This window comes from Sturnira hondurensis, unplaced genomic scaffold, assembly GCF_014824575.4.
Source record: "Sturnira hondurensis isolate 20B ecotype Veracruz unplaced genomic scaffold, ASM1482457v3 Scaffold0009733, whole genome shotgun sequence".
Taxonomy (NCBI): domain Eukaryota; kingdom Metazoa; phylum Chordata; class Mammalia; order Chiroptera; family Phyllostomidae; genus Sturnira; species Sturnira hondurensis.
Window position 1 is genome coordinate 6,647,902 of NW_028082364.1, and position 110,751 is coordinate 6,758,652.

The 110,751-nt window shown below is 59.3% G+C and overlaps 1 protein-coding gene across 4 annotated transcripts; it reads left to right on the forward strand.

Annotated features, from left to right (window-relative positions):
- Positions 1 to 12,542: 12,542 nt before the first annotated feature.
- CARD11 (caspase recruitment domain family member 11) lies at positions 12,543 to 88,345 on the forward strand. 4 transcript variants are annotated; one of them, XM_037057910.1, is made up of 26 exons: positions 12,543 to 12,741; positions 57,347 to 57,477; positions 60,914 to 61,126; positions 62,695 to 62,832; positions 63,800 to 64,125; positions 66,891 to 67,070; positions 67,856 to 68,008; positions 68,381 to 68,506; positions 69,017 to 69,214; positions 70,936 to 71,112; positions 71,896 to 71,947; positions 73,330 to 73,412; positions 74,422 to 74,522; positions 75,342 to 75,394; positions 76,945 to 77,077; positions 77,471 to 77,672; positions 78,052 to 78,178; positions 80,313 to 80,553; positions 81,029 to 81,125; positions 81,279 to 81,374; positions 82,749 to 82,884; positions 83,500 to 83,679; positions 84,487 to 84,611; positions 85,882 to 85,997; positions 87,221 to 87,293; positions 87,735 to 88,345. In XM_037057910.1, exons 2-26 carry the CDS (start codon positions 57,471 to 57,473, stop codon positions 87,864 to 87,866), a joined length of 3,465 nt encoding a protein of 1,154 aa, XP_036913805.1. In that variant the 5' UTR covers positions 12,543 to 12,741; positions 57,347 to 57,470; the 3' UTR covers positions 87,867 to 88,345. The 4 variants fall into 4 exon arrangements, with proteins under 4 accessions (XP_036913805.1, XP_036913804.1, XP_036913806.1 ...); XM_037057909.1 differs by lacking the exon at positions 12,543 to 12,741 and adding an exon at positions 44,062 to 44,219; XM_037057911.1 differs by lacking the exon at positions 12,543 to 12,741 and adding an exon at positions 44,062 to 44,219 and having other exon boundaries at positions 73,330 to 73,409.
- The last annotated feature ends 22,406 nt before the right edge of the window (positions 88,346 to 110,751 follow it).

Below are 110,751 nucleotides of genomic sequence, written 5' to 3' on the forward strand. Positions count from 1 at the left end.
GTCTGGCTCCACCCCCTGTCTGGCTCCACCCCCTGTCTAAAGCAAGCATGGGGGTGGGGAGGAAGCTGATGGCTCCACCCTCACAGGCTTCTCACAACAAACCCAGAGGCAGGAACGACATCCCGTTTCCCAGACACAGAAAAGAGCCCTCAGCAGCCAATGTCCTGGTTTCTCATCGGGCCCCACATTTCCAGACGGCTTCCCCCTGGGCCCGTGGGGCTGTGTCCATACACAGTGCGCTGACGGGGAGGAGGAGACAGGTTCCTCCAGCCGTCAGCACCCCCCATCCGCACCCCCAATCGGCGTCTCTCCAAACAGCTCGAGAGAAGCACAGCAGTGTTGCACTGTGTTGAAAGGGTTCATTTCCTTCAGGAGAAAAGGTGGAACGTGCCATTTTGTAACTATTTCTGCACGTTGTCATGGGTCAAGAATCGTGGGACCTGTAAAAAAATGGAGGCGCAAAAATGCTGTGTTGTGTATGTGAAAGTCGCCGAGAAAGGAGATCAGATCCTCTGGGTTCTCTTCTCAAGGAAAGAGACCCGTCCCTCGCTGAGGCGACGGTGTGCGCTACACGCGCCTGTCGCTGTGGGCCTGTATCAGTGGCGATGTGGCCCAGCTTACACGGACACTCCGCCCCGCAGCAGCTGCATCTACATGAAACTGGGGGCGGCGGCGGGGCGCGCGTGGGGAGATCCTCACAGGACAGAACGAAGCAAAAACGGTGCAAGCCGCTCTTCACTGCCAGACCGCAGGTCTGACTTGGTCCACGGGCTGCAGGCCGCTGACCGCCTGCTGTCACAGAGGACCGATTACCAGGGGGAAAAAGTGGAGGTGGCCCTGGCCTCTCTCAGACCACTTCCTCTTGACTATCCTTCTGTCTGAGTCGGGGGCCCCCACAGCAGACCCTGAAACAAAGATTCGTGGGCAGGTCATTGATGTGGGGTAAGGACCCCCAGGCAGGGAGGGAGGGGTAAGATGGGGCAGGGAAGGCGTGGGAAGGGTGTGCTGTTGAAGAGGTCCCAGGCCGCCTGCCTGGGAGGCCACTCCCCGGCCCTTCAGAGCGATTCCCCGTTTCTGCCCTGAAAGCGCTGATCTCAGTAGGTCGGCTCACGTAAGGAAGCCACACGCTCCCCACTTCTCCCTCATCCACGGGGAAAATTGAAACACATTTTAAAGCACATTTCTGACAAGCCCAAGGAAGTGAACCCCTAGAGGGGAAGACTGATAAAAGCAGGGTTTTTCTGCCTCTTCTGCTCACCAGACTCTCCAACAGCTCGGGAGCTGAACCAGGGTAACAGAACTTTCCACCCCGAGTTGGGCAGCCAGGGGGCGGAAGCCCAGCCGAGGCAGCANTGGGGGCGGCGGCGGGGCGCGCGTGGGGAGATCCTCACAGGACAGAACGAAGCAAAAACGGTGCAAGCCGCTCTTCACTGCCAGACCGCAGGTCTGACTTGGTCCACGGGCTGCAGGCCGCTGACCGCCTGCTGTCACAGAGGACCGATTACCAGGGGGAAAAAGTGGAGGTGGCCCTGGCCTCTCTCAGACCACTTCCTCTTGACTATCCTTCTGTCTGAGTCGGGGGCCCCCACAGCAGACCCTGAAACAAAGATTCGTGGGCAGGTCATTGATGTGGGGTAAGGACCCCCAGGCAGGGAGGGAGGGGTAAGATGGGGCAGGGAAGGCGTGGGAAGGGTTTGCTGTTGAAGAGGTCCCAGGCCCCCTGCCTGGCAGGCCACTCCCCGGAGCCAGAGAAAGCCTCCGGCCCTTCGGAGCGATTCCCCGTTTCTGCCCTGAAAGCGCTGATCTCAGTAGGTCGGCTCACGTAAGGAAGCCACACGCTCCCCACTTCCCCCTCATCCACGGGGAAAATTGAAACACATTTTAAAGCACATTTCTGACAAACCCAAGGAAGTGAACCCCTAGAGGGGAAGACTGATAAAAGGGTTTTTCTGCCTCTTCTGCTCACCAGACTCTCCAACAGCTCGGGAGCTGAACCAGGGTAACAGAACTTTCCACCCTGAGTTGGGCAGCCAGGGGGCGGAAGCCCAGCCGAGGCAGCAGGTCCGACGGGCAGAACAGAAACCGAAAGGGCCGGGGCCGTGGGCTCCGTCCGTGTCGCGTGGGGAGGGGCAGCAGAGCCCCTGGGCTCCCACGCGCCTTCACGGGCCCCAGCGTCGTACTCATGAGGGCACCCCGAGGTCCCGCTCTCCTGTGCCCTCTGACCACGGCCTGAGGTCAGTGCTGAGAGAGGGCGGAGTGCCCCTCCCTGTGTCCCCAAACCTCCCTCGCTGGGGAAGGGTTGTCGGCACACAGGAGGAGGGGAGGGGACAGAGATGGGAGGACGTGTCCCTGGGTGACCAGGTGCGTGCGTCAGAGAAAGGTCTGTCCGGAAAGCGGGGTGGGCCATGGCACACCAGGGGCAGGGCAGCCGGGAGCCAGTCTGTCTCAATGATCAGAGTGGACCAGCAACTCTACACGGGGCCAGCAATGAGCTCCGCCCTGAAAATATCTGCGCTTGGGCTACCTTCTAAACTATTGGGGGGGTCCCGGCAGAGTTTTAATACCAGAAATGTGAGCCTCATGTTAACCCTTTTCTATGACGTGGACATCGGTCAATTTGGTTGCCCATCTGGGCGCGGACGCGGCTCCGCAGCCTGCCCCCAGCACAGACCAGCTCGGCTGCTCACCACACTCCTTTGAGGGGTGAGTTTCCATGGCAACGAGACTAGGGTGCTTGTCTCGGCATTTCCACTCTAGGGTCTGGCCAAGGCCACTAGACAAGAAAAAATAAATAAAAGATGTCCAAACTGGAGGGAAAAAAAAAAAAACAAGAAAAGCTACTTCTATTTGCAGGTGAAATAATTTTGTACAGAGCAAGCACCAAGGAATCTGCTAAAAAATTATTAAAAATAATAAATTCAGCAAGATTGAGAGATACAAGAGCAATACATACAAACCAACTGTATTTCTATGTACTGGTAATAAACAACATGAACACAAAATCAAGACAACAGTTCATTTACAATAACATCAAAGGGAATAAAATACTTGGAAATACATTTAACGAAAGACGTGAGGACTTATACAGTGAAAACTATCAAACATCACTGAAAGAAATTTTAAAGGATCTAAATTTGGAAGGCATCCCATGTTCATACGCCTTAAACTGAGCTGTAGATTCGACACAACTTCTACCCCGTCTCCCCTGGCTATTTGGCGGAAATGGACAAGCTGGCCCTTAAATTTCACGCAGCAACTCAACGGGCCCAGAGTCGCCAAGTCAGTCTTGAAAATGCCGGACACCGTGGAATAACCAGCTCTTCCTGATTAAAAACTTCCCACAAAAGGTGCTGTTATCAAGGTGGAGTGGCAATAGCGTAAGGATCAAAAAAGAGGTGATGAAATAAGGCGATAAAGCAGAGAGCCCTGATTTACAGTCGACTGGTCTGTGACAAAGCCACCAAGACGACGCACCGAGGAAAGACGCGTCTCTTCAGTCGTAGTTTCGGGACAAACAGACGGCCACCAAAAACCGGATTTGGGCCTGGACTTCACCCCGTAAACAAACATGCCACCAAAATGGGTCATGGACCTAAATATAAGGGTTAAAATGATAACACTCTTAGAGGAAAACATGGAAGGACAATTCGTGACCTTGGGTTAGCCAACAATTTCTTAGATAATTCAACAAATGAGCAAGTATCAAAAGGAAAAATATATCGAAATAAAAATAAAAAGTCTAAATCAAAGTTTTAAAAAATCGAACTTATCAAAATAAAAAGCTTTGTGCTGCAAACCATACCATCAGGAAAGTGAAAAGACAACCCACAGAACGGGAGAAAATATTGACAAACCATAAATCTGATAAGGAACTTGTATCCAGAATAGATGAAGAACTCTTACAGCTCAATGAAAAAGACACCCCTCCTTTTCAAAATGGGGAAAAGATTTTTACAGACATTTCTCTAAAGAAGATATACAAATGGTCGATGAGCCCATAAAAAGATGCTTTACATCGTTAACACATCAAAACCACAATGAGATACCATTTGACACCCACCAGAACGCCTCTAATAAGAAAGACAGGTGCAAGTGTCCGCAAAGAAACGGAAAAGTCGGAACCTTCACACACTGAAAGGTTTAGGAGGTGGAAACCTAAAAGGGTGCAGCTACAAGTGCAAACAACTGATAAAAAGACCGACAAAATGTCGTACATTTAAAGAAAGGAGTAATATTTGGAAATAAAAAGAATACCCGCCCAGGCCAGCGTGGCTCAGTGGATGGAGGTCGCCGGTTCGATTTCCCGTCAGAGCCCATGTCTGGGTTGTGGGCCAGGTCTTCGGTTGGGGGTCCGAGAAAGGCCACTGATCAGTGTTATCTCCCACGCATTGCTGTTTCTCTCCCTCTCTCCCCCTCTCTCTAAAAGTAAATAAATACAAATTACTTTAGAAAGAAGGCTGATACATGCTACGACATAGATGAGCCTTGAAAACATTTTGCTAAGCGGGATACAAAGTCACTGTGTGTGGTTCCACTGACAGGAAATGTTCAGGATAAAAAGATCCATAGAGACAAAGAGTAGACTAGTGGCTGCCGGGGTGAGGCGAGGGGGGCGCGGGGACTGGCGGGCGGGGATCGGCGAGTGACTGCCCACGCGCACGAGGTTCGTTTTGGGGGGGGTGAGAATGTTTTGGAATGAGACTGCGGTGTGATCACACAACTCAGCAGATACACTATAAAACCCACTGAAGCGCGCACGAGCAGTAGCTGAACCTCGTGGTACGTAACTTAGCTCAATAAAACCACTCAAAAATAAAAAGGTTCCTAAAAGTCCAGAATCGCGGGAGCTCCTTTCAGGCTGGTCCGCGTCGGGACTGACCCCTGACAAACCCTGTCTGCCAACAGCGGCTCCCACACAAACCGCACAGCAGAGTGGCAATGACCCGCCACGCTGAACTTGAAGTAGCTCCTGACTGCCATCTTTGCATCCACTTGGGAGTTTTATTTATGCCTGAATTCTAAGACAGGGCAACAGAAGGCAAGCCATAAGCTGAAATGGTTTTGTTTGGTGAGGACATCCGCGAGACCTCTGGCTGACTTGAAACGTCTTCAACACTGAGATTCATTCTTCTTATAACTGATCCCTGCTCTTACGTTACTGACGCTGACGGAATTCTTACTGAAAAGAGCTTGGAACGGAGAGGCGATGGTTTTGACGTGGGCTCCAGCTGCCGGAGAGGCTGCCTGTGACCTAGGCTGCCTGTGACCTAGGCTGCCTGTGACCTAGGCTGCCTGTGACCTAGGCTGCCGGCGCCGTCACGGAGAGCTGGCGGCGCACTTTTGGGGCGCTGACGGGCCCAGAGCAGCAGCCGCCAGCCTGGGGGATCTCAGTAGTAAATAAAAAACGGATAGGGTTTTTGTGTCTCGAGTCCAGTGGTTTCACACAACAGGGACCGGCCCACGTCATAATTTAATCTCGGCAGCCGAAGCGCTGGAAGCAAAAGTGATTCACTGGCACAGGTTGTACGTGTGTGTGTGCGTGCGTGTGTGTGTGTGTGTGTGTGTGTGTCCGGCCGTGTGGCTTTGTTCCTTGTGTGCCCACTGTCGGAGGCGTTCCCGGGGTGCCAGAGACAGCCGGCCAGACGCAGCCCTCCCACCCCGACATGAACGGCCGAACCCACTCAGGGTACTTCGAACCTTACCAGTCGGTCTCAGCATTTTCCTCCTTCGGGTGCAATCTAATGTGATCGGTTCTCACTCTGACTTCCAAGAATCCTGTTCTCCTTTCCACACTCACCCCGTGACTTCCTTCATCCCTCCTCTTCCCTCTCTTGGCTCATCGGTCTTGCTCCTTCAGCATGTGAACTTTCTCCACATTCTTCCACACTGAACGCAGCCTCGTTATTGTGAGCACTTCACACAGACGCAGTTCTTTGATTAAGAAACTCAAAGGTCAGAATCACAAATTCTGCCAAAACCTCTATGCATGGTCAAGTTCTAAGCGGATACGAGGGCCCTTATTTTATGCCACGTGAAATGTTCAAAGGCTTAAGCCAACAGGATTAGCTAAATGTGTGCTTGAAAAGGCACGTACTTCCAAATAGTCAGACACAACGGTCATGCCTTGGTGTCCACACTGGCAGTGACAGGAGCGTCCTACACTGGCAGCGGGGGTAGGGGGTGGGGAGGTGGCTGACTTCCCCACCGGCTGGTGTGGTCTCCGGAGTGCCGTGCCCAGCTGGACCACGGGAAGCAGACGGAAGTGCACGGTGCGTGCACACACTCACAGGGCCTCCTAAAGCCCTGACTGCCCGACAGCAGTTTGGGAAGCACTGGTGTGTCGATGACCGCGTTTAAAGTGGCTAATTCGATAAGCTGCAACATTTGTACTTTTAATGAGCCCTGACTGCTGCTCAGACTTTGTGTACTGAGAGCAGACATAACTCAGAGTCGTTTGTGCGGCTCGGGCGTCTCCAGTCGCTTTCTTGAGAAGCAAAGGGAGGGGGACAAGCAATCGGCGGGCGCCGGGGTTGACGAACAGGGACGAACCTGTTCCATTTTTGAGCAGGGGGCCAAAAGCAGACATCGGGCCACCCTGAAGTTCTGTGCCGAGAGGAAGGAGCTCGGAGGTGATGGAGCACCTTTCAGGCCTCAGGTAACCCAGAGCTCTTTACAGCCTCATCAGTTCCGTGCTGGCAACACGGTGTCTGGAGACAAACAGAGCATTCATTATGGGCTCGCTGCAACCGCTGTGCAGACTGCCGGCCCTGCCTGGGACCGCTCATCACTTGTGGAGAGCCCCAGTTGCGTGCACCGCCCTGTAGAAGGAATGCAACCTGCCTGTGACCCAGGTGCCGAGGAACTGAGACAATCTGGTGGTCAGGCCGCCACCTCCCCCTGACCCCCACCCCCACCCGGGCTTGGAGAGGAAAGGGGCCGAGCACAGCAGTCTGTGGCCAGTGGGCCAACGCCACATTTCTCGACATCTGCCTGCCTCACACGGTGACGCCTGATGGCCTCTCATGGGCCCCCTCCTGTCCTCGGTCCAAGGCAGCGGTGGTCCCAGCAGCAGCCCACCGTCACTCCACCTGGTCTGTGCAGGAACGCCTCCTGCTCAGTGCCATGATGGAGTGAATTCCAGGATCTCCCCCCCCCTCACTGAGATATATAAACGGCCATCACCATATTTCACAGCTCGAGTCACTGAGAACTGTTGAATGTGTATAACCAGCCTGCAGATGGGAACATTTTCCTCCTGGAGGGAAGCCACGCTTTCTGCAAGAATTAAAAGAATAATAATAAAGTCAAGGGTCATTTAAGGTGTTCAGCATGCAGGAAAGGAACTGGGCCTCTCGGCAGGTGGCTTTTTACTGGTGTGGGGAGACGCAGATCCGTCGACGCTGTTCTGGAACCATCTCCACGCAGAGACACGGCGCGCAAACAACCTGGAATCAAGAGGAATGAGCTTGAAGGGGCAGAGACAGCAATAACGGCACGAAAGTATAAAGTTCGTAAAACTTAATTAAGGGCCTGGAAGGTTCTGGTTTGCTCTTGATGCTATTTTGGGGGTACTGATATACACAATGGCAGCGAGGTGTGGCGTCTGGGGAAACAGCAATATATTAATTCTCAGATCAATAGTTTGTGGAATGCCTTTCTGCTGTCCCCAGTGTGTGCCTGTTCCGCTGACGGGGAATGATTTTCCCGGAGTCGGAGGCAGCAGGCAGGATGAGATTGCTCTCCGGGGGAGCAGGGCGGAGGGAGGGGGGCAGAGGAGGGGCAGCCCCCATCCCGAGTCCCCTCTCTCATCCCACCCTGCTCTCAGCGCCCCACCAGCACTGTCTGGAAGCACGGCGCTCTGACCGGGTCTGGGTGAAACCAGCATCTGGACTCCCCGCCGTCTCTGCCCTTTCACGGGGGGCTCGGGCGGCTCCGTCTGCTGTCTGTAGCTGAAATTTTTTCGGGGGGAGGAGAACAATTGAAGTCGGGGAGTGTTGGTAAACATATCAGGGCCTCTTTGGAACGCAACAGGAGGAAGGGGGCGCGGCAAGCAGCTGACAGTTTCGGGAATGGAGCCAATTTTGTGAGCCCCGCCCGGCTCCGCAGCCGGGACACGGAGCCCTGGTGTCCGTCCGCATTCCTTCCGTTTCTGAGGTGCCAGTTCCGGGTGGACCTGTCCTGAGAGGAGGCTTGTTCCGTGGGCCTCCCCCCAGGCAGCCTGCGGCCCAAGGGCAGCTCCCTCTGTGAGGCAGTTGTCCCTGCAGACTCCAGCTAGATCCCCGCCTTCCCTCCCTATCTGCTTGCCTGGCTCTCCCCTGCCGGGAGCCCCCCAGCTCCTCCTTGTCTCTGCTCAGACGGGAAGAAGGCGGGCAGACACGTGTGCACGGATGTGCGAGCCCCAGGGAGACACCGAGGGCACAGGGGCTCCTCCCGACAGTTGGGCAAAGGGGACAGAGAAAGGATGCTGAAGGCCCCAGATGCGACATCTGGGCCATCCCGGCAGAAGCCACGCCCTGCCGCGTGCCAGACAGAGAGGCCTGAGCCCTGGGCTTTCCCAGGCTGGTCCCAAGTCCCCGAGTCCCCCAGGGATGGGGACTGAGAGCGAGAGCCTGTGATGGCACAGGGGATGGCCCCTCAGTGGAGGCTTCAGGTGCCCCCCCTGGGTGAGGCGGGGGCAGACACTCACCCGCACCAAGAGAGAGCTCAGTATCTCCCATGAACTTTAGCAGGGTGGGGGGGCAACCAGGCCAGAAAGACGTTGTCCTGGACCCCCAGGGGCCAGAGGTCAGAGGCTTAGGGCTCCGTGAGTCCCTCTGGACCCTCTAGGTCCCACTCCTCCCTGCCCTCTCGGACCCGTCGTTGTGAGGATCTTCACGGGACACACCCCAACTTTCCTCACCCAGTCGCCGGTCCTTTTCTTTGTCCCTTGCTTGCATTTTCCACTTGCTCTTCGACCCCATGTCCTCCTCTTCCTTCAATTTCTCTCCTGTGTCGTCCACGTCGTTGTATATTCTCCAGAAATTTCTTTCCTGGCAAGCGCTTGGGAAGTCGGTTTCCCAAAGTCCCAGTACGCCTAGAAATGTGTTCATTCTGCTCTCACACTGGTGGTAATTTGGTTGAACACAGAATTCGACGTTTGAAGTCAAGTTCCCCGAGAACGTGGAGGTGTCGCTTCACCCCATCCTTGCCAGGGGCCAGACCAGCGCTGCCAGCGAGACCCCGGACCCCACTCTCTCCCCACTCTCACAGATGTCAGGGTCTTCTCGTCACCCGTTGCTGTGTCTTCCTCCCCCAGCTGTCACGGGGACACCTCTGGGAGTGGATCCCTTGCTCTCCACCACTTGGGTTGTCTTGGGTCCCCCCCCCCACCCTGTTACGGAGAATCACGTCACTCTCTGGCTCCGACAAACACTATTACGCGTTCATGATGAATTCCTGCCCTAGGCTCTCTTCTCCCGCCCGGGATGAGTTTTCAATGCACGTTGGTCTTTCTGAATCGATCATTTACATCTCAACTTCTCTCTCCCATGTTCTGTCTCTTTGGGGGGTTTATCCCACTCTGGCTCTTCAGTCTGGGACACGGAGGGGACAGGCTTCTTCCTCTGGCCCTTCTTTGGGTTTTATTTATTTGTTGTATCATCTCGGGGTCCCTTTGGAATCTCCACCTCCTGCTCCATTTCTGGGGCTGCCCGTTTCGGAGAAATCTGCTCTTCTGTGGGTGTGGCCTCCAGGACACTTGTCAGGGGAGTTGGGGGGTGTGCCCCACTCCCTCCCCAGCACTGCCACCCCCACTCCCCCCGTGGGAGATGGTGGTTCTGTGGCCACACTCTTTCACGGCACCGGACGCTGCCCATGTGTGCAAAGGTGCGAGTTCGCTGGCTGGGCTCTCAGAGCAGACGTGGCATCCCAGCAGGCCCCCCGGACTCCAGGACAGCGCCACACAAACCCCGGCCTGCGGCCCGTGTCCTTCCCACGCCTGTCCTCGACGAGAGGAGAACGGAAGTCGAGACCGAGCGCCGAGAACCCTGTGTACAGCCTTGTGACGGACGTTGCCACCATAACCAGGCAGGATCAGCAGGCTAGAATCTTGAGTGTCTTTTTTAAAAATTCTGTTTTCTAGTAATTCACTTTTATCGTATGTCATAAAAGTACGCGTACCACCAGTCCGTAACAGATTGGGAATTAGGTGAAAGCAGGGTGTAGGGGGGTGTCCTTCTGTACAGCTGCTCCGGGGGGCACGGCTCCAGGGGGCCAGGGCGACGAGGGCCCCTCCCAGGCTGACCCCCTGCTGCAGGTCCCGCCAGGCGGGGTCTCCCTGGGTCTCTGTGGAGTGTGTCCGCCCGAGTGACGGTGGGTGCGGGCTGTGGCTCGCACAGCTAGCCCGGGAGAGGATCTGCATTCCAACGCTGCCCCTCGGCTTTTTCGTAACGCGAATCGCTTTCACACCATCAGAAAGCGGAAAGTTGTACGAATCTCCCCACCCTACGTCCGAGACCGTCTGTGCTCAAATTGTTCCCAAAGACATACCTAAGTCTTCCGGTAACGCAGTCGAGAATCCGTGTTTAGGTCTAAATTAATTACAACTAGATGAAATTTAAATTTTGGTTCCCTATCAGCCCAGGCGCACGTCACTTGCAAGCGCCCGGCAGCCGGGTGTGGCCCACGCCTGGGCCACTGGACCACACCGTTCCGTGTCCTCACACCGTTCCGTGTCTTCACGGGGCTTCATGTGCTCACCGCTGTCAAAATTCACGCCAGGATGCGGTTTAAATCTCTGCACATTTTACCCCTGAAACCTCTCCCGTTAACGACGCGCACAAGGCGGGGCTGGCAGGGGCCGCGCGCCGACATCCTTAATCACGGAGAAACACGTGCAGACTCGAGGACACGTGACAGGTCTAGCGGAACGTCCACTGTAATGTCATTGGTGGGATGTGCGGGCGTTCGCTCTCCATCCCTCTCCCAAACGTTTGAAAATCCTAATTTTAAGCCGCTCGGGGAGGAAGAGGCATGTCTCCAGTGAACTATGCCTGCGTGTAACCCCATCGCCAAATCTCAGGAGTGGACTCGCACGGAGGAAGCCAGACCCCAAGGAGAACCCACGTGTGGCCCCGTGGAATCAGTGTTCAGATTCTGAGGCGATAGGTCAGGCCGAACCGCTCTGCGTGACCACAGAGGTCAGTGGTGGCCATCCTGGGAGGGCAGAGGGCAGAGGGCAGAGGAGGGAATCGTGGGGAGCAAAGATGCTTTTTAATGCAAGTGTGGTTTCACGAGGGTGTGTTTGCTTTGTGAGAGTTCCTCACGCTTTTAGCAGAGTTTGTGTGTTTCACGGTAGGGCACGCCTACCCTCCCCACTCCATGAAGGAGGCCAGCGTTTCCTTCTAAAGCCACACCACCTGGTGGACAGGCCTGGAGAGGCCGGGGCCCCGGGCCACCACCTGGGGTGAGGACCCGCAGGCCGAGGCCCTTAGTGTTTACCTCGGACCTTTCTCTGCCTGTGGTTCTTGGTTCCGGTGTCGAACATCCTGGGCAGAAAGCAGACACGGGGTCCCCCTGCCCACTGACCCGACTGTGCCCGCACAGCTGCGCCCCCCCCCCAGACCGGCAGAGGTCTCAGAGCCGCCCGAGCTGGGCCCCCACTGCTGCTGGTCATCGATCTTCCTGCTGAGCTGTTCTGGTGGTAGAACGGCCTTTCTCAAGGACTTAAACTGGGAGTCAGGAGGGTGTGTTCTCTGGCCGATGGAGAGGGGAGAGGGGTGAGAAGAGAGAGGTAAATTGAGGCAGAGTAGACCTGGAGGTAGTTGACAGTGGAGCCCAAGATTCTCTGGAGCCGGTTCGTCCAGATTTTTACGTTGATCCATGTGAAACCCTGGCCATGGCCACCCAGTGTCTGTGACAGAGTGACCCGCCCAGGGTCCCCACCGGGGTTATTGGGGGGCAGAGCACATGAAAATCACAGCATCTCCCGCAGGCCCAGGATCCTGGAAGCACTGGCCAGACTGGGTGTGCTGGAGCCCCAGGCTGTAGGTGAGGAGGGACCTCAGCCTCTGTCACCAGGAATTTTCCAGGAAAGACCCTCGGGGGCCTGCTGACCCCAGGCCAGCCCCAGGAAGCTTCCAGAACAAAGGCTGAGGCAGGGAAGAGGCCTGGGCTGTCCAAGGCTGCAGGATTCATTGCTCCCCACAATTCTGTGGGGCCCCCCATAAGGGGCATCCCCTCCCAAGGCCACATCTGAGCTCTGGCAGGTTTTCAGAGCTGGGTGGGGGCTGATGGCCCCAGGCAGGAGTCCCCCACGGGAGGCAGTGTCCTACCTGAGTCTCCCCCACCTCCCACTGGGTCCACCAATCCCGGCCCCACATCCGAAATTCCACCCCAGGGCCCACCCCCACCACACCCACCTCATTACCACCCTCCTCCCAGGCCTGGGACCCAAACTGCTCCCTCCCCCTCTCCCTTATCTCTCTTTCTAACCTTTTGCATTTTTTTAGTCTCATTTCCTGTCGGGTTTTGCATTTCCCTCCCCCACCCCTCCCAGTCTGTGACACACTTTCTCTCCTTTTCTCTCTCTTTTGCCCCTACCGGTGTCCTGTCTGACTCCTGCCGGGGCAGTGAGTGCCCTGCCCGCTCCCGGCCCTGCAGCCCCCCAGCGGGCAGGCGGGACTGAGGGCCGGGCTCCTGGGAGGAAGCCGGTGGCCTGCCCGGAGGAGGCACCCCGCGGCTGGCAGAGCATGAGCGCCCCAGGTAGGCGCGGTGGCTGTGTGGGGTGGGGGGGCGGGGTGGGGGTTGGGGGAGGTGCTGGGGGAAAGCGTGGTGGTGGCTGGGGAGGTGACTGGGGTGGGGGAGAGGAGACTCGAGGTTACAGGGCTCCTGGCCACGGCGTTGGCCGGGGATGCCTGGTGTTGATGGGGCTGTGAGAGGCAGTGGAGGGCGTCTGGGAGTGGCCGGCTAGGCTTGCCCCGTGCTGGGCCCCCAACCTCTCTCCATCTCTTTCCCCCTCTGTCCACTGTCTGTCCCCTTGGACACATTCTCTCTCTCACACGTCCACCCCGTGTCTCTCCTCCGGGTTCCTCTCAGACCGCCTCCAAGCATCTCCATCTGGCGGAGTCCCCAGCCCCTGGGAGAGGAAAGGGGTGACTAAGGGCCCAGCCTCGGAGTCTGGGCAGGGCTCCCACCCAGGCACCTGCCCCAGAGGGAGGGAAACAGTCTTTTCTAACACCTGAGAGGACAGGAAGTTTCCAGACCACAGCCAGGCCTGACTCAGAGGCTCCTAAGGGCTGGGGCCCTGGTGGGGAGGGGGGAAAGGACCGCCCCCTCCCTGGGAGTGGATGGAGGCCTAGGCAGGGCCCAGGCACACGGCCCCACCGTAGCAGACTGAGGGTGAGGTCACCTCCCTGGGACACTGCCCAGGCTGGAGGGCCTGAGGTCACCTCCCCGGGACACTGCCCAGGCTGTGGGCTGTGTGCAGGGAGGGGGATGGGACCCTCCCAGGGCCACAGGGCCGCAGCTGTGCCGAGGGGCAGCCCTGCCCGGTGGGACGGGCTTGTCGGGGCTGCGGCGTCTGTCCAGGGGCGTGCTCGGTCTCGGACCAGACTGACCAGCATGCCCGGCCTTCTCTCAAAGCCTCAGGTCTGTTGTTGATAAAACCTCTCCCGACCTGCATAGGCCACCAACCTGGCAGGGAGGAGGGGGTCCCTGGTGCCCGCCGGGTGCACAGCACCCACCGGGGTTTGAGCAGGCACGGGACCTGCACTCCAAGTCAGCTCCACCCTCTCCGAATCTCCACTTCTGTCCACCCAGCGGCAGCTGCAGGGTGATGATGGCTGCACGTGAGCCCGGGGTGACCCCAGGGCAGGGGGCGCCTGGCACCCCACCTGCCACCCCAGCAAAGCAGCTTGGACCTATGTAGGTTTTATTAGCGCCGGTATCGAACCGAAGGCTGGGGGCCCACCAGGCCAAACAGCCCTTAGGCTGCACGGGAGGGTCCTTTAGGTGATTTTTTAGATTGTGGTAAAACACCCACAACCTAGAAGGCAGCATCTCCACCTCTGACCAGTGTCCGGTTCAGGGACATTAAGCACAATTGCACTGTTGTGTGAGCACCAGCACGGTCCACGACTTCCACCTTCCCACACTGAGACTCCCTCCCTGCCAAGCACTCCCTCCCCAAGCCCCGCCCCCGGCCCCGGCCCCACCCTCTCAACTTCCTGTCTGTGCACCTGACCACTCCAGGTCCCTCTTTCTAGTGGGATTATACGCCACATGTCTTTCTGCGCCTGGGCAATGTCACTGAGCATGATGGCGTCACGGTCTGTCACCATCATAGCAGGTGGCCGAGTGTCCTTCCTGTTCAAGGCTGGGTGATCGTCCACTGTCCAGGTGGACCCTCCGTTTCTGTCCATTCACCCTGTACGTGATCTTCTTAAATGACCTGCCAACCTAACTCTTCTTCTAAAGCTGGCGGCCCTTGTACGGGGCAGTCCGGGGGCTGACCCTCTAGGGGGCGCTGTGGGGGACTCGGAAGGAGTGCAAGACCCAGACGCCCCTCAGCAGGTCCTGACAGGCAGGCGGTGTGCGTGCCCTGGCCAGCGCGTGGCTCAGACCCGCAGTGGGTGGAAGAGAACTTCGGGCAGAGAGGATGGTGGCGGGAGGCCAGCTGAGAGACGCTGGGACCCCGAGGCCCCAGAGAGTTACAGGTGCTTCCAGGCTGGGATGGTGCCGTCGGGGCCGCCTTGTGACTTCCTTCACTGCTCTCCCACGTGGAGCTTTTCCATCCCTGGAAACGAGACGTGCTTCCGGTTTGGTGGTGGGGTGGACGGTGGAGGCTGAGGGCGCTGCTGTGTCCCCTCGTGCACGGCAGGCCAGATGGCGTCCCGATGCTCGCATGACCGGGGTGGAAGGGAGCGTCGAACGCTGAATCCGGGAGCTTCCTCACATCCGTTTAAAAACGGCTTCGGTTCGGTTCGGCCTGGCTCTGTGCTCGGCCTTGGCGCTGGCCCCCCCGGGAGCGGGGACGGGGTTCAGTCCCCGAGGGCCAGCATTCCCTACGGCCACCCTGACACAGCCTGGCTGCTGCTGTCTCACACAACCAGATGGTGGAGATTTCTGTTTAAAACGAGTCAGGTTGGCGGGGAGGGGGGGGACAGGAGCAGGTCCCTGCGCCCCCTCTTGGGTCTGAGGCCCTGGGGGAGAGTTGAAGGTGCATCCCACTGGGGCCGCGGGTGTGGGTTCGAGTTGCCACTGCTCACCTGTGCTCATCCGGTGACCTTGGACAGGCCTGCGGCCACTCCATCTCTCAGAGAGTCGTTGCCCCCCAGTGCATTCAGGATGCGAATGTTGATCATTTTCAGGCTCGTCAGTTACACGAAGCACAAAATGAGAAAACATGAGATGTGACATGTCATGGCCTTTGCTGTCATTCCCGAGGTCCCGCCGGGGGCTGGCAGGCGGCCTCCCCACACTGGCGCGGTGGGCTCGGTTACCTAGCTCCCTGGTCTGGGAGCCCAGCCCCCCAGCACAGAGGCAAAGGGAAGCCTGCCCGGCAGGCCCGCCGCATGGTCCCATGGGTCTAGAACCCGCGGGAAGTGGTGTCCATACTGGAAAAGAAAGAAAAGGAGAAAGCAACGTCCGTGGAAGTCCCTTAAAAACCACTTTTCTGCTGAAGAAAGCTTAAATAGGCACATTCCCAGATGCCACTCGGGCGGGGCAAGCTCGTGGGGCGTCCCCGGCCGCCCCGAGCTGCTCCTGCTTCGGGTCAGTGGTTCTGATGGGGCGGTGAGTTTCAGGGGGGAGTCGCTTGGGTTGTGATCTCCTCAGGACTCTGACGTTACAATGGTCACTGTCCGGTTTGTGGAACAAGTGTCAGTGGCCTGATGGCTTGGGCTCTCTCTTCCCTGCTCTGGTCCTGGGGTCCAGCCCCGCCCCCCGGGCACGTCCGTTGTGTCCCAGTGCTCTGCCCACGCCCCCCCCACCCCGGCTTGCAGTGTGGACGCAGCTGCCGACAGGTGGGGCGGCCGGACTGGGCCAGGGGCGGACACTGAGCAGAACAGGAGAGGGCCCTGGACGAAAGACAGCTGACTCCAGAGTCAGGAATTCTACCCGAAAACAAAGGCTTTTTAAAGGGTCTGAGCAAAGAGAACGCAAATCCACCAACACACACGCCTCATTTACGGTCGAGTAGGTGGAAAGTCGTAAGGCGGGGACTCATCCTTTTCACCTGTCAGACTGGCAAAGACCAGAAACGTTGATAAAACCGACCAATGGCAGGGACAGGGGCGGCAGGCGTTCTCATACATCAGGTGGACGGTGCACCCGTGCCAGCTCAGCAGAGGAACGAGCCCCGGGGCCTAGGGACCCTGCTCAGAGAAACCCGGCGCAGCTGGGCCTGCTCACCTCCTGGCGCACCCCGACGGTAATTGTCCCATCACTGTTCACTGTCTGGAGAAGCCCGAAGCCACACAGAGACCCCCGAAGGGCGCGGCCCTCACAGTGGAATCTGTGAGGCCATTAACAAGTTGCAGATGGGTCTGTCTAGGGTAGGTACGGGAGTTTCTAGAAGGAAACGCCGGCATTTAGAAGAGGAAACTGCTTCTGGTCAGACGTCTGGGGAACGGGGGCTCAGGGACCCCATCCAAGGGGAAGAATTTCAGTATTTATGTTGTATCCTTCCCTCTGGGTTGTGTTTACTGTGAGCGCCTACCATCTTTACGAGTAAGAAGCGAGCGGGAGAAGCCGGGCTGAGACAAGAGGAGCCAGGGTGGGTGCCCCGCAGTCTTCTGCGGCCAGCCCAGTTCTGGCTTCCCCGTTTCCTGCCGGAAGGACGCATGGTCCTGCGTAGAGACTTCTGGCTCCAGCCAGTCCCAGCAAGAGAAACCCTGGGGTTCTCAGCGTGGAGGCGCGGCAAGCAGCACGCTTCCCGACCGACCCCCGATGGGTTCCGTGGGTGAGGCCCACCCCCTCCCCGCCCCCACCTGCCCTTGAACCTCTCAGACGTGGAATCACACGTGGCTTCTCTCGTCTCCGGCTCGGGCTTCCTTCGTGTTCACGACTTGGGGGGGTTCCCATCCCGGCAGGATCACGTCGTGTGAATCGGCCACGATTTATCATCCTTCCCTCAGCTGAAGAGCCCGTACTGTTCGCGATTCGGGGCAGTTCTGACCAAGCTGCTGTGACCATGCCCACGGGGGCCTTGGTGGCCAGGACCCACGCCTTTTTTGACTAGAGGGCCAACAGGAGCCCCGTCCCGGCGTCGAGAGAGGGCCAGGACACGGCTGTTTCAGTGGGCGCATGTTGGTACACAGTAAAACCGCCTTTTACCAACGTCAGCGCCGCGTCCCCTGCCTCTGAGTAAGGCTTACGTGATTCACTGACATTTTCTAAGAAGAAACGTCCTTCTTTTAAAAAGGGATTCAAGCATCGTTGGTTGGAGGAGACACATGCCGGTGAATAATAATGACACCTCACACTGGTCTCCGAGCCTCCCGTCTTCCGTGCTCAGGTGGTTTTTGAAAACCAACTCGCCAACCTCCGTGGGGCCTGGGGAGCTGAGCCCCAGGTGACCCTCCTTCCTCCCGGTGAGAGCTGGAGGGCGCGGAGGTCCTCCCTTCTTGGGGGCGTTCTTCATCTTCAAAACGCCAGGCCCCCCCTGAGCTCAGGGAGGCTCCTCCCCAGGACCCTGGAGACCCGTGGGCGTTGAGTGCGGCGAGGCTGAAGGGCGCAGAGGAGACGGGCCTCCGCAGGAGCGGCGGTTGTCTGTAACTGCCCTGAGTCGGAGGGCTGCCGCCGCCCGCAGAGACAGAGGGGCTCCCAGAGAATAGAAGTATCGCTTTTCCTTCTCACGTCTGTGTCGTAATGAAGCTAAAGCTTTATCTCCAATCACAGTCGCCATCTGAGGTCCCGGGCTCCACATTAAACTTGGGAGACACGGTCCAGCCAGTGACCGCGCTCCGGCTGATCTCTTTGAAGGCGTCGTCTGCCCTCTCTGTCCCCCACATGACGGCCTCCATGGCCAAGTCCAGTGGCCCACTCCCAGTCCTAACAGGGCCTGACCTTGTAGCCCCACTGGACACAGTCAGCCCCCCCACCCCGCTGCTGGAACCGGGGGTCCCGTGGCTGGGGACGGGCCTCACGCCTTTGTTTTTCCCCACGTCTGTGGACCCTCCCTCCTCTTCTCTCTTTTCCGATTCCCACAGGTCCTTGACCTCTCGGGTCAAAGTTCCTCGGGCCTCTTCTTTCTTCACTCTCCTTCCCAGGGGACACCGTCCGGTCTCACTGCTTTGAAAGTCACCCCATGCTCATGACCCCCAAGGGTGTGCATGTCCCCTGCCCGAGGCCCCTCCTGAGCTCTAGGCTTTAATAACCGACTGCCTCGGTGTGTCTACCTGGACTCATAGGAGGCCCAGGACCCAAGTCCTGATTTTCCACCCTGCGTCCTCTCTTCCATCCTGTCTGGTGCGCTGCCTAACACCTCGGACCGTCCCTTGATTCCATGCCCAGGGACAAAGCTGTGTCCTCGTGCTCAGCACAGAAAGCCCAGGGCCCTGGCTGGGGGGGCGGGGAGAAGTGTGGTCCCCAGGCCCGCCAGTGCATCTTTCTGTGGGGACCTGCTGCCCGTGGGGCACAGAGCGGGCTATGGGCCGACGGGGTGAGTCCCTTCTCCCCTCCGGTCTGGGCTTCCTTGCACTCAAGTTGCGACGCCGATTGGAAGCCAAGGGCAGGTGGCGCGCGGGTTTTGTCCTGAGAGCCAGACCCAGGCCAGCAGGGACGGCTGGCTGGAGCAGGGCCGGAGCTGCATGAAGAGCGTCCGAGATTGATTGCTCACGTCTGCTGGGGGCGTGAAACTGAAAATTGAAGCCTGGTGCCTCCGATTAGTCGTCTCCGCCCTGGCTCGGCCGGACCAAGAACCCTGCAGATTTAAAAAGCCACAGTAGATAGCGCCGTGACCTTGAACAAATCACTGTCCCAAGGTTTTGTCTCTTCCCGAGGGAGATGGAGATAAATAATCTCCGCCTCCCTACCACACCAATTGCTCCAGGGAGCATGGGAGATGGTGGGTGAAAAACTGCTTTGGAAACAACGAAATGTTCTATAAATGGGAGGTTTGGTCGGGATTAACTGACCTGGCTAGTCGTGAATTCCTGTTAGTCACGCCTTCCTCTGAACCATCTTACGAAGCTGGGCAAAAGCTTTGCTTTCACTTTGCCCTCCCTCCAGCGAGATGGTGGCAGTCAGATGCTCTGGGACATCGAGGAAGGGTCACCACGGACACTGGGTGTGTGGGGTGCGTTGCTTTTAATGCCCCCCACCAGGGCAGGGGAAAGCCGGTGCTGCCTCCAGCACCCCCCGCCCGCCAGCCAAGTGCACCCCGCAGCCTCAGCCAGGGTCCCCTCCACGACCCAGCGCTTCTCTGCACAGAGGGTGGGGGACTCTTCCCAAAGTGAGTTTTCCCGTCCCTTTCAGGGTCGTTTTTACTGCCCCGATCCCTGTGGGAGTCCAGCGGATGCTCGGGGTGGGCAGTGGCAACAGCAGGCCCCCCCGGGTGTTGCCCAGGGCACCTCGGCTCATTTCTGCCGCAGGCGCCTGGGCATCCAGTGGAGACAGCCAGGCACGCCTGCTTTTGTTACCTAATGGGAAAAGGAAAACAAAAAACCCGTGCCTAAATCGACAAGTCTCCCTTCTCCCACCGTGAATGCCGCGGGGTGCCCCCAGTTTTCCGCCCAAAATCCCGAACACGGTCTCAGTTTGCAGCCCCCTCCGGGCGTGAACTTTTCCCAGGAGAGCTATCCATCCTCGGATTACTTGGTGTGAGCAAAGCTTTGGGGCATTTCTTCTTGCCCGTGGTATGTTCTGAGTAGGATCCATTGCTCGGGCTCTTATTTATTAGCGAGTGTGTTTTATCGTAATGTGTTTCATTTCCTCCTGCCTGTTCCTCCGACTTTATTCCGCGGCCTTCGTCATGAACGATGTCTGGGGCGGTATGAAATGAGAAGCATTCAGAACCCTTCTAAGACGTGAAGGGTTTTTTTTTTCTGGTTTGATTTTTTTTTTTCTAGTGGCAGAAGAATAAAGGACCTGAGTTTCCTGTAGGACTGGAAACAGTGAATCAGATTTTTGTTTTGCTTCAAACCTGAAAATCTCAGGCGGGAGCTGAGGGGCGCCGGACAGAGCTGCCGGCTGTGTTTCGGGGTCGGGGGCGAGGCTCCTTCCAGGCAGGCCACCCACAGCGCAGGCTCTGAGAGGGGACAGAAGGGGTGCCTGAGTCGCGGGGCCACACAGGGCCGAGGGGGCCCTGACACCTCCCTGTCACTTCTCCTGTTCTTTCCGTGGGTGGGCCTTTCAGCCACTCAACACCTGGTGTTATTCACAGAACAACGCGCACAATGGGTGTGGGCTCGGCCTCCCGCCAACCACGCGGTTGAAGTTCTCTGCTCCCCTCTCCTCACCTGCAAAGTGGGGACGGCAGCGCCCTTCATGCAGGAAATTAAACCAGCTACCGTGCAGCGAGCGCCCAGCCAGCGCAGTGTGCATCTCATTCGGGGACACATGCAACAGTGCATGCTTGTCACCGGAGGTGGGGTGCCCTAGAGCAAGCTCTGAAGGGTCCCCTCCAAATCTGAAATCCAGCGTGAGCCATCTGCCAAACGTCTGCTTGCAGCCCTTTGTCTGGTTCTTATACATTAACATCCATTACCACCGCTACCCACTCACTCGTGGTCCCAGTGTCTGCCCGTCACGGGCCCTCTGCTCAGTGCTCAGAGAGGAGGGTGAGAAACCGGGCTCCGCACCCCAACAAGGCTGTAGTCCGGTGAGGAGGTAGTCAGCAGCAAAGGAAAGCACTGGTGACGAGAGAGGCCCCCCGGCCAAGGCTGTCCGCCTGGGGGGCGGGGCTCCTGGAGTCTGGTGGCTGGATCGGGGCTGGGGAAGGAACCCGGCTCCTCGCAGGCAGAGAGAAGCTGAGGCCTTACCAGCAGAGAAGCAACGCGGTACCCGGCCGTGGAGGTGGGCTGCGTGCGTCCCTGTTGGGAAAAAGTCCTGTGAGGAGAGGGCCAGGGGGAGGAGAGGCCACCAAGAGCCCCAAGAGGCTGCCTCCAAGAGGCAGAGGCTGTCCCGAGGGTGAGTCAGGCCAGTGGCCGGAGGCTGGGGCAGGAGCCGTCAGCCAGGGCAGGAGTGCGGGGTCAGAGGGCAGCGAGGAGAGGAGGGGGGAGGCCCAAGGCAGGGCCCTCCCCTCAGGGCACACGGGCCGGGGTCAGTTTTATTGTTTTAACTAAACATCACATTGAGGTGTCCCGTATACAAGAGACACCCACATATCCTAAGTGGGAGGCTCAGGGAATTTTCAGGTGTCACCTGCACCCAGACAGAGAAACATAACGGGGCCACTTAAGAAAGGACAGTGTTCAGTCATCACAGTGACTTCGCCGTCGTATGGAGCTGTGGTGTGAGGGTGTCCCTGCTACTGCTCCGGACATTCGAGTGTGTAAACAACATTGGTTGTGTGTGCAGAATGCCAGTCGGAGTGGATGCCCTGGGCTGCCCCGCCCTGGTGGTCGCCTGTGGCGGTGGTTCTCTCTCTGTCTCTCAGGCTTTTACGGCCCCAAAGTCTGCACTGTAAATGTTTCACATTTCGCCGGCGTGACGGCCGATGGCTAGTGAGCTGGCAAACTGGTCCGGGCCACTGTGGACAGGGCTGCTGTGAGCGTTCTTGTTCTCACCTTTCGGAGATGCTTGTGTGAGTCCCTGCCGGTGGGGGGAGGGGTCTCAGAGGGCGTTTGTCCTCAGCTCTGCAGAGCAGGGTCCCGAGAGCCCTGCAGCAGCGACGGCCCCATCCGAGTCCAGGGCAAGTGCCGGGTGCCCCTCCTCTGTGCTCACATTTGGTATTGTCTGTCTCTTCATTTTAGCCACTCCGGTGGGTATGCTGCCAAAACAAATGATGCTGAGGTTTGTTTTATATATATATTTGTTTTATTTATTTATCTTTAGAGAGGAAGGGGAGAGGGAGAGAAATATCAATGTATGGTCACCTCTCGTGCGTCCCCTGCTGGGAACTGGCCTGCAACCCAGGTGTGTGCCGTGACTGGGAATCGAACCATGGTTGTTTGGTTCGCAGGCTCGCGCTCAACCCACTGAGCTACACCAGCCAGGGCTGATGCTGAGGTTTAAATTTGCATTTCATTGATGGCTAAGTCAGCACCCTCTCCCGTGTTTATCGGCTGTTTTGGATTTCCTATGGGAAGTGCCTGGTTTGCTCTCCGGTCGCTGTGTTGTCACGGAATTGTCAGAGACCACAGATGACAGGTGGGGGTCCTTTGTCAGGTAAATGGGTTAGAGGTACTTTTCTTCAGTCTATGGCTTGCCCTTGAACTTCCTTAATGGAGTCTGCTGATGAACAGAAGGTCTCATTGTTCTACGGGTTTTTTTAACTCCGATGGGGTGAACTCTTGTTGGAGTGCTGTTTAAGAAAGCTGTGCTGCCCCCAAGGTGTGTGTTTCCTTCTAAAAGCCTTATTGTTTCATTCCCCCCATTCAGGTATATCATTCATCTAGAATGAATGTTTCCTTTTAAGTCTGCTTTGTTAAAGTGTAATTTACAAACGATAAACTGTACCCACTTTCAGTATGCAGTGCGGTGAGTTTGGACGAAGGTAGGCACCCGCGTAACCACAACCCCCATCACAGCGTGGGCCGTTCCCATCACCGGGCCACGTGGTCTCCGCCCCTCTGCTGTGCAGGGCGTGCGAGGTCCAAGGGCCAGCAGCGTCGCCTCGACTGGGAGTTGGTTAAACACGCAGGGTCTCCGGGCCCCCGCCTGGACCCACCGAATCAGAACCGGCCTTTGAACGGAGCGGGGGAGGTGGGGGGGCTCCCAGGTACTTTCCGAAAGGTGTGGCTACAATCCGAGTTCCTCTGGAGAAAGGTGAGAAGCCACAAGGGCCGTGTCTGTTGTTAAAAGTCGCACAGCCTGAAGCAAGGCCGAGGGAGCGGTGGGTTCTCCAGTTTGGGAAGAGACAGAAGAGAGAAGGACAAAGCCGGCAACCAGCCCTGTAGTCACCCCCAGGGGGGCGTTTTGCAGAGGAGCAGCCCCTCCACAGCTGTCCCTGCCCGCCCGTCACTTCATTTTCCCCTGAGTCAGCCGTCTCAGCGGGGGACAGAGTGCCGTGTCCCAGCACAAGCCCACGAGGATTCCTGCATCCCCAGCAGGCAGGACGCAGTTGAAGCTCCTTCCAGCTCGAAGAGCCCGTGACAGCTTCCTTCCCGCGGAGGTGAAACCCGCACGGCAGAAGACTGACCCTCTCCAGCACGCAGCGGGGAGGCATTTAATGCCGTCTCGAGGTGCCCCCATCGCCCTCACCTGACGGCAAACCGTGGTCCGCGGTCACGGCCTCCCGCAGCCTCAGCAACCGCTGACCTGCTCCCCGTCTCGGGATGCCGAGGTCTGGGGTTTCACGGGAGCGGCCCGTGTTCTGGGCACAGGCCCCCGCACCCCGAGCCCCCTGGTTCCCCCCGCTGCTGCCCGTCAGCCCCGCTGCCTTCTCACCGCGAAGAGCAGCCCGCCGTGTGGATTCAGCACAGTCCATTCTCCCACTCAATTCACCTGTGGACGCACACTTGGTCGTTTCCGCCTGCCGGCTGCCGGGGGCGGCGTTCTTGTTCCCATCCGGGTCCAGGAGCTGTCTGACCACCGGTGTCAGATCCCCCGGGGACTGACTTAGGAGGGGAACGGCGGGGTCACTCTGTGTGTGACCTCCGGAGGACGGCCAGGCCGCGGCGGGTTGCGTTCCCACCACGACTTCACCCTTCATCACGACCTGCAGCGGAAGTTCAGAAGGGAGGCAGCACCCCGAGGGGAGCGGCCAGAGGGAGGGGTGCACGGGGCTTTGGTGGGATCCTGGGACCCAAGGGCGCTGCAGCGAAGGTGGGGAGGGCAGCCAGCACCTCGGGCGGGAGCAGGGCACCTGGGTCCAGAGACCACCCAGCTGAGCGCCCACTCTCGCAGGAGGTTGACGCGGTTGGCAGTGTGAGGGTCCTTTAGCCGAGGGCGGCCTCGGGCCGGGGCCCCAAGCCCTGACCCCATGCGGCCCCTCCGCCTCCAAGTGGAAGTCTGCCTTGAGAGGCAGACAGGGCAGGCGGAGAGCAGGGGACCTCGTAACGAGGTCATCCTTTCATCTGACCCCGCCACGGCGGAGGCAGGGCACCGAGCTGTCATCTGTCTGCTTCCCACGGTCATCAAAGCCGTGTGCCAGGCGGGGGGACAGGAATCTGGAGTTGGAGTGCAGTCGGAGCCAGCCAGCTCCTGCTTGCTCTCTCTCTGGCCTTAAAGTGAACCCCGGCGGTTCCCAGGGCGGGTGAGCACGGCCAGTCCAAGTGAGCTCAGCACCACGCCCGCGCGGCATTCCACCATGGCGGGAAGGGTGGCGAGGAAGAGGAGGACGACAGGAGGCTTCTGCGGGCAGCCCTCCAGCTGTGGACCCAGGGGCCAGTGCAGGACTTAGTGGTGCCTCACCACAGCTGGGGGGGGGGGGCAGGCAGTGTCCAGCACAGGCGGGGGCTGGGTGCCATCAGAGGAGGGAGGGTCTGCAGGGCCCTATGTTAGTCCCTCCAGCAGCCACACCCAGCAGGACAGGCTGGGCAGTGTCAGCCACTGAAATTTATTTTTTCTCAGTNCCTTCATCACGACCTGCAGCGGAAGTTCAGAAGGGAGGCAGCGCCCCGAGGGGAGCGGCCAGAGGGAGGGGTGCACAGGGCTTTGGTGGGATCCTGGGACCCAAGGGCGCTGTAGCGAAGGTGGGGAGGGCAGCCAGCACCTTGGGCGGGAGCAGGGCGCCTGGGTCCAGAGACCACCCAGCTGAGCACCCACTCTCTCAGGAGGCTGACACGGTTGGCAGTGTGAGGGTCCTTTAGCGGAGGGTGGCCTCGGGTCCGGGGCCCCAAGCCCTGACCCCATGCGGCCCCTCCGCCTCCAAGTGGAAGTCTGCCTTGAGAGGCAGACAGGGCAGGCGGAGAGCAGGGGACCTCGTAACGAGGTCATCCTTTCCTCTGACCCCGCCACGGCGGAGGCAGGGCACCCGAGCTGTCATCTGTCTGCTTCCCACGGTCATCAAAGCCGTGTGCCAGGCGGGGGGACAGGAATCTGGAGTTGGAGTGCAGTCGGAGCCGGCCAGCTCCTGCTTGCTCTCTCTCTGGCCTTAAAGTGAACCCTGGCGGTTCCCAGGGCGGGTGAGCACGGCCAGTCCAAGTGAGCTCAGTACCACGCCCGCGCGGCATTCCACCATGGTGGGAAGGGCGTCGAGGAAGAGGAGGACGACAGGAGGCTTCTGCGGGCAGCCCTCCAGCTGTGAACCCAGGGGCCAGTGCAGGACTTAGTGGTGCCTCACCACAGCTTGGGGGGGGGGGCAGGCAGTGTCCAGCACAGGCGGGGGCTGGGTGCCATCAGAGGAGGGAGGGTCTGCAGGGCCCTATGTTAGTCCCTCCAGCGGCCACACCCAGCACGACAGGCTGGGCAGCGTCAACCACTGAAATTTATTTTTTCTCAGTCCCGGGGCTGGGGTTCCAAGACCAAGGCGTCAGCCGGGCTGGTTGCTCCAGAGGCCTCTCCCCTTGACGTCTAGGCGACCTTGACTTCCAGAGGACCCGCCCCCTTGTCCTCACACGGCCATCCCTCCGTGCCTGTCTGTGTTCTAACCTCTTCTCCTTACCGACACCAACCCCGTGGGATCAGACCCCAATCCAGTGCCCTCATTCCAGGTCCACGCCGCCTCCAAGACTCCATCTCTGAGCATTGTTGCCCCTTGGGTTCCGGGAGCTGGGACACCCACATGGGAATTCTCAGGGAGACAACTCAGACTGTGACCCCCCTCCTGAGGGACTTCGACTCTGGAGAGGCTCCCACGCCAGCCCCCACCCTCACCAGTGAGATGGCTCCCCAGGGCTGGCCCGGCTTCCAGACTCGGATTCCAGAGCGGACCCGAGGAAGTCGGCCAGTGCGCCGAGACTCTGAGACTTAAGACAGCAAGCACCCTTAGGTGAGGATGCCGGGCCGCATCCGGGAACCTCACACTACCTGGGCGGCCCCTTTCATTAGAACTCACAGTTCCTCTGGAACGTGGGTGATTCATCCAGTCCGCAGAGGAGAAAGGGGTGGTCCCAGTGCACCGAGCTCTGAGAGCACCCACCTTCCCGGTCTCGGGTGTCCTGGCCTGATGACCCTGGCGGGAGAGGAGGAGGGGCCTGGGCAGGTAAGGTCTGTTCCCACATGGCAAGCGTCAGGTCTGGAGGGGGCTCTCGCCCTCCCCTCCCTGTCTCCTCTTTCCTTCCTGCCCTTGTTCACTGTGCTCAGTGCTTTCACGGTCGGCCTTTCGCTGTCCAGCTTGGCGCCGCGGGGAGGCAGTGCAGCTCTCGGGAAAGCCATGGGCCGGGCTCCTCCCACCTGGCCTCTGCCGGTAGGCACCCCGGGAATGTAGCAAACTCCCCGCTTCCCTGAGCTCCGCCCCCTCTGCAGCGTGTGGTTGGCGTCGTCTACTGGAACTGTGAAATGCAGGCGGCCCGCGGCTTCGGGGGCTCCCTGAGCACCCAGCACACTGACAGCTCCGTCGGTCGCTGTCCCGCTCCCTCCTCAGCCCTCCTCTGGGTTTCACCTCGGTCCCCAGCCCAGTCTGCTCCCTGGGTAGCTGGGGAGGCCGCCTGACTCACGGTCCCGCCACGCCGCTGGGTCTGATGAACACGCGGAGGGGCGGCTCCCTCAGGTGCGCAGTCCTTTGGGTTTGGGCCCAAAAGTGGATCCAAGCGACCACCTCATTCTGGATGCAGAACCAGCCCCGTCCTGTCCCCCACACCCAGCAACTCCCTCCTAGCGCCCTCCCCTGACCCCCACCCTCCCCCCCACCCAACACCACCTGCCGGGTTCCGACACCGGCATCTTCTGTTTTCAAGAACCTCGTGGCAGCGGAACCCCGTCCTGTGGAGCCCTGCTCTCAAAGGTTCATCCACGTTCTTGCGTGTCCCAGTTGCCGGCTCCGCAGCATCCCCGGTGCGGTGGCCGTGCCTGGTCACTCATGGTGGATGTGGGGGCTGCTTGCAGCTCTGGGTGGTCAGGCAGGGAGCTGTTATAAACGTCCACGTGCCCGCTTTGGGGGGAACATCCGTTTTCATTTTTCCGGGGCAAGTGCCTGAGCCTGGCATCGCTGCAGAAGTTTGCGTTTAACTCCGTAAGACACTGCCAAGGCTGCTTTTCGGCACGGCGCACGCCGTTTGGTGGTCCCGCCAGCAGCCGTGCGAGCAGCCCAGCCGCGCCACCTCCTCCCCAGTGTTGGAGCCGGCAGAGTGTTTGGTGTTGGGGGTGCCACTGGGAATGTCAGGGTGTCGTGGAATCTCATCACGGCTTCACTCTGCCTGTCCCCCCCCCCCCGTGGCCAACGAGGGTGACGCCTTTGTGCATCCTTCTGGTAAAGCGTCTGTCCAAGTCTTTTGTTCATTTTAAAATTTTTCCCCTTAGTGCTCCGGTCCCATTTATGTTCTGGATACAAGCTCTTTGTCAGACAGGCGATGTGCAGGGCACCGCCCCCCCTGTCTGCAGCAGGGCTTCTTTCTTTATCCGGGTCTTTTGCAGTGTTTTTCATTTCCAGGAGGAAGTCCAATCTGTCCACTTTCCCTTTCATGAGCCGTGTCCTCCTTGTCTTGTCCAAGAACTCTTTGTCTGAGCCATAGCTGCAGATGTTCCCTGTCGTCTCCTAACAGCTGTATCGTTGTACGTTTTATACCTGAACACGTGATCGGCTTTGCGTCCGTTTTCACCCGATGGGAGGGTGTGGGTTGACGCTCAACTTTTTGCAGACGGGTTTCCAGGTAGGCCGCCATCAGTCACTGAAAACACCTTCTTCTACAAGCGGCGTCTGAACCTTTGCCGAAAAAACCGATCAACTGGCCGCACTTCCGTGGGGTCATCTCTGGAGTCCGTCCGTCGGTCCCTCCACCAGCGCCGTCCCCTGTTGGCTGCTGCAGCTCCGTAGCAGTTTCAAAACCAGGTTTTCCAAACTGCTGTGACTGTGCTGACGTCCGTGTGCTTCTGGGTCAGTTTTAGTGCTGGTCTGTCCCTGTTGAAAATCCTGCCGTGACTTTTATCGGATGTGGGTCCAGTGCAGGTGTAGGGGCAGCAGGGTCCACGTCTTCGCCCTGCGGAGTTGTCAGGTCCTCCGGCACAGGGCGCCTCCCGCTCACTCCGCCTCTGCCTCGACCGCCGGCGTTTGTTCGGGGCACAAACCCTGCGCCTGTTTGGGGACATGGTACCGGGTGTTTTGCTTTCTCAGAGCTCCTTCAAAACAAACCAGGGCGCTGCACTGACTGCCTGGGGGGTCCCAGGCGAGGTGGGAGAGGGGGCAAGGAGGGCCCTTGGCCCTGGATGTCTTTCTTGAAGTGCGAGGCTCAGGCTGGACATGGGACACCCAAGGGCATCTGACCCTCATCCCGTACGGTGGGGCCCTCACCAGTTGGCACCTGGACACGGTATTCTCAGTATTCTGAAGTAGCTGAAGGTCGTATTGGTCTTTGGGTCTATTTCGTACCTTTTTTATTCTTTTTTATCCTCACCCAAAGACATTCTGTCATTGGTTGGGGGCAGGGGGAGAGAAACATCCATCTATTGCCTTTCTTTTTTTTCTTTTTTTAAAATATATTTTATTGATTGTGCCATTACAGTTGTCCCATTTCCCCTCCACCCTGCACTCCTCCTCCCACCCACATTCCCCCCTTTAGTTTATGTCCATGTGTCACAAGTTCTTTAGATTCTGTATTTCCCATATTATTCTTAGCCTCCCCCTGTCTATTTTCTACCTACCGTCTATGCTACTCATTCTCTGTACCTTCTCCTCCTCCCACTCCCCTGTTGCTAACCCTCCATGTGATCTCTATTTCTGTGTTTCTGTTCCTGTTCTAGTTGTTTGCTTAGTTTGCTTTCATTTTAAGTGTGGTTGTTAATAACTGTGAGTTTGCTGTCATTTTACTGTACATGTTTTTTATCTTCTTTTTCTTAGATAAGCCCCTTTAACATTTCATATAATAAGGGCTTGGTGATGATGAACTCCTTGAACTTGACCTTATCTGAGAAGCACTTTATCTGCCCTTCCATTCTAAATGAAAGTTTTGCTGCATAGAGCAATCTTGGCTGTAGGTCTTTGGATTTCATGACTTGGAATACTTCTTTCCAGCCCCTTCTTGCCTGTAAGGTCTCTTTTGAAAAATCTGCTGACAGTCTGATGGGAACTCCTTGGTAGGTGACTGTCCCCTTATCTCTTGCTGCTTCTAGGATTCTCTCCTTCATTTTGGTCTTGGCTAATGTAATTATGATGTGCCTTGGTGTGTTCCTCCTTGGGTCCAACTTCTTTGGGACTCTCTGAGCTTCCTGAACTTCCTGGAAGTCTATTTCCTTTGCCAGACTGGGGAAGTTCTCCTTTATGATTTGTTCAAATAAGTTTTCCACTCGTGGCTGTTTCTTTCCCCCTTCTGGTACCCCTATCATTCAGATGTTGGAATGTTTAAAGATGTCCTAGAGGTTCCTAAGCCTCTCCTCATTTTTTTGAATTCTTGTTTCTTCATTCTTTTCTGGTTGGATGTTTCATTCTTCCTTCTGGTCCACTCTGTTGATTTGATTCCCAGTTTCGTTTCCATCACTATTGGTTTCCTGTGCATTTCCCGTCATTTCAATTAGTTTAGCCTTCATTTGTTCCTCTAATTTGTGGCTAAAATCAACCAGTTCTGTGAGCATCCTGATCACCAGTGTTTTGAACTGTGCATCTGATAGGTTGGCTATCTCTTGGTTGCTTAGATGTATTGGCTCTGGGGCTTTGATCTGTTCTTTTGTTTGAGCCTTTTTTGGGGGGGGGTCTGGTCGCAACTGTTGGCTATGAGGGGCGGAGCCTCAGGTGTTCACCAGGGCGGGTCAACCCAAGTGGCTGGGTTGTGACGCTGTATGTGGGGACAGGGTCAGAGAGGGGCGATGACATTTGCTCCACTCTCTGTTGCACCCCAGTCCCTTCCACTGCGTCCCCCAAGCATATTGGGCCTTTCTGGCACTGATTCCCAGGAGGGTGGGCTTGTGTGCAGTCTAGGACCCTGTAGGTCTCTCCAACGAACTCTCCTATGAGGGTAGGAGTCTCTCCCTGCGCCTCGACCCCCACAGGTGTTTTCAATCAGTGTTTTGAGGCTTTCTTTTCCGGCACTGGGACCCTGGGTTGCACAATCCATCTCGCTCCCCGGTTATCTGCGTGCGAACGTGGGGCCGCCCCGCCTCTCAATCACTGCCTCGCTGGGTCTGCCCGTTGCCATCCCACACCCGGGTCTGCCAGCCACCGCCTGGGTGCCCAGGGTCTGCCCAGTGCTGCCTTGCGCACCGGGGGTGCCTTGTGCGCCCAGTGTCACCGTTTCCTGTGCCACGACCCCTCTCCACTCATCCGCCGGACTCTGCCCCGCCTACCAGTCTAGATGAATGTGTCCATTTTACTTCATTGGTGGTTGGACTTCCACACAGTTCAATATTCTGTAAGTGCTGGTTGTTTTCTTGTTTCTAAATTGTTGTTGTCCTTATTTTGGTTATTTCAGGAGGCACAGTGTGTCTACCTACGCCTCCATCTTAGTTGGAAGTCCATTTGTTGCCTTTCATACCAGCCCTGAGCTGAGATCGAACCCACAACCCAGGCATGCGCCCTGGCTGGGATCGAACCTATGACCTTTTGGTCTGCAGGACCACATCCAACCCACTGGGCCACCCAGCCAGGCCAATATTTGGTTTATTCTTCTTTCTAAACATCCATGCCTGAAGACATTCTTTTCAAATCCACGTGGACTATAGCCAGAGCCACAGTCTCCCTGACGGACGTGTTAGTGCCCCCGGTGCCTCCTGCAGAGAGCCGCGCTGAGAGTTGCTCAGCAGACCTCTTTCGGGGCACAAGAAAATGTGCTGCAGTTTGGGGGTATCCCACACCTTCTTCCTTCACTTGAAAGTGTGTCTCGGAGCTCTCTCTGCATCAGTACGAACCCCACCCCATTCACGACACCCTCAAGGTCTTCGCCAAGGTGGGGAAGCGCCGAGTTTCAGGTGGTCAGTCCCGCGTCCATGGGCATTTAGGATTCCTTCCTGGCCCGCTCTTCCTCGGCGACACACACCTCGGAGCAGAGAGGTGGCTGCGTCTCCCGGCCAGGCGCCCACGCGGAATTGCCCGTCTAGGGTACATGCACTGGGTCACAGGGGTATTGTGAGATTTCCCCCCCAAATGGCCTGGACAGCTTATATTCTCACCAAGACAGTGTGAGAGTATTTTTTTCCCCCTGCACCTGGGCCAAAACTTTGTACTACCAAGACCAAAAAAGTGTCACCACTCAGATTGCCAGAACACATGGACGGACTGCTGACCGTGCCCGGGGCACAGCTGCACAAAGTCTGGTGATGTCCGTGGACTCGCACAGCCCCACAGCGACCCCTTGGGGCGGGGTCCAGGGTTGTTCCAGCTCCACCTTGGACGAAACTCAAGCGTAGAGCGGACTCTCGTCATTGTCATCATTGGGACTATGCCCTTAATTCCTCCCAGCCTGATCCTGGCTTCACGGTCACGGTCACAGAGGCCCTCATGCCCTGCAGATCATCTTTCTTCTTTTCTTTCCTGCCACATCCTCGTCTTCTTGTTGGTGCTCTGCACAGTTTTTATCTCCTATATCACGGGTGCGTTCCTGGCCCACGGCTCACACTTTTGACTCAGTCGCGCTGTGTCCTGTCATATGCCGTGTCCCGTCGTACGCTGTGTCCCGTCGTACGCTGTAATTACGTTGGACTTCAGGGCACCCAGGGTCTCCCTAAGGACACACTGGCTGACTGCGCCCTGCTTAGGAATTCTTTCCTGTCCCAAGACTCTGGGCATGTTTTAAATGCATTTCTTCTAGTGCTTTTGGAGTTCTTTGTTTATTTTCTAATTTGTTCTTCTAAGTCGAACTTATTTTTGCAAAGGGGTATATCAGTCTCTCCAAAGTGTTAGCGAACCGTCCCAGCGGTCACCGAATCCTGCTTTTAGTCCTCGCACTGACGTGCCACGTGCACCCTGGCCAGGCACCAAACTACGAACGCCGTCAAGCTGTTCCCTAGATTGTGTTCATCGATCTGATTGTTCAGGTGCCTCGGTGGCCTATGGTTCCACAATGTTTTAATAGCCAGAGAGATAGACATCATCTTGGGTTTAGCCAGCTGGCCGAACTCTGGTTAGTTGTATCAGTTTATGACATCACTGTTGCTCCTTTTTAAAATAATTTTTAATGTACGTTCTTACAGTGCTTCCGGTGTATAGGTTGGAGACAGCATTCTTTTGTAGTTTTTTTTTACTGTTGTCCACGTGTCCTTAAAACTAGTCTGTCCTCTCCGTTATTGGGTGCAGAGTTCTGTTGGTCCACTGGGGCAAACGTCAATTATTTTTACTCCTCTGACTACGTGTATGTGTCCCCTTCCTGGGGGCTTTTTGAAGTCTCTTACTGTGACAGCGACTTTGCCGGTTCCTTCCTGCCTGTCTCCAGGTTCTGCTCCGCCTGCGCGTCAGAGCCGGGCTGTGAGGCCCAGGGACATTCGTGGAGGAGCGGGCTCCTCTTCTCAGCGTAAAACTCTCCTTTGTCCCTTCTGGCGTTTTCCGCTTCAGTCCATTTCCCTGTTGGCCCGTCTCTAGTTGCGGCAACTTTTGGTACAATGGACTTGCGTTTAATATTCTTAATCACGGTGACTTGGATTTCCCATCACTTTTTTAGCTTCCTGCCTTTTGTAGAGTTGACCGAATCTTCTTTGTTCCGTTTTTCCTGTGGTGGTTTGCTCGTCAGTGTTTCTTATCGATCTCCCCCCCCCCGCCGTGACTGTTTCCCTTATTGAGAGTGGGCCGCTAGAGTCTCTGACTGTCACAGCGGAGCGATTTCTCCCTCTAATTCAGCCCATTGTTGCGTCGGATGCCTCGGGGGCTCTGTGGTTCGATGCACGTGTGTTTGTAATTGTTATATTCCATCGATTTATCGACCCTTTTAGCCACGTAAAACGTCCTTCTTTGTGCCATAACAGTTTCGACTTAAAATCTATTTTGGCTGACGTCCCGGTAGCCATGCCGCTCTCTCTGGCCGCCATGTACCCGGAATGTGTCTCTCTCCCATCTTTACTAAGACCCCCCACTAAGGACCACAGTGCAACCTAACCACCCCACGGAAGACCTTACCTTCAACGACACTTCCGTCCTGAGGGACAGGCGGTGGGGGTGGCAGCGTGGGTTTGGGGGACACAGTTCCGATCCCAGGAGGCAGTCTTCCCCTCGGGATGCTGTCCCGTCTGCTGCTGGGAATTGTTTGGTGGTGGTTCCATTGTGAGTCTGTGGATGATAAACATTTTGAGTCCTTGCATGTGTAACTATATGTGTGTGTGTGTGTGTTTCCTTCTTCCCTGGGGTCCCTGTTTAGCCAAACGTAGAATTTTAGTTTGCAAATTATGTTTGCCTGGGGCTCTGGAGATACCACCCCACGGCCTTCTTGGTCCAGGGCTGCCCGGGCCGGCTGGACCCTGTTTCTCGTGGGTAGCACGCATGGGGTCGGCCGGCCCTTGGATTGCCCCTGGAGCCTGCTGTTCCCACATCCTCCACCACAGGCTCCCTCCTCCGGCCGCTTCCCGGGGCTCCCTGGGCCCTTCTCAGCTGAAAACTCCCCTTTTCCCCAGTCCCAGGGCTTCTCCCAGGGTTGCTCCGTATTCATCTCCCTCTCCATCCTCTGTGTCTTCTCCGCCTGGGTCGTCTGCTAGACAAATGCTGGGACGTCTGGCCCCCTCTTCCGTGTCTCCGGACCCTCCTTTTGCCCTGCCCAGCCCTCTCCTCTGGGTCCTGGGAGAACCACTCAGTTCGGCCTCCCAGCCCCGTGACCCAGCCGCCGGCTCTGTCCTTCCCGCGCACCCAGTCCGCCTGCTGGCTTTTGCTCCGGGGACACTTCAGATGTCGGGGGGCTGGTTGGGCCTGGGGTCTCTCCCACCTTCCTGAGGACGTTCCAGGTGCCTGTTCAGGGGACGTGTTCTGCTGCTCCCTCCGTGCACAGACCCCTGGTGGGGATCTGTTTGTCACACTTGGTTGTTTCAAAGGTCATGTCTCTTGGCGAGAGGTCGGTACCCACACTGGGGGCTCTCCACGGCCTGTCTGCCACGGCTGCCTCCGTTCCTGGCGGCCTTTTGTGAGAAAGGGGCCCTCAGGCAGGATGGGGAGGAGGGTGCTTTTCTTGGCTCAGAGGTTCCCTGTCCCTCCCCCCAGACACTGCCCCGGCTCTCGGACCACCGGGCCCATCCGTGTGAAAACAGCGCCGTGCTTTGCATAGGTCAGCCGGCCCAGCTACGCCCACCCCTGGCAGGATTCTAACTCACCTCGGGGTCACTCCTGTGTCTGACACTTTCAAGCTTGGAATTGGGCCCTCCTGTTCGGACTTAGGATTTTCCTTCCAGTTCTTAACAAAAGACTCCACTGGGCAGGGGGTGGGAGGGAAGGAGACCTGCATCGAACACGGTGGGCCCCCTTCATCCAATCCTACATTATTTTTTTTACCTGTTCCATTATCGAGTCACTCTGAAAATACACTTGATCAGAAACCCAAGGCTTCTTTTCCCGTCTCCTTTTCGTTTTCCCACAAGTCCCAGCCACGCCAATTCTTCCCTCCCCCGTCCCTGTATACTTTTTTTAAGGCGCGCTTTGAGCACTTGACTCCGGTTTTTTACCGAATTCCATCTGTGGTTTGGGCCCTACGTTCTTGTCTGTCGGATCCCTTTGAACAATGACAAGTGCATTTATCACATTCACTGGCTCCTCCAACACCGTGGGACGTGACGCTCTGCCAAGATTCCTCTTTCTGTCTCCGCTGACCTCGCCGTGGAACCGGGGGCACCGCAGGGCCAAGCAGCGGCTCTTGGACTCTCCTGGGAGGCCCGGCCCCAGCTTTGTCTCTTTGTTCTACCAGCGTGTGTACAGACCGAGCTGCCGCCGCTGCCCTTTACACAATGCTATTCGACAGCTGAGAGCTCTCCCTTTGGGAGAGACCCTCTGTCGACATGCTGTTATCTTAACCGCTAGGTTATCATAGAAAGTTGGTCGGAACCTCACCCAAGGTGTGCTGTTGAGCCCGGCAGGTCAGGGCAGGTTGCCTGCCTGCTGGAGTTTCTCAGGGGAGGGACTCGAGGCGACGTCCTGGGGGAGGGTGTGGAGTTCTGTTCACATACTCCCTCCGACGAGGAAGCGTTTGAGTCCACGAGGACGTGCGGATCGGACTCAGCCCAACGCGGTTCGGCAGAGGCTGGGAGTTTGAGCTCACAGACTGAGGAGGGCCTTGCTCCAGCTGCTGGTGGGGCTTCGTCAGACTGTCCAGGCCCCTGCATTGCCCACGCTCCCTGCCCAAGCTCAGCACCGCCCCACCACCACCATCTGGAAAGGGCCCAGAAAATGCCACCCTCTAAAATTCCACCTGACAGTAACTGGGGGGAAATGAAGGAAGTGGCCCCCAGCGTGGGCCACCCGCCCTGAAAGGTGAACAGAGCTGGGTTGCTCGGGGGACAAGTGCCTCCGTACACCCCCTCAACAGACACCGAGCTGATGTGGAGCAGGGTGCACCGCTCCATCCGTAACAGCGACTGCTTCGTGGCGGAAGGGGTACTGCTTCCCGACCAGCAAGGCTGCTCCTCACCTTCGCCATCCTGGGAGAGCGCGGCCTGAAGCTGCAGACAAGTCCCCGCCTTCAAAACAAGCACAGGAAGTCCTGGCACGAACACGAGTCCACCGGCCTCCGATGGCTCGATGGGCACGGGCCCTGAGATGGGGCTTCTCGCAGCGCTGGGCTGGCCAAACGGTCCGCGTGGTTTTTCCGTAAAACAGGAGACACATTCTTCATATCCACCGATAACTTTACCGATGTGGACATTTTGAAGGTGTCGGCTATCTCTCCCGCGTGGTAGAATGTTGACTGTTCTCATTGAATGTCTCAATTTGATCGCTATCAACTCCTCCTGCTCTACCCGACCGGGGAGCGTCGCCCAGCAGGATATCGCCAGCACGAAACCTTGCAAACCAGTTCCGACCCGCTCGCTCAGTCACAGCACCTTCTCCATACACCGTGCCAAACCTTGCTTGGTTTCAGTGGCATTTTTACCTTTCTTGAAATAATAAACCGTAACATGCCGAAAATGCTTCTTTCCTCCCATCTTCATTATTGAAGCGGCTACACAAACGTTCCCCCATTTTGAATACGGGGTTTTTTTTTAATGCACGCTGATAGGATAGCCGTCACCATACAATCTAACCAACGTGTTTCAAATGAAGTGAGAGAAAACTAAGCGCTACCAGAGCCACGGGAGGGGAAAAACAAGCAAGGTTTTCACCAGCCCCGTCTACACCCACGAGTTGCTTCATGAAACAGGGGTTCGGGGCTCAGACCCGCTGGGAGAGGCTGCCGGCGCCCCCTTCCCTGGGACACCCCGCGGGAGGCTCTCAGAGCCCCTGCAGGTTTCTGACACTGTGTCACACGGCCCACTCCGCGCTTCTTTTTTTTTTTTTTGGCTGGCCGCACTTAGAGGGAAATTCTGACCCTAGGAACCTAACTTCCCTTCCTCTCTTCCCTACTCGTCTGTGGGTGGGTAGCCTGCTCCTTCGCTCTGTCAGAACACTCCAGTCACTGCCATCGAACCTCCTGTCACAATGTCTTAATACAGGTTTATTCGTATATTATTTATTTCACACCGACGTCCCGCCTCCCCCCACCGCACTGCAAGCTCCTTGCAGGCAGGTTCACACCTACTTTATTCTCCTCTCTGAAATCAGTGCTGAACCATGAGCAGCACACAGTAGGTGCTCTGAAGTCAGCGCTGAACCACGCCCAGCACACAGTAGGAGCTCTGAAGTCAGCGCTGAACCACGCCCAGCACACAGTAGGAGCTCTAAAGTCAGCACTGAACCATGCCCAGCACACGGTAAGAGCTCTAAAGTCAGTGCTGAACCACACCCAGCACACAGTAGGTGCTCTACAGGCTTTATTTCGGTCTCCAGGGGGAAGAATCCTGTGCAACACGCAGGATCTCTACTGAGTGCCCTGCACCAGGCGGGAGCTGAGCTGTCCCTGCGTGGTGCTCCACTTCCCAGCACGGGCCTCCCACCGGACAGCGCTCTGCGGAGATGCAGGCCTGTCCCTTCCACGCCTCTGCGCCGGCTGCTCTCCTTGCCAGGACCCCTGACCCCTGGCCCTGGTTTAGGCGGTTTCTTCTCATCATTTGGGCCTCGAATGGAGACTGACCACCTTGTCCATGGGCCTGCTCCTCTGTGCAACCCACATGACCTGTCAGAGCCAGGCTGTGTCCCTCCTGGTGCCAACCCCACCAGTCATCGGAGTGATTTACTCTCTTCTCCAGCCACACGTACCATGTGATGAGCACTACGCTGTCTTTTGCGTCTGTTCGCTTTCCAAAGCCCCCCACAGCCTTGGAGGCAGGTGTTCCTTCCCCCCATTTCACAGATGGGGAGACGGAGGGGTCCCGACCCCAGAGTCGGCCTCAGTGCCTGCTGGCCTGGCAGAGTCGGGGCAGGGGCCGAGCCCCCTGGAGTCCCCACTTGGCCCATGTTGGTGCCAAATTGATATTTGTCAATAGCCCAAATGTCCATCAACAGAGGAATGCACAGCTTAACATGGGCCATCTGTGCTGTGCACACTCTGCCACCGTGAGGGGCAGTGACACGCTGCTGCTCATGGACGAGCCGGGGGTCACGACGCTGAGTGAGAGAAGCCAGACACACAGGGTCGCGTATCCTGTGACTCCGCCAACACAGACTATCCAACAGGGGTCCACAGAGACAGAAAGCCGGTCTGGGGGGCTGTCAGGGTGGGCGATGCCCGCATTCCAGAACCTCACGGTCACGCAGGCTGGGAACACACTGAAACGCACGGGGTGGCACACCTGGAGTGGTGAGTCTTCTGACGTGTGTACGATGTGTGATGTCTGTGAAAACAGGTGCCTGTGCACACGCGGTGGGGAGGGGGCAGATCCGCGCGGAGGCAGACGTGGGCGCCCGGCGCTCCCCGCCTCTCTCAGGAGCCACCGGAAGGGCCGCCCACAGGTGGCAGGAGACGTCACCCTGAGCCATGTCCATTGCACATTTTCACACACCTGCAAACATGCCAGGCCGTTTGCCAGACTGCACCAAGCAGGACAGAGTGGGGGTCCCTGACCCCTGGGGGCTTGCAGGGCGGGCAGAGGTCTGCGAGAGGAAATGGCAGGGCTATGACCCTGGGTCAGGGCCCCCTCACTGTGAACTTGGATAGAAGCAAATGCATCTTTATTCTCATGGACTCTGATGAATATTTAGCACGTCCTCCCGATTATGCATTCAGGGGACACGCACCGCAGGGTGGGCGGAACTTGGGCTCCGTCGCTAGCAGAAAGCACACCCACTGTCATCGCAGCGGACGTCTCCACGCGCTGTTTGCTCAGCCCCGTTGGGAACCCTGGGGAGGTGTCCCCTCCGTGCCTGGCACGGGCTGGAGGGTCGGGTGTGTTAGAGTGTCGCCGTTTTAAATGACCAGATGACTCCGTTCTAGCCTCAGAGGTCCCTTGTCACCTTCTGTGTGTCCCTTTGTGTATTTAAAAACATGATTCCGGAAATGGCCCCAGATACCAAGTGGATTCGGAAAAGTTAGGAAGCCCCGCCCTGGGGGAAGGGTGCCCTGCCCCGGAAACCTCCCAGGTGGTTCCTGCAGGGCCAATAAGGGCGGGCGCAGCCGGAGGGTGGCAGGCCCAGGTGGCAGTGGGAGCCGTGCTTGCGAGGAGCGGCCACTGGGCAGGCCGCCGCTCACCGTGGCCAGCCCTCAGCCGGCGCAGACCAGCGTGAGTTGCCGTGTGTTGGGTGGAGGGCAGGTGGGCAGAGTTTCGCGGTCCTGGGAACAAGGACAACACACTCCCAAGGGAGAGACCCTTCTAACCAGCCCTGGACGGCCGCACCAGCCTTGGGGGACAAGCAGAGGCAGGGAGCGCCGAGGGACTTTCTGAGATGTGGGGCGAGGGCTGGCGAGCCCCTCCCAGCCCATCTGGAGTAGGGGGTGCGCTCGGCCCTGTAGGGGCGCACTCGGCATCAGGGGGGTGGTGACAAGTGTCACCCCGCTCCTGCGGAGGAAACAGGCAAAGTTACGAATGGAGCGTCAGCCGGAACTACAAGGTTCTTGGTTCTATTGGCCCGTGTCACAACCTTAATGTTGCTTAAATGCGGTCGGTGGTGTTTTTCTTACGGTTTCCCTTCTCTCCCCCACGGCTGCTAATATTTCGTGTCTCGGCTCCCCACTCTCTGTTGCCACCCATTATCCATTACTGTCACCGCCCTGCCAGGATGTCCTTGGAGGGGACTCTTAATGGAGCTGTCCCGGTTAAAGAAATTCAATGTGATTGAACTGCAGCACGGGATCAAAATCCAGATCCCGGAAGGGCTGGATGATAACAAGGTATTGGAGCATATTGCTTATTTATTACTGGCAGAAGGCAGGAAAACATTAGCATGGAAAACGCTAGAAATTAATCACGGCTGGTGATAGGAAACCTGGAAAAGTCACCTCCGTCTTATTATTCCCGACGTGTCCCCCGGGTTCCTCTCCCCAGTAGGCTTGCCTCCCGGCTGGCCCGCCGCCGGCGCAGAGGGGACAGATTACACCAGAAAAGGGGCAACTCTCATGTCGCCTGGTGTTTGAAAGAGGGTGGTCTGCGAGCTGACCTAGGTTCCAGCCCTGGCCCCACCACACGCTCGCTGCAACCTCAGACAAGTCTCCTGGCGTCTCCAGCCCCGGGGTCTCCAGCCTGTCCATCACACTGATTCTGAGCCCTTCCTCCCAGGGTCATCCTGGGGGTTAAATGAGCTGCTACCTATTCCTGTCTAGTCCCGTGACTCATGGTGGCTGTTGGGGACTGACAAAGACGCACAAGGCTGTCACTCAGCGTGCTCTCGATGGGCCAGCATTGCATGAAAAATGCAGAGTCCCAGGCCCCTCCTCTAACTCACACACACCCGTGTTCGAGCCCGCCATCAGCAGGATCCCTGGGGAGACAATGGACAGGAACATTTGAGAAGCCCAGAGGCGTGTCCTTGTGTGCACAGGGTGGTTTGTAGTGAACCAGAGAGAGGGTGCTCTGTGTTACGCCAAAGCCAGGAAGCAGGTTCATTCACACTGAACAAATTCACAGACTATTTGCCTGGGAAGGTGCCCGGGAAGTCCTTGAATCCTCCTCTTTGCAGATGAGGAAACCGAGGTCCCAATGGGTGACAGGTGAAGCATTTGCCTGAGGCCATGGGGCTGGTGAGGGGCTGCCAAATAAAACCACCCTCGATGCCTGGCCTGGAACTACAGCAGTAAACGGTTCAGCTCAGGAATCCGAGATCTGAGCAGAGCTCACCTGCAAAAAGGGGTATCTCTGCTCCAGTGCCGCCAGCTAGGGCAGCCCCCCCCAAAGGGGCTCCAGGGCCCCCTCCTGAGAGGACACACGGGCGTGGCAGGCGTGTCCTGGGGGACAGGCAGTGCCTCCACCTGTGTCTGTGGGTTGAGATGTTGCACAGACTCAAGGGGAAGAGGCGTGAGCCCCGCCTCCCAAGGGGAGGAGCGGTGCAGAACGCAGGGGCCGAATTCTTAAGCCTCCGCGGGTAGCCTCTAGGAGAACCGGGATTTAAACATAGGTTTTCCTAGCACAGAGCTCTCTCTACAATTCCAAGATCGAACTTCCCTCTTGATCGGTCCTTGGGGAAACGTTAGACCCTGTCAGCTTGATTCTGCATAGAAATAAAAATAACCCCCTCTTTTTGTTTGATAATTTGCACTGAGCGCCCAGGCCTAGACCAGCCCCCTGTCCCAGAGAGAGTCCCCAGGGGCTGTCATGGGGAAGCGGGGGTGGGGGGGGCTGGTGGGGGCAGCTGCCCTACCTGCCAGCATGGGGTGGTCTCAGGACTGTCTCTCAGCGAACACAATTCCGCAACAAGACCTGGCTGGTACCCAACTTTCTCCAGGTCCTGCTCCCTGCTCACCTGCCCCCCGCCCCACCTCCGGGCCTTGCCCCACCTCAGCACAGGCAGCTAGGGGAGTTCCTAGGCTTCCTGGCTTCCTTCTACTGGAGCCCTTCTCTTAACCCTCCCAGAAATCCCACCAGCATGAGCACTATGAGTCCTATTTTACAGACAAACCATTGCAGATCCCTAGCACAGAGAAGCCCAGGCGGGGGTCACGGCAGAAGCAGGGTGGGTGCTGAGTGTCGTGCTGAGTGTCGAGGAGCGTTCGCCCACTGCTGTCCAGCTCCTTCTAGCGGTTTTTCCACCAACTCCTTTGCAGAGGTTCTGGGGCCTCCCTCCCTCCATTCTGCGGTGGATAAAGGTAGCTGTTGAAAAAAGACAGAGCTGGCCAGGCCAGAGTGCCCAGGACCTCCCCACAGGCCGGAGGAGGGCACTTGTGACCCACATGCGATTCTTTGCCTGGGTTGGGGGGGGGTCTCAGCACCCTTCCAGGCCACCCAGGAACCTGGGGAGGGCGGGGGCAGGGGCAGGGGGAGCTAACAGGACAGCGGGTTCTGCTTTATACGGTGGGCCTTCTCCCCTCTGCGTCTCCAGGCTGGCTTCCATGGCGACTTCATTAGCAGCAAGCTGCTAATTGAATTTCGTATTTATGATCAGAAAATAAAATCATCGGACCTTTTTGAAATAGGGCTTTATGAGTTTTGGCTCCAGTAGCTGCGTCAGCAGTCAAGGGCCTGTGCTGCTCAGACCCGGGTTTCGACGGGAAGATAAATAATACAAACAGCCAGGGAGGAGGTGAACTCCAGGGGCCTGGGGCGGGGCAGACCTGGTCCCCCCCAACCCCCACAGCAATGCCTGACAAAGAGCTCCCCCCCCCCGCCCCCCGGCTCCCCTGGGCTTGCAGGGGCTGGGGCTTGGGCCTCACACAGCACAGCCCCAGTCCCAGGCAGGTGCGCTTCGTCTCCGGGGTGTCCAGGCTCCCGTGGGGCTGTTCTGGAAAAGCCACCCCTCCCCCACAGCCTCCCACTCCAGCCTGGCTCACTGGGTGCGTGTGCAGGAGGCGCTGGGAGGCTACAGCCTTTGACGTGTGACTGGGCCACTGCCACCTTCTCCGAGGGGTCTCAGAGCAGCCTTTCCTCCAGGGCCCAAAGGGACCCCCTCTTCTTGGTGGCTGCCCGTGAGAACTGGCTTCTTCTGCCCTTCCGTGGTGGCATCACCCCTGATGTGTCTCCACGGACGAGCCCAGAATCTCCTCGCCCCGTCACGGAAAGCTGGGGCACTTGTCCTCTCCCAGGGGGAGCCGTTGGAAGCCCAGAGTTGGAAGGGACGTCAAACCTTCCGGGCACCCCTTGTCCCGCTCCTGACCCGGGTACATGGTTGGACATCTTGCCCCCGAAATCCTCCCGTGAGTGGGCAGCTCCACTCAGCTTGCTTGTGGCGAGTTTAAGCTTCCCAATGTCTTCACTGCTGCCTCTCCCGTCTGGGCTGGACTTGCCCCCTGGGAAGGAGGGGGAAGAGGGCGGGGAGGAGGCCAGGTGCAGGCGTGTAAAAAGATGGTCCCCGCTCCGCCCCTAACTCTGTCTGGACCTCTGCGTTTAATGCCTCTTCCTCCAGACCCTCTTCTCCACTGTGGGGACGATGTGACCTATCCCACAGGGTGGCCACAGTGGGCACAACAGGACAGGAGGCAGAAAAAGGGCCCCCGAGGACACAGAGCGGGCACGGGGCCACGTGGGAGGGCTGCGGTCCTGCCAGGAGTGCCGTTACCGCCTGGCACTTGTGTCCCCTCAGCGGGCGGCCGTGGTGCGGGTGGTGAAGTGCCACCCAGGCCTGGGACACCATCACCTTGGGCTCTGACCGCGCAAGCCTGCGTCTTCCCACCACGCTTCCTCCCATTCAGCACTTTGGAGAACGGCGGGCAGCTTCCCACCAGGCTAAGCGCAGACCGGCCCCGGCACCCAGCGGTCCCACTCCCAGGTGTTTACTTGGAAGAAGGACTTGTGTTCAGTTGTCCCAGTAAAGGAATCTGGGACACCACCCAAGTGTCTATCAACAGGGGACAGGCAAACAGACTGAGGCAGGAGCCGAGGAACAGGCTGCGACACCCCGCAGGGGTGCGCCCCACCGGGCACCGCGCAGACTGGCCTCGCCCGGGCTGTGGTGCCAGCCGCACTGATAGAAACCGCAGTCTTGGCGCCTCGGGTGGGGGCGGGTGGAAAGGTCCTGGAGGGAACTTTCTGGGGTGTCGGCCGTGCTGACCCCTTGACGGGGGTCTCGTTTCAGGGGTGTCTTCTTTTTCAAAACTCACTGAACCCTACGCTTCCGATGCACACAGCGTATTGATCATACCGACATTTTTTTTAGAAGAGACCAGGGCCCGCACGCTCCCTCGGGGCCACTGCAGGCTGGGGAACAGAGCGGGTGAGGCTGACGTGGCCGGTCTGGGCTGTGTGAGTAGCAGGGCCATGGCACACGGTGGGGGAAACTTGACTCTGGCCGAGCTGGGGTGGAGGGGCCTGGCGGGCTTCTAGGAAAGGGGCGGGGCTGACGTCTGTGGACCACCTGGCTGTGCAGGGCGCTCCGTCCACCCAAGGCCCCCTCCCTGTCTGTCCCTGACAGTGTGCAGACTGCTAGCGGCCAGGGGGTGGGGTGCCCTGCTCTCCTTGACGACGGAGAGATGTCCAGAGAAGCACACAGTGCCGTGCTCGGCTCTGAGCATCTCTGAGGGAGGCTTGTAGGGGCATCTTCCAGGGATGTGCTAGCTCCCCACTTCCTGCCAACCGGCTCCCTCAGGGGGCAGTTCTGTCAGGGGACCCTGCTCTGCTGGGCGAGGGCCAGCAGGACAGACAAATCTGGGGTGACACTGGACCCCTGCCGCCCCCAGTGACAGACAGGGCCCCCAGTTCTCCGCCGCTTGATCTCTTGTGGTCTCCTTCTCTTCTCCCAGCCTCTGCTCAGAACCAAAATAAAAAGGGAAGTAGAGCAGCCCACCCCAGCCCCCACCTCTGCCCCTGCTAAAAATAGAGGCGGCCTCTGCATGGGGCGTGTGGGCTTCTGGGGAGGCCGCTGCTCTGCAGCCTGGGCGTCTTCTGGGGCCCGGCAGGCACCGCGCTGGAGGAGAGGGGGTCTGAGAGGAGCTCAGAGGGCCCCGCCGGCCGGGGCACAGCTAGTTTGCAGTCCCGTGAGTACATTTCCCAGGGAGCCTGTCCTCTCGCTCCGGGGCAGGCGGGTGCGGAGCTGGAGGAGCCGCGTCCTCGCAGAGGGACCCCCATCGGCTCTGCCCTCATCCACACCACACGCTCTCCTGGCTTCACGCGCCCTCCTTTTGATTCCGTAACCTCTTCAACCACATGGCGCCCCTCCCCCCGGGGCTGGGCATCCAGGGCCCGCTCAGGGCCCGCAGCTGAGCCAGCGGGGCCTTGGCAAATGCCCGATCACCGGTTTGGACAGAACGCTCCTGTTCTGCGGGCTGGTTTTGCTAAGGTTCTTCCATGAGGGGCGGTGCCAAGGCCGAGCCGCAGCTGAGGGCACAGGGGTGTTCCTGGAGGAAGGAGTGAGATTCCCATGACCTCGGCCGCGTAGAGAGGAAGTGGGTAAAGAATCTGGTTCCAGAAGCCGGGTCCCCGGCCTTTACGTGAGTCCTGCAGCCCTGCCCTGCCCGAGATCCCTGCCTTCCCCGAGGAGCCCCTTTCGGTCACGTCCCCAGAGGTTCAGTGAGATTCCGCCGTCTGCGGAGGGATACGCCAGTGGTGAACCATCCAATAGTCCGACCCAGGCCAGCCCTTCCCACCAGCAAAGCTGCTGGATAGACAACCCGGGAGGGAGACCGAGACCCCCAGTCTGGGAAGAGAGGCCCAGCATGGGGCCCGCAGCCCACCCAAAGGCAGGAGGACCAGGCCCCAGAGGGAACCTCACCCCACCCAGGACCCCTGGGAGGCACCTCAGGAGCAGCCCAGTTTCCTAATGAAACGCTCCCGCCCGTCCTGTGGACTTGAAGAAGGCTTCGCCGCCCCGGGGGGGGGGGGGGGGGGGGNGGGGGGTGCGGGGCGGGGAGTGTTGCTCCCTAGGGACCGAGTCCTCATAGCCAGGCTGACGTCACTGGTTTGAGGAAGTGCACCGGGGCGGAGCCCTGTCCTTTAAAGCGAGGAGAGCACGTGGCTCATTCCTGGTGTCCCCAGGTCGCCCAGCGGGTTAGCCTCCCTGGAGGCAGAGGTCCCACCACGCGGGGCGGAGGACGTCCCGGCCTGTCCGTAACGTTTGTGTGTGATGCCAGTGGCCAGCCTCCAACCAAGCCAGGCCTCCTACCAGAGTCCTCAATCCCTGGCAAGAGCAGATCGGTGACTGTCAGGGCAGCCAGGTTGTTCCAAACGACACCCCCACCCTCCGCCCACTGCTCTCAGGTGCCTGGGGGCAGTTTGGACGGTGCCTTATTTAATTACCGGTGGTTTGATCACTTGGCAACCCCCGCACCACCCCGCCCCCCAGGGCTTTCTGGTGTGCGTCTGAGGCGGGGGCTTGCACGGCAAAGGACCTACAGACTGACTGCGAGCAGGCAGCTTCCCGGGTTCCTCTCGGTGCGACTTTTGGGGACTCGGTAAAGTGTTTCCATCGTGACTGTGGAGGGAGTGTGAAAACAGCGGAAAAACACAGTCTCGACTTTCTGGTGCTCGGTCATAGAGAAAGTGAAAGGCAACACCCACCAGCCTCCAACCCCGGCAAGTTCATTCAAGGCCCTTCCACGCACAGAGGGTGGGTGAAGAGGGGGGCAGAGCCCTCCTTGGAAGGCACGCTGGTGTGTTTTGAGATGTTTTGCGACTCTCCCGGTACGTGGAAAATGTGAGTCCTCGTATTTTTATTTCTTTCTTTCTTTCTTTTTTGCCTCTCAAGCTCACGGCGTTTGAGCAGGGGAGCTGGCCTTTGGGAAATCAGTCAAGTTCATGGGCAAGTTGCTAAGCTCTCGGGAGCCGTCAGGAGGCGGGGTGACTGACACCCAGCTGCTAAGACGGGCAGGAGCCTGTCTCCTCTTTCACACCCTTGCTGCCTCCCGCCCGTTGCTGTGACTTGCTTCACTTCTCCTCTCCGCTCTGGGCCGTGCACCTGTGGGAGCTAAATCAAACCCTCAGTTCCTGTTCCCTTTTCTCTGCCCTCTCACCTACCCCCTCCCCAGCTGCCCTTGCTGCCTCCGCGGAGCTGTGTCCTTGACCCAGCAGCCCGCAGAAGTCCCCCTCCTGACTCCCACGGCTTCCAGAACCTCAGATTTAAAAGCCGCCGGAAGGCCACCAAGATGTGTGTGCGGCTGCCCCGGGGCTCCGGGTCCCCCTCACCCCACACTGTCCTCTCCCAGGCCTGTACCTGCTAGTCCCCCTCGGGGTGGATGATGCCCCCCACAGGGCTGCTTGCTGGCCGGGGTTAGCGCTGGTTCCGAATGTGACACCCCACGTGCGCTCAAGCAGTCACAGCTGTTGTCCCGTATTTTGTTTCACTGATTGAAGTGACACCCTTGTCACAAAGTTCACCACCGCAAAGTGGACCGTCGGTGGTTTTCAGCACCAGCGCGGAGTTGCGCAAACACCCTCTACCTCGTTCCCCAGCATGTGCGCACCCCAAAGGGAAGCCCCAGACCCAAGTGGTCGCCCCCAGCCCCTCTTTGGGAGCCCCTCGCCATCATCGCCAGCCCGCGTCCTGTCTCCGCCGAGTCCCCTTCTCTGGACGTTTCACATACACGCAGTCCGCCCTGTGGGCCTCTGGGGTCTGTCTGTCTTCTCCCTCTCGAGTCTGCAATGGACGCGGCGTGTGCCGTGGCTTCGCTCCTTTTTACGGCTGCACGGCGTTCCGTTGTGTGGACGAGACATCTCTATTTTAAGGTCACTGGTGTGGCAGGGTCGGGGCTCCCAGGACTGGGACGGGGAGCTGGGCAGTGGTGGGGGCTGGGGGGACCTAGCTTATCGCCAGGAAGCAGCAAAGACAATAGAAGCAACTTCGGGGTCTCTGCCCATTGCCCATGCCCACCCCCCAGGGCAGCTCCATCTTGCCCTGGACACTGGGCTTCAAGCGGCCCCTTGGAGTGGCCAGTCGGGGACATGAGCAGCCCCGGGCAGCCTTCCCGAGCTGCCCTCTGGTGCTGCTCCGAGCCCTTGATCACCTGAGTGATGAGAAATAACCCAGAGCCCATTGAAATGTGGGGCTGCAGGGGTGATGGGAAAGGAGGGGCCCCGTTCCCCCAGAGAGCTGTTTGTTTTGCCGTTAAGTGCGAGTCAAGAGTCCCACCCGGCGCCTCCCACTCCCCCTTCTCTCTGCCTCCCCCTCAGACGCCTAACACCTCACGTCTAATTGGACAGACAAACCTGTTTTCCCAGAGTAGCCAGGCTCCACAGACACCAGTTAACTGGCTCCCTTGCCAGCCTTTGGGCAGAAGCTCCAGGACACAGAATCTGACCCTCCCCACCCCGTGCCACCTAATCTCGCAGGAACCTCCTTGCCGCCAAACCTCAGCGATAAGAGCTCCAGTGGGGGCAGCCGGCTCTTTGCTCCTATGAGGGTCCCAGGGAATGGTGACGTTGCCACAAGACATGCAGAGGAAGGAGAGGGGAGGCAGATCGGACGTCTAGACCCTCCGCAAACTGGTGCCAGAAGGCCTGGGAGGTGGTTGTCCCTATTCGTCACTTTCCTGAAGAATAGTGAGACACTCGGCTAATTTTCCTGCCCAGCTGAAAACCCAACTCACTGCTGGACCCTGCGGTCTCCCATCGCCGGCGTCTTGATGGCCTGTTTTCTCCTGGGGAGCAGGGCTGCGTGCGCACAGTCCAGCATGGTTCTGGGTCAGGGGACAGGACCCCGGCGTGACCACGCAGAACCTGTGGAGCGTGGTTTCCCAGGTCCTCGGAGCCACGGGGGTCTTTCCTGAGGCTCCGAGCGCCTGCCTCTGCCCGCACTGTCTGTTGTGGGCTTCGTTCCTGGGTCATTCCGTCCCCCTCTGAGACTGAATGAGGGCCCACTGCGCTTCAGACACCCACAGATAGTACTGTTCCTGCTTGTCCAGGCAGGTGTCCCTGAAGGGGAGCTGGTAACAAAGTGTCTGTCCCCTTCCTATTACCTTTCACCTCCAGGGAGCGACGTGCAAGGCTCCCACCCAAGGATGCTGGCTCAGGCCAGGTGGACAGCATCCAGAGAGCCACCTCCCCATGAGCCAGATGGAGCCCCAGTGCCGAGAACGGGCTCCCCTTGTTGCCACCAAGGCCTCTGGGTCCTGGCAGTGACCCCGGGAAGGAGCACACAGATCAAGTCCATTATTGCCCCAGCGGGGAGGCAATGTTGGGGGGCAGCACCTGACGGAGCATCCTCCCGGCGGCGCCCAGAGCAGCCGGCCTTTCTGCACCGCGCCCAGTCCAGGTGGCTCTGTCCCTGCAGGTCAGAAATCGCAGGGATGCGAATTCCAGCCTCTGGTCCATGACTGATTGAGAGAGCAAGACAGACCGGCACTCAGACCCGAAATGCAGGCACAGCACAACGAGCCGGGGGCGGGTGAAGGGCAGGTCATACCTGGAGGCGATGGTCTCACCCACAAAGGGAGCTGCAACACGGGGAGGGGACCTGGCACTTGTCCATCAGACGTCACTTTGTAAATACTAAACACCAGTTTGCGCAAAAGTCTTGCAAGGCCATAGGGCATACCGGAAATAGGAGCTGGGTCCCGCCCCAAGAATGGTAAGCAACATGATAGACAGACAGGTGCTTCCGGAGGTGATTCCAGAAGACTCTGGGGCAGACGCTCCGAGTGTCATGGAGTTTGCCGCTGTCCTCTGCAGGGTCGACTCGGTGACATCAGGTGCCCCCGTGTGCACCCCAGCAATCGGAAGTGGGGGTGCTGCTCGTCCAGTCTGCACACCCATAGAAGCTCAGGCGGTGGCGCCACCCAGCAGCTCCAGAACCGCAGTCCGAGCCAGACTCTCTGCCCCCAGGCCAGGTCCTGTCCCCGAGAGCACAGAGGAGCCCGGCAGTGGGACGGTATCACTTCACCCCCAACCAGCACAACACGCTGTAGCCTCTCTGAACTGACAGACAGCCCACCTTAACAAAGTCGCTGCCCCCCAGCCCTCGGACCTCCGTCCTGCCCTCACACTGCCCCCCAGTCCTCTGCTACCTGGAAATGTGCCCGGTGACCTGACCTACAAGAAAACACGGCTCTGACCTCGAGTCCTGGGCACCTTGGGGTGACATGAGGAAGCCCAGGCTACTGCCTCCCGCACCAGGGTCTTGACCAGACCCGAAGGCCTCTGGAGAAAGAGGCGCTGTCCCCTGTGCCGCTGGGGAAGCCTGAGCTGCACACAGAACAAACGCCCTCCTCCAGCTGTCCCGCTGCGCGGGCACCTCCCCAACGTCACCCGTCGCCTCAGAGAATTCGAAAGCTGGAGGTGGAACGACTTCACCCCCGTACCACCGCCCTGTTCCCGTGTAAGAAAACCTGAATCTGCATTTTCTGGATACTGACCTTCAGGTCGATTGAAACCTAACGTCGGCAGAGTTATTTTCAGATACGCAAAAACGTGTGTCGGAGTGTTACCACGTTCACCTGTCCCCACGACATCTGATGAAGTGGGCAGCCCCACGACTGGAAACACAGTTTCAATTGATCGCCGCGTCGATCCTAAGTGTATTTTCCGTGCGTCTTATAAATCCCAAAGGGAGAGACCAGGGCGTGTTCTGTACGCAGCTCACCCACCAGGACCGACTCTGAGCTGCAGGGGTGGCCCGAGCAACCGGCTCTGCGTCCCCCGCTCACTCTGATTCTCTGAGCAAAGACCTTTAAACTGTGGGTCAGACCGGCACCCCAGCTTGCCTCTCCTTGCCTCCTCTCCTCTGCTCCACATGCCCTGAAGTTGCCACTGTGCCTGGTCCTCGCTCATCCTTCTCTTTTTCCTCCTGATCTTGTTTCCGGGCGTGGAAATAAGGAACGGCAAAGGGTGGTGGCTGGACATGACTTTGCAGCCAGCGTATCCATCTGTCCGGCCCATGCTGAGTTCTTCCCGATGGCCTGAGCACATTCTGTGACGATGGGATGTTTTTATCCTAAAACCCCAGATCATTAGAGCATTCCGTTCAGAAAATGTTTATCAAAAACACCACGGGCTGCAGCGTGCGGTTTCGAACCGTCTCGAGACCGGCATGACGAATTCACAGGCAAACGGTGGACTCTCCGACCCAAATGACCGCACGGTCACCAAGGGTGCAAAGAACAAGCTAATGGAAAGGGATCCCATCAGGCCCACGGACGAGGTGAAGGGCTGTTTTTGAAAGTCCACAGGGCAGGTGAATCAGACCCAGCTGGCACTCACGGTGACGTCACAGTCCCCGTGGCAAAGACGCAGGTGCTGACCAGGCTTCCGAGGCAGCCGCAGGAGAGAACGTTTCCTGCGGTTCAAGGCTGGGGTTCTCCTGGGGCCAGCTGCAGCCCCGCACTGTGCCCCAGGAGGGAGACAGGACAGCCTCACACAGGGGCCTGAGGGTGGCAGGGTGGCACAGCCAGCCGCCCGGAGACCTTAGGGACTGTCAGCGTGCTGGGTGCGCAGCTCTGGGAGGCAGATGGAGCAAAGGCTCCTACAAAGCCAGTGTGATAAATTGATACACATCTCAGAACAATTTAAATCCGTCATTCCTAACTGCACTTTTTTAAAAAATCTCTCTGCAGGAGCAGGGGGAAGAATGAGACCTGCAGGGGGAAAACTGTCTCCTTGGGTGACACAGGAGGTGTGCCCCCTCCCAGAAATCCTCCGTCTGGGTACAAGTCAGAAGCCACTAGGGAATAAGCGTGGCCGTGTGGCAGGGTTGGGGGGCCTGGGGGTGGGTTGATGTGGCCCAGCCCTTGGTCCCTGGGTTCTGTAAATGGGCCGTGCCCCACTCCCTACCCCTGAATCATCCCGACTTCCTGCGGGTGCTGCCTCTTTTCCTAAAACATAGTGAGTTGAGACTTTGTTATCCCACAGAAAGTACTGGTCCTCTGCCCAAGGCCCTGAAAGGAGTGGGTGGGGCCCCTTGAGGAGTTCTGGGTATAAACACTGTGGGAGCCTGGAGCCTGGGGAGACAGCAGGGTGCTGGGCAGAGCCCTGGGCTGCCAGGAGGTTGTGCCCAGGCTGTGGGCAGAGCGTCTTGGCTGTGACGGGAGATGGGGGCGTTGGGGAGCACTGGGGGCTAAGAGAGAAGTGGCAGATGCCGGTGGACATAGGGGCAGCTGGGGACCTGGGCTGAGACGAAATCCGAAAGTGCGTGCTCAGTAGAGGCCGGCCGTGGCGGGAGGGGAGATACATCGTCCAGCCTGTGCGCCGCACGCCGGGAGTGGCGGAGCGCACCGGCGCCGTGTCATCTGTCGGTCACCATTTCCTGGGCTCTGCCTCACTGCCTCGTGGCCTCGTAAGCCCCCAGAGTCCCGCCATTTGTTTCCCTCCCAACAGCACTCCATTCACTGGCCACGCTTAGTCTTTATTGATCGCCTTCTCACCCCAGTTTTGCGTCTAGTAAAAGGAACCAGGATGAATGGACGGACAAGGCAGCGGCAGCTGCTCGGGTTGCAGGGCTCAGATTTCTGCAGCTGGACCCAGGTGACACTCTTAGACATCTTGGATCTCATTTGTCACAACATATCTGTTAGATGGTTTTCCTAACTGCAAAAAAAATAGAAAGAAAGTCAGAATTTCATACATATGAGGGATTCTATTCTGCGGACCAAGGACTTGAAGGTTAACTCAGACCCAAAGTCCTGGCAGCATTCTAGGTAGCTGTGCTTAGAGGGTAGCCTTTGTCTTCATGGTCACAAGATAGCTGCTGTGCTTCAGAGCATTGCATCCACATCCCAGGTAGGAAGATGGGGACAAATAAGAGGCTCCTGTCACCTGAGTCTGCCCCCACCCCAGATGTCTTACCAGAAACTTCCACCTGCATCGCATTGGCCCGGATCATGTCACACAGCCACCGTAGCTGCAAGGGAGGCTGGAAAACACAGTTTTTCAGATTGGCTCTGTTATGAAGGAAGAGAGTGGGCACGGGGTTGGCAGCTGGCAGTGCCTGCCACTCCGCTGTGGATTTAAAATGGTAATTGCTGTTTTCAAACTATGTATCAGTGAAGCTCTACTGATTGCCGTACACATGGTAATTGATGAGAAACGTTATCCTCTCAATATTTCGGTTGAATGAGCTGAGCCAGACAGAGGTGAAGAAGTGAACGGCTGTGAGGGAGGACTCCTGCCAGGGAGTTTTCCAGCTGCTTCTCCAAGTGTCCTCTAGTAGCAACGAAGAGGAGAGGGGGAGAGGACACGAGACAGGGACGCCTCTGATTCTTTTCCATAAAATTTTAGTTCCCCGGGCTGTAACCGTGGGGATGGCTGGGGTGCTAGGGTGTCCCCCCACTTCCTCAGTCCTTCCTCACAGGCGCCAGATGGTTCTTTTAAATCATTGTTTTCCCTCCCTTTTTTTTTGCCAGAATTTCTTTCAGTTAACTGGCGGTTTCATTGGAATAATTAAATCCTCCACCTCCAGCCGCTCCCCCAGTCACTCACGCAAATCAGTGAACCTCGATGTGTTCCTCCAACCGAATGCTGGGCCCGTTCTGGCCCCGCCGCTTGCACACCAGGGACACCTGTTGAGAGAAGCAGACGTCCCTCCAGGGCGGTTTGTTTGCAAAGGGCTTGGTACTCTCTGGATTCGAAGGATGAGCAGCCTCCTTCGTTTTATGTTCGTTTTATGTTCGTTTTATGTTCGTTTTATGCAGGATTTTACTTTTACTTATTCACCCAACAAACGAGTACCGAATAGCTACTATGAGTAAGGCCTCGTGCTAGGTTCCATGGGGAGGCCGAGATGAGGCGGACATGGGGCAATTAGCAGGGCCACTTGGTACCTGTTTGCTGTAAGATGAGGCGGCTGTGTTACTGGAGAGGATCCTTAGGGCGTCTGCCTACAGCACCCACCACGCACCTTCTCCTGGAGAGCTGTGAGAGGGTTCGCCCCCGCACAACAAGGGGATCAGGCAGTAAGAAGGCAGCTGTCAGGAAGCAAGGAATCTAATTGGATGGATTAGGCGCTATGTTCCCTGAGTGTTATCTGTGACGCTGGCTGGTTACGTCAGGGTCAGGTGAGGTGGCTGCTGAGTGGGCACCTCTGCTCGGCTTCCTCGCGGCTGTGGGGTCTCCCCCTCACTCTCTGATCCGACCTCCTCCCCGTAAAATGGGAACAAAATGGAACCACGCTGCTGGGGAGGTGGAGGGAGGGGACACCACTGCCCTGCCCCACGGACAGCGAGCGCTTCTGGCTTATGCAGGGCGCGCTGTCACCTGGCACAGGTCACAGAGGGTCGGAGCGAGGTGAGTGTGCAGCGAAGGGAGGGAACGGACCCTTCAGACTTCCATGCATCATTTCTATTCCCAGGTATTGACATGTTGTGTTCTGTCCATTTTTGTTTTACCAAGAGACTACATGTATCATGCTTAGTTAAAAAGCAAAGCAGGCTTGTCGTGGGTTGCCAACCTGCCCATCAGCAGCCCCCATCCTCATCCCCAGAGGCAACCTCCCCTAACTCTTCTCATTGCTGTTTTCCTCTGTGATTTACCGCCTTCCTCCTAAGCGACACGCTTGCGTTGACACGTATCGATACACCTGTTCTAACACACTGTCGGCACGCCGCCAGGTAGACGAGAACGTTGCTGTCTCCTACACCCAACAGCGTGTGCTCCCCTCCTCCATTCTCCCAGCGCATCGAGGTCCGTTTTCGAGTTACATTTTTTTAATCCTCGCTGAGGGACACCCCTGTTGATCTACAGAGCGGGGAAGAGAGGGAGAGAAGCACCATCGTGAGAAACACTGATGGGTTGCCTCCCACACGTGCCCCAACTGGGGACCGAACCTGCAGTCTAAGCCTGTGCCCTGACCAGGAATCGAACCCATGACCTTGCAGCGTACGGGATGACGCTCCAACCAGCTGAGCCACACCGGCCAGGGTTGTGTGACATTTTTGCGACTAGGTAATTATGGTTTAAATTGAGGCAAGTTGCGTGCGGTAGTTACATTTCTCTTCTTTTTATCCTTTCCTGGAGTTAATATCACCTTTCTTTTTCTTTTCATTTGCTAAGGTTTTTTTACATACCCGTCCTTCATTTTTTTCCCTCTGACTCTCAGACCCGCCCTTTGCTTACCAATATTATTTCCTACATTATCAACCGCACGGGATAACCATTCCGTGTTTTCCCCCCGCAGCCTCCCTCTGGGGGGCCCTCGGTGGTCCTGCCACAGGCTTCCGCTGCATTCCTCTCATCCTGGAACTTTCCTTGACACGTCGTCCCCTCAGAGTCTCTGTTTCCTGGGCTCCCCACCTTCCTCTTGATTGCTTGATTCCCTCCTGTCGCTGGAGCACGTCCTCAAGTAGCTTCCTAAGGAAGGCTTCCAGGAAGCCAACGTTTAGAGTGCTTGCCTTCCTGCAAATGGCATTGTATTTTCGCGCACAATAGTTCCGGTGGGTTCACAGGTCTAGGTTTAAAGGCATTTTTCATCGAAAATGTGAAGGTATCGCCTCGAGGCCTCCGAGGATCTGGTGTTGCTGCTGAAAAGCCAGAGGCCACACTCACTTCCGTCCTTTGCAGGTGGCCTGGTGCTTTCTCCCGGAAGCTTCCGGGGTCTCTGGTCCACGGGTGGCCTGAAATTCCATACTGATGTTCCGAGAAGGGTCTTTCCCGCCGATTGCATCGAGTGCTCAAAGACTCGTTGTATCCGAAGATTCACATTCTTATGTTTGGAGAATCCTCTAATATTATTTCTCTGGTAATTTTATCTCTTAATTTACATTATATCCTCAAAAGATATACAGGAAAGGAAATATAACCTCTGTGATCTCTTTCGAGAATTTCTACGTATTGGATATTAGACTTTGTAAGCTAACCTCGTCCCCCCTTCTTATCTTCCTTCTCTTAACTTTTTATTAACTTTTGGGGCGATTGCTTCAACTTCATCTTCCACACCTTCTTATTTTTTTTAATCTTTTTTAAAAAATATTTTATTATTTATTTATCTTTAGAGGGGAAAGGAAGGAGAGAGGAAGGAAACATCAATGTATGGTTGCCTCCTGTGAGTCCCCTGCTGGGAACTGGCCTGCAACCCAGGCATGTGCCCTGACTGGGAATCGAACCGAGATCGTGTGGTTCGCAGGCCCGCGCTCAATCCACTGAGCTACACCAGCTAGGACCCCAAACCTTCTTATTAATGATACATTTCTGCTCCCTTGTTTTAACTGCCAAGAATTCCTTCTCTGTTCCCTTTTTACAGTGCTATCTCGCAGATGCAGCATCTTACCTCACCCCTTCATGGATTTTAATTCTCAGACCGTGGTTTCTGAAGTCTTACCTCACTCTGTGCCCTCTGCTCGCTGCACCCCCTGGGTCTCTCCCTTTCTCGTGGCCACCGCCCTCAAACATCTCGTGAGGATGTATGTCCTCCCGTGGGGGCGGCCGAGACAGCGTGGACCAGTTCTACGTGTCAGCTCACACGCCTCTCCCAGGATGGATGGGCTTCCCCGATGGTGCCCGGGCCCCGCACGAATCACTCACTGAGCGATCAATCCCTGGTTTGAGACGCTATAGTTCTTTCCAACCCCGAGCCAATATCTGCCGTGTTAGAACTTGGTTTTACGTCTGCCTTAAGCTTGTGCGTGAAAGTGATGTCTCGGGGAGTTTTGTGCCTATGCGTCCTGGTTAGAGACAGTTAAAAGGCAGGCTGTTTTTTTAAAAAGGCCATTTGAGGATCTGTATGGGAGTGATTAAGAGGAAGTCGGAGAAGCGTGCGTCCCAGTCCCGCCTTCTTCCTTGCTAGTGCTGGGACTTGGCTGCCTGCCGGGCTTGGTTTCCTAGGTGGTGGGGATGCCATAAGCCATCGGAAGAGTGCCGGGTACCTCAGACAACCCTGGGGCTTCATTAGTGGTGTCTAGCAAGGTGCCTGGAACGCGCACAGGCTCTGTGAGCCACAGGGATGCTGTTTCGGCCGGCCCACCGTTAAATGCCTGTCAGTGAGCTTCTCGGGAGATGGAGCCTGTACATTTCTCCCGACCTCAAGTTCTTGGGGGTGGAATCAGAATTCCGAGGGCAGAGATTCTGGGGCCTCGTGCCCGGCCGTCCTGGGCCCCGGGTTTCCCAGCCCGTGTTGGCATGTCAGGGGGTGGTGCCAACCCCCACAAACCCATCTTTTCTCCACTGCGATCCAAACCTCTCTCACAGACCCAGTTTCAAAAGCCTTTTCTTCTGATTGTGAAAGAAACACATGTTCCCCCTTTTTAAAAAAATGCAAACGTAGGAAACTGTTATTTCCCTTTGCCTGTGCTCAGGGGCCTGGGGACGGCCCTGCCGGTATCTGCTGGGCACTTGGCCCTGGAGACCAGCCCCCAGCCCTCCCCGCGGTGCCCACAGCGGGCCGCTGCCGCATCCCGGCGGAGGGCAGGGAGGCTGTGGGGACGCCAAGGAGACAGTGTCCTCCAGAGAAGCGTGTCATTGCCACTTCCTGGGGCGAGGGCCTGTGACGGCTCACGCTGATCCAAGCTGACACCCAACGAGAACAGCTGCCGTCAGCTCTGGGGGCGCTGGTGTCACCTGCCATTAATCCTCAAAGCCCAAATCAAGGTCCTGATTAAACAGTGGCACCCCAGGGTCCCCATCTAGGAGCACCTGCCTAAGGCCCCCAGCACAGGGACCGGCAGCTGTCAGGACAGCTGTCAGGCCCAGCCTCACCTTCCCAGGTTTGAGCCTCACCTGCCCCTCCCCGGCCACCCCTTCTCTGGAGGAGAGCAGTCCTCCGGGCCCTCCAAGCACCTGGAGCCACCAAGCTGGGCGTGGAGACGGGCACCGTAGGCAGGCCACCTCAGGGAAATCGCCAAGTGCACTGTGGTGCCTTCCTGACCAAACCCGAGGCGAACCAGGGACTGAAGACACAGTTCTCAGCGAGGGGAGCTCTTCCTTCCGGCCTCAGGGACATGGCTGCTGCCTTTGACCTTGAGCATTAGGCGCTGATTAGAATGTCTCCCCTCGGCGCATGGTCCTCCCGGTGCTGCAGGGAGAGGTCCCTCTGCCGCGAAGACCCCCAAGGGGACCTCTGCCCTTCTCTCAGTTCCAAAGGTCTTGGACCCGGACCCAAGGCCCTTGCCCCCAGCAGCTGCCGGACTCGGTCCACCCTACACATCACTGCTTTGTGGAGAGACGCGACCCTCGGGGTCCCTGTGACCCTTGCAGGGCCCCTGGCTCTCCGCCCTCTGCCTCCGCACCAGTCAGATCATCTTTCCTTCTCCAGATCCCAGCCACCACCACCCCCGGTCTAGGAGAAGACCGGCCCAGGGAGGGACGGGCCCCAGCCAGGAGGCGTGATGCCCAGACCTCGGTAACGGGAGAGAGCTGCCATCTTGAGTGCCGACTACATGCCAGGTACGTCACGACACCCCTCCTTCACGCCGAGCACGGGCCGAGTGAGGTTGCCTGAGACGTGGCGGCACGGAGAGGTCCCAGCAGCAGGCACTCGGTGGACAGTCAGAGAAGGACAGCACGCTGGGGCACCCAGTCAGGGTGAGACCATGGGGGCTGGCAGGAGGCAAGCCACACGGGGTCTTGGGGTCAAGGTGAGGATTTGGAACTTTATGGGAACAGCAATAGGGTGTTTCGAATGAACGAATGACAAGCGATACCAGCAGCTGCCACGAAGTGTGTCCCTGGGCAGCTCATCTCCTTGTCCTGCGAAGAGGTGAGCAAATGGCCCTGCCTGCAAGGCCTGGCCCAGAACCTTGAACTTGCTTTTGGTGCTGTTTATAAAAGATGGCCCAGTATGGCCCAAGGTTTGACCCAAGACCTCGCCAGACCATGCCGAGGGTGGGGTAGGATTGCCACCAGCTCCGGTTAAGCCCGGAGGGGAGGCGCAGGGGAGGAAGGACCATCCAACATGAATGTCGCTTTTTGGGAATAGCAAAGGTGGATACATTTTCCCCGTGAGCGCAAGTGAGTGGCCTGCTCACTGCCGGAGTGAGCGCCGGAGGCGGGCGCATCCACAAGGCGGGAACCGCAGACTCCCGAGCAGCCCAGGGGAAGGCACAGTGGTTGAGAAAGGGCTCTTGGGGGTTGGAGCCTGTTTGTGAGGCCAGGTTGTCGTCTGTGCAAAGTCTGTTGGACTGAATGGGACGAAAGCCTCGCTTTTAACCACTTTAGATCAGTTGTTGCCCGAAACAGCAAATCCTCACGGCCCATCGGTCGCCTGTAGCAAAGGATCAGGCCAAACAGCTCAGATTAAAGGGGAGGTAACTGAAGGTCGACAGCGAGAACCAGGCACCACGTGCTAAGACCAGCGCCCACGCGTGGCCAAGGCTTACGGGTCTGGGAACTGGAGGAAGAGACCCAGGAGGACGACCCTGCCCCTTCCCGCAGACCCTTGGGGGTCTCTCACACAACATCACCTAGCCGACCGGCGTGCCTGCCTCCCCCCACTTCTCCGGACTCGACCTCGGCATGGACCAGCTCTGGCCACCCCTCGCCGTCCAGGCGCCAGTCTCCGGCTCAGCAACCCACGACACACCTTCAGCCCACGTGAATCCCCGGGCCGGCGGGTGGGCCAGTCCTCCTTGGGACGGTCAGCCGGGTTTATCTGGGGCAAAGGAGATGTCAGGGCTGTGGCCTGCTGAGAGGGGGAGCGGAGGAGGCAGGTGCTGGGGTCAGCGGACCCACTGCCCGAGGCCAGGCTTCCATCGAACCTCCACAGGCCTGCGCCCCCTGCCGTGGCCATGTCCCGGGACCACCCGTGCTCCTCCTGGGGGCCTACGAATCAGGTGTTCTCACAGCCCCTCGGCAGGTTCCATAATTTGCTGGCACAGTTCACACAACTCGGCAGAACACCCCACTTTTCATTGCACCTTCGTTCAAAGGACACAAAGGAAAAGCCACGTGGGCAGTTAAGTGGAACAAGGTCTGAAGGGTCCCGAGTGCAGGAGCCTCTGTCCCCAGGGAGTGGAGGTGCCCCCTCCAGGCAGGTGTGTGCACTCACCAACGTGGAAGCCCCCCGAACCCCGCTGTTTAGGGGGTCTGGCTGAGGTTTCGTGACATGGGCGTGACGGATGAAATCACTCGCCATCGATGGCCAAACTCGATCTCCAGCCTCTCCCCCCCCCACCCAGAGGTCGGGCGTGGGACTGAAAGTCAACTTTGATCCTGTGCTTGGCTTCCCCCGCCACCAGCCCCCATCTAGAAGCTCTCCAGAGGCCCTCAGCGAAGAGTCGTCTTGTCATCGCACAGAAGACACGCTCGTACCACGCGGAGCTTCCACGAGCACTAAGAGTGCCGTGCCAGGAACCAGGGCAGAGACCAGGCGTGTGTTTATTAAACTAATGTCCACAGGCTGAAACTTCCTTCAAAAAAAACGTGTCTTGGGAGTGTTTTCACCCACCACATCCCTTTAAAATATTCCTCTGGGGCCCAGAAGAACCGTGGCCTATCTGCTGGTTGGCGACCAGGGGTTCCCGTTTTTTCCTACTAGAAACAGTGCTGAACGCTCCGGTGAAAAATCGAGGGAAGCGGGTAGACAACATCGGTGGGTTTTTACAGTGGCGTCTGGGCAACAGTCAGACGTTGATCAAGCCCTTGAGGTCCAGAGCCTGTCTCCCGGACACCTGAGCGGAACGACGTCACTCAAGGACAGTGTTGACGGAGGCCTTGCTGTGTGTGAAGGGTGGGGGGAGTGGCGGTTCTGTAGGAAGGGGACCCGTGGCTGTCTGCGGCCGGAGGGCTGATTCCTGGAGGGGACGAGAGACCACGAAAGGACATGGGGGTCCTTGGGGGGTGATGCAAATGTTCTGCAGTTAGTTGGGGAGTTATTGCTGGGCAGCTCGGTGAACACACCACAGACCTTGCACCGTGCACGTTAGAACAGGGAATGATCCGGTACGTAAATCACATCTCGTAAGAGCTGTTTTCAAATGGACAAATTAAATTCGTCTCAAAAAAAAACCCATAGAAAAAAAGCAAGCTGAAGAAGGAAACAAGGAAGCCTACCCTGAGCCATCGTGGGCGTGAAATTGTCAAAAATAAATAAATAACGGCATGACTTTTAAACTTGGGATGGTCAATTCTTAGCGAGGTGTGAAAACGTGGATTGGAGGGATGTACCCCCACCGCCACATTTTCTCTCCCTGCGTATTTTTTTTAAACGCTATGGCTTATCCATCCATTGTTCGTGGTTAGCAAGTATCCGAAAGAGTGTGTCGTGTACGGGGCTGGGCAAGAGTAGCTTTACAGCCGTGGTGTGTGAGACACAGGGTCAGGGGAGCTACGATAACACTCATAGTCCACACGCGTGTCCTTCTCCGTACCGACGACGGTCGCCTGCTTTTGCCCGCCCCGGCACACCTGCGGCCAGATGCCTGCCCCTCCTCAGTGGGTACAACTCCATCATACTGTCCTTAGCTGTGTACAGGACACTCCCGTGTATAATGCTCACCTACATTTTTTGTCCAAACTTCCAGGGTGGAAACAATCTTTCATTGTAATTTTTTAATTCAATTACTTATTTATGTATCTTGAGGAACAAAACCAATGGTCGTATTCCAGGGTATGATCTTGTATACGGATATCACTACTGCTTTCTAGAGTTACACTTTTAATACATAAGCATACATTAAAGAATTAAGAACATTTAGACAGATACGGAATTAGTACTACCCACGTACAACGCGCATCTTATTTTTTCCCTCAAAAATCTGGGCAAAAAAAGTGCGTGCTGTCCACGGCAAAACACGGGACTTTCTCTGCTGCGCTTTTTGAACCTGACGTGCGCTCGAGGCCGCCCCAGGAGACTCCCGGTGACCCCGCGGGTTTCTGTGCGCAGGAGCGGGGCCCGAGATGGACGACTACATGGAGACGCTGAAGGACGAGGAGGACGCGCTGTGGGAGAACGTGGAGTGCAACCGGCACATGCTCAGCCGCTACATCAACCCCGCCAAGCTCACCCCCTACCTGCGCCAATGCAAGGTCATCGACGAGCAGGACGAGGACGAGGTGCTCAACGCGCCCATGCTGCCCTCCAAGATCAACCGGGCAGGTAACCCCAGGGACTACGCTGGGGGGCGGGGGGAGAGCGCGCTGCCTCTCGTGGCGGCGGCAGGAGACCCCTCCGGGTAGCTGTGCCGGTGTGAAGTGTCTCAGCATTGCGCAGTGTCCAGCCGGGGTCCACAGACCTCGGTCCAGCCCTGTCCCCCCGCCATGCTGTGTGCACAGAACTGAGAGGGTCCACGAACTTGGGTAGGGGGGAAAAGATGTTCATTTTACTAACCCACCCTGACCCCTTCAGTCACGGATCTGGGTGGGCAGCAGACCATGAGCCCTGCCTGTGGCTTTGCCAACAGTAAAAATCCCAGGTATCTTTGTATCACATTACCGCTGCCTCAGGTCTCCCCGAAATTAGAGGAGTTACTAGATTTGCCAAGAGATCGTGTTATTTAATGCATAAGTAAAGAAGCACTTTGATTACTGAATCGTAAATTTAATATTGGGTCACTGTGTTTGAATACAACTGATCCCCTTGTCATCCAGTGCATTTTATCTGTTTAAAAATGTTATTCTGCAAAGGGGTCAGACGGCCCTAGGGATCTGTGACCCTCTGTCCCATCCGTGGAAGGTAAGTAATGCGAATGGCGTGTGAGGCTCATTCTGGTTTTCTGTACATAAGTGTGTGTCTACACATTTGTGTATTTGTCTCTGTGTGTGGGCACCAGGTCACAGCGTAAAACAGCTTTCTGTGGCTCAGCTTAAAAGGCCTGAGAATCCCTTTCTCACCGTGTGACCGGCGGTGAGCAGCCCGTCCGCTGTGACCCCCCTTGGTGTGCACGACGGACGTCCCTAATCACAGCACACTCTCCCACCGAGCTCGGCTGGAACACACTCGCCTCTCCACACGGCACTCTGAGCCGCACTGCTACCGAGCGATCAGCTGACACAAGATGAAACTCGCTCATTACGTCTATCCCGGGGAAAAGGCAGAGCGCGAGGGCCTCCAGGGAAGAAGTGTCTGAAAATAAAATGTTTAAGGAAGAGTCAGGAAATGTAAACATTAAGTGGAACCAGTCGGGTAGAAAAGAAAACTGCTGGGCAAATTACATTTAGGTTAAAGATGTTTCCAGACCATCTGATAATCCCAGAGAAGAACAGGGAGCTAGGCCTACCTCCTACAACTTCTCGGAGCTCGGCACGCAAATATTTGTCTTTCCGCTCTGAATCCCGGAGAACCACATTTCACCCCGTAATGGCTCTTGCACTTCGAGCCTCCTTCAATCACGGGAGCGCTGATGTCAGTGTGGTTCATTTTAAAACCCTGGTCAACTGGGGAGTTCTTTGGAACTGTGGGTTTCCTGAGGCGTAGTTCTATTTGTCCTGGTTCTACCGATTTCTGAGAGCAAGGAAGCTGACACCCGCTGAATCTCTCCTCCGAGGACCTGGCGCTTCGATGTGCGTCGTCTGGGCTCCGAGCTACAACTCAGGGACGACAGCATATGGGTGACACTGTCCTCGTGGAGTTTGTTGAGGGATAGGAGTCCAGGATGAGACTAGACACTGAGCTTTGCGTCCGGCGACAGTCAGTCTTCTCACTGAGGGCCTTGGCCTCTTCCCTAGGCCGACTGCTGGACATCCTGCACACCAAGGGCCAAAGGGGCTACGTGGTCTTCCTGGAGAGCCTGGAGTTCTATTACCCGGAACTGTACAAGCTGGTGACCGGGAAGGAGCCCACCCGGAGGTTCTCCACCATCGTGGGTGAGTGGCTGTGTGGTCCAGGGCATCGGGCTCTGGTAGGAGGAGGTGGGGGGTGTCCACCAGTGGGACAGTTCTAAGGCCATGAATCTGTGCCATTGGGACAGTGCCCCGTGCCACACGTGGGCATTCAGCCGCGTGCCTCTGCCTGGTGATGAAAAGGACAAAGTGAGGCAAGAGCCAGGAGAAGGGGGTGTTCCTGCAACACCCTGGGGAGCACTCTTGCAGCCCTCTGGCTCTTGTTCTCTCCTACTCTCTCGCCAGCATCCCGAGCCAGAGCCCTCGGTCACCTTGTCTTCACTTTCCCTCCTAAATATCCTCCAATCAGTCTTCTCTGGCTCACCCACCGACCCCACCCCCTGCGACCCATCAGCCCTCCGCACCAGCTCCCACTGGGCTCTCGCGCGTTCTCCCCACCTCCTGCAAACCCCCTGGGCTTGAAACCTCTCAGTGCTTCCCATCTGAAGACCCCAGTCTTTAACGCAGCCCACAGGACTCCCGCGGACCAGCCCCTGCGCCTCCGCCCAGGCTCCCGACTCTTTGGTCTGCCTTCAGTTCCCGAAATGGGCCAAGCCCCTCCCTCCTCCCAGGGCGGCTTGGCAATGTTCAGCCTCCCTGGAAGTGTTCCCTCTGACACAGCCTTTCAGCTCAACTATCAGGAGCCCCTCTGAGAGTCTGCCCACCAGGCCGCCTCCGGTGCCTCTCTTACACGCTCTCACCGTCCCCATACATGTAACTCTGAGGCATCTGCTCATCTGCAGGTTTTTGTGTGAGATAGTTTGCTTTCGTCATGTCTGTCTCCCTCACCAGACCATAAGCTCTACCAGGACGGAGGATGCTTTGTTCACCCTGAGTTCCGGTGCCTCGAGGGTGGGGAGGGCTCAGGAGGAAGCTGCTGGGTGAAGGAGCGCAGGGGCGCGCACCTGCGAGCCCCGCCCCAGACCTGACCCCCGCACCCCCTCCCCTGCAGTCGAGGAGGGCCATGAGGGCCTCACCCACTTCCTCATGAACGAGGTCATCAAGCTGCAGCAGCAGATGAAAGCCAAGGACCTGCAGCGCTGCGAGCTGCTGGCCAAGTCGCGACAGCTGGAGGACGATAAGAAGCAGCTGACGCTGACGCAGGTGGAGCTGCTGACCTTCCAGGACCGGTACTACAAGATGAAGGAGGAGCGCGACAGCTACAACGACGAGCTGGTCAAGGTGAAGGACGACAACTACAACCTGGCCATGCGCTACGCCCAGCTCAGCGAAGAGAAGAACATGGCGGTCATTCGGAGCCGAGACCTGCAACTCGAGGTGAGGGCCGCCGGGGCGCGGGGCCGACAGGCGGGCGAGTGCAGGCAGGCGTCGCCGGAGCCTGGCACCTGGCTGGTGGAGTGTGGAGGACGTGTACGCTGGAAGGGTCCACCGAGCCTGTGCGCACACCCGCCCCCTGGAGCTTAGAGCGAATCCAGGGCCCAGCCGCACCTTGCATGTGTGTGCGCATGCGCACACCAGACGGGCTGGAGGGGGCCCTTCCGTCCACAGGGTAAGGACCCTGGTCTCCAAGCCATGTGCAGACGGGCGCCTATGAACCCAGTGGAGCTTCCCTTCTGCTCAGGAGCCCAGATCCACCACATGCAAGTGCAGACAGGGGCACATGCACCCACTGGGGCTTCCCTCCTGCTCAGGGCCCCCCCCCCCGCCCCCCGCACTGCGCTACGCGCATGTGCAGACAGGCGCACCCCGCAGGTGGACCAGGCGGGTGAGAGAGAAGGCGGAGGAGCCAGGGGGCCCAGATGAGGACAGGCTCCCAGGAAAGTCAGCCGGGAGCTACACGCAGCACCTCCTCTGTGGAAGCGTGAGCGCCTTGGGCAGGACACGGCCCTTCACGTCTGTATGCGCAAAGCTCGGCGTCACACTGTCGAGGAGCCGATCACTTATTCTCCAACAATCCATCGGCCAAGTAATCGATGTCATTAATGAGTCCATTGCCCGGTGGAGACAGGGAAGGGCATTTGCTTAACTCATTCATGCTGAGCGCCCCGGGCGCAGGCTGTCTCCCAGGGGTACCCTCTCAGGACCCCAGCCCTGCCATCTGCAGCTCGAGTTCCAACCAGAGGACGAGTAGAGAGAGGCCTGGTGGGACTGAGTGCTGTTACCAAGAGGAAAAGAAAGAATGTGAGGACAGGGAGCAGGGGACGCCTGAGAGGGTCTAGAGAAAGTGAGGGGCTGCCCCCACCCACAGCAGGGGCAGAGCTAAGAGCAGGTGCCAAGGTCCCGGGGTGAGGGCAGGCTCGGTCTTCTTCCGGAACCAAATGAGCGAGTGGCACAAACAGAGGCGGGAGGGGCAGCCAGAGCCCAGACCCCGAGGACGTAGTAAGAACTTTGCGATGTATTCCAGGTGTGATGGGAAGCCCCGGTGGACTGGGAGCTGGGCAGTGACCGCTGACTTATCTCTGGGTGCTGGGTGGGGAATAGACGCTCAGAACAGTTTATTAAGCGCCTGCCGTGTGTAAGGCACTGTGCTAAGCACTGTGGGGACACGGGGATAAACATCCTGATTTCTGGTCAGATCACATGCAATTCAGTTAAGGCAGACAGAGCAGGAAACAATGCAGCAGAATCCAAGGGAACTGAGTCGAGCAGGCGGCCTAGGGGCCGTAGCATGTTCCCATTAAGAGCAGGAGTGTTTAACTCCTGTGGATTCGAGTCCCGACCTGGCTCCGGGCTTCCCCACGCAGTTGACTCTCGGCCTCAGTTTCCTCTATTGTCAATGGCAGTGACGAAAAGAAGATCAATGTCCTCAGAGAGCTGAGGCCCCGTGAGGCTCTGGCGCAGTGGCTGACCCAGTGAGCGCCGGCCACACCCACTCGGGGGCGACTGGGGCCGGGACCCAGCCCGGGGCACTGGGGCTGAGCTTCCAAGGCCTTTTCCCCCACGATCCCTAAGGAGGAGCCATCTCTCTGCCATTCTCCCCAGGGTTTGGGGGCGTTGACCTGTGGTGGGGACTGAGAAGTTTCAGTCCCAGAACTCTCTCTTGTGGGACATTTCCTCGTAGGAGCACTAACAGTGAGAAAGCACGTCGGGAACGGAAAGGTCCACCTGGCCAGCAAGCCCCCAGGCTGCTCCCCTGCCTGCCTTGTCCCATGCCCTGCGCCCCAGGCCATGGGGCCACTGGGGCCCTTCCCTTATTAAAGCCACCACCCTCGACCTGCCAGTTATCTTGAGACCAGTCTCTCCGTAAGCCTGGACTGGAAAAAGGACACCCGCCCCTTTGGTGCCCCCTGTCCTTGCAGCCCTTGTTTTGGGGGTCTCCCCAAGGCCACTCAGTCTTGTGCTCGGGCACAAAGGTCAACGGCGCCTCCTGGCCCCAGCTCCTGTCACTCACCCCTTGCCAGGTAGGGACAGAACATCTCCAGCTGTCCTGGGTTCAGATGTCCTACCTGCCACCTGCAGGTCCTTTAGACCAGACAGCCTATCAGCTTAGATGCCAGAGGGTCTCAACACCTTGAGCGTTCCTTTTAGCAGGAATGCCGTGGGCTTGAATAAAGCCTGGTGTGAATGAAACCCAAGAGGAAAAGCCTACACCAGCATGGCCGCTCTTGGGGGGGCAGAGTTAGAGTGGGCCCGGAGCCCTTGGCCACGTCCTCACTCCCATTCCTAACACTATGGCTCTTCCGGGGACCCCTGAGTTCCCAGGACCGGAGTTTGAAACCCATCATAAAGGGGCATCACAATGGATGACACACCTCGGGGACACCAGCTGGGGATCTTTTACCCACCCCCACCCCGGCAAAGCAACCTGTTTCACCCACAAAGCTAGCTGGGAAGGTAGCTTTGGTTCTAGGGGGCATAGCCTTTGTGACTGTTCTCGGTGAACGAATCAGGAGCTTGTCACCCACCCGGCGGTGGTGGCTTGTCTTACTGAAACAGGCTTCTTTGAGCCCTTCTCTGCCGCCACCTGGAAGGGGTGGGGGGCAGGTTGTGCCTGAAGCTCCGGGGCACGGGGAGGGGCATTGCCTCCTCTGGGTGTTCCCTGCCAACCACCTTCCCCTCCTCGACACCCTCGGGTGCCCCAGATCGACCAGCTGAAGCACCGGCTGAACAAGATGGAGGAGGAATGCAAGCTGGAGAGGAACCAGTCTCTGAAGCTGAAGAACGACATCGAGAACCGGCCCAAGAAGGAGCAGGTGCTGGAGCTGGAGCGAGAGAATGAGATGCTGAAGACCAAGATCCAGGAGCTGCAGTCGATCATACAGGTGGGGGCGGCGGGACCGCCGCGCTTCCAGGCACTCGGGCCCGCCTCTGCAGGCGGCGGGTGACCACGCCACCCGCTTTCCGACACTCGACATCCTGTGACATAATACTTGTGCGGGGCTCTCTTAACCAACACACTCCACGGAAATCACTCACAGGGACACCGGCGCCCGGGCGCCGCGAGGGGGAGAGCTCCGGGAAGGCCGCTTGTCCTGAAAGATCCTGACAAACCCGGGGACCAGCTCCGCGTGGTTCAGTGAAACTTCTGTGCCTTTGTCACCACAGAGAGGTGGTGGTAGGGACAGAGGAAGTCACTGTGGAGTGGCATCCCAGAGCACAGACATTAAGGGAAAGAAAAAAGACAGCCGTGCCCTCCTCCGGAATCGCCCCGGGCCTGGCAGCCGGGTCCCAGGGGCTCTGACGCAGGGGGAGGCTGCACCCTGGGCCCACAGGCGCAGACCATCGCCATTTCAGGGGAAGCCTCCAGGAGGCCAATGGCCCCCGCCTTCACCGCCACCTGGGAAGCGTGTGGAGGAGCCGCTTTGCAGAGCTCTGGGGAGCGGCCCAGCGAGGGGCCTCGGGGTGTTCCCAAGCACAAGCTGTCCAGGTGGCGGATCCTTAAATATGAAGCTGCTTACAGACCCTAGAGACAGATGCATGTCTCTGCTCTCCTTGCACAAAACCTTCTGGTCTCTCAATGCTGCTGCTGGCTTTTTGCCCGCTGCCTTCCCAGCCCCCCACAGTGCCCCCTGCCGCGTGCCCACGGCTTCCCCTCTGCCCTCCCCAGGCCGGGAAGCGCAGCCTGCCAGACTCGAACAAGGCCATCCTGGACATCCTGGAGCACGACCGCAAGGAGGCCCTGGAGGACCGGCAGGAGCTGGTCAACAAGATCTACGACCTTCAGGAGGAGGTCCGCCGGGCGGAGGAGCTGCGGGACAAGGTGGGAGTCTGCGGGCCCTGGGGCTGCCCCGACCCCATGCTCCCCTCCGGACCCCTGGGGTTAGCCCCCTCCATGTCCACCGTCCAACATCAGCGCCCTCATAGTTGTTTGGCAGTCACTGTGTCAGCTTAGCGCCTGTCCCCCCTTCCTAGCTGAGGCCACAGGAGGGCACCCGGGGTCAGCACCAGCCCCCACTACAGTCCCTCCCACATAGTAGGTCTGCAGCAAGTCTCAGCTCACGGGCTGGCCTACTGCCGAGGGGGCTGCCGGCCAGATAGCTGACCCTGGGGCAGGGCAGCCTGCCCCGCCGGGGGCTCCATCTCTCGGGGGCGGGCGTGGCGACCTCTCCCTGTCTCCCTGCTGCGCCTGCAGTACCTGGAGGAGAGGGAAGACCTGGAGCTGAAGTGCTCGACCCTGGGGAAGGACTGCGAGATGTACAAGCACCGCATGAACACGGTCATGCTGCAGCTGGAGGAGGTGGAGCGTGAGCGCGACCAGGTGCGTCCGCTGGGCCCACGGTCAGGGGGCCGAGGGCCATGGGGACTCGGGCCCAGCCTCCGGGCTCTGCCGGAATCACTCCCGAACCGGCGCTCTCATTTCCATTCCAAAGACGGGCTCCAACCAAAATGAGCATTGAGTGCTGCTGGCCAAGGGGACAGAGCAGGGCCTTAAATGCCCGGTCTCTAGAGTAGGACAGCTGCGCTCAGGCCCTGTCACCCAGGCCCGTGACTGCAGACACATGGTCATGCTGGTGGCCTCATCCATAAACGGGGATTCTGCCTGCACTGCCTCGTGAAGAGGGGCGCTGGGCTCCGGGAGACAGTGCCTGGCTGGGAGCAGGGGCAGGCCAGGTGGCGCTGGGACGCACACAGACTGAGGGGGAAGGTAGCGCCTGACGCCCAGGCTCTGGGGCGGAGGAGAGAGCTGGAGGCCACTCCCGGGACACCGGGGCTGGGAAGCAGGTGCCGGGGGTAGGGGAACCGAGCGGCCTCATCCTCCTGCCTGCAGGCCTTCCACTCCCGGGACCAAGCGCAGAGCCAGTACTCCCAGTGCCTGATCGAGAAGGACAAGTACAGGAAGCAGATCCGAGAGCTGGAGGAGAAGATCGACGAGATGAGGATCGAGAACGTCCGCCGGGAAGCCTGCATCGTCAACCTGGAGAGCAAGCTCCGGCGCCTGTCCAGAGGCAGCAGCAGCCTGGACCAGGTGGGGCCAGCCGAGAGGCACCCTTCCCCAGCCACACCCGGCACAGCCCCGCCCTTGAACTTCTGCGTGTCTGTGTAGCGATGAGTAGAGAGCCCTTAATACTGAGGTTAGAAACCGCAGGCGGAACCCTGGCTTGGCTCTTCGCCCAGTAGCTTCACCTCCTCAGTCAACTGCATTGGCGCTGCCCCTGCCTCCTGGACGGCCACCGGGTCCAAGACACCTGCCCTTGCTAGTGCCTGTCCTCTTGGGCGGAGTGGAGGTCAGAGTGCACAGCAAAGCAGGGCTCCAGGCGCCCAGAAATGCAGGGGCACGGCCCTGCAAGCAGGTGGCAGTGCCCCACCCGTGGGTCCCTGCGCTGTCGGCTGCAGGTACAGTGGGAAGCACCTTCCACGCATGAGCTTGTTTAATGCAAGGGACCGTCACCCTGCAAGGCCCAATGACGTTCTCATCTGCCAAGGAAGGGACCAGGATAGCTTGCCTGAGGGCACCAGCAGCCAGAGGCCTGGGGAGACTGGGATGAGACATCTCCCCGCCCCCCTCTTGGAGCACTCGCCTGGCCCCGGAGGCAAACTGGGAAAGGGGCACATGGCCCCGGGGCGGAGGCTTCCGCTCGGGCTCCGCAGGGTCTCAGGAAAGTCTTCCTCTGGGAGACGCCCTTGATTCCCAGCCACCAGACTCCCGCTTAGAGCGCTGCCCCCTGACCTCCCCCAGCCAGGCCCTGCCCTCCTGGCCTGCACTGTGGGGTCGCGTCCTGGGCTGGGCCTGCCGTGTTGCACACTCAACCTACTGAGTGCTTTGTACTGAAGCGGAAGCTCCAGGAAGGCGCCCACCCCCTGGCGCCACGACGGATGGGGCCACGGGGACAGCAGGAGCAGAGGCCCGGGGGCGTGGCACCCATGGCTGTCAGCCGCCATGACTGGTGGTTGTGTCATCATAGAGGGGGGGAGTGGGGTCAGGCAGGGGACACACCTGGAAATGAACCAAAAGGTGCACGTCCTTGGCCCCCCACACCTGGTGCTGGGCACCCCCCCCCCAGGCCCTTCTGGTGGAAAAGGTCCCAAGACAGCTGATCGGCCAGAGGGGCTGGAGCAGGTGCCCGTCTGCCCGCCCTCCACACCGACCCTCCGAGGGGTGGGTCCCCGCCCTCAGGCCTGTCTGTCTGTCCTGCAGCCACCATTCAGAGCGAGGGGGAGCAGCGCAGGTCGTAGTCAAGGACCCGCGTGTTCATTGCTCTGGGACCCCGAGGGGCTCTGTGTGGGGAGGCAGGGCAGGGAGCTCTGGCTTTGGAGGCAGCGTGGCCTGAGGGCGTTGGGGGCTTTGGGGGTCAGCAGACGTCCGGTCACGCCATCACCCCTCAGGTGACTTACACAGACCTCGGAGGGCAGTACTTGGCACAGTTTGATCCACTGGTCTGTCCCTCTGTGGTGTTTTTATACTTATAGTGTGGGCTGGGGACTAGAAGTCGGGGACAGGCTGGTGGCCCAGACCAGTGGGTGGCCATGCCTTCCCTGCTCTGCCCTGGCCAGAGGCAGACGGGACAGGTGCGCCTGAGGAGGAGGGGGGCTGAGCTAGAAGACAGCCCTGGCGTCCAGGGAGACCTGGGCCATCCCGAGCTTGGAGCTTGGAGGCCGGGGCAGCGACCGCGCCATCGCAGAGCAGTTTCACCAGCCCGTGGCTGCTGCTCGCTCTCCCTCATGGCGCCGGATTCTCTCCTTCTGCAGAGTCTGCCCAGGAACCTGCCGGTGACCATCATCGCCCAGAACTTCGGGGACGCCGGCCCCCGGACCAACGGCCAGGAAGCCGACGACTCTTCCACTTCAGAGGACTCGCCGGAGGACAGCAGATACTTCCTGCCCTACCACCCCCCCAAGCGCAGGATGAATCTGAAGGGCATCCAGGTACTCGCAGGGGCCTGGGGACCCAGGGCGGGGGCAGTGCTTCTGGCGAGGGTCCCAGCCCCAGATGAGCCGCCCCGCGGATGCACGCGGGGCCCCGCTCACTTCCCCCTGTGCTGTGACCAGTGGCCTCGTTTTTTTCTAAATGTGGCTGGGGAGAGAGCAGCGGTATTTCCAGTCCCGTTTGTGCGTTCAGTGGCTGGGTGCTGCGGGCCAGCCTCGCACTTCCCTAGTGATGGCCGCGAGGGGGCCAGCGCTCCCGCCGTCACCTGTCGGCCTCACTCGGTGTCTGGCATGGTGCAGGGCTGGCACTGGACAAAGAGGGGACGCGTTGAGTGAGTGAGTGAGTGAGTGAGAGAGACATTGAGGCGATCTAAGGTGAGGGGACCGAGACCCCCCGTTGTCCCCCTGAAATCATGGAACCAGTGGTCAGAGACCAGCGGGGGACCCTACAGGGTGTCCCGTGCCCCCTCGTCCCTATCCTTTCCTGAAAATGCCCTGCCCGGGGCGCTGCTCTGCGCAGCCTGGCCCTCCCGCATGCGCTCCTCCCTCCCCACCACTGTGGTCCCCGTCCCGTCCGAGCCTCATCTCACAGCCTCCCAAGGGACAGCTTGTCTGTGCCAGCAGCTGTCACGCCAGCTGTGGAGCCGAGCCGCAGCGACGGGCACCGTGCACCTCCTGTGAACCAGCAGCGCGGGCTCGTCTGCATTTGTGTGCCTCCGCCGCTCCGGTGACATGTGTCTTGGGCCTGGTTTGATTTGTGTCCTCTGTCCCCCGCCCCTTCAGCTGCAGAGAGCCAAGTCCCCCATCAGCCTGAAGCGAGCGTCAGATTTTCAAGGTCAGTGAGAGCCCGGGCCGTCTCTCATGGGTCGCTCTGGCCCTCTGACTGTCTGCTGCTCCTGTTTTGGCGCTCTCTCCGGTGGGGGGGGACCTGGGAGGGGCCTCAGAGCCCCAGGCAGTGGGGTATCCACAGAGGAGTTGATGTCACTGTCACCCTGAGGGTTCAAGCTGCCACTGCAGCCAGGTCATGTCTGTGGTTCCCCCACCCCCACCCCCATGGGTGTGTCTGGAGCCCTCAGTACTTCAGCGGAACTCAGGGTTTCTGGCCCCTGCTCATCAGCCGGAGGGCAGCTCTGCCTGCCTCCCAGAGCCCAGGCCCAGCCCTCCCGGGCACAGGGGGTATGGCCCCGCCACCAGCCCCTGGTCCTCCGAGACACACGGTCCTCAGAATTCCTCTCCCAGGTCCTCACCATGGCCCAGGAGTGGCGACTGGCTAGTGAGGGTTTCCCTGGTGAAATAAGCACCTACTGTGTGCCGGGTACCAGCAGGTCCAGGTAGACACTTGCAGAGCCCATGTGCTCAGGGCCATCAGTGAGAGGCAGGAGGTACTTCAGATGCCCAGAGGAGACTTGGAAGGAGGGAGGCTGGAGAGGGACCTGTGGGGGATGTCTAGGCATGGCCTGTAAAAGGGAGAATTTCAGGGTCTCCAGAGGAGCCCCCTGACAGAGCTGGGAGCAGAGACGGGGTGCAGAGCCCATACTCCACCATGCTGGAGCTCGGAGCATATTGCACTCAGAATGGTGGCTGCAGGACAGACAGACAGGCCTGAGGGCGGGGACCCACCCCTCGGAGGGTCGGTGTGGAGGGCAGACAGACGGGCACCTGCTCCAGCCCCTCCGGCCGATCAGCTGTCTCGGGACCTTCTCCACCAGAAGGGCCTGGGGCGGGGGGGTGCCCAGCACCAGGTGTGGGGGGCCAAGGATGTGTGCCTTTTGGCTCATTTCCTTGAGCAGCCCGTAGGGGAGGGTGCACGCGTGCAGCTGTCTCTCTCTCTGCCCACACCCAGCATGGGGTGGGGACGCAGATGGGACATTCAGCCACTCCTCTGTAGTGGGACAGGGCCCCAGACAGCCCGGGAAGGAGAGGGAGGCGCCCCCATTGGCCCCAGCCCTTGGGGTGGTGGGAGGGACATTCCCATTGCAGGAGCCAAGTGTCCCGGAGAGTGCTGGCCAGGGCCAGCCCGGCAGGGGGACCGGGACATGTTGGTGAAGGAGACTCCGGTGGGAAGGGGCAATAAGAAAGAGCGAGCCCCCCCATGGGAAAAAAGGGCAGGACCACCCAGGCAGGGCAGACACCCCCCCCCAAACTCAGTGCTGAAGGGCCTGTCCATTCCCTGTCCCTCCCCTTTCCCACTCTGCCTCTCCCCCATCACGAGGACAGGGAGGGCGCAGGAGGAAGAAGGCCCCGACGGCAGCCCCAGCTCCGCCCGATCCCTGCCCATCACCAGCTCCTTCCCCAAGATGGTAAGCGAGGTCCCACCTCCCCTCCCCCGCCGACCCAGCCCCCCAGGCCCGCTCCCTGCTTGCCCCCACCCGCTAGCCTGGGGCCACACCACCCCCATCTGGGGCTGCGGCCCAAGATCTCCTTATGTTTATTTAAAGATGTTTCCAGGCTCCTGATGTATTTACACCTTCTAGCCTCCTCCTCTCTCAATTTAACACTCGGTGGGAGGAGGAGATGGGCCTCCCAGGAGCTGCTGCTGCGGCTGCGGGAGGTTCTGCTGCAACTTCTCCGCCCCTGGCAGCTCCGGCAGCCCTGGGGGTGGGGGGTGGGAGTGGGGGGGACAACAGCTGGATCCCCAGACACCCCTGAGCTTGGCGCCCCCTCCTCCTCCAGCCCTACGCTCCCCACCTCAGCTCTAGCCCCCTGGGCTGGGCCAGCCAGGGTCTCGGACCCCATCCAGTGCCAGTCTCCCAGCCAGACAGCAGAAGGCTCGGGATTAGCAATTCCAACCCCAGGGGAAGCCCTGAGAAGCCTGTCAGCTCCGCTTCCAAAAGCGGGCCCTGGAGACTTGATAACCGATGACGCCTGTCTCCTGGCAGCTCTGGGGGGCGATATCCAGGCTCTCCTTGAAGGCAGCCCTTGCCAGAAGCCGGCAAGCCCGCTTTGAAAGAGTCACCCCTTGCCCCCCCACACATACACAGCAGGCCCGAGGGTGTCCATCTGCTTTAGAGCCAGGGCCCACGGCCGGCGCAGCAGGAGAACCGGCAGTCAGCCCGCGCGGGGTACAGGGCGCCGCCCAGGTTCCCCCCCAACCCCGCATCCTCCCCACCCCTCCTGATCTGAGCGGCGCGCACCAAGCTAGGTGCACCCCCACAAGGTCCCTGCTGAGGCCCTGCCAGTCCCCCTCCCGAGTCAGGCGGGCTGCAGCCGAGTCACATTTAGCCCCCGTGTGTGTATGACGTTGACGCCCACGGGGGCAGGGACGCGTGATGCGGGCTCCCTGTGACACGTCTGCGTGTGTGTCTGAAGCAGCCCCACCGGAGCCGCTCCAGCATCATGTCCATCACGGCCGAGCCCCCGGGGAACGACTCCATCGTCCGGCGCTACAAGGAAGACGCGCCTCACCGGAGGTGGGTGCTCACTCCCCAGAGAAGGAGGCTGAGGCTCGGGGCCGGGACACGGCTCCCCGGGGCCGCCCAACTGGCTCATAAAGGTCGGACCTGCGTCATGCCCCGTGCCACCCAGACGTCAGATTCTTTTGTCCCGTGGCTCCAGGGCTCAGCTTTTTATGCCAGAGAGTGAGAGACCCTGTGAATGGCCCTGACCCCAGCCCCCTGTCCCCTGTCCTCGCCTCTTGGAAGCCACCAGTGTCCCCAAAAAGCAAAGCCACAGGAGAGGCACACCTGGGCATCAGGTGTTTCCAGTCATCGGATGTCTGGCTCTTCAGTGTCCAAGTCTGACATCTCGGGGTGGTTCTGGACGGAGTAGCAGGTGGGGCAGGATCCACGTCTCCGGTCCTGCCCGGCGCCTGGCTCAGGCCTGGTGACTCTGTCATGAGAACCATACCCGAGCAACTCAGAACATGCTAGCACCTCACGCCCTGCCTGGCCTGGCCCAGCCTGGCCCAGCTGAGTCCCCACGGACCTTAGGTCCGCTGTGTCTCAGGAAGAGAGAGTGGCAGGACAGGGAGCACGTCGGGGACTCTGCCCGCCTGTTTGTCAGGGACAAGCCCATCTGGCTTCATGAGCGCGGCCTCTGCCAGGGACGCCCACCCTCCCTGGGCCCATCGCCCCTTCTCCTCCTGCCGACCGTCCTCTCCATCCACGTGGCCCTCTCAGAACCAAAGCCGGAGCATTCCAGAAGCTTCCCCTCCCTTGAGCTCCTGTGTGCACACTGCATGGGAGCGCTCACGCTCACGAGCTCTCCCCTCCCTCCCTCGTGTCTTGCAGCGCCGTGGAGGAAGACAACGACAGTCTCGGATTCGATGCCTTAGACCTGGATGGTAGGTGCCGGGCAGCCCTGAGACTGCACGTGTGCAGGGGCCACGGCCGCCTGGCTGGAGCCCTGCACACAGTAGGTCCTCAGGAATGCATGGGATGGTTCTGAGGGCAGTGTTTGGGTGCTGTGTGCACTCACAGAGCACAGCCTCATCCCGGGGCCAGAGGCACCCAGAGGACCTGCCCTTGGTGTTCTGGGCACCAGGGACCACTGCTGCTCAGGGTCCGTCTGGGTTTGTAAGAGAGAAAAAGCCCTGTGGTCACAGCCAGCGCCGTGGGCGTGCCTGCTCTGTGCACCTGGCCGGGTTTGATGGACTCCCAGCGACTTTGCAGACAGACATGCTCATGTCCTCATTTCGCAGGAGAAACAGTCTCAGAGGAAGGCCCCTTAGGCAGAAGGTGGCAGGGAACAGGGAGACCCCTTAAGTATCTGTTTACTAAGCTGGTAACCAACCAGAGCTTGCTTGGTTACCCAGGAATGGAGAGGGGAGTCAGGGACTGAGGTGGGCGGCAATTAAGGGGTTTTCTCGTGCCCTGGAAGGAGTCCCGGGGCAGGCGAGCGCCAGGCAGATGGAGGGCAGGTGGTGGTCCTGGATCAGCCGCCGGACAGAGCTGGTGGGAGCCGGGGTGTCGTCTGGGCCAGGTGGCTGTGCAGAGAACCAGGCGTGGGGCTCGGTCTTCAGGCCAAGAGTGTGGCTGCAGCAGCGCCGCCCCTCACAGCCTCAGGGCCAGGGCCAGCCCCACACACGTGGAGCCCCCACGCCCGGCCCTCCGGGCCCTGGCACAGGTGCACAGGACACACACTCACGTCCCCGAGTCCTCGCTGCGGCAGACTGCTGCAGACTGCTGCGGCCGGGGGCCGGTGGGGGAGCCAGTGGGGAAGCCAGTGCGGAGTCCAGACCTGACGCCCCTACTGGTGGGCGGGGGAGGTGCAGGAAGGGTTCGGGCCTCTCAAGGTGGCTCAGCGCCTTGGGGTGGTGGCAGCGTCCCCCGGCTGCCAGAAGATAAAGTGACAGACGAGTGGCCCTCCTTCATCGGGGACCAGGGGAAGCTATCAGGTTGGCTCCTAATGGAGGCTGGGTAAGGAGAGAACGGAAGGCGTTTCGGAAGAGGCAGCTGGAGGGAGCTCTGGGCAGCAGTCCGGGCATTTCTGCAGCGTCGGGACAGACTCCCTTCGTGGAGGAGGCTTCAAGGTCGGCCCAGGGCAGGGCTCTCCCTGCCGCACCCCAGGCCCGTAGGCCCAGGAGTGGGTAGATGGTGGTGAGACCTCAGATGGCCCCACAATGAGCACACGGAGCCCAATTCAGAAACAGAGCCAGCAGCTGCCGACGGAGGCTGCCTTTTGCGGATATAAAAACTAGCCCTTAGAACCTGGAGGACTGCTGAGCTTCCTACAAGGGGGCTCCTGGGAGCAGGGGCTGGACCCTCTGCCTCCGGGGGCTCCTTCTTCAGGCTTCCTCACCCAGGGGAAGAATTCCACAGGAGGGGCCCAGGGCCCACCCTGGGTGCCCCGCCTGTCGCTCCTGGGTCCTGAGGGGTCCCTGTTACCTTGCAGATGACAGTCACGAGCGGTACTCCTTTGGCCCCCCGTCCATCCACTCCTCCTCCTCCTCCCACCAGTCCGAGAGCCTGGACGCCTACGAGCTGGAGCAGGTCAACCTCATGTTCAGGAAGTTCTCTCTAGAAAGGTGCTGTGGTCACGGGACCCGGGGGCGGGGTGGAGACAGGGTGAAGGCCATGCACCCCCTCAGTCCTCCCCCAAGTAGGGGACCATCCCTGTCACTCCTGAAATCTAGAACCACTGCCCGGGAATCCTAGCATCCCCACATCAGAAATCACTTCCCCTGTCCCCCGCCCCACCCCCCATCAGGTCCTGGGAGGAAGGGGCTGGCCCGGGGCCACCAGCCCGGCTGGAGGCAGCCTGGCTCCCCACCTGAGCCTGCACAGCTGGGGCCCGTGCCGGATCCCTCATGGCGGCAGCACCCTGAGCACCCAACAGCCCAGGAGGCTACGCCCTCTGGTTGGCCTGGTGCAAGCATCCCAGGTCCAGCTGCCAACTCCTGTTTTGTTTCCTGACGCAGACCCTTCCGGCCGTCTGTCACCTCCGTGGGGCACGTGCGGGGCCCCGGGCCCTCAGTACAGCACACCACACTGAGCGGCGACAGCCTCACCTCTCAGCTCACCCTGCTCGGGGGCAACGCCCGTGGCAGCTTCGTGCACTCGGTCAAGCCGGGCTCGCAGGCGGAGAAGGCAGGCCTGCATGAGGGCCTGCAGCTGCTGCTGGTGAGGGGCTGGGGCCGGGGTGGTGGCTCACCCGTGGCCTCTGCGGGCACACCCCACCCCCACCCCACCAGCCTGGCCTTCAGTGGTGGTCCCCTGGCCAGGAGGGAGCAGGAAGGTGGTGGGGCTGTCACCTCCTGCCCAGGGGTCCCTCTTCAGGCCCCTGTAAGCCTGTGTGTGCACCTACACACACACCTGCACACGGGTGCTCCGGGGGGTGGTCAGGAAGCAGTGGAGCCAGTGAAGCAGGCTACGGCTGGCCCTCCGTGGCGCTGAGCGGACCGATGTGGGGAGATGGCCTCTATTTCTGCGAGGAACCACCCCACCCCGGCAGCCCCCCGAGCTGCGGAACCCAAGGGAACGGCGTGTCTTTGATCTCTAGCTGGAAGGCTGCATCAAAGGCGAGAGGCAGAGTGTCCCCCTGGACACGTGCACGAAGGAAGAGGTGCACTGGACCACCCAGAGGTGCAGCGGCCCCATCACACTGCACTACAAAGTCAACCAGGAAGGTAAGGCCACCGGGCTCTCCGGCACGTGGCCACAGCCCACAGGGACACCCGGGGCAGAGATGGGCCCCGTCCTCCCAGGGGTTCGGTGGGAGGAAGGGGCCAGGCCCAGCCCTGGTGGGAGGATCTGACGGGGCCGATGGGCAGGGAAGGGCAGGCGACTGTGAGCACATACACATACACACACCTGCCCAGTTCACGGTGGAGTCCATGGGCCCAGCCACCGGGCGGCTGCTGGACCCAGCCAGAGGAGGCCGGGGCTCCCAGCCAATGGCCCTGTCCCCACCAGGCCTGGCTCCTTCTTCTCCCGGCCAGGCTGACACTGGGGTTCTCTGCAGGGCTTCCCGCCCTGAGGCCAGCGTGGGCTCTGGGGTGGCCGATGTGGAATAAGCAGGACTCTTGGGCCACACTGAGAGCCTGCCCTGCACCGTGGCCCCCGGGGGCCCGCAACAGCCAGCCTCCCCCCACACAGCAACTCTCTCCAGTCCCCTTGCTCGGCCAGGACTCCCGGGCAGCGGGTGCTGGGCTCTGTCTGCCGTTCCACACAGCCCGAGTCCTCATTCTCACCTCCGGTCGTTTCCTGCGTGATTGTCTTTGCAGCTGGTCTTATTCTTAACCACCGGGGCTCATGAATGTTTCAACAGAGCATAAATAGCAGCTGCTTTCCTCCAGCCCTTCCCCGCTGCCGCCCGCCTGCCCGCACTCCTTCCCGGCAGGGCCTGGTTGGTGCGGGGGATGGTAGTGATGCTCTGAACCCAAAGAAGAGCCCCCTTCTCCTCTGTCTCTTGGGCCTGGCTTCTCAGCCTGGGCCGTGCCCCCCAGACTTGTGCAGCAGAACAGCCCCGCAGTCTGGAATTCAGTGAAGGAACGGCTCTCTCCCACAGACCTGTCCTCAGGTCTCTCCTCCCGGGCGGCGGAGAGCTCAGATAGCAGTTGGCATTCACACGCCCCAGCGGGTGGGAGGGACTGACCAGGAGTCCCCCATTGCTCCTGGAATCTGATCGGACCACCCTGCTGGCTCACACATCGCAGCGTGTGCGAGGCAGACGTTCAGCGAGCCATTTCCGGGCCTGGCTGTCGGGACCGTGTGCCCGTCACTGTGTTCTCGGGGCTCCCTGCACACAGGGCTGACTGGGGGGCTGACATTATGGATTACGTCACAGGCAGCACGCATTCTGCGGCATGAATTGTATTGGCAGTTCACGCCCCGCCTGCTTCCTTCCAAAGGGATTTGTAAAGCTTCTCACTGAAGAGCAACCATGTCACACAAGGTTAAAACAACACATGCTTTGGTCCTACCACTTCAGAAAACCCCCTGGCAGTGTAGGCTCGAGCCAAACATAAGCATACTCAGTGACCTGATCATCCCACTTCTGATCCAAGAGAAACGCGTACATGTGTCCACCGGAGACACACAAAACGAGGTTGATAGCCCAGTAACAGCCAAAGACAGCACCCATGTGCCCACAAGAGAGGAGAAATCAACGTCGTGCGGAATAGTATGCAGCGATGAAAAAGCACGGTGCTGCCTTGCAGCGCTGTACGTGGCTGTCACAGGCACGACGTTGAAGCCGAGAGGAGCCAGCCAAGGACAAGCACCTGCTGTTTGCTCCCACGCGTGTGGAGTGGGGCACGGCTGGTCTGCCAGTCGCAGGCAGGACAGCGGTTCCCCACGGAGGGCGTCGGCAGACGAGGCACAGGAGCAAGGGCTCTGGGTGGTGCTTGCCCACTTGTATCCATTCGTGCACCTTCATCAGGCTGGAACCCTAGGAATGATGCTGTTCACTGCGTGCACGTGGGGCATGGCTCGAAGGGAACAAAATCAGTAAAAACACAAGTACTGTGTGATGGGGGGCACACATAGAGAGGGTGGTGGGGATCCTAGATTTGTTGCAACTTGGTGCAAAATTTAGCTCTGAGCTTCCTGGCAGCCAGGACAGTGAGGGAAACCTGTACAGGACCCAGCTACTCATCCTCAGGAAAGACATGTTTCCCTGGTCACCCGCTCCCGGAGGGACCCCATGGGTGGGTTGGGGTGTGTTACTGGGGGTGGCGGCGGTGCCAAGTGCGTGTGTGTGTGTGTGTGCCCCGGGAGCGTCTCCAGGTTCAGTGCCACACGCCTCGCCCGCCCCCGCAGGGTACCGGAAGCTGCTGAAGGACATGGAGGATGGCCTCATCACCTCCGGCGACTCCTTCTACATCCGGCTGAACCTGAACATCTCCAGCCAGCTGGACGCCTGCTCTATGTCCCTGAAGTGCGACGACATCGTGCATGTGCGGGACACCATGTACCAGGACAGGCATGAGTGGCTGTGCGCGCGGGTCGACCCCTTCACGGACCACGACCTAGACGTGGGCACCATCCCCAGCTACAGCCGGTGAGGCTGAGCCCCGGGGCGGGCGGGGGCTGGGCCGCTCAGCACAGGGGCTCATGCCAGGTCCTTTGCCTGTTGAACAGCCAGGCCCCAATTCCACACCCCCTCCTGGAAGCCTTCCCTGCCTCCCTGGGGTTGCTGCTATCTCCCTAAATCCCAGCGCATCCTCTCTCAGTCGTTCTTGGACAGCCGGGCTCTTAATTCTCGCCCTCCTGTTCGCTGGTCCTTTCCTCCTCGACATCGGTCCATAACTCCATCCACCCAGGGGCTGATCATCAACCCTGGGTAGACACCCAGGTGTCAGTAAAGCACCTGTGAACTCCGGCACCGCTGCACACGCGGCCTCAGGAGGCCCAGCCCCGAAGTTACCCAAGTGACTTTGCCGCAGCCCCGCTCCCAGAGACAGCGGCTCGGCCTCCTGGGCTGGGCACCCCTCCCCCTCCCAGCCCTGAGGCTCCGCCCCCTCTCGCCCCCCCAGAGCGCAGCAGCTCCTCCTGGTCAAGCTGCAGCGGCTGATGCACCGGGGCAGCAGGGAGGAGGCGGACACCGCCCACCACACGCTGCGGGCGCTCCGGGTAGGTCGCCAGCACCCTGCCCTCCTGGTCTCCGGAGGGACCACAGAGGGGAGCCATTGACCCTGGGGTTGGGGGGACACGGCTCTGGTTCTCGGGGGAGCTCACGGGTCCTGCCGAGCCCGTGGATCTGACGGGTGGACAAACTGATTCCAGAACACCCTGCAGCCCGAAGAAGCGCTCTCCACCAGCGACCCCCGGGTCAGCCCCCGCCTCTCCAGAGCAAGCTTCTTCTTTGGCCAGCTCCTTCAGGTGAGGCCCTCCCCGAGGCCCCCCGCCTCTCCCACCCCATCCACGGGGGCCCTGTCCCCTCCTGCCGAGAACAGAGGCGGTATCCAAACAACAGCGGCGTCACCTCCCCCGTCCCAGTTCATCCTCCCAGGGACAGGTCAGGAGACAGTCTTTGCACCTGTTCAAAGCAGACCCCACTTTCATAAAAGATCAGAGGATCGTGTGGCTGAAAGCAACGTCACCCAGCTGAGAAAATACTGATGGAAAACCAAGAAACCATGGGTCCGGAAACAAAAACAAATATTTCAAGCATCTGCGTCACTCTAGTCCCTCAGACTGAGAATGAAATTTGCCTCTGAGCATCCTGGCAGCCCAGGAGAAAAGGGAAACCCAGCAGAGTCTTCATATTTTCTCTAACCGCCAAGACGTTTTAGCTCTTTGGGACCAAACTACTTTTTCCTTGTACTTAATTCTAAAAGGACTGGGTGTTTTTTTTTCCATAGATAATTTTCCAAAGAAAATTGAGTAGCATAGTGAGTGATATCAAGAAGTGATTTGACATAAACACTGGGCGGGTGTCCCACCTGGCTGTCTCCTCTGGCCCTGGGGGACAAAAGCTGAGGGTGTCATGTTAAGATGTGGCCCCGTGAGCATGTTCCTGTACTACTGAGGTCCCGGGGAGCTGGTGTGTCACCCCACTGCTCCATCCTGTTGTGGGGACATGGGAAACCCAGAGCCGGGGTGTGGCCCCAAAGCCCAGGCAGATGCGAACAGGCAGCAGAAGGGAACCCCGATGAGGTCTGAGTGTCCTGTGGGCTGCACTGCGTGAGAACACATATTACCACCCATGCGTAATTTGGCAAGGAATTCGCCGAGAGTTCCTCGAGAACCTGGGCAGCCCTTTCTGCCCCCAGGACTCACCTCTGAATCATGGAAGTGGTCGGGCGGTGGATGTAGAGAGCAGGGTCCCAGGAGGTGAAGTCCTGCCCACACCCACCAGGCGGGCCGTCTGGGCTGTGCCATTAGCAAGGCTCCTGGCCAGAGCCTGCAGGGGCTGGACTCTCCCGGTCCCCATGTGCCTGCGGGGCCGCACGCCTGGGTCCCCCCAGAATGCGGGGCCGGGGCGCTCAGCACCAGTACCCCGGGCTCCAGGCCTCGGAGAGGCAGAGAGTAGGTGCCTGTCCACTGGGTGAGATAATGACCCCCGGGCATAAAGGCCCCGCAGGCCTGCCAGGTGCCTCGTGTTTTCCCAGAGGCGGGGTCGGGGGGGTAAACCAGGGCCCCGGGCAGAGCTGGGCCTGGGACAGAGGTCTGCTTGAGTCTGGGCTGAGGCGGCTGGGTCAGGTCAGACACGAGCACGGGGACGACAGCCACCTGCACCCCTTTGTCCCCCAGTTTGTCAGCAGGTCGGAGAACAAGTACAAGAGGATGAACAGCAACGAGCGGGTGCGCATCGTGCCGGGGAGCCCGCGGGGGGGCCTGGCCCGGCCCTCGCTGGACGCCACCAAGCTCTTGACCGACAGGCAGGAAGGTATGGCACTGACCATCTGCCTCCCTTCCCCTCAGAGGCCCCGCAGTCTCAGGGGTTCCCACAGAGGGGGGCTGGGACATCTGGTCTCTGCACATGGGGGTGCCGCCCGGGAAGGATCTGCCTGGCCTGAGCTGCGGGGGTGGGGGGGCCGCCAGGCTCCCCCTAACGCCCGCTACACTTGGTGTGAGTCCAGGCACCTGTGCTAATTGAAGCTGTTTGCCATGCAGTGTTTGCTTATTGGTTTCCCTCCCCGGTGCAAGGTCTGGCCATTTATCAAGCCAGCCCGGGGCCACCAGGACACAGTCCCCTGTGCAGGGCCCTGCTGCTGGCCAGAGGAGGGCCTGGGGCTTTGGGAGTTTGGACGGTCAGGCTGGGGGCAGAGGACACGGCAAGGCTCTGGTTTCCGGGGAGGGGGCTCCTCCCGCTGCCCAGGGCTCCCACACCACAGCCGTGGAGGGTTGGAAGGTGGGAAGGAGGCCCTGTCACTCCCTGCCTCCCATTTCCATTTTCCCCAAAAAGCCTCCGTGGGGCCAAAGGGCACCCAGGGCTTTGTGCCCGCCACTGGGGCCGGGTGGGCCGAGGCCTCACAGCCCGCGCTCTCCCGTCCCCTCCCAGAGCTGGACCCCGAGAGCGAGCTCAGCAAGAACCTCAGCCTGATCCCCTACAGCCTGGTGCGCGCCGTCCACTGCGAGCGCCGCCGGCCTGTGCTCTTCACGCCCACCATGCTGGCCAAGGCACTGGTCCAGAAGCTGCTCAACTCGGGGGGCGCGATGGAGTTCACCATGTGCAAGCCCGGTGAGCACGCCCCCCCCACCCCACGGGCCCTCCATGCCCTTGCCTGCGCCGGCCACACCACTTCCCGGGGCTCGGGGAGCCGGAGGGCGATGGAGAGGCAGCGCTCCCTCCGGCCTGGCATGGACGGGAGGTCCGTGTGCCTGCGCCCACCTCTCCCAGTTCACGGTGGCTCAGAGCCAGGGCAGCAGCCTTCCCTCCCCAGTTCACACTGAAGGTGATGGGGTGGGGGGGTCACAGAGTCGGCCAGGAAACTCAGCGTGGGGTCCCCACTCTGGGCCCTTCCGGGGGGAGGCAAGCCACCGCATCACTGAGGGCTTCTGCAGCCTCGTGTGGCAGGAGGACAGGGATGGGTGGACAGATGGGTGGGTGGATTACAGGTGGGTGGATGAATCAATGCATAGATGGGTGGGTGAACTGATGGATAGATGGATGAGTGGACGGATGGGTGGGTGGGTGGGTAGATGAGTAGATGGGTGAGTGGGCAGATGAATGGTGGGTGGGTGGGCGGGCATTTGGAGCAGCAAACCCTTCGTGATAGGCAGCTGCTGGTCAGCACCCCAGCACAGTGCCTGAGCTACTTTGTCCCGTGAGCCCTGTGGCTGAGTAGTAGCCAAACCATGCGTGTTCGCTGACCAGCGCCCCCGTGAGCTGCTGGGAGGAGTGTCCTCACCCACCAGGACTGCGGCAGGAGACGGGGTTCACTTAGACACAGCCGGAAGGGGACCGGGACAGGGAGTTCGGTCCAGCCCGGAGGGGGGGTCTGGACCGGACAGCGGACCCCGAGTCACCTTGCTCCTCCCTCCACAGACGTCGTCACGAGGGACGAGTTCCTGCGGAAACAGAAGTCGCAGACCATCATCTGCTCGCGGGAGAAGAACCCCAACACCTTCGAGTGCATCGTGCCCGCGCACATCGAGGCCGTGGCGGCCAAGGTGCGGCGGGGCTGGGGCTGAACGGGTGGCACTGCCCGGCCGGCGGTCTCTGTGTGGCCGCAGGGGCGCGTGCGGGATGCCCCCGGGCTCTCCCCCTCGGCGGGCGTGCCTCCCCCTTTCCCTGCCCCTCTCCACCCCCTCGCCCCTGCTCTGGCCTCATGTTTTGAAACCTCCCCTTTCTGCTGGCTTCCTAGTGCCCACGCCCCCGCGAGTGTTGTGCAGGGCCAGCGTGTCAGGCCGAGAGCCAGGGAGAGCACGGGGGGTGGCAGATGTCGTGTTTGCCACACGAGGGGGCACGGAGCACCAGAAGGCTTGGGGCAGCGTGCGATTTAGACTCTGCTAGAGCCGGGTGATGTGCAAACACAGCTCCCGACCTGGGGCAGTGACCTGGGGGCAGCAGGCACGGTGCCCGGCCAGGGACTCCACATCTGCCATCCGGCTGACGGTCACCCCGGCACCCTCCCGATGCAGCCACTCACACAGACCAAAGCCCGGGCAGAGCCATCGGCCTTTAGCTGTGTGGTTCCGAGGTTTGGTTGGGGAATTCCGACCGTGGACTGGCTGGAAGATGGTGTGCGGGTGGGAGCTGAGGTCACGTTCGCCAGGAACGCGATGCCGTCCAGCAGACGTGCCTGTTAGAGGGCCAGGCGGTGCTGCGTGGCAGGAGGCAGGGAGCAGCGATGGACGGAACAAGGGGACGCCTGGACCCGGCGAGCTCCACCAGCTCGTTTGCTTTTGTGATTGGCTGTGCCGCCAGCCTGGGAGCATGTCTCTTTTCCATATTCAAGCTCCCTTACGATGCAAAGGTTGCTTGTTTCTGAAGTGACACCTTCAGCCAGACAGGGAGTGTCCCCTTTCAGAGACGGTGAGCTCCTGGGCGCCAGGGAGCCTTGCAGACACCCCCAGCAACCTGCAGCTGCCTGGCCTCTCACGGGTCCTCTGCCCGTTGCCCAGTAGCACTGAGAATGTCTTCACGGGCTGCGGAGAGTAGCAGGCACCCTTGACACCAATTTCACGTTTATTAAGACTCTTTCACGCTGCCGGTCCACCTCGGCCCAGCGCCCACCTCTGTGCAGCAGGGAGAGGCCAAGTGTGGAACAAGCAGGGCCTTACTCTGGAGTGGTTGGGTTTTGCCTCAGGTCGTGCCCGGGTTCAGCGGGAGTGCTCCGGGCTCTCAGCCTGCCCGTGGCCGGGTCCCCCGCCCAGGCCCCGCACCACCGGCTCGGGGAGCTGGGTGGGCCCGCCGCTGACCGCCGTCCTGCGCCTGCAGAACAAGCACTGTCTGCTGGAGGCCGGGATCGGCTGCACCCGGGAGCTGATCAAGTCCAGGATCTACCCCATCGTGCTGTTCATCCGGGTGTCGGAGAAGAACATCAAGAAGTTCAGGTAGGGCTCCGAGCCCCCCACTGCGGCTCCTAGAGCACCCCATCTTCTCCCACGCCCGCCACCAGGGACAGCCAGCGCAGTGGCCTGGTGGGCGACGAGGAGAGGCCTGGTTCGGACCCTGTGCAAGGCCGCGTGACGTGTGGAAGGCTTGGCTATGGGGGCTGACCGCGGAGGACACCGAGGTTCGGGCCTCACCAGTGCGTGGCACTGCCGGACCCCGAGTCTGCTCACACAGGACAGTAATTGAGACCCAGGGCTGAGGCCACTCCCTTCTGTCACCTATCGTTGACAGAGTGCCTGCTGCATGTAGGGACCTAGGAGACCTGTGAGTGAGCAGATGAGACCCAAACCCCCAGAGACCCCGGCACACCCAGCAGGATGGCCAGGCCCAGCCCAGAAGCTGGCACGGGCGGGGACAGGATGCAGTGTGGTGGCTGCCGGATCGGGGGGCCGGGCTCCTCAAAGACAACCGCAGGGCGGCATGGGGCCCAGCCAGCCCCCTCTTGGCCTGACCCCAAGGACTGAAAGCAGGGACTCGGGCAGGCGCCTGCACGCCTGTGCCGCTCACCGCAGCCACCAGGTGTCCCTCGATGGACAGATGGACAGAGGGATGAGTGAAATGGGCCCATTGGCACACTGGACGATCCATCAGCCTTTAAGGGGAGGAAATGCTGACACGTGACACATGCATGGGCCTGAAGTGACAGGGTGACCGTGTGCCAGTGAAATCACCCAGACACAGAGGGACAAAACCAAATGACCCACTTCTGCGAGGCCCCTAGAGGAGTCAGGTTCATGGAGACGGGAAGCCGGAGGGTGGGTGCCAAGGGTGCCGGGCGGCGAGAGTTTACCGGGGACAGAGTCTCATTTTGGGACGATCAGAAAGTTCTGGAGACGGTGGTGGGGACAGCTGCACCACTGTGTAAATAAACCTACCCCTGAACTGCACGCTTAAACACGGGTAAGATGGCAACTTTTATTTTATGTGTATTTTGCCACAATTAAAAGGTAAAAAGAAAGTTTTTTTTTTAATCCCCCCCTCCTGGGGTTTCCCTAATGAACAGAAGACAGGGCTCAGGGTACCGAGTGCTGGAAGGCGGGAGCCATGATGAGAAACGGCACAGGGGTGGTCAGCAGGGCGCCCTGGGCGGGGGAGTGGCGGGGCGGGACTATGGCCCCCCTGCCCCCCAGAACCCGCCTGCAGCCTCGCCCTGCGCCCACAGGAAGATGCTGCCCCGGCCCGAGACGGAGGAGGAGTTTCTGCGCCTGTGCCGGCTCAAGGAGAAGGAGCTGGAGGCCCTGNTCTCATTTTGGGACGATCAGAAAGTTCTGGAGACGGTGGTGGGGACAGCTGCACCACTGTGTAAATAAACCTACCCCTGAACTGCACGCTTAAACACGGGTAAGATGGCAACTTTTATTTTATGTGTATTTTGCCACAATTAAAAGGTAAAAAGAAAGTTTTTTTTTTAATCCCCCCCTCCTGGGGTTTCCCTAATGAACAGAAGACAGGGCTCAGGGTACCCAGTGCTGGAAGGCGGGAGCCACGATGAGAAACGGCACAGGGGTGGTCAGCAGGGCGCCCCGGGCGGGGGAGTGGCGGGGCGGGACTATGGCCCCCCTGCCCCCCAGAACCCGCCTGCAGCCTCGCCCTGCACCCGCAGGAAGATGCTGCCCCGGCCCGAGACAGAGGAGGAGTTTCTGCGCCTGTGCCGGCTCAAGGAGAAGGAGCTGGAGGCCCTGCCCTGCCTGTACGCCACCGTGGAGCCCGACGTGTGGGGCAGCGTGGAGGAGCTGCTCCGTGTCATCAAGGACAGGATCGGCGAGGAGCAGCGCAAGACCGTCTGGGTAGACGAGGACCAGCTGTGAGGCGGGGCGCCCCGAGTCTGAGCGGGACTCAGGAGGGGTGTCTGGGCCCCCCCACCCCCCAGGCAGTGCTGTGGGGGTGAGGGCCACCGTGTGGCCTGCGGAGCGCCCCCAGCCTGGGGGCTCTGTCCGATCCCATCAGAGCCCCTCCGGGGAGCCTGGGGCGGGGGGGACAGGCGTCTCAGGAGACGCCTGGCAGCTTATTCTGCCAGGGCTGACTCCACTCGGTGGTCCGGCGCTGCTGGCCTCAGCGGGGAAGCAGGGTCCCACTCAGGACACAGAGCCAGGCCGAGGCCGGCGGCCCCTTGGAGCAGAGCAGCAGTTGAATGTGACGCGTGGAGCAGGTGCGTGCCAGCGACGCAGGAACCCTGCAGGCCCTTGCCACCTGCGCTGGGGACGCACACATGAGGGGCACCTTCCCGGTGGAAGGGGACATGCCCATTCCATTGTTTTTCTTGCATTAAAATTTCTCCACTTTCTTATTTCCAACCACCTTTTTGACTTCGTAGTTTTCGGCTGTCGTCATTTCCTAGACCGCAGACCGCTGCCAGGCAGCTCAGTTGAGGGTCCACGTTGTGTCCGGCGAAGGTGGGGTGGCCATCCATCACCACTGTCCCAGGGAAGGCCCGATTTATACTTGGGGTTGGGGCTTGTGGCGAGGACACGTCCTGATCCATTGTAGCCACCCTGGGACAGGCCTGTGTTGGGAGGTCTCGTTGTCCACGCCCCTGCAGCACCCCCACCCCTCCCCACGCTGACGCCAGCCCCCAGGCCGGGCGCCCCTTACTCAGCTCTCCCACACGTGTTCTCTGCCCCTGGGCAGTGGTCCCGTGCGCGGCCCCCTTTCGTTCTTCAGCCAGGAGGGAGCCTTCGGGGTCAGGCCCTCTCCGTGTTTGCTCCCACGACCCGTGAGTGGGGCACAGGTGGGTTTCGGGGAAGCTGTGCTTCCCTCCACAGCAGGTAGCAGAGGCTGTATGGGTCCTAGAACCGCTGTTCTTCTTCACTGCCTTGATGCAGAGCTTGAGTATGGACCCAACTGGGCACAGGCGAAGCAGGCCAGCTGCAGCCTGGCACCATGCTGGGTGTTCAGCCGTTGGTAGGTGGTGGGCTGGGGTTCACACCCAGGTCAGTGTGTTTGTGGGAACTGGTAGCTGGCAATCTGGTATCTGCATTCCTTTTCTTACTAACAACCCCGATTTTCATTCTGGGAAACTAAGCTAACTAACATTCATAGTTCCCCGGCTCCCTTGCAGCTAGGGCAATCAAGCAAATGTAAGGTAAAGTTTGGGGGAGAGACAACACAGACCAGCAGCCTTCGTCCAGTTCCTGGTCTGGAATACAGACCTGATGGCTGGAGCTCCAGCAGTCATCCTGGATCTTTGGGTGACCTTGAGGATGGGAACCCTGTGCGGAGAGAGGATGGTGGGACAGAAAGACCGAAGGAACCAGAGTCCCTGGTGGCACTGTAAGCCCGGAACTGCTGCTTGGGTTTCTTTTACACGAGACCGAAATGTTCATCTTGTGTTAAGTGGCTGTTATTTCGGTTCTCAGTTATTTGCAGCCTGGAGGAATGTCTAACTGATACAGGAGCCGTCCGTTCTTTTATAGTTTCAGACACCAGGGGCACGAGTTGATCCTCTGCTGGTTTCGCCGCACAGTCCACATATGAATTATGAATAAAAGAACTCGATACGTGTCTCCTTAAAAAAAAAGTGCTGTGCGTCCTGGAGTATTTTCTAGCATTTCAGTCCTCAGAAGGCACGTTAACACAAAGTCCTGGGAGGTGTGAGTGGCCCTGGGGGCCCTGGGGGCCCTGGGTGGGGGGCTGGTCCTCTCCTCTTCCCACAACTCATCTCTACACCCCGTCAGAGTGTGCCACCGTCGGAGTGTGCCAGGGAGGGCAACGCCTTTGAAAGCCAAAGGCGTCCCTCAGAGAGCCAGCTGGCGGTGCTTCTGTCCCCACAGCAGCCGGGAACTGTGGCCACACCGGACCCAGGGGCCAGCGGCAGTAATTCAGGGCCCTGTCAGCTGCCACCCGAGAGGCCTGGGCGGGAAGGGTTCCCGCTTTAGTCAGTCACCCAGTGCACCCTCCCCACGCTGAGGCCATCACATTTCCACGTGGAGACTGCGCTCCCTCGTAAAGTATTCCTGTACTTGGAACGGAGGGGACCAACGTGACCGGAAATAAGTTGGGAGACCAAGACCTGCTGATTTATTCATATTTACTTATTTAACTTCAGAATTGTCGGGTTTGCCTGCAGAATAACCAAACTCGAGGCTTGAGTATAATTTGAGGGCTGGGGGTGAAGGAGGGATGGAGATGGGGGGCCCCCAATTTCTTTTAACCAGGCCCCAGGTGCAGGGCAGTGGGCTTTATGTGTGTTAATAGGATGGGGCGGGAGGAGAGGTCAGCAATGAGGGGCTGGGCTCCGGGCCTCCCCCTGGGTGAGCTGATGAAGTCTGCGGGGGGGACCGGGGGTTTGGGCCCTGGGGAATCAGCCCATGGGAGGATTTCAAAGAGGACCCCCTGACATTATGTGCTGGAGCCCCAGGAGCCCGGCAGTCACAGCCCTGGAGGTGTTGGGAGAGGAGCGAGGGCTGGGCGGTGGGGGCGCTGACCGTCCTTCGGCACAGCGCCAGTGACCACAGCAGAGCCTGCAGCCGAGTGTGTCCCCAGGAGCCAGCCCGGAACTCAGGGAGCTGCTGGGGGACACACCATGGGCCCTCCACTGACATCGCCACAGATGGATGACGCCCGGTCACCTTCAAAGCCCCCAGCGGGCAGCTTGAAGCCCCGAAACCCCACTGCATGGGTGGGCCTGCGGTCTTCCAAGGAAAAGTCCTGACTTCCTCAGATCCCCTGCGGGTCTCAGGAGCCCCCAAAGATGAAGGGCCGCTGCTCTCGGGTTGGGCAAATACTGGCGACTGTTTTTTGAGTTCCTGTTCTGTGCCGAGCACTCGGTAAGTGTTCTTTGACTGATTCCCGTCTTCTCCGTTTCCTACAGCAGAAAACTGAGGCCCAGAGGGGTTAGGTCACTTAACCAAGGTCACACAGCTGCTAAGCTGGACACTCCCCGGGCCTGGCTGATTGGCACGGGGCAAGCCCTCCCTTTGCTGGGTCTCCCAAGTCAGAGGCACTATCTGGGGTCCTCATGGTGCCTGTCCCACTCCTCCCCGACTCCTCCTTTGGCGGGCGAAGTGTCCAGCGGACCAGCTGCAGGGCGATCTCGCATGGGGAGGACGTGTCTTTCCTCTCCTGGACAGAGGCAGCCCACTCACACCCCAGCAGCTCCACTCGAGCAGGCCCGGTTTCTCCCAAACCAGGCCACCACTGGGGGGTTGCGGGGGGATGCGGGAGGGGACGGTCTTCGAGCCCTGGCATCAGGCCAGCATGCTGCCCACAAAAGCCGTCACATCTGCCGTCCTCATTTTCCCGTGCGTCTATCTGGGTTAGCGTCCCCCTCCCAACCCCGCTTGCTGCCTCTCCCAGATGTGTCCTCACCACGGTCGACCAGGACACGAGGACTGCTTGACGGGGAGACAGGCTCCCAGCCCCCTCTCCAGCCCCTGTTACTACCCAGAATGTTCTGCAGGGCACCCAGCAACTTATAAAAGCCGCACTGTGGGCTCCGAGGGCTGGGACTAGAGAAATCACCAGAAGGGGTGGGGCCGCACCAGCTGGGGCCGAACCCTGGCTTTGTAGTTTGAACCCCAAGAACCCAAACTGACAGCAGCTGAAAGTTCCCCCCAGACCCTCTGGCTGTCCTCCCTCCCACCGGCACACACCCAGGCCAGCCAGGTCAGTCCCCGCCTGTCACCTCTCGGGCTAGCTGCAGGGAACCGGGAACCTTCCAGAGAGAGGAGAGGCTTCGTGAAGATTGGTTTTTAACCTGGAGTTTTGTATCCGTTTTTAATCGATAGAGCATTCACAGAGTTCAGAAGCCACGCATTATAAAAGCCCATCCATTTCAGACTCTCACCTCTGCCTGTCCCCACCCCCGGAGGCACAGAAGCTGTGTTTACGAGTTGTCACACGCGCCCTTCCAGAGCCTCCGGGCACAGACGAGCGACGGAGACGCTTGTTCCCTTGGCCAGGCGGCAGCAAATGCATTAGTCACTCCTCAGCCTTTTGCTTTTTAAAAAACCTGATGCGGGTGCCTCGGGCCTCATTCCCTGGCAGGCTGCCCTACTGTGGGAAGCTCTGGGTTCCTCCCGGCCGCTGGGGACGCTCCTGTCCCTTCCCCTGAACCTCTCACAGCCCAGCCACTGAGGGGCAGGTGAGGGCAGAGCTGAAAACTGCCAGGACCTGCCCCCTGGGGTCAGGGTTCCAGATATCTGTCACCCCAGCGCCACCTGACGACTGGCCCAAGAGTCTCTGGGGTGGCCTGGCTGTACTGGAGCCAGGTTTGGGGGTGGTCCCAGCGTGTCCCCTGTTCTGGTTCTGTTATTGTGCAACAAACGACCCCAGCGCTTAGTGGCTTCCCACGGCACGCGTCTTCTAGAAGTCTCTCCAGTGCCTCAGGAGTGCAGACAGGGCTCAGCTGGGCAAAAAGTCTCGTCTGGTGGGGTCCTCTCCCATGCCGGGGACGCGCTTGGCGGCGGGCGGGGTCGGTCGCACCTGTGCTCTGGCCGGAGCCTGGCCCGTGGCCTCCAGCGAGGGGCTTTCTTACTTGGGGACTCAGGCTCCCAGAGAGGGTGTCCCCAGGGGACTCGTCACCCAGCCCGAGGGGTCCCAGATGACCAGCCCAGCTCCGAAGGGAAGGGACCGAATCCTGCCTGAGGTTGGTGAGTCACAAAGAATTTGCCGCCTTGTTGAATCTGCCTGGGCCCACCTCCCGACGACGGGTCTCCCCCCTGGTGGCGTGTGGTTGCTCAGGGCAAACAGGTGACAAGTAACCCCACAGTGAGGGAGAGGCCTGGCCTGCTGGGCCTCTAGCAGGACCGCCAGCCGCCCTTGGGGGAGGGGGCTAAGCTGTGTGACTGCTGCTCCCACAGTGCGGGGCAGCCAGGTGGGAAAAGCAGGAGCCCCCGGGTGGGGGCGGGGCAGGGCAGGGCGGGGCACGGCTCCATCTGCTCCCCACAACCAGACAACCCCGAGAACACGACACGCCCCGGAAGCTCTGGAACAGGGACCGCCACCTCGGGCATCTCATGCACACACAAACTACTCACTGAAATTCGGCTCCACAGCAAAAAGATGGTTTTTGCCGATCTGACAAAAACATAGATATAATCTTGATTCATTCACCCGTGATGTCGGTCGGTCGTGTTGGCTGCTGTCTTTTTTGTATGTGCCGTCCGAGGAAAAAGCGGTCAGCGCCCCTGGCTACATGGTCAGGCGTTGCGAGTTTGGACCTCTCGCGGCTCGCCGGTCAGAACTCCCCGCCTTGGAGAGATGGGCACGGGTCTCCACTACACTGTTCAATTTGGTAGCCCCTGGCCACAATGGCGAATTACGTTTAACCAATTTGGTTAGATGGAAAATTCAATTCCTCAGTCACAAAGAGGTTTTTCTCAAACGTTCGAGAACCTCATGGAGCTGGTCGGTGGCCACTGTACTAGACAGCCCAGACTGCAGCTCTTTTGGCTGGGGCCGCTGTGATTCCTGCCACGACTCTGGCACAGGGCTGGGTCCCACCACCCAGAGGTGTGTCAGCTCCAGGGCCTTTCTCTGGGTGCTGGCAGCCTGGCGGGATGGATGTGTAAGTAAGCAAGTCATTGCATTGCCGTTGGAGGTGCCCCGTGGCCAGCAATGGTGTGAATAAATGAAGTGGGCCAGGGCAATGCACTGGGGACAGGTGGGGACCACAGCAAATTGGCAAGCACGTAATCCATGTAACAGGGGCGGCTGACGCTCCGCCCCAGTTGCTTGGTGCCATGGAAGAAGCAAGCCCTGGCTCGCCAGGTCTTCTGACTGTTCAGGTGAACTGCAGGCTTCCCTCTTCAGTCTGGTTGCCTCCTCGGTACCAAATGGCTGCCGTAGCACCAGGCATCACATCCTCTACAGGCTGGTGCCCAAAGCAAGGAAGGAGGAGGGTTACTTCTTTATGGTGGTGGAGCATCTCAGCCAGAAGGGTCCTTCCCTTACATCTCATTGGCCAGTACCAAGCACATGGCACCTTGCGGCTGTGCCCATTGTCACTCAAACATAGGAAACAGGCCTGGACTTTAGGGAGGCCAACACTTGTCACAGGGGAGCTTGTTCAGATGGTAAGGTCTCCTGGAGGGAATGTCAGCACACAGGCCAAGATGGGGACCAGTAGCATTCAGGCGGGGCAAACAGCGAGTGCAAAGGTCCTGAGGCAGGCAGAGCATCCCCTGGGAGAGAGCCCACGTGACTAGAGGGAGGGGCTGCAGCGTGATGGACAGGCTCCACCCCGGACCTTCTGCCTCTGCCTGCCCCCTGTGGAGTCCTCTACCCTTCCCAGACCTGGAGACATTTGGGCAGGAACCGTGTAGGAGCTGGGGGGTGGGGGGGGGGGGGGAATTTTCCAAAAGAGGAGACGGCAGCTGCCAGGTGAGCAGCTGCTGAGAGGGGGGGAACGAGTGCATTTTACAGAGTTTGCTCTGTAACATTTAAGAAACACACATCCCGGAATTCCATTTTTAGTTTCTGGACTGTGTTTCTTGGCTCGGGATGCTTTTGAGAGACTGTTCTTGGGTCATGTCTTCCAGGGGGTCTGGGACCTTCTGGGGCCGGAAAGCTCCTGAGCAGCCAGGAGCCCCGGGAATGGCAGGGTGTCCAGAAAGCAAGGCGCCCAGGTGTGCTGAGCCAGTGGGCGTCTCTTCCCACTGGGTGACCTTTGTGGCAGCTTGACAGCCGCTGGGGAGGGGGTGTTACACTTGGGGAATTGGCAAAAGCTGCGAATGGGGGCTGTCTTCCCTGGAGAGTGATTGTGGAGCCTTCGAGCCCAGCTGCGTGCATTCCCGTCCGCCAGCCCCCCAAAGCAGGCATGTGGTCTGGTCACCTCAGTCCTTCTGCCCGTTAGGTTTCTCTCTCCCCCCGCCCCCCGCTGGCCACCCAAGTTGCTCATTTATGTTCGGTTTCTACACCCACATGACCTGCAGCTCAGAGCCAAGCAGCCCAGCTCCCAGGTGGCCCACTACGGTCCTGGAGAGGGGCCCTGTCTGGAGCAGCCTGAGTCAGGCGTCCGCCCGCCCTGGTGTGACCAGCTGTGCACGGGGGCTGGCCAGGCCCGGAGGAAGAGTTCGTGGGGGAGGGCCGCCACGTATGCCCACGGCTGCGAGCCCCCCGAGGCCCTGCGTGCGGCTCTGTGAGTCTGGTCTGCTCCGGGCTGAGCCTCCAGGAAAGGGGAAAACCCGAGAGAGAGAGAGAGCAGAGGGCAGAACGTCCGTCTTGGCGGGTGGAGATGCAGCTGCAGCTCCGAGAGAGAAAGGGCAACGCTCGCCGGCCCTCCCTCCCTGACCTTTCCCGGGCTCACGCCTAACTTTTCTCCTGACCCAACTGTTTCACTGCATTTTTATGCACTAAAAAAAAATCATGCACTGAAGCTGGACATCACTTTTATTCATGGCTGGTGCATGCGGGTCTCCACCTGGCGGGTCAAAGTCCTCTCCTTGCAGGCCTGGGCCAAGGGCACCTTTGGCCTCCCAGGCAGCCCCTGCCCTCCCTCCCAACAGCGCTGGCCTCCCGCCATCTGGCCCTGTGGCCCCACTCGCCGCAGACGGGTCTTGCTCTCTGGCAGGGCCCTGCTACTTGCTCCCACGCGCCTCAGAGCGCCACCCCCGGTGAGCGGGGCAGGGGTTACCTATGACCTCAACCTCATGCCCTCAACCTCGAAAGACACAGAGTAGCCACCTGTCATTTCCTAACCGGGCACTGACCCGGGCCACTGGCAAATAATGCCCCCATTTAATAGAGGGTGGACCTCAGGACACTTTTCAGAGCTGCCTGGGGCTTCTCTGGTGCAGGTCACCTGGAGCTCACTTCCAGCTCCGATGTAGGGGTGGTGGGTCAAGGTCAGACCAAGTCCAGGAAGACCAAGGAGACGGGTGGGCCCGCGTCAAGGGGTCTGCGGGAGAGGCCTCAGGGCTGTGTGCGTGCAGGTGGGACCCGGCTTGGCTCTCCTCATCCCTCACCGGCCACTCATCTGGCTCCCTCACGCCCACCACCGCCCCTGGTGCCAGCCATGCCCTCGCCTGGCACAGCTGCCTGGGGTGGGCTGGGGCCGGTGGCAGGAAGTCTGGGGCTCAATTGTGGCGGCGAGTGGGGGAGGGCCAAGGGGGAGAGCAAGGAGATTTTTGGCTTTCTATTTTGTTTGGATGCTAAAATTAGCTCTTGGAGAGCGAGGGGGCCGAGGGCTCAAGGCTTCTCAGCACAGGCTGCGCGAAACCCAGGTGCCCTGGTTAAAACGGTACCGAAAGTTTCCGAGCTGCCGCGCTGACTGGAAATGAACCCAACACAGGGATGTCTTCTCTTCTGTCACATGTCAGGTTGGGCTCTGATGGGCTGAACGACACCGCGTGTCTCCCCAGCACCCACGCGGCCGACTGGGCAAGACTCTGCATGTGCACGTGTGTGTGTGAGGGGGTTGGGGAAGGACAGACAGCAAGAGGACAGAGACACACGTGCAGAGAGAGGAACCCAGATGGGAGGCCACAGTCGCCTCCAGGACAAGACAGTTTGTGCCTTCAGGGTCCTCGGCCCGAGGCCTGGCCCCTGGTGGCCGTCAGGCCCCCTGGTGGCCGCTGTGCTCGCTGTGCATGGCTGGGTAGCGAGGGGACCCTGGGCTGGGGCCTCTTCGGGCTAGGAGATGCGGGAGGCCAGCAGGGAGTGGCAACATCCGAGTGCCCTCCCTGAAGGTCATATGTAGGTCGGACAATAAGACCAGAGCCACTGCCACCTGGGGTCACTGTGAGGAGCCCATGAGCTCCTGCAAGGAACGTCCAAATCTGTATCTCCAACTCAGCTGCTGCCAGCCGCCTGGGAGGCCAGGGTCCCTTGGCTTCTCCAGTTGAATTCACCCAAATTCAATGTTCCAAACCAAACAAGGGCAACATTTCCCCCCCCGAAGCCCACGACTCATCCCACTCCAGACATGCCGTCGGCCCCACCGGCCCCAATGCCCACCTTGACCCCGGTGCACTCCAGCCCCCTCACCCCACCCCCAGTGAGCCTGCCTGGAGGACTCACCCCCTGACAGGCATCAGGACCCCCACTACAGTGCTTCTCACCACCTTCCCCCGTGAACCCCTTAGGCACCTCAAAGTAATGTCTTTAAATATTGGGTGGGAAAATAAGTTCATTTGTTTTATTCCGTTCGGCAGCTCTAGTAACTCTTCGTTGTCTCTAACTTCATTCAACACAGTTTTGTAGGATTGTATTGTGATAATGTCACATCAGTGTGCATTGAAAAAACATTAAAATTGGTGAATGTTTGTGTAGTCATTTTCATATTGAAGATGGAAGAAAATACGCCACATTTTTGGCACATTATGCTTTATTATTTCAAGAAAGATAAAAACATAATTGAAACGCAAAAGAAAAAGAAGAAGATGTGTGCTGTGTGTGGAGAAGGCGCTGTGACTGAGTGAACGCGTCAGAAGTGGTTTGCGAGGTTTCGAGCTGGCGATTTCTTGCTGGACGATGCTCCCCGGCTGGGTAGACCAGTTGGAGTTGACAGCGATCGAATCGAGACATTAACTGAGAACGGTCGACGTTCTACCTGGTGGGAGAGAGAGCCGACATACTCGAAATCAATGAAGTTATCGGGGAACAGGAAAAAATGGGTCTTTTCTTTTCCAGAAAAAAACACGCGGACTTTGGGGCCAGCCCAACACACCCAGTCAAACAGACAGGATGGCCTCGGAACCCATTTCTGCTGGAATACAGTCACCAGACCAGATAAAGAGCAAACTCCTCCTCCGGTCACTCACGTGCTTTCTTCGTGCGGCTTTGAACGAGACTCCGCAGCAAGACCTAGAGATGGCGCCAACGGTGTGCCCTCCGAGTCGTGAGGAGCCTAAACTGCTTTCCACCACCTGCGGTGGCCGCCAGGGCGAGACACGAAGACGCCGGTGCCTCCATGCAGAGCAGGTCAGACTCCTGGCCAGGGCCCCTGAACAGTAAGGAGCTCGGACCTTCAAAGTTTAACTCCAGGGGTCCTCGCCCGGAACTCGCCTAGAGAAAGGCCATCTTGCCTTGACCTTGGAGGCCCTGGCAGCTTCAAGTGAGCCGCTCCCCGGACACTCAGAGCTGCCCTTGGCACCAGACGAGAGCCAGGAACGGTAAGCTGCAAAAGGGAGTCAGGCAAGACCAGCTGCGGCCGGTCCTGGTGCCCTGGGAGCCAGGGGAAGGGCGCTGTAGGGCCGGTCAGGACCCCCGGTGGTGGGGGGCATCCGCGGGGCGCAGTGCTGCTGCGGCATTTGCTGGGCCAGCTGCCTGCAGCACTTCGGGCCACCGCTGGGCCACGGGACGGCCGGTTCAGGCCCCGGGCGCGGCCATTGGAAATGGGGTTTCTGTCCCCACCCCTGCAGCTGTCAGTGGTGTGGAAAGAAGTTAGGAGGGGTGAAGGAAGGGAGGTGTTTCGACGCCCGAAATCTGGAGAGGGACCGACCGTGCACGCACACGTGTCTGGAAACCCTCCGTGCAGCCCCAGCCGAGGGGCCGGGAGGCAGGCGGGTGGGGGGAGGGGCACGCAATGTCTCTGTTAAATGGCAGCGGCCGTTCCTACTTCGTTATTATCAGCCTCCGGGATTTACAGCCGTCGTCGGCTTCGATTACCATCAACCGCTATGTTTGTCAAGGGTTTTGCTTTACTTTGCCTTCCTTTTTTATCTCTGGACTCTTGAGTGCGCGCCCGCACCCAGGCGCGCGCTCGCTCGTGCATTGGGTTCCGAGGCCGAGTCTGGAGTCTGGGAAGGCTCCTAGCGCCCTCTAGTGGCGAGAAGGACCCCACTACGCTGTGCCCGAGTGTGAGTGGGTGTGGGGTGTGTGCGTGGGTGTTTTGTGGGTGTGCCCGGCGTTTGGGCATGGGCACACATGTGTGTGTGTGTGTGTGTTGATGAGATGCACATGCAAGTGTTCGGGTGTGCCTGTGTATGAGTGTGTGAGTGTGTGTGGATGTGTGCACGTGTGATGTAACTCTCCCAGGATTAGCTTTCCCTGGACTGTGGGGACACGGCCTCACCCTGTCACCAGGAGGCACAGGCGCCCTGCACCTGCTTGCTGGACCATCCTGCTGTGCATGTCCCTTCTGCGAAACACCACGGAGCCAACCGGCAGGCTCTCCTTGGCATCTTCCATCCCGGGAGACCTGGGCCCTCCAACGCCTGACACACCCAGGGAGTCCCAGACCCTAAACGCCATGTACATAAATCCCACCTCCTTCCCGCTGGTCCAAGGCAGCCTGTGTGGAGGAGACACCCGCGCAGGGACCCGCGATCACCAGGCCTTATTAACAGGGTGGGAGCCTGGCCACGCCCTCACACGGCTGTGACCCTGAGCAGGTACCTGAAGTGGGCGGGGACTCATACAATCGGGAACAGTGGCGCCTGGACCATCCACGCTTCCACCCCCGATTGCAGTGTGAGTTCCCGGAGTGGGAAACGCATGTGCAGACTTGCACAGTGGACGTCGGGATGTAAGAGTGTCAGGGACACTGGAGGCGTGTATTTTTGTGTCATCAGCTATTTTGGGCAAACAGGGCTGCTTCCCCATAAATCACAGCAATGCAATATTTCCTTTTATAATCAGCTTGTTTCTTTTGAAAAGAGGGCAACGACTTAAAGCAAGATGACATTGGGGTCGAGGTGGCTTGTTGGGGCCCATGGAGGTCCTCTGGGCCTTGGGGTGGGGTCAGAGTGGAGCTGGGGCCCCAGTGTGCCCACCCAGCAGGCCACAGTGGGCCGAAGCTGCCCAGAGGGTAAGCATCCCTTTCTATGTTCAAGGGGACCATTGATACACTGAAAACTGTGAGGGTGGAATTTGAAGTCTGGATGACAAGGGAACAATGTCATCCTCCTTTCTATCTGATGGCAGGGACAGCCTACATCTTTCCCACCACCCCCTCACTCCATGGGGCCCATGGGCCTGATGGCGCCTCACCCAGGACCACGTCCTGGTGACCCAGGCTGGCCCCAACGTTCCTGCTCACTTGCTGTGTGACCCCAGACAAGCACCTGTCCCTCTCTGGGCCTGAGTGTCTTCATCTGCACAACTGAAGGTGGGGGCCGATTTGGAATGGTTGCCGAAGGCGCCTCAGCACGAAGTCTGGGGTTCCCTCTGACCCCCACTCTTGCTGCCACACAGGCTATTCCTGCCGGGTCCAGACAGGGAAGGACAGTTTCTACCTGAAGCCGATGGATTTGCACCTCGCTCAGCAGCCACAGCCTCATCGGCCCACCCAGCTTGCTGAGCACCCACCCTTCCCCCTGCCCCCGCCCCACGGGCCCCCACCCCACTGCCTGGGGACCTCTGAGTGGTATGGGGGGTGCTCCACTGAGAACCTCACCCCCAGGTGGGCCAGACACTTAGAAACCCGTCCTGCTGAACCCTCCAAACACCCTGGGGGAAGGTGCCTCATCATTTCCAGCGCCAGAGGAGGAAACTGAGGCTCGGGGAGGGCAGGGGACCCGCTGCTAGGCTTTGCCATCAGGCCCCGCCCACCCGGCAGCGTGGACTCTGTGGCGCCCACCCGCGAAGCACCTGTATGAGTGCGCCAGGCCCAGAGGGAGACCACGCAGAGCAGGCCCTCGAAGGCCTATGTGAAAACGGCAGCAGCAGGTGGACGTGTCTCCTTCGTGGACACCTGAGAGAGTGGAGGGTTCCCAAAGAACCCCAAATGCATGAACCCTACCTCCCGCAACATGTCCACACGCCTGGTCCCAGCACCTGGTGGAGCTGCCAGCCCCCACTAGGGGGCGGAATGGGCACCCTCGGTTCCCTGAGCCTGCTGCATACAGGTTTACACCTGAGCCGGGCAGGTATGACCAGGTGAGGGAACCAGGCACAGAGAAGTATGACCTTGCCCCATACTGCCCCCAGGCTGGCAGGACCTTGAGACTCTGAGGAGCAGATGCCGCCCCAGGGCACCCACCACTGTGTCCTGGAGGATTTGGCTGCAGCCCCACCCCCACCCCCACCCCGCAGAAGGGACCCCATCCTGGGGCTGAGCCCGCCCCTGCCCGGGCACCGGCACCCTCACTGCGGACGAGGACATAAATTAAAATTCAATTTCATTAAGCCAGCTCACAATCAATCCCTGGCTCCGACTAACAATGCCAGGCGGGGCGCTTCCTCCGCGGCTGTAACTCACCCGGCCTCCCCCCGCTCTCGTTCGCAAACTGCTAGAGCTGCACTTTCCGCCCAAATTTATGGCGCTGGCCGCGTCTGGGGCCTGAGTTACAGCTGCAGGTCTGATGGGGACTGCATTATTCTGCATGGAATCCTCCCGCCCCGCAGCCGGGGGAGGGCAGCGTTGTTCTCCAAAGCCGGGCCTCAGACCCCACCCCCACCCCCACCCCCGGCCGAGGCCGGCACTCCGTCCAGAGGGCTCTGCCCACCTTGGTGCCAACGCCCAGCTGCCCACTCCCCTCGTAACCCTATAAGCTGCAAAGCAGGGCATGCTGGAACCCCATTTCACAGATGAGCAGAGTGAGGCTCAGGCCTGCTTACGGCAGAGCTCACGGCTTAGCCTCTGCGCCAGTGACACCCCCACTGCCACAGCCCCAGCGGGCCACAGAGCCAAGAGGTGCTGGCACCCAAGGAATCCTGGGAGTTTGAAGAGCAAGCTGGCCCCATGGGTCCTGACAGGCAAAGGTGTCCAAGATGTGCTGACAAGTGGAAGCAGGGACAGGAACATACGGGCAGCGCGTGGTGAAGCAAGTGTGCACAGGATGCAGGCCCCTGTGTGCAGAAAGGTGGGGGCCGCGGACCTGGACGGAGAAGGGGTGCTCGGGTCTCCCCTTGTGTGGCGGGATTCTCAGTGAGCACACAGTGTGTCTGTAATGAAAAAAACCACAACTTTTTTTCAGACCCGTGTTCCCCCCTCGGAGCATCTGGCTGCATCTAGAAGTTTCCACACCCCCTCTGGCTATCAGATGTCCATTCACACTGGCCTAGGTGAGGAGGGCTCAGCAGTCGGTGCCCCCCATGCCCACCCTGCTGGGACCCTGGGCACCTCCCACAGGGACTGGGGTGCCCAGCCAGGCTCCCTGACCTCTGACCTCTTTGTCCACCTTTGGGGGAGGGGAATGCTGACTCTGGGGCCATGGAGGAGGCGGGGGCTGGCCCCAGCCGAGGGTGAGCCTGGGGGAAACAGGGACCTGTCCAAAGTGCAGCCCCAGGGCAGCGTCTGCGCACTTCTTCAGAAACACCGTGGGTCCCAAGTCTTCACCCCGCCTCCGCATCTGCCCACAGCCTCCCGGAAACGGGCTGAGGATGATTCCCAGCCTGCACGGGAGGTCCCGGGGTCCCGGGGCAACGCACACCCCCGGCTCCTTCCCTGCTTTCCCGTCCTTCTAGCCAGCACTGATCAAAGCCGCTCTCACATCCCTGGGAGCTGCTGCTGGGTCCAGACCCGATTCCTGCCCTCCAGGGACTCTCGGGCTCAGAAGGGGACAGAGACCAGTGTTTGGGGGTGGAGACAGGCACTCAGGACGAGCAGGGCCAGCCCAGGGCAGAGGTCCAGCCCACCACAGAGCTGGGATACTCAGGAGCCAGCCCTGGAGCCCAGGGTGGGAGGAAGGTGGTGACAAGCACTGTCCCTCCTTCTCCATGGTCACCTACAGCCCTCGCCCAGGCCCCCATCGCCTCACACTAACCGGGGCCTCTGCAAGAAGGGCCTCCAGCCCTGTGCTCCTCTCTACTGCCCAAGGGAACTTTCTAGCAGATGGGGGCTGGTCCCTGTCCACACACACACCACCAGGCCATCCCAGTGCCCTGGGGACAGAATCGGCGCGCCCCTCTGTCTGCTCTCTACTTCCTGGGCCAGCCAGGTCAGCTCAGCCCCTGCACATACACGCGTGTGCACACACTCAGTCACACTCCCTCCCTGTGCTCCCCGCTGTCTGGCTGGTTCCCACGCCTTGACACCCACCGGGGGCAGAGGCCCCTCCTGCCTGCCCACAGCCACTCACACCCCACTGGGGGACGGGCGGCACCCAGTGGCCAGGGGGCTGTGCCCCTGTGGACACACCCGGGAGACCCTCACACTCCTTTCTCCTTCGCAAGCCAGCCCAGACAGGGCGCAGGGGGACACGGAAGCTGTCGGGTCAGTACTTAGGGACAGCTGCCTGAGAGACACTCGGACCTGCAGCCAACTGCCAGTGACTGGAAATGAAGCCTCGACTCCCTGGGGTGAGGGGTGAGCGTCCTTGTTACTTCGGTACAGATTCCTCTACCAGAAGTCCCCTGGTCACGGTCCTCTCCTCTCCACAGCCCCCGACCTCCCCCCAGCTCACCCTCAGCTCCAGAGTTAGCACCACCTGGTGGACGGTCAGGGCCCTGCAGCCCACGCAGGCAGGGTGGGCTCAGCCCCCCTCCCACACCAGCACCGGCCCCTCCGAGGTGACATCACCAGTCCTTGTGTCCTTCAGTGGGCTGTGGACAACCCTGATGGGGCCGGGCTGCCCTTTGCTCGCTCATTTGGCTTCTTTGTGAGCTGAAATGCACTTTCCTTGCTCCTAATTGACTCTCCACCACCCTGCTTGCAGTAAAAGCTGATTTATCTCTGCCTTTCCGCATGCAGGGGACAGGGGACAGGCTGGTGAGTCTGGGCCCCGTGGACTCGGGCATAGCGTCTCAGTGAGACGCAGGTCCCTCGTCCAGTCAGCGTCCCGCCGGCAGCACCCTGCCCGCGGCTGCCATAAACCACGGCTCTCCCGTGATAACACCTTCCACCCTGTGGCCACACCTGTCGGCCTGGCTCAGGCTCAGCTGAGTGACAGTCACTGCTGACTCCATGGACAAACCAGGCCTCAGGAGGGCGGACTGGCAGGCCACGGGGAAGCCAGATGTCGGACCCGGGTGACCCCCAGCTGGGCCCTCTGAGGCGTGAGCTCTTGGTGCTCGGCCAAACCCAGTGGTCACCTGTGGACATTTCCCAGAGATGCCTTCTGGGGGCATCCTCTGCCAGGGAGATGTGCCTGCCCAGCCAGGGCAGACCAAGTGCCCGCAGCCAGCAGGCCTGGGGAAGCTTGGACCAGTGAGGGTGGGAAGAGGGAGCTTGTAACCAGAAGAGGGGAGCCCCAATGTGGACCATTTGCCAGGTGCTGGGGTGCAACTGCCCCCCTGGGCTGAGGCCGAGCTCTCAACGTGCTGCCTGTCCCCCAAAGTGAAGCAGTACTGTGTTCCACAAGGGGTCCCAACGCACACCCCCCACGAGAGGGAGTGGATTCACACCCCAGTTCCAGGGGGCACAGCACTGAGGTGGGTCCCATGAGAGCTCTCAGAGGGTCACAGCAAGGCTGAACTCCGACAGCCAGAGCTATAACCCCCTCGACGTGAGTTAAATTGTGCCCCCCCCCCGCCAAAGAAATGTCGACATCCCAACCTTCAGAACCTGTGCGGGGACCTTGTCTGGGAACAGGGTGTTTGCAGACGTCCTCAGTTAAGATGAGGCCACCCCGGAAGGGCAGAGGCTCGGTCAGAGCTGCAGTGTGGCCTTGGTGCCCCCGCCAGGCCTCCTCCCACCCCTCCTCCGCTCACAGCCATCCGACCTACACATGCACACACCTGCACACGCATGTGCACGCACACACTCAAATGTATATACTTCCTTTTGACCCTACGCCCTCCCTTTTGGGTGGGTGGAGACCTCAGGATGTGAAACCTTACCATCACTTTGGAAATATGTGGTTCCAGAGAGATCTGTGAAGCCAGCAAGGTCCGGAGCCAGGTCTCCCAGTCCCGGGAAGAGACACCCCTTCCCAGCAGGCAGAGGAGAGGCTGCAGCAGGCGAGGGGGTCGGTGGTCCTGGCACCTGCCACGAGGGGTCCTGCAGCTCGCCACACTCACAGAAGCCCCAGCAGCTGGACACCTAGGGACAGATGGAACCTGGGGACGTGGGGAGGGACGGCACTGTGCCAACATGGAGGGCAGTGGGCAGAGGGGTGGGGGGCAGGGAGCAGGCTGTCGCAGAAGAAACCCTCTTGGGAACAACTAAAGAGGGGGACACCATCAGGGACACCAGGGTTGGGGCAACCTGCAGCCCAGTGCCCCCCTAGAGCCACATGTCTGTGCTGTCCCTGACACACAACTGCCCCTCCAGGCCCAACAAAGGGCAGGGGGGTGGGGGCACCACCCTGAGTTTAGGTGACTATGTTTACCTGGAACTGGCCAAGGTGACATCTTCTGACTTTGGGCTGACTTGCAGAAAAACAGCAAGTGGGGTGCTGTGGGGTGAGAAATGCATCCCACTACCCCGTCCTGGGTGCGCTTCCTCCCCGAGGGAGCCAGAAAGTCGCCAGAGCTCAGTGGTGAGGTTGAAGGCAGGAGTGGACAGAGCCCTGGGGCTTGAGGTGGGCACCCAAGCTAAGGCCCCAGCAAGGGGACAGGGTGGGTCCCTGGACTGCTAGTGTCCTGGAGGGGGCATGTTGTGCGGCTAAGGTGGATGAACCGCCTTGCAGACCCAGCCAGGGCTGTTGGCTGGGTGGAAGGGGTGGCCACAGACCTCCCAGGTCTGGGCCCCATCCTGTCCCCCTTCCCAGGTTGCTGGTAGCTGGGGCAGGGAGGAGAGGGGTCCAGGGGGAGGTGTGAGGCTGGTCATACCTGTCTGGTTCTGGAAGAGGAAACCCAGCCACTTGATGAGGACAAATGGCAGCCTGGAGAGCTCATTTGTAGCTCGCAGATGAGGCTTCCTACATCCTCCTCCCCACCACCACCCCAACAGAGCCCCCGCTGGGTTTTCTTATGGGGCATCAGCGACACCTGGTGGTTGCAGGGGGAATTCCAAGTCATGCTCCCTGGGATGCCAAGGACACCCCCAGCAGGACCCCACCGGTCTCTGGGCAAAGGTGGGACCACCCACTGACCCTGGCAGTGTCTCAGCCCAGGCCTGAAGACCTCAGGACAGTGGCGGTGAGGTGCAGCCACAGGGACCACACCTGCCAGTCAGGTGTTTGTTCGTTGGTTCACTCATCCTTTCCTTTCCCCTGAATGTGCACCAAGCACCCACTGCACGCGTGGCATTGGGGACAGAGAGATGAACAGGAGGGTCATGTGCCTGCGTTCACGGAGCTTGAGCCGTAATAGGGAGGCGAGGACATGTAAGTAGTGAGACACTTTCATAGTGTTAAGCGCAGTGAGGATTCTCCAAGGTCAGGAGTGGAGCCCAAAATCTTTCACAGGGCCTTCAGTGAACGCCGTCTCAGCCTCATCTCATGGCATGCACCTGGACATGGGCCCTGCACCCCAGCCTCACGGAGGCCCGGGAAAGTCCTCGTCTGCGGGGCCCTCCCAGGCCTCAGGGCTTTTACCCATGCCGCTCTCTCTGGCTGCAGTCCCTCCTCGCCTCGTCCCCATGACAGACCCCACTTGCTCTTTATAACAAAACTCAAAGGTCACCTCTTCCATGAAGCCTTCCCTGATTCTCCACAGGCAAAATCAGCGCCCCCACCCCACCCCCGCCACATTCATCGTGTCTGCCCCTGGTATGGGACTCTCACAGAAGGCCAGACGGTGCAATGCTGTGAGCCCAGGACTTGGGAAGAGTGTGTCCAACCCTGACTCAGTGACGTCCCAGTTTTATGGCCTGGGGCCCAGTGCCTGACCTTTCTCAGCCTCAGCCTCCTTGCCAGGGGAAATGAGGACAAACGATAACACGGGCCTCCCACCTGCCCGACTTTAAACCTTGAATGCGGTGCAGTGCTCCGCGTGTGGAAAAGACGGGGTGGCCATTAGCTGCAATGGTCAGTGCTGTCTGCCGTTCCCGGGGGGCCAGTCACGTGCTGCTTGTGGTCTGGCTGCCCCACGAGGCTCTGGGTGTCTCGCTGAATCCTGTCCTCCTGGAGCCCCAGAATTGTGTCTGGGCCTGCAAGCCGGAGGCAGGGGAGTACCAGGCGTCCCCGGCCAGCGGCAATAAGGGAAAGAGGTGGCCAAAATGCTGCCCACCGGCTCCCCATCCATACAAACTGGAGACCACCAAGGAGGCAGAGGATAAGTCAGGAAGGGGGGGGGGGCAGTGGAGAAAGCAGTAAGAGACTCTTGGTGTGGGGTTTTCACTCTCCCTCCTTACCCAGGTGCCGGGAGAGGGAGGACAGAGACAGCTGGTCCCCACCCCCGTCCTGGGCCCTCAGGACTAGGCTGGGGTGCTCTGCACGAAGGGAAACCATGAGTATGAAATTGGATTGGAGGTGGAAGTTTTACATTCGACCAGATGGGCCTTTTCATTGCCCCGAAGTGCCGGCGGGGGGGGGGGGGGGGGGGGCGCNGGGGGGGGGGACCTGCCCAGCCCTGGGGAGGGGGCAGGAAGTGGCGACCGGAAATAGCCAGGCCGCAGGCCCTGAGTCACCAGGGAAAACCCGATCCATTTCCGGCACATTCCCAGCGAGGCCAGAGGTTCAGCAGCAGCCACGCTCGCTCGTTCGTTCATCGCCCCGGGGCCTGGAGCAAGTGGGGCCCTGCCTGGCGCCCAGGCCACCCAGGCCACCCAGGCCCCAGTCGTTCCCTCCGTGGCCTCCCAGGCTCACTCTTGGCCACAGACGACCCCTGCCTACGCTCTCAGCAGCAGACTCAAGACCCCTCGACTGCTTGCATGCTGTGCTGCCATCTGAAATTCTTAACGCCTTTTGAACAAGGGGCCCGCATTTTCGTGTCTCACTGGGCCCCACAACTTAGGCAGCTGCGCCTGGCAAGGCTCCTTGCTTTCCCATGAACACCCCCGGGGTCTCTGACCCCAACAGGCTACCCCACCCTCGTCTGTCCCCAGGAGGCAGGCTCTGAGCCCGCCACCCAGGGAGGCCCATCTGTGTCCTCTGAGAGCCTCAGTCTGCCCAGGATTCCAGGCCAGGGGCCCCAGAGAGCAGGAGAGGGCCGCCGTCAGCCACAGGTCTGCCCATTTCAGGGGGAAGGGGGCGAGGAGGGCCCTGCTCCCTGCGGGGGAGCCTGCAGGGAGTTGGGCAGGATTTCCAGACAGCAGCAGAGGGGCGGGAAGGCCAAGGGCAAGGCCAGAGACAGACCCACAGAGGGAATGAAGGCAGTGCCTCCCACCGTGCCTGGGTTGCGGGCTCAGTCCCCAGTGGGGCACGTAGGAGAGGCAACGGCTCCACGTTTCTCTCTCATGGCTGTTTCCCTCCCCCTCCTCCTGCCCTCCCCCTCTTAAATAAAAGCTTTAAGGAAGAAAAAAATTGCTGACAGTTCCCCCGGAGGCTCCCCCTCTGGGGCTTGGGGAACAAGTAAGTAGAACCAGGTTCAGATGGGGAAGTGCCTCAGGACAAGGTCTTGGGTCCCACGGCCAGCTCTTCCTTCAAAACACGCTGACTTTGAGGGAGGTGGCTGGCCAGCAAGACGGCCAACCATCTCTTGCAAACCATGCCTGTCAGCACCCTGGAGGACCCTGTCGTCCACTTTCAAGAGAAGGGACAAAGCTCCTCCAAACAGAGGGTCCTCGGCCGTGTTCTCCACGTCCCCGGGGACTATCCGTCCATTTATCCGTCCGTCATCCATCCATCATGCACCCACCCGTTCTCCCACCCAGCACCCATGGTGGTTTAACTGGGCTCGACAGCCAGGAAGGAAAGAAGGGGCACCAGGGGAGAAGATCCCGGGAACTGGGCCTGGTGTGGGCTGAGGGAGCAGCAGTCCTCCCCCCGGGGGGGGGGGCGGGGGGGGGGGCAGGGGGAGGCCCAGCGCTAGTGCCCGGGCTTGTGGGGAGGCAGGAGGAGGAAGGAAGGGTGGCCCTATTCCTAGTTACTCAGAAGGGCTGCACGGGGCGGGGGGGGGGGGAGGCAGGGGACCCTGTCTGGGCAGTGCCAGGTGCCCAGTGAGGTTGAAAGGTCAGGTTCAAACTCAGGTTCGGCCACGCCTGCGAGTGACTGTGGGCGAGAGACTCCGCATTGCAAAGCGTCAGCTTTACTGGCCGCCCTGTGCAGATACCAACAGTAAGGATGAACACGTGTGGAGACCTTGCTCTGGGCCTTCTCCGAGGACGCCACATGTGTCACCTCCTTTTGTTTCCACTGTTGCGGCCTCATCTTGCTCCTGCAGCTCCTTTTTTATCCCCAGCTCCCAGGTGAGGGAACGCGAGGCTCGGTGAGACTGCGCCGTTTGCTCCGTCACACAGCCAGCAGAGGGCGGAACCGGGGCTGGAAAGCAGACCGAGGGCCACACGGCTCCCGAAGTCCTAATGGGGGGGTGAATCAGATGACAGCACAGTGACAAATGACCCCGGAATCTTTACTAGGACACGGTGACAGCCAAGTTTAACCAGCTGAACATTTGCTCAGAAGGTATATTTTTAAAATTTCTATCATTTTGGACTTTTCGGAAGATACATTCATGTTCATGGTATCAAACGTAATTGCAATGGGGTCGGAGAACGTGGTCTGTATGACTTCAGTTCTTTCCCATGTGCCGAAACTTACTGCAGGGCCTGTGATGCGGTCGATTTTTCAAATGTTCCTCGGATTTGAGCGGAATGTGTCTTCTCTAGTCACCAAGCTTCCCGCACAACGTACACTGCGTGGGTCACACTTGCTCTTCGCCGCCCGAGAGGAAGTGTGTCCCACCCACACCCTCACCACGAAGCCGTGGTGGACTCTCCAGCTGCTCCTTGAGGTGTGTCCTTGCCCTGAATGCTTGAGGCTATGTCACTAGCTGCATGCAAGTTCAGGCTTGTCACGGCTTACCCGTGAATTGGACCTTCCACTGCACAAGGCTCTTTACCACTAATCAGACTTCAGACTTAGACTCTGTCTCCTTGTCACGTGGCTTTGCCAGACTTCCCTTGGCGGCTATTTGCCGGGTGAATCTCTCTCCATTCTTTCTCTTCCTTTGATCTTTTCGGGTTCACTAGGTATGTTCTTTAGAAGCACGTGGGGGAATCTCACTTTTATTTCATCCAGTCTGACGGTCTTTATCTTTCAACCATTTTAGTCCATGTATATGTAATTTGGTGAATCGTATATTTGGGTTTATTTCCACCTTTTCATTTTGTTCAAGTTGTTCTGTTTTTATTCTTATGTTTCTGTTTTCTTTATTTTTTGCCTTCTTTTGTAGCGATTGGTTTTTGTTCCATCTTTCCTCTCAGCCTGTGTGGAAATCACAGACTCTATTTCTCTTCATTTCGTGTTTTCCCTAAACATTTTTAACCTGACTCTGTAACTCGACGAAGTTCAACGCTAATCGAAATATTTATCCTCCTCTCAGTTCAAAGGTGCTAGAACACTTCGATCAAAACACTTCCTGACAGATGCCTTTTGTGTCCGTTACTTTTAGTTCTATTTTTTCTTAACTCCGCAAGTTCAAGTTATTACGGTTTGATACGGTCAATGACAAGAGCCACTCCATGTTCGCAAAGTGCCCACTATTCCTTTTCTGTGTGACAGTCCTTCCTGAAGCACGTTGCGCTCCATCACTAGGGCTGACCTAACCCAGGACCGCTGACCGGGAAATTCCTAACAACAGGAATTTCCTTTCTCACACATCTGGGGGCTAGAAGTCCAAAGTCAAGGTGTGGGCAGGGTCAGTGTCTCCTGTGGCTTCTCCTGTAGGCTTGCAGATGGCTGTCCTCTCCCTGTGTCTTCCTGTGGTCTGCCTTCTGTCCTTGTCTGTGTCCAGATCTCCTTTTCTTATGAGGACACCTGTCCTGCTGGACCCAGGCCTGCCCAAGAGCCCTCGCTGAAACTTAGTCGCATCTTTAACGCCCGATCTCCAAATGCGGGAACATCCTGGGGTCCTGGAGGTTAGGGCTTCAACATGTGAATTCAG

Coding starts and splice junctions, on each gene's coding strand:
- CARD11 (XM_037057910.1), top strand. Junction 73,413..74,421: donor CCAGCTCCTTCCCCAAGATG/GTAAGCGAGGTC, acceptor GTGTGTCTGAAG/CAGCCCCACCGGAGCCGCTC. Junction 77,078..77,470: donor AGGAAGTTCTCTCTAGAAAG/GTGCTGTGGTCA, acceptor TTCCTGACGCAG/ACCCTTCCGGCCGTCTGTCA.